This window comes from Apodemus sylvaticus, chromosome 4, assembly GCF_947179515.1.
Source record: "Apodemus sylvaticus chromosome 4, mApoSyl1.1, whole genome shotgun sequence".
NCBI lineage: Eukaryota > Metazoa > Chordata > Mammalia > Rodentia > Muridae > Apodemus > Apodemus sylvaticus.
In genome coordinates, this window is record NC_067475.1 from 32,929,552 (window position 1) to 33,073,730 (window position 144,179).

General features: G+C 43.9%; 1 protein-coding gene and 1 pseudogene across 1 annotated transcript; both read right to left on the minus strand.

Moving 5' to 3' along the window:
* Positions 1–9,542: 9,542 nt before the first annotated feature.
* On the minus strand, positions 9,543–114,922 carry Elovl6 (ELOVL fatty acid elongase 6). Its single transcript, XM_052179265.1, has 5 exons — positions 114,718–114,922; positions 114,444–114,564; positions 41,338–41,469; positions 18,613–18,764; positions 9,543–13,847 (listed from the first exon to the last, which is right to left on the minus strand). The coding sequence occupies exons 2-5, from the start codon at positions 114,530–114,532 to the stop codon at positions 13,417–13,419; spliced, it is 804 nt and encodes a 267-aa protein (XP_052035225.1). The 5' UTR covers positions 114,533–114,564; positions 114,718–114,922; the 3' UTR covers positions 9,543–13,416.
* Positions 60,351–60,468, minus strand: LOC127683996 (uncharacterized; annotated as a pseudogene).
* Positions 114,923–144,179: the final 29,257 nt, after the last annotated feature.

Consider the following 144,179-nt stretch of genomic DNA (forward strand, 5'->3'; position numbering starts at 1 on the left):
CAGCCAAGGGAACAGGAAACAGATTGATGACCTGAGAGCAGAGCCCGTACCAGAGCGGAAGGCTGTCACTTACAAACGACCAAGAACTTTGGGACTTTGTCAGCTGGGGAAATCAGGCAAGTCCTGCCTGTGTCTATCCGGAAACAACCACTGTACCCTTGGCAGTGTGGAAATAGCCTGGTTGTGATTGATTCACGTTTCAACACTTTCCTCCCTTAAACGTCCCCATTTTGAGAGTTTCATGTAGCCCACACTTACCTCAAACTCCTTCTGTAGATAAAGCTCACTGTAAACTCCTGGTCTTCTTTCTTTTTATTTTATTTTATTTTATTATTTTATTTTATTTATTTTTTGGGTTTTTGAGACAGGGTTTCTCTGTGTAGACTTGGCTGTCCTAGAATTCACTCTGTAGACCAGGCTGGCCTTGAACTCAGAAATCCACCTGCTTCTGCCTCCCAAGTGCTGGGATTAAAGGCGTGCGCCACCACCACCTGGAAACTCCTGGTCTTCTTATCTCCACACTGTGCATCCTTATATCCCAAGACAGATAGTCACCATTATGTCCAGCTCTAGTGCACATGGTATTCTTTTTATTTAGAACTTGAAATTAATTCCTTTTTATTTAACTTGTAAAAAATGTGTGTGTGTGTATGTGTGTGTGTCTATGTGAGTATTTACAAATCTGTAAACATTTGTGTGTTGAAGTGGGAGAAGGTGGGTATATGTGCATATGTGTGTGTGTGTGTGTCAGTGTATGTATGTGTGTCTATTTAAGTGTCTGTAAACATTTGTATGTGTGTTGGGGTAGGAGTGGGAGGGCATATGTGCATGTGTGTGTCAGTGTGTGTGTGTCTGTGTGTACACCAGATGAGGCCGTCAGATCCTATGGCGCTATAGTTACAGGCATTTGCAGGTAATTCACACACTAACTTATTACATACATACTAGGATCTAAACCTTGGTCTCCATGATTGCATAGCTGAGAGCTCTTAACTGCTGAGCCATCTCTCCAGCTCCAAAGTGCCTAGTTTAGAAATTAATTTTAAAGCTCACAGCTATAAGAACCAAGTATGGGGGTGCCTTAGATTTCCAGGCACATAAATATTTATTGACTGAATAAATCAATGTTTGCCCTTGCTGAGACACTGTGCCTCCCATCGCTCTTTCTGTCAAATAAAATATTAAAATTATGATCAAAATACTTCTTTTAAATTATTTAACTGAAACGTAATTAAGCAACTGTCATTATCATTTGCATGATGCCGCGCCGTGGGCTTTGTGAACTTTCTCTGAAGCCTAACCTGCTTTCACAATGGTAAAAGAACACGCTTGGTGCCGTGAGGTTTACCTGTACCTGACTGTACAATTAGATTTCTGCTCTCAGTCGGCTCAGTGTGTTAACTGGGGGTAAAGTGGATTTGTAGGACTTGAACGGAGATATCGCAGAAAGGAAGGGAGATGCAAGGCTCTTAGGCAATCTTCCTGTGTGTTCCTGGTGCAGCTATTGACCGAAATGATTTCTGCATGCAGACACACATAGGGTCTTAAGTCTTGGAAATATTTCTATTTTCAACCTGACAACATGGTTCAACTCAGACGGTGTCAAAAATATGAGTAATTTAGAGTTGTAGGAGATATTCATGTTTTGCCACTGAAGGAAGCTTTGAGTCTTTGGAGAGATGGTTGGCTCTGGGCTTGGGCCTGCAAAGCACAGGACATCCATAGGCTAAGATGAAAAACGGACGTTGTCCCAGGCTACTGAGGACATGATGGGAAACGGTGGAAGCCGTGTTCACAGACGGGAGAATCTGAGGAGTCAAAGCCAGGACTGCAGGTGGCTCAAATGCATGGAATACAGGGGAATCAATGCATTCGTAAAGATAGTAAACAAGTAGTAGAAAAAAAATTCAGGACTCATGAGCATTTGTGGTGGCTGTGTATCAAATCTGGAAACTGGTTATTTAAGCAAAGAACCAGAGCCTTGCCCACCCTGTTTGTATAAATGCAATTCAGACTGCCGAGGGCAGTAATTCTCAAATCAGTGGGTTTTGACCCCTCTGGGTCTGATATCCTGCATATCAGATATTTACATTGTGATTCATAACGGTATGAGAATGAGAGTTGGCAACAATATAATGAAGCAACAAAATGAAGTAGCAACAATATAATTTAATGGTTGGGGGTTCATCAGGACATGAACTGTGTTAAAGATTGAGTCTCACTGCATTAGGAAGGTAGAGAACCGCTACTCTAAGGCAGGGAATGCTTTCTTTTTTGTAAAAAAAAAAAAAAAAAAAATCTCAACACAAAGGAAGTCTAGTTAATACATTTGGGGGAAATGGCGCAGCACTGAGCTTGTGTTTCATCTTTTAAGGACATAAATGATTGAGGGAATTCATCAAAATAGGTACTAAGTGGATAGGGAGGACATCAGGAGGAACTGACGCACAGTGAAGGCGCGGTAGCAAAGCCAGGTTTGTGAGGAGAGAATTGTTCCCGCCAACCTGAGGGCCCCGGCCTCCCTGGATAGGCACGCAGACACACAGTGTGCTTCCTTCCAGAAGCAGCCCAGACGCCCAAGAACCACCTCCAGTTTTTTGTTTGTTTGTTTGTTTGATAAAATTCCTATGCGTGTAGAGAAGTTAGCTAAATCATACCATGAGCTATCAGAAAAATCGAGAATGTAGAAGTCTCTTAGGAACAGGCTAATTTTGATAAATCTCTGTACTTGGAAAAAAAAGGCAGGGTGTGTGTGTGTGTGTGTGTACACCTGTGTATGCATGTGTCTGTGTATGTGTGTGTATGTGTGTGTGTTTGTGTGAATGTCTCTGCAACACCTTGAAGCTAGATATGGTACTATTCACCTGCCACCCCAACACTCAGGAGGCCAAGGCAAGAGGACCACAAGTTCAAAGCCAGCTGGGGCCACAAAGGGAGGAGATTCTGTCTCAAGCAAAAAGACAGACAGGCCTCTTGGGGATAACCATAGGCTTCATTTTAAGATTTTGTTTCATGTGTGTGTGTGTGTGTGTGTGTGTGTGTGTGTGTGTACGTGTGGAAAGCTGAGGACAACTTCAGAGAGTTTTGTCCTTCCACAATATGTCTGTCCTAGGGATCGAAGTCAGGATGTAAGATTTGTTGGGATGTGGCTTTATCCATTTCTCCAGGTCAATTATGGACGTTTAAAACATGGATAGGGTATCACGTGATAGAAACTACTGAGGTTTGCTTCAAAATAAATATGATATAAAAGTTAGGCACTGGAGTATGACTCTGCAGTGGCCACATACTCTATCCTTCCTTCTCCTAACACTCTCCTAATAAAAGGTTTGATTGGTGGCTGATACAAGTATTAATCAGACTATCGGGAGCATTTCAAAATGTAATAACTATGTCACATTGGTCTCTAAAATGCACAGCTAACTTTTACTGTGAACCATTTCAGTAAGAGCTGGAATAATTTTTGGATGTAAGATGTGGTTTTCTTGACAAGTAAACTTTATGTAATGAGAGGGAAAATGCTCTGCACTGGGGTCTGCAAGCTGGACGCTAATGAAGGCTCAGCTCCTTTGACTCGTTGCCCAGCAGCAGCTATTATAATTGAAATGCAGTCGTGTAAAAAAATGCAGAAGTGGAAAGTGCACGGAGATCTTAGAGGCAGTGTATGTCACAGAGATGAGCTTTCTATAATCCCCGCGGTTAACACAAACCGCCTAGCCGAAGCTTCGTGATAGCTCACTGACTCTGTGTGGACAAGTGAGTCAATGAGATTCCTTGGCCGACAGCAGGGGCAGCTTTCTTCCCATGGTTTCTGGACAGATTGTTAAAAACCGGAAGCTTAGTGAGTAGCATACTCACACTTCTTAGTGAGTAATACGCAGTCACAGGGTTAGATGACGGACGGGTTCATGTTTAGTTAGCTTAGCATTTTATAGGAGAAATCCCGGCTGGGATGTCTTGAAAATAATGATCTTTAGGGACTTGGCTATGTTCCTGGGGTCAAGTTTCTTCCAGCAGAAAACCTGTATAGGATGCAAATGTTCTCTGTCTCTCTCTGTCTCTGTCTCTCTCTCTCTCCTTTCTTTTGTTTCTCCTGGGTTTTGTTTGTTTAGGTATCACAGAGTCTGACCTTCAACTCTCAGCAATCCTGCATCTTGACTTCCAGGCTTTGATAGGATGCCTGTTCTCAACAAACCTGCCCATCAAAACCATGCTAAACTGGGATGGAAAGCCATCTCACTTTAAACACCACTGGGTGTTTAAATTTGTACAACAGCCTGGTAATTATAAATTGTGTTATGTAGGGGAAACTGGGAAGGGAGAGGGATAACATGTGAAATGTAAATAAATAAAATAACCAATACAAATAAATAGCATTACATTATGCAGTTTAAACTACATTTAAGCTACAAAATACAGAAGTTACTCTCTATTGCCTTAAAAATTCTTTTTTTTTAAATCACAATATTAAAGTTAGAGGTGAGCCTATAGTGAAAATAAAATAAAATAAATAAATAAATAAATGTGGTCATTCTAGGGCAAGTTAGAAAGATATCAGTCAATAGAGGACATTCAGGGAAGACTTATTTCCCCCCGCCCCCAAAGGTCTTGGCTTATTTTATGTGAATGAATGTGAAAAACCAAATGGAAACAAGAATGTCAAACCAAACATTATATCGCTTGAATTGAAATATGGTATAATTATTGAAATGTATTTGTTTATTGACACCTACATATTATTCTCTAAGTTTTGATATATTATATTTCATATATCATATATTCATGCATTCATATATTTCATATTTTGAACAAAGAATGGGTAGGAAACTTTATTGATGGATGTCTTGAGTATTATTGTTTGGAGTAGGTTGTAACAGCTGGAGAAGAGAAAGAAATAACCGTAGACGCAACAACCTTGACTAGCATTCATTTATCCAGCAGTTCCAGGTATTAACAACTATGCTAAAGGCTCCATAAGCATTATCTATGTCAGAACTATGCTAAAGGTCCCATAAGTATTATCTGAGCCAGTCCTCTTTCCAGTCAGAACCATCCTTTGCATAAATGAAAAACTGAGGCCCAGATGGTCAAATACTTACCCCCATCCCCAGACCTATGCTCTCCAGCCGGAAGGAGGGTGCTTGCCAATCCCAAACATCGCACCACAGGGGATGGTGACGTTCCCAGTGGGATTAGAAAATGCTCCTATCCAGAGGTCCAAAGCACAGGTCTGCTGTCTAGCAGTGAACATTGAGGGGCTGGGGAGATGGCCAAGTTAGGGAAGCATTCTCTGCAAGCCCGGGGACATTCATTTGATCCCCAGAATGCACCTAAAATAAGCTGAGTGAGGTGGATCCCTAGGGCTCTCTGGTCACAGCGAGCTCAAGACATCTGTGAGACATCTCGGCTCCAAAAATAGGGTGGACCACTGGTGGGGAGGTAGCAATGGCCCTTAGCATCACACCACACATACACAAAGAACCAACAGACGGATGCTTACAGTGGAAACCACAAGGCTTCTCCCTACTAGGGTGTGAAGAAGCTAGAGACCTACTGTGGCATGTAGTAATAACCACATATTCATATCCCTTTATTCTTCTAGCAAATTTCTAGTTCTCTGCCAGTCCCTAGAAATCTGGAATAGCACAGACATGCTGGAACAGACAACCAATCCTGTTTCCTGCAGTGATGGTCTATGAAGTGGGAGCACATGGATGGGGTGGGGGGGGGGGAAGGGGAGGGGAGGGGACACGCCCACTCTGCGTGCTCCAGAGGGGGATGGAAAGCCAATCCCCACTGCACAGGTCAGACTTGTATGAGACTAAGCATGTTTTCACTCTGGCGCACATGTGTGTGCATGTGTGTGTGGTGTGTGTATGATCCTTTCATTTAGCTGATAGTTTGGGTGACTTCAGTCAGTCTTAGAAATGTGTATACCTACAATAAAGGTTCCCTGAGAGGGACAACTGGGGTCTTGGAGAAAGGAGCCCATATCCATGGGTCTCAGGCACATCTGGGCCGGTGTAGGGAGCCATCCCAGCAGCCCCACTCACCACGGGGCTGAGGACATTAATTCACACAGAGAAGAAGACACTAGGTCCGTGAGGTCTGCCCAGGGAAACCTTTGACCAGCTCAGGAGGGGAACAGAGAGCCCCACTCAATCTTCTGTCTTCCTGACTGGTTTTGGCCCCTTGGTGGAAAGAGGAGCTTCCTCACACACCATCCAACCACAGGGAAGCCACTGTGAAGTCTCATCTCACTGCAGAGCCAAGGCTGAGGAGACTGATGGAGAAAAGGAACTGCTGACTGGGAACCTGGCTCTGTAGAGAGATTTCCGGGGCCAGGAGAAAAATGCAATTAATAATAATAATATTAATAACATTTAATAAAGACTGGAGAAGGACATCTGATACACTTTAAGACAGGTAGCTTTCTTCCCTTCTGCTGAGTTCTAGAATTAGATGCAAGAGACTTGATATCTGTGGTACCACAGTCCAGAAAAAAATTATCCCTCAGAGGCTAGTGGCTCCCAGTCTGGTTACATCTAAGTAGGGTTACTTAAGTCGGTATGAAAAGTCAATTTATTTATGTTCTATCGATTTTGTTATTCGAGGAATCATAATTGTTTCTCTCTTGATGACCAAGTGCTCATTTTACAAAAAGGCTCTGATATTTTAGAGTAACTCGTGTGAGCCACAGATGAGGCAGGCAATGCTTTCTTTCTCCTCACAGGGGTATTGGCTGCCGCAAACACCCACTGGAGTTTTCATGAATAAAACATGGAAAAGCAGCACACGGGCACTGGGGAGCGGGGAGGGCAGGGGGTAGTTTTTCCCGTATGAAAGGAATTAGTGTAGCCAGTAAGAAAGGAAGCTGTGTGTGAAATCTCAGAGCTCTACCCAGGGTTTCCACCCAGGGAGGCTACCTATAGCAGAGAAGACAGAATCCTAGTGTGAGAGGCAGGCCTGAGTCAGGAGGAGGCTACCACGGATTTAAGACTTCACAGTGTGTCACATGATCTCTTCCATAAAAACCCAGACTCCATAAATACATAAGAAATAAATGAAATCCCAGAGGTACCCTCCTCCAACCAAAGGCAATTTAAAGACGTAAAAAAGCTGGAGCAACCTGCGTTTTGTTATGATTGACACCTGAGCCGATCAACTTAGAAGGAAGGAAGGAAGGAAGGTTTATCTGGTCGACTGGTCACCCGCTGTAGAAACAGCAGCAGACACTTACAGTCAAGTCGGTCTAAACAGGAAATACAGACTGAGAAGGAAAGCTGGTAAGTCTGTGTGTTCTGTTGTTTTGTAGAATGCAAACACACACCCATTCATGCATGCCCGTGTTTAGCTGTGTCTGTCAATTTGGTGTCAGACACAGAAATCATCCAAAGCCTCAGTACAGGTATGTGAAGCCATGGAGACCAGGCACAGCAGGCCACTGGAGCCCTTGTGGTTATTTTAACTGACCTGATCACTGATGTAGGATGTCCACTGTGACCACGGGCTTAAGATACCAAACTAAAGTTCTGAAACAAACCCCAAGCCCACACTAGTGTCACACTACAGTAACACTGGCATTGTGATTTTTTTTTTTTTGGTAGTTATCCCGATTACGGTAATCCATGTATCCCCCATCAACCCTGAATTAAGAAAGTACATTAAACAAGTGATAACAGGAATTAAAAAGTTATATTAATGATACACTTGGAAATAAGGCATCATCTGGCAATGGAAAACCTCCACTAACATCAAGCTCTTGGGTTTTAAACCAGCAATGCCTCCCAGCAAGGCTCCAAAGAACCGTGAAGAATGACATAAACCACTGACCAGCAAGCAATACAAGCCAACCGTGAGCTGAGCGCCCAGATGCGGAAAGGTTAGAGGATCTTAGGGTCACAGGGAGCCTGATCTGGGACTGCCCACTGAGGCATCACTAAGGACATGCTGCCTGTTCTAAATGTTTGCTCCCACGTAGCTTGCCCTGAAACACTTTGTCTTGCAACGTGACCAAGCTCAGTGCTGAGTACTGGATCTTTTCTATTCATTTATATTCGACTTATCAAACGAATGGGTACAGGAAAATGGTAATGTCTAAGGGGACTATATCTCCACTCCTGTGGTTTTAACTGGGAGTCTATTTCATGTCTCAGAAAGACTTCATGAAGAGCCAAAAGGCACGGAACAGTGTCATCTGTAAGATGCCGTAACCGTGCGCGACCACGAAAGGCGTTCTGGAGGAGCTAGGCACCCTGTGGAACTGACATGCGCGTGTTCATAGTCCTCGAGTATCACTGGTGGGCTGCCAGAGAAAGCGAGAGCAATCTTAGCCATCCACGTATCCTATCCACACAAGGATACAGGACTGACTTCCAGAGAATTCTAAACGGCCTACAGTGTCCTAGCTGTCCTCTTGGGACTGCTCCAGACCAGAGATGAAAAAAAACAACAAACAGTTTTAAATCAAAAGTTATGATGACTTTATTTTAAATCTTAATACACCAAAAATATTTTTCAATGTTGTGAGATAAGCACTTGAAAATAAGAATTCCAACACTGCTGTGATTCGCTGTGAGGCTTGATAGTGAATTTTCCCTCTGAATATGGGTTTAGGGCCTAAGAAGCAGAATACCATTCGTTTTCTGAGTGAGCAATGCCTGGCCCGATCATGCTCAGACCCACACTTAACTGAAACACATTCACACTAGTAAGAGGCACCACCAGGCGACACCTTGATCTTTGTCAAGCAGGAGAACAAGTCTTAAGTGACACCAAGCACTGGGGAAATGATATTGTTTAGATGCTAGTGAGTCAGGCTCTTTCTATGGGTCCTAACTGGGTTGCAAACATGGTTGCATCCTTATCTGAAGGACCAACCAGCTAGGTGCTCCAAGAGAACTTGACTAGAATACAATTGTTTTGTGTTTGGGCATGGACAACTGGTGAGGGACACAGAAATATCTGGATTTGGCTTTGTCTGACCTGCAATCAAAGTACAGTTTCCAAGACTCCCCTCCCCCCAACAATCACCCAGAACCCCTCTAGGCTCTGTACCCACCAGAACAACTCTAGGAAATGTTTGTGGGAAAATGGAGGCATGGGTATCCACTGCTCTGGGAATCCTAGTTTTCAAAGTATCTGGGGGTGGGGACAATACTGGATTACACAACAGGCTTTTGGGTTTCCTGTGTGCTCGGAGTGGGTGGACTTTAACTGGCCCTTTCACCTGTGGTTCCTGCTCTATGGCTCACAGCTCCTGTTTCCGAGCACAGTCTGTCACAACAGGCACTGAGAATTCGGTACAGGCACCGACATCTGTTTTGTCATTATCTGTGACAAACTAAGATGCAGAGCTCCACACTGCAAGTTCAGACAAAACAGGATATCTTTGCTTTATTAGAGGTCACTTCAATATGCAGAAGTGGCACATGGTGGTATGTTGTGAATTCTCACTCACAATGCTTTCTGATGGCAGGGATCCCAGGAGATGGGTGCTGTATATAAATATAAGAGCAGGGACAGAATAATCTTAGTTGTAGATCACACGACTCTTCCGTTGTCCCAAACTGATAGCAAAATATTTGTTATCAAAACCAAGCCTGGGACAAAGGTGCATTTGAAGGCTAGAAAGCTCTGTCTGTCATCACGATCTTCCCACAACTGTAGCTCTCCAGCATGGATACTTCACTGTGTCTAGACACCGATCTTGCTAATGTAGCTCAAAGCTTGGTGGAATCAAGGGGTGGAGTCTATCCCATCTCCATTCTCCTAGGAACTCACTTGACACCTAGGCAATCCAACAGTCCTGGACCCATTACCTAGGCCTGGAAAAAGCTCAGAATGCGCTAGGGCTGACTGGGTGTCTGCATCTGGCAGTCCCTGAGGAAAAGCTCCTCCTATCAGAACAAGATAGTAACCAGACACTTCCAGGTAATTGAGCAGCCTGGGAATATAGCCAGACTTCTGGAGCATTCTACCCCAGTGCAATGGTGCTCTGTAATTCTTATGACAGGTTTATCTTACCACAAAGATATAAAACAAACAAACAAACAACAAACTCTGTGGTTATTCTTTTCTGGAAGTGTTTTCCTAGCCTCCTGTAGATATTCCATCCACACGAAGCTGCTGCCTGATCACTGGTCAGTGATCAATCGGTCTCATCATAACTAAAGACAGCAGGAGGATCAACAAGCCTGCTTTCTATTGCAGCAATGCAATATGTATTTCCCCCCCAGTCTTGACTTTCCATAGTGCAGACGGATTAGAAAGACTGGGGGGAGGGGAGGGCACTGCTTGAAATAAACTGTGACTTTAAATCAATACTTTGGCCTGGCATTGGATATAAATACAATAAATAAATAATAACAATGACAGCTGTTATCGTCCTCACAAGTGACACTTGAAGGTCCAAATAAAGATCTCCTACTGTGTGAATGAATGATTCTCACTAGAATTTCATTGCAAACTCAACACATTTTGAGTTGATGCTCAGACCTAGTGAACACAATTGCGTTTTTATGAAATCTTGGATTTGTGTTCCTTCAATCCAGGAATGAAGTTTTCACCACACTGGGATTGGAATGCAGCGAGAAATCTTCAATAGAAAGATAATCAATTGCAGCATAGTGGGGCGGCTACAAAAACTTGCTTGCCCGGAATGTTCACCGACAGCAGTATTACCTATGTGGCAATGGCAGTCAACTCTGACAGGTTTCAGATGTGTCATAGGCTAGTGGTCCAGCCTCGTATCTTGATAGAATTAGAGCAGCTAAGCTGATGTGTTAAAAACTGTGTGCTGAGCCTATATCAGAATTGTTTTGTTTTTTTGTTTTTTAAAAACATGTGGCTTTTTTTTCCCATGATGAACACTGGAACTGCCCCTAGCTATAGTTTAGCTGGCTTCGAGAAACTATTTATTATATATTCATCCTGCGAATGGAAAGTCTAAGTTATTTTACAGGTGAAGAAAGCATGAAGCGGAACATTGAGATTAAAGTGCTTTGGAAACATAGCTTAGTCTTTTTAAAGTTTATGCTTATGAGATCTCCATAGTGTAACCTGTATTCTATGATAAATATCTGAATTAAACGGAGCCAACCAGATAAGCCTCAGGCTGGCCTTTTGATTAGACTCGAGTCAACTGATAGGCGGCCTCTTGGTTTTCACTGTTTTGCTCCCTTTCTTCTATAAGGCAAGGGAAAGGCTCATTATTGTATACTACTGTGCATTTACTAAGCTCGAAGGGACAAGTACACCCTAAGACTTCGTTGGACGTAGTGGCTTCGAGAATTTCATCTCCAGTTACCTCCTATCCTAATAACAAAACATCCCTTCAACCACGCCTCATCTGTCAGCCACCGCACAATGTTGACGTGGATGCCACAGCCCACAGCCAACTCCAGCCCTGGCTCCCTCCCCTGGTCTTTCACTTATGACTTGATCTGCATGGGTTCTTCATTCACGCTTGATCCCATTCTCACAGAATGGAATGGAACTTTATTCTTTTCCAATTCCACACGTAAACAAGCCACACGGAAACGCCCATGCCGTCTCTCACAGAAAGGCTGAGCAGCTGTTTCATGAATGACAGCACAATTAAAGCTAAAATATAAAAATAATTTGAAAAAAAATCCTTTTACTGTACACTCTCAGGTAAAGGAAGATAGGTGACAGTTTCTGCTAGCCAAAAATTGTTACTATTGATTTGGGTCTTACAGCTCCCTGTACCTCACACTTCTGTGCGTTTGTGGCTATGTGTATATAATCTATGCAGTGTAGTAGCCTCTAATTGTTTCTGCTAGTTTGCCTAATCATTAAACTACTTAACCAATTAGAATACTATTATATCACATTGAACAACTTTACGTAATTGCGTCTTTGAAATATTAGGAACATTGACACATTTATTTGGCTTGTAGAGGACTGAAATATTACAGATAACATTGTCTAGCTTCCTTTTTTCTTTCTTTCCTTTCTTCCTTTCTTTTTTTAAAGAATATGGCTCTTAATACATTGACTTTGAGTTCCTAAGTGAAAGTCACTTTAAAAATTTATGAAGCTTACTTGAAGCACAGAGGTTCTCTCTCTTCTGATTTGGTCAAATAGATGTCAGGTGTTTGACAGCACTTAGAACTTAGGGTTTAATCTACGCGGGCCCTTTGTGGTCGGCCATTTCAACCTCTTAGGAAGTGTTTGTTGAAGCTTCTCACTAAGCCAGCAGAGGGCGCTTCTCATGCCTCCGCACTGCTTAAGGGAGCAAATGCAGAGGCTGTAGAAACACAGTGTTTACCCCAAATCAGGCAGAGCGCTCGCTGCAGATCTGCTTATGAAAGTCACAAAAATAGAGAAAGCACAGACTGTGTCACAGGGCCTCGTTTAGAAAGCCAGGTTTATGTGTGAGGTCAAACAGGGAGGGAGGCCAACACGATGTCTGTGTGTGTATTGGACGAATCCTCAGCTCCAGTTTCTCCCCATAGTCCTTCCTCCCTTTCCAGATCCAGGAAAGATGGGCTGAGTTTTGTTGCAGATAGTACAAGATTCCATTTTCAAGCCAACCAGTTGAGCTTCTTTCTTTTCAATTCTGCATTTACTCCTCCGTCCTAAAGTTTGGGGCAATTGAACGACGGATGCTTGAATTCTCACCGAAGAGCAGAGCTAAGACTTGTCAGTGTGATGCTTCAACTACTGGGGTTTTCTTTCTCCCAGAAATAAAACATCATGGGGGGGGTGGGGGGGGGGGGAGTATTGTCCTGTTTGGTTGTAGCAGGCATACAAGCCCTGAGGCTGTGCACTGAAGGGGAAAGTATCTACCTTTTTACTTTCAGTCCCAGTAAAAATAATTAAGACATCTTTTTTTCCAAGGAGTTCCAAGCTAACCTTTCTTTAAAAGGCCTAGATCTTTGCAAAAGCATTGCTGTTCTAGATATAAACCCTGTCCCTTCCATGTTTATCTTTTCTATCAGCTCTGGAAAGATTGTATCTCTGTGTGTGCTCTCATAGTTTGAAAAGGGGAAACTCCTTTATCCTTAGAGAAAAACAAAACAAAACAAAACAAAAAACTCTGAATAGATTTCCACCCCTCCCCCCTGCAGTGTTTTGCTTGCTGTCCACTAACCTCTTTGCCCGTGGCTACCTTTGCATCTAGTGTGTTCTAGAGTTGACAGGTCAGAGGGAAGAGGTTCCTCAGCAGCAGTGCTTTGAGATGGAGTTGCGGTCAGCGAGTCCTCACCCAAAAAAGGATCATAAACTTACAACCTAATCTTCACTCCCAAGCTGCCCTGGGGCTTAGTGTCTGCTCCTACGGTATGTTTTGTTTTGTTTTAGCTGCACCATATGTGATTCCTTGTGCCATTTTCTTTTGTCTATTATTTTTCGTGATGACCCTGAGCTATGTCTTCCTCCTCGGTTCTGGCACTACTCAGCCTTCGTCACTTTCTTCACTTTACCGATGTAGGCCTCAAAGAAGAAATGGCAGAAGAGCACAAGGTAGCTGAGGTACATGAGGGAGGACCAGAAGATGTTCTGAAAGTGGGAGTAGCACTGGTCGTTGTCATGCTGCATCCAGTTGAAGACCAGGTAGTTAATGACACAGCCCATCAGCATCTGAGTGATCTGGGACAAGGTGATGAACATGGCAAACTTCCGGGAGACTCGGAAACCCGCAGCCCGCAAGGCATAGTAAGAGTACATGACGGCATGCACGCCATAGTTCATGGTCATGAACCAACCACCCCCAGCTACCATGTCTTTGTAGGAGTACCAAGAGTACAGGAGCACAGTGATGTGGTGGTACCAGTGTAGGAAGATCAGCTTTTGCTTCCTCAGAATGATGAATATCGTATCACCTGAAAGACAAAGAGTGGAACAAAGCCACGTGAGTGAGGACCAAGGCTGGCTGTAAGGAGTAGAGCAGACATCTCGAACAAGCAAGATAGGCTACTCTTCAGGATGGTCGACAGCACATTGTACCAGCTTCTCATCTGAAATGGACATCACCAACCAGATTCAACCATACATACCAGGAAAAATGACCAGAAGGGGGACAGGTGACAGGTCTCAGAGCAAGTATAACCAGGTGGCAGACTAAAGTGGAAACGGAACCAGTACAACCCAAGGCTTACACCTTACATAGTTGGTGGATGTCCTAGAGTTCATGATACAGACAAGGGGAAGTAATGTTGGCCCTTGGGAAACCTCAAGGTTCTGATGGCTGTGGTGGCATTAGTACAAGTAGTTCCTGTTGCGTTTACCAAGAACTATTATTTATTTTCCAACTGAATTATTAAACCTAATAGCTTTATATTTGTTTAGAACAGAAAACCAAATATTGCCACTGGTTACATTTCTATGCCTGTTAGAACATTTCCATTGAAATCCTCTGCTCTCTTGTGAGATGCTAATTTTTATGATGCCTTTAATGCCAGAAGGAGATGGCCACTCTCATGTGTATACTTAGGGCCAAACTCTCTCGTTGCTACTATTATGCCGCCCTGTGCCTTCCTCCTTCCCTCTCTGCACTACAATGTAGACACAATACTTCTAGAGGAAAGAAGGTGGAAGTCTAAGGAATTTCATCTTCAAAACTAATTTAGTCAGTTCTAATCAAGATGGTTTTTAATGAGTCTCTTAACAGTCATTAAAAATATCATTTTGATACAATACCCAATTGTAGCAAAAGCAATTTGCCGTAAAATAATAAGCACTTCATCCGGCCTAACTTCTTAAATACCATCCTATCATATCACTCTTGCGTGATGAACTTCTTCTTTTTTTTTTTTTTTTTTTTTGGTTTTTTGGATTTGGTTTTGGGAGACAGGGTTTCTCTGTGTAGCCCTTGCTGTCCTGGAACTCACTCTGTAGACCAGGCTGGCCTCGAACTCAGAAATTCACCTGCCTCTGCCTCCCAGAGTGCTGGGATTACAGGCGTGCGCCACCACCGCCCGGCCATGACAAACTTATCTAAGGACAGACAGCATGGAAATACAAGCAGGACCTGTAGTACTGAGGTACTCTGTGCTTTCTCCTGGCTGTATGCTGGAGTGTCTCAATAGGCCTGATTACTCTGTGAGGAATGTACGAAAGGGAGAACAAATCTGTCATGAAATCTTGAAAACAATATCCACCTAAATTTATAATGGATCTTTTTCAGAACTCATGTTCAGCAAGGTAGAAGCTGAGGATAACTATCTCCCTTCAATGGTTCTGAGCAGCGATACTCAAAGCCATATCAAAGTTACTGCTCTCAGGACACACAGTGAGTGTGGTGGTTTCCCATAATATATACACACTACCCCAAGGTACCGGAACGTCCACCCACGACTCCATGGATTTGGCTATTACCATTAGTTGCAGAGCCTTGCCTTCCGATGCAAATATAATTATTCTGATGAAACAGTCATCTTCCTGAGTCATACCAAATCATGGAGTTTGTCAGTATGGCAGAAGGTATAGAGGAACTAAGAAATGCATGATACCCCAAAGACTGTGATGGCCTTGATGTTGGCCAGCCGATCTTTCTTGAACAAATATGCCTTGGTATGGAATTGGGGCTGGCTAAGTATAAAGAAAGGGTTTTGATTTCTTGACAGTGTCTGCTTTGTCATTTATTCTTTGTTACCTCTGACTCGTGATCCTGTTTATGGCGAGTCCTACAACCCTTGGCCCAGTTATTTTCAGCCAAGAGAGACAGCTAGCAGACAAGACATGGTGTTTCTTGTACTCAAGATCTCTGTGTACCTATGGAGAAGTCAATAGTAACTCTCCTCCCAAGGCAATCACAGCCACGGAGGGATGTGTTGACCCAACTCTGTGTGTGTGTGGCTTGTCTGTCACAGATGGCTCAGCTCCTCTTCGAAGAGCGGCTGAAGGGCTGCTGAGTCGGCACTTCAGAACAATAAGCTCCACTGAGCAAGGGCCTAGACTCAGAGCAGATGTTTCCAAGTTTTAACAGAAGCAAATCTCAGCAGGTTTTAATAGAATCCAAATGGTAGGCATTGGCCGCTGGGCAGGAAGGGTAGAGGGCCAGCTCTTCTGCTCTGACTAGTACAGTGGAGTGCTTTAAACCCACTGAAACAGGTTCACCGTGTTCACTGGAAGAGAGCCCTTATTGCCATCATTAAGTGATCATCAGTGATGAGGAGTTACTGGGGGGGAGGGGTGTGAGTTCAGTTCTGCTGCAGGAAGATAGAAAAGTTCCCCAAGTGGATGGTGTTATGGTTATACCACAGTGTGAATATTATGGTTGCTTGACCCCCAAGGGGAAAAGAAGAGACTAGTGACAACTATAGGTGTGTGCTTTGGGGGACTAGAAATAGTTTTACAGTTGTACTATATGGTGTGTGTGTGTACACCTTTCTCTTTGGTATTCATAAAGAACTCCATAATTCTTAGAACATACAAAGGCCTTGAAGATAGGATCTAAGGATAAGAAAACTTAATTAAAAGTAATTCTAATGAATAAACCTTTCTTATCAAATGATCAAATGATACTGGCAAGACTTACTAATTGCAAAAGACAAGGAGTTAATGTAACTTTCAAAACACACAGGCAAACACTCTAAGTGCCAACTGTTTGGATTTTTTGACCTGTGACACTCAGCAGCTGACCCCAGAGACAAGGCCACTATGACACAAGATGTACAGTGTTTGGAGGCCATTGCTCCATATTGTTAAGCTAAGAAAGTGTAGTCAGCTCTTAAAATACTTCCATAAAGGATTTTAACTTCCATGAGGTTACATGAAGGGTCTGGAACTGTATGATAAATGTCACCACACTAGCCTCAGTAGAGAACTGTTAGTACAGTATCTATATATAGTTAGAGTTTTTTTTTTTTTTTTTTTTTTTTTTTATGTTCGTCAAGGGTGGACAACCTCAACAAGAAATATGAGGACATAAGTCGGAATTCTCAGAACTGATAAAAAAAGCTGGATGTGTAGAGTGAGTTTCTTAGGGAAGATGTAGAGACAGGCCTGGGGCTGACCAGCACGGTGTACACTCTCGAAAAACACTGTAACCCTGGCTGTCCTGCAACTCACTCTATAGATCAGGCTGCTCTTGAACTCGGAGATCTGCCTGCCTCTGCCTTCCTCCCGAGTGCTGGGATTAAAGGTGTGTACCACCCCTCCCCCAGACCTTAATTCAAATGGTGAAAGCTAAGGACTCAACCTACAAGGCTGTTCTCCATCCTCCAAATGGACATCATGGCATGTATATACCTGCATCCCACACACAAATGTGTATAAACACATACCCACAAGTCACACAAAATTTCCTGGAGCTTAATCTGTAGTTACCATATTGTAAAATTCTGGGTAAAGTAGATTTACATCCCAACGGTAAGTGCTTATATAAATCCACTGACTGACTGAATCGCTATCGATGTATCTTACTCTCAATTTGTGTTCATCTATTCAATCTGGATCGTTCATATTATGATCCTCATAGGAAAGGTTTTTAGGCAGAGCTTCTGGTTGCTCTTCCTTAGTCTTTGACCTAGGACCATCAATCCAACAGCCAACTGCTACTCATGGCACAGGCTTACAGCATGTGGTAACACGTGGCTCAGCTGCTCCCCAACATGCTGGAGAGAACTTGGACTACCAGGAACTGTGAGAAGCTTACAAACCACCAATGTCAAGACAGACTGTAGAAGTCTCCTGATAAAGTTTCTGATTAAAGGAGACAAACAACAACAACAACAACAAAAACCAAAAAACTATGAACATTCATTTGTACCTTCTAATTGCACAATTCAATTCCACTAAAGCCATGTAATTATTAAGCTTGGATGAAAAATATTAGGAATTCCAGATAGAAGGGTGACTTGTCTTCCTTAAGAAGAACATACACCAGTTTGTGAGCTAGCGGCTATTCACGGATTCACTCAGCGCCCACCCTCATCAGTGGGTTCCTTACTTCAGCAATAAGGACACATTTCCAGAAAATTGTGCTCGTAACAGGTTCGTGACATAACTTGTCAACGATTCAGCAAATCTATGCCACCCTTGTTTTCAAGACCACCAAAGGGCAAAGAGAATCCAATCTGTAGCACAGTGAGAATTTCCACTCATTTCTAACAAGTTTCCTGAATTCACTTGCCCCAGGGCCTGACTCGGGTGACTAAAACCGAGCAGCAGAAGTCAACAGTTAATGAGAACACGAGCCCCAAAAGCAAAGCTTGACTTCCCAGTCTGAATCTTGACAGCAGAAGTAAACGGTTGCTTATCTCTGTGACTTGGGAACTGTGGCGCTGTTCGTCTTTTTTTTTTTCTCCGATTTTACTATTAGCTCAGCTGTTAATGGGTCTTAGTGAAGAGACCATGGGTTATTTTATAAATCCCTGAGAGTGGCCTATTTTTAGTATTGCTAGAAAATTGGCACTCAGAAACTCTTTTTCCATCAATATTATACATAATGTACAGTGAGTAGAAAAGGAAGGAGCAGAGGGGCGGGAGAGAGTCAGTCAAAATTTAAAGTTCAGTCATTCTAGTTTCTCATCAACCAGAGAAGGCAGGAGTACACACTGTGTGTCTTTGTCCATGCTTAGTAAGTCCTGGGTATGTGGCGCTGCAGTGGGGTGGGGTGGGGTGGAAAGGGAAGCAGGCACTCACCTAGTTCGGGTGCTTTGCTGAGAACAAATGCATAAGCCCAGAATTTGCTGACAGGTCCATTGTAAAAACTCTGGTCACAAACTGACTGCTTCAGGCCTTTGGTCATCAAAATGTACAGCATGTAAGCACCAGTTCGAAGAGCACCGAAAATACTTCCAAAAGGAAGAGAAAAAAAAGAAACAACAGTCAGGAGACCAAGTTCACTTTCGACATTAACCTTTGTTATGGCATGTCTATGAATGCTCTATCTGTATGTATATACTGCACACCACAAGAGGGCCTCAGGTCCCACTATAGATGGTTGTGAGCCCCCATGTGGTTGCTGGGAATTGAACTCAGGACCTCTGGAAGAGCAGCCAGTGCTCTTACCCACTGAGCCATCTCTCCAGCCCATGGCCTGAGTATGACTTAACCTCCATAAGTTCATTTATTTGAATACCCGGTCCCCAGCTGGTGGTCTGTTCTGGAAGGGTCTGGAACCTTGACAAGGTAAAGCCTTTGACTGGACGAAGCATGCCACTGGAGGTGGCCCTGTATATCCTGGCCATAGTTCCTGTCTTCTCTCCACCACCCGACTGTGATGGAACATCACCAGCTACCTAAGGTTCCTCCTGCCACACTTCCATCCCAGTGATGGTCTGTGTAACTAAAACAACCATAGTTAGAAGGCAGGTTGGCCACTGGTCATAGCAGACAGAGTCCTAGTACCCAGCTACCTGGGTGCATCTTAAACGCCCTGTAAAGAAGCTAGTACAACTCTTGGTACTTTGTTCTGACAACTCTTTGCCCTTCATCTTTGTTCCACAGTGAGGTCACAGAAAGAAGACTCAGTTCTCACCGGGCTCTTGGGTGGAACTATTTCCTCCTGGGACCCATTTCCCTGACAGGAGACGGAATAGCTGTATGTCCTTGGCATTACCTCAGCTCTGTCTGCATCCAGTCACTTTCCAAGTCCCGTTGGCTCTCATCCCTGAAAGTCTGCTAAGCGAAGTCTCCCTCCACATCTGGACCAGATGCCTGGGCTGCCCCAAGCTGCTGGTCCTGGCCATGTCTTTTTGTTCTGTGATAATCTGTGTTTGCATCAGGAGTTCCTTCTAGACTTAGCTCGACTAACAGCCCTATGGCGAGCTCCACTCACCCTAGAAGAGCTAAGTATCCACCCAACTGTGTACACAAACTACCAACACTGTTCTTCATTTGATATGTTTGCCTCCACAGCATCACAGATTTCCACAAAAAACATCAAAGAGGAGAAAGCTGATTGACACCATAAACACAAAATAAACAAAACCCAAAGAGAGATGTCTGGCCCCACAGAGAGATGTGCTGGCCTTCCCTTCTCCTCTTCCATAGGATACCACAGTCTTCCAGAAGTCAGTGGGAATGACCCATGTGGGATGTACCCTCACCAGGCTGGGTAATGGAATTTTCCAAGAGGAGATACAGAAACACTTTTTCTGTCTAAGAGTTACAAGTCACTCGCCTAATCAGACCATGAACTTTGGCCACCACATACATAGAACTAAAAGTTGACTTTGCCGAGACTTAAGAAAAGGGAATTGACTTCCTGGTTACTGTCTCAATCGAGACTGAAAGCAGCATCTCTAAGGACAGTGTCCTTCATTTTAGCAGATACTGTCACTTTTGGTTATTGATGCGATTTATCCCTCAGTGGCTCTCTGCAGCGAGACTAGAAGCCCTCCCCATTCCAGACCAGGAATCACATGATTCAAAATGGCTTCTTTACAGCTTCCCTTCGCCTCCTGATGTTCAGTGCGCCAGCACTGCTGGGTAGGGACAGCATGTTTCCTACCTCAGGGCTTCTGAGTACTCTTCCCTCTGGAAGCTTATTGGTATTCACCCCAAGTCTGGCTTTCACATCTCCAAAAGGTATCATGTCCTGGTGAGGATGCCTCCATATCTAGAGTCTACAGCCCTAATGTAGAGGCAGTGTGATGTGGATTCCACTGGACACGTTGGATAATGGAAACTTTCATTCTTACCTTGTCTCCCTCTCCCCTTGCTTCCCTAGATGATGGTTCAACCTTAATATGAAAGGTTCCAACTTTTCCAAATTAAGGTTTTATACCTTAGACACTGCTGCTTTGGGAGAAACACAGATGTGTCATCCAATGACTGCTTGTCTGAGGAAGGGTCAAGAACACCCCTCCCCCACACTGAGTCCTTTGTTCAGGGTGTCCCAGTATCTTATTCTTCTAAGAAAATCAAACACCTTGTGTATAGTTTAGGAGCAATTGAGTATATGAACCAGTTTTAGCAACCCCATTTTTCTCAGGAGAGTACATGTGGCCACTTCTAGCCAATGTGATGGATCGGGAAAGGTTTCTTTGCTCTCTAACACGCATTGTTTGACAATTCACCAGGCATTTGGCAGCTATGAGGACAAAGTCAAGCCAAGACAACAAGGATGAGGCTGAGGTGGTGAGTGCAATTACGTTCCAGTTACCCTGGCTCGGGACTTCTTGCATTTCAGAAATCAATCTTCTGTACTGCATAAGCCATTTGGAAACTTTCTATTACTTGCAGGCCAAAGCCCTAGGTCAATCCAACACATGGATGTGATTTCCAATTCACTTGTTTCTTTAACACTCAATGTGGAAATTACCTCTGTGGTTCAAAAGTGCAGATAGTCATTGGTACTGCTGGGATGATACATACCATCCTTAGGATGCCTCTCTGGCACCATATACTAGAAGAGGACCTATCAATGACTTCTGCTAAGTCTAGCGCAAGGAAGCCTGTGTGGTACTCTTCAAAACACACTGGCTAAATCTGGGACTTTTCCGTCTAAGTTTATTTTGTAAATCATAACCTTCCCCATCATACCCAGTCCATCAGATGCACCTGAAACCCATGTGGTCCACAGATGTTTCTCTACTGTATTGCTGCCAAGAGTGACCACAAGTAGGCAGAGCAGATCCAAAACAATCTTCCAAACCTTGGAAATCACTGTAACTTCTTATTAGTTTTTAATTGTTAATGATTAAACTTACCCCCCGCCCCCCCAGTTGTTAACTGTTCAGCACAATGGTTTTGATGGTTCTGGGGGACTTCCTGTGTAGGGTAGCCAACTCAGTGGGAGAGCTGCTTTGCTTCGGGAATGGTTTCTTTGCTCTTGGTGCATATTGTCTGGGAATGCAGTAGATATTTTGCTGGCAATTTCAGTCGGGGGGTTAAGTAGTTATTCAGAGTTGAGGGTTGGGGCCTGTGTGTGTGTATGTGTGTGTGGGAAATCACTGCAGAGAATCTTTTACATCACGATGACCCACAATACTGCTATCAAGTATACAGCACAAATTATTGTCTCATATTTGGACAGAAGCCCCATTCCCCGAGCTCCGAACAATAAGGCTGCCTCAGAACTGAGGACAGTGGCACCTTTGAGGCACTGTGTCAGTGCCAGCCATTGGGCCCTGTGCTCATGGGCAAAGGCGCATTGTTGAGCTCTGACAATGCTGCTGTTGGGGGAGCAGCGTGGGGCCGCTCAGCCAGCGGGGTGACCATCATCCGTGGGAAGCCACTCGCTCTGCCTCTGCCGCATCTCAGGCATGTGTACTTCAGGTCAGGTGGCTCTTGTAACAGCATCATGCTGTGGCGTGTTACTAAACTGAACTTTAAGGCGCAAGCCCTTTCTGGCCTGTAAGGTATGTTACGTCTAGAGGCAAGTGTGACAGACATAGCTGCAAGAGCAAAGTTTTGGTTCCATGACCATGCTTCTCTGGTAGGCTTGGCAGACGGGTCCCTCACTGGGACACATCACTGGTCCTTTTTGTAAAGAAAGGTTCTGTCCACACCCACAGCTGACGGTCAGGTCTTCTGAGCCCACAGAGGAACGGTTGCTAGGCATCATCCTCTTTGCGCTCTTCCTAGAGAGCTTCTGGGAGCCTGCAGGGCTCGCTGTTGAGAGCATGCTACTGAGGAGTCTCTGTCCCAGAAGATAAGCAGGGATGGGGATAGGGACAGAAGACAGTGGTGGTGAGTGGGGTGACTGGGAGGGGGGCAGCCAGGCAGGGGATACTCTAGACCTTGTTGGCCCAGACTCCCTGCTTTCTCAACCAGATAGCAAACACTATGTCTGCCAGTATTTCAACAATCTACGTCAGCTAGCGAGAGTTCATAATCGGACAGGCATGAGCACTCTCCAATGAACATCTTGGAAGATGGTTGCTGGCGTGGGGGTGGGGTGGGGGAAGCAATTCTTGTGCAAGGCTGCTCTAGTCAGCTGACAAAGACTGTTCTGAGGGGCAGGTGTGCTTGTTTAGAGTCTGGGCGACAGCGGTAATGTGGCAGGATAACCACCACAGTAAGGTTTTTTCTGCTGTAAAGTCACACTCATCCTGGACTTGGCTGTCCACTACACTTTTACTTGCAGAGTTTACCTTTGTTTTTCACAGAGATGGGAGGCAGAGTGGTGGATGTCTCTGCTCTTCCCTCAGCCACATGAGGCCTAACTGCAGTGAGGAGGTCGGCCAATCGCCCTGCTTAGCTAAGGCACAACCACTGGCCACCTGATTCAGAGCAAGGAAGTGTGTTTTGAATTTTCAGAGGACACACTGAGAATAGCTAGTAGACACTAGATACCAAGAGAACCATGTTCTTTGTACTCCAGGCCTGTCCATTCCAAACTGCTTTTTTTTTTTTTAAATTAAATGTGAATTAGACTGACATTTTCAACTCTACTTAAATGGGTGACTGCTCACCACTGATAAACATAAACGACGAGGCTGTTTGGTGGTGAGAAATATTAATAGTAATCACCCGGTGTATTAATCACAAACCAGCACTAGGATTGTCAGAGAAAATTCTGATTCATTTACTATATAACAGCAAGGTTCAGATACTGAAGTATTCATGAGGAGGGCAAAAGCTCCTTAACATCCTATAGGTGATACAGACATGTGAAACATACACACACACACACACACACACACACACACACACACAAACACACACACACACACACACGCACACACACACGCACGCGCGCGTCATAAGACAATTTCATTACCTAATCCTGGAAGTAATTGTACTTTTGGTGCAGACCTTGGGTTGGAGATATGTAGTATACACACACACACACACACACACACACACACACACACACACACACATCCATCCAAAAGTAATTGCAGCAATTACTTCCTTCCCATTGATGCCAGATAAGGCCCCTTCAGCTTCTTCAGTCCTTCCGTGATCATTTCATTAGATGCTGAAAAAGCATTTGACAAAATTCAACATCCCTTCATGTTAAAGTCTTGGAAAGATCAGGAATTTAAGGCCCATACCTAAACATAGTAAGAGCAATATATAGCAAAGCAGTAGCCCACATCAAATAAATGGAGAGAAACTTGAAGCAATCCCACTGAAATCAGGGACCAGACAAGGCTGCCCACGCTCTCCCTATCTATTCAATACAGTACTTGAAGTTCTAGCCAGAGCAATTAGACAACAAAAGGAGGTCAAAGGGATACAAACTGGAAACGAAGAAGTCAGAACATCATTATTGCAGATGATATGATAATATACTTAAGTGACCCCAAAAATTCCACCACAGCACTCCTACAATTACTTTAATAATAAGTGTCTGACATTTTGTCAGTTGTTAAAACGTGACAACAGCTGACCCAACAGTAACAGCTCTTTATAAACACAGGAGAGGCCACTGATGTTTCTGATAACAAAACCTGAGATGACATTGTTAAGACTCAGACTATATCCATAGTAGGACAAATACCCAACTATTTCAGAAAAGGATAAAACAAAACCAAAAGAAACCAAAACAACCACCACCCAGCAACTGCTGTCATGCATTTTTACCCTAGGAGAGGATTCAAACTGCAGATATCGGACAGAATCAGGTCATCTCCACACCCCTGTCATCTCTACCAATGACACACAGCTCAAGAGCTGAGCCCTTCCACTCCAGAAGACTGCATCCTCAATAGAGAATGTCAAACCTTTAGGGAACGATTATTTATAATTTTCTTTATCCTTTGCTAAACTGTTTTTCGACCACATAGCAATCCAAAGCATGAACTGTTTCTGTTCACCAAGCCAGCAGCTAACCTGGGTACTAGGTCACTTACTCTGCCCCTCCACTGTGAGAGGTGTTTAACAATATTTTTCTTTAGCTTTGAATATTAAATGTTTTTTCTTTTTTGGATCCCCAACCCCACCCCCCCACCACCCCACCCCCCACTCCCGAGACAGGGTTGCTCTGTGTAGCCCTGGCTGTCCTGGAACTCACTCTGTAGACCAGGCTGGCCTCAAACTCAGAAATCCACCTGCTTCTGTCTCCCGGAGTACTGGGATTATAGGCGTGCGCCACCACTGCCCAGCTTTTAGCTTTGAATATTGAGAAGTATTTTTATAGGTTGTATGTATTAATTTAAAATTTTATCTGATTAATTTACGTGCATGGATGCTTAGCTTGATGTATGTATGTGAACCACTGGCTTGCAGTGCCCTTGGAGGATGGAAGAGGGTTGGATTCCCCTGGGGACTAAAGTTTTAAGATTGGGAACTTAATCTGGGTCCTCTGGAACAAGACAGTGCTCTTAGTCACTGAGCCATCTCTCCGGCCTCTTGATACATTTATTTCTCCTTGGAATGTTAAACCAGATACTTCAGTCAGAAACTTGGAAATCTCCCAAAGATGGTGGCTCAAAAGGCCCATTAAACTGCACTTGAGATCAATCATCCTGACACGGCACATATAATCAGATCTCAGGTCAAGGAGATCCTCTTCTTCCCCCCCCAGAAGCTACCGGAAAATTAATTTTCATCTCTCATTGCTTTCTTTCATCTTTCCAGACTAGTTTTATTTTTAAGCATCATGCAAAGTAAGAGATTTCTCTGTATGATGAAACTCTGATTTCTTTTTTTTTTTTAAGATTTATTTACTTATTTATTTATTATATGTAAGTACACTGTAGCTATCTTCAGACACCCCAGAAGAGGGGGTCAGATCTTGTTACAGATGGTTGTGAGCTACCATGTGGTTGCTGGGATTTGAACTCAGGACCTTTGTAAAACCAGTTGGTGCTCTTAACCACTGAGCCATCTTTCCAGCCTGAAACTCTGATTTCTAATGTTTATAATGTTTGCTTCATATTTAGTCCTTGGTATTTGTCTTTATTTTCTAATTAAGAAAAAAAACCAAAACGATTCCCATTGAGTTCTAGCATTACACAGACATTACTTCCTTCTTGAAGAGCATCAGTCATGCAATGGCAGCGGAATGAGTAACTGGAATTGAAGACAGGTGATATGGAGAGTGTGGGATGGAAAAGGTCAGCCCAGTTTTCCACAAGGAGGAAAACTAACACATGACACTGGGATCACGAAGTAGCTTCTGGTTCATTTTCATTCGAAGTGACATCTAAAAGTGACTGATAAGCACAGAAGCATTTAATGCACTTCTTTAAAAAAAAAAAAAGATTTATTATTATATGTAAGTACACTGCAGCTGTCTTCAGACACACCAGAAGAGGGCGTCTGATCTCACTGAGGATAGTTGTGAGCCACCATGTGGTTGCTGGGATTTGACCTTCGGAAGAGTAGTCAGTGCTCTTCACTGCTGAGCCATCTCTCCAGCCCCCTTTAATGCACTTCTAATCAAATGCTATGTGCTGCAGAATGGATTCCACCGGTCCTGAAGGCTTCCTGCAGAACAGTCAGTGGGAAAAGTCTCAGAGCACACAGAAGCTTTGTAAATAGCTCCTAATGTGCCCCAGAAGACATGTACCGAGGTGCGTGTGCATTGCACAGCTGCTATCTCCACTCACAATAAATACTCCCCTGATAAGCCGGAGAACTCCTGCTTTAGACAGTTGTTCTGATCATGTTTGATAGGATGGGCTGGTTTTGATTCAACTTCTGATATGTCAGTTTAATTCCCTTAACTTGTAAATACAAGCAACTTTTTTTAAAAAAAAACCCAAATCAAAAGAGAAAGGTTTAAGGGTCTGAGTGTTGTTTAAATACTAGAACTCCTGTCTCCCAGTGACCTGACATGTTAAATATAGCCGAGCAGGTCCTTACATGTGGAGTGTACAACTCGGGAAATGACCCACTTGTTTCAAGAGCCTGGCAACATACTGACACTCTGGGGCCAACTTTGAATGACTACCTTGATTAAAATAAAACAAAAACCAGCCTTGCAGAGTGCAGATGGAGGAGGAAGAAGGAGAAATTGCAATAATTACCAGGGTGACGGGCACCGTGATGGATCTCCATCAGCGGCTGCCTCCAGAGGAAATGTACGGCTGTAGGATCTGATGCCTCGGTTTACGATCATGGTTTCCATTACTGAAGCTATTACATTTCCCTATGACTCATGTGGATGTTCACCTGCCTGGTACACAGGGAAAGTACCAAACTCACTTTGAGTTCAAGTCCTAGCAGTGTCAGCCTCAGCTCTGACTGACTCAAACTTGACTCTGCAGACATCTCCATGAGATGATGCAAGCCCCTACCTCCAGGAGACATGATCGTCTCTAATTTACAGGCAAAGACATAGACAGCAAGGGGGTTGTGAGCTAGCCCGAGGACTCCCCCCCCTCCCCCAGTTCCTACACTGCATACACTTCGATCCACAGCTTATAGCTCAGAGCTGCTTCTGAAAACTCACCAGACTGTCCCTTTGAGGAGTGGCTCTCAGTCTGTCTGATGAGAAACTCCCCTGCAAGCCCTAAGAAATGATGTCAATGCCCGGAACAAAGCTCACACCAAGAAGTTTAGCCCTTAATCTTGGGACGACTGTTGGTTCTAGCTCTAGGTTAAGATCATTCTGGAGAAGTTCCTCTTCAAGATATCATCTTGCCTGTCCATGAAAATGTGCATGACGCTATGTCAATCACCAAGGGAAGGAGCCACCCATTTATGGGCCATAGATGTCCATGTAAGAATGTGATGCCTGGGAGTTGTGTCTTGTGATGGGTGGGCTTCCTTCCTCTGACGACCGACACAGTGCCACCAAATCCATTCCTGAGAAGGCTTGCACAGGCCTAAGAGATACCTTCAATTTCCTAAGGGAAGAACCATATGCAGGTGTCTGGACTTTTATAATGAGAACAACAAACAAAACTCTACCATTAGTGACAGGGTGCTAGAAAACCCGAGTTCTATGAACCAGAAAGAAGCTGAAATGAATGAGGAGGGTACGACAGTGAAGGTGGAGATAGTGAAGCCACCAAACCAAACCAAACCAAAAACCAAACCTCACAAACAAAACGATATAAACAAAACAAAACCACCGTCATGTGAACCACGAAAATAGCTAGTCATCTTATTTCTCCAGAAAACTTAGCTCTTCAGGAAAACTCACGGTGCTCGGAATAGGAACAGATTATTAGAGCAGCAGTAATTCCAGTGCCAATAGCCGGGCTCCATCGACACAACGCTACAGGCTTTCCTGGCTTACACAGCTGCGGAAGGAAAGCAAAGGCTTCTGAGAGATGATTAATGACAATCTCGTGGGGAGAGTTCTTGAAGCATGCTATAGAACATAATGTGCGGAGGAGGAGGAGGAGGAGGAGGAGGAGGAGGAGGAGGAGGAGGAGGAGGAGGAGGAGGAGGAGATGCGAGGTCACCGTGGTGCTCAGTTTCTCAAATCCTTACAATGCACGGGCTGCCGACGTCCTTTGGGAGCACAGCTCTATCCAGTCTTCCAGGAGCTGGCGCTTCAGCTTCGAGGAAGGGGGAAGCCATAAATCATTAACTTCCTGCTCCTTCACATTGCCAGAGTCTTCCTTTGGGCACATTAATCTAAAGGCCCATCAGATCTTGATCACCCTTTCAAATGGCACATTAATTCCTTCGGAAATCGTCCTTGTCACCACATAATCGAATCATTAATATCATGAGCATATCCAAGAAGGTGAAGTCAATAGATGACTGCTCCACAAATATTAAGTATAAACGCTCACTGGATGGCAGGCTATACTTCATTGAAAAGAGCTTAGTTTTGCTTTCCCCCATTCTTCATTATTTTTACTGGGTGGGGCATGTTCTGTAAAATATCCATTCACTTGTGAACATAAATAGTGATATGCCTTTCTCTGTCCCTGACTCTACTCTGATTATTCCCAGGGTCTAGAGACAACAAGTTACCTCAAGGGTAACAAACCATCTTCCTTTTAGCGGGAACAGAGCTCCAACCTTAGACCACCAAGATTCCTTTCCTCAGGTAACCTTTCATTCTCGGTTTTCCCTTCAGGGTCTTCCATTTTATTTCTCGTGACAAACTCATGAGTGCACATGAGGCCAGGCATCCACCCACATGAAGAACCTTGTAGTAGGGGATTTTTATTTCCTGAGCAACTGACTAGTTATCTGGAAAGAGATGATAGGAAAAAGATAGTTCTTCTTAAATCATATCATTAGCTGATTTAAAAAAAAGATAGGTATCATAGAAGTACAAGTATATTGCGTAGGTTTTTGTTTTGTCATCTTGACAAAAACTAGTCATCTGAGAAAATGCCCCCATTGCACTGGCCTATAGACAAGACTGTGGCACTTCCTTGACTGACGGCTGATGTGGGAGGTCCCGCCCGCCGTGGATGGTTTTCTGACCTTGGGCAGATGGTCCGAGGGTGAAGAAAAACTGAGCAAGCTGTGGGAAGTAGCTTGGTTTTCACTGCAGTTCCTGCCTCTGGAATTTTCTGCCCCGACTTCCATTAGTATACACCTTGACCCGAGACTTGTAAGATGAAATAAAACTCTGTCTCTCCGAGTTGCTTTTGATCAGAATGTTTTATCAGAGCCACAGAAACCTAACTGAGAAAGCAGGATTGTTTTCCGGGCCTGGCGAGTGGCGTGTCAGATGATAGAAGGAAGGCCCAGCCCCGCCATCCCTGGAGCCCCTTACATCCAAAAGGCACAACTGTTCTCATCTAGCTCAGGTCGCCACCTTGAGATGAGAATGACAGGTAGGTATGGCCTGCTGGCCTACATAACTGACTCACTAGATCCCTGTCAGAGATCCTTCAGAACACCAAGTCTGCAGGATTAAAGGAACAGCAGAGGCGATGCCAATAAAAAGCCTTTGTACTTTTATTTTTAACAATCACGGGGATTTGGGCGGAGATAGATGGCTCAGAGGTTAAAAGCACTGGCTGCTCTTCTAGAAGACACCGATCAATCCCTAGCACCCACATGTTGGCTCATCACTGTCTGTGACTCAAGTTCCAGGGATCTGATGTCTTCTTCTGGCCTTCTCGGAGACTAGGCACACATAATAATAAAAACAACCACTACAGGAATTTCCTTCTAACTGGAACTCATTGTTAGCTTTTCAACTCTGAAGTGTACGTGGATGGATCTCAGAAGAGTTTACCCATCAAATGCAGAGCCCTCGCAGCAGTAATCTGTGGCTAAATCACGGACTTCATCTCCGCGAGACATCTAGCAGTGCTCACCGGGTGACACGTTCATCGCTGGCATTGTTGACGACAGAGTTGTAGCTCTAGAATGCTGACACAGATCCTTTGCCATCTGTGAATGGCCACGCGGCCGTCCCTGGCATCCTAATCTAAACTTCAAAGACTTCCTCTTTGGGTTTTTTGGAAGGATGCCTGGTCATTTTTGCTTTGTGGCACTTAAACCCTAAATCAAAGCCTTTCGTGGATCCATGTGATGGGCTGAAGGAACTCGCAACCCTGACGGAATCACAGAGTGATTTTTAAAAAGAAAACCATTGCCCCCATACAGGAGCATATATATGTGCTTAGTGGGTCTATTTAAGAAGAAAGATTAGCTCAGGGCCATCCATGTCACTTAGGTCAGGTAGAGCCTTCCCTAAGTATTCAGCCGATGTCTGGGCTTTTCTTCATCAACTTTACTTTCGAAGGTCAATCTGTTGCATTTCCACGACAGCTTGGGTACATTTCCTAGAGGCACCGATGGACACAACCCCTTCAGTGAGGAGGCCTGCCTCTGCCCGACCCCTCCGACCGCATCCTGGCTCAGCGTCCCATGCCAGAGGTGTGGCCTCCTATCAGAAAACAAGTAGTGTTGTCTAGAATGTGGGTAGCCTAGAACCCTTGCGTGCCAACAGAGGGGATGCAAAATGGAAGGAAATGCTTAGAAGACAGTGCAGCAGTCACCCTAAAAGCTAAAAACACGTGATCACACAATTCAGCAATCTCACCCGGGGTCCGCAGTTTATCCATAAGAACTAAAAATAAAACCTTAAAAAACAGTTATCTTCACACACGTGTTCCAGCAACAATATCCTTCCTAAGAGCCAAGAGGCGGGAGTCACCTGTGTGTCCGTCAGTGGTCGAATGGATGGCAAAATGTGGACTGCTCAAATGATGTGTCAATGAGCCAGGAAAAGGAATTCTGACACGAGCTACAACGTGGACAAATAGTGAGGCCGCTGTGCCACTGAAATAAGCCCCACCACAAAAAGTCAGACATTGCGTGACTTATTACGTGACTTAGACCGTGGAGTCAGCCAAATGTGTACAGATGGAAGGAAGGAAAGTGGTGACTTCCGGGGGGGGGGGGGGCCACGGGGATAGGGAGGTTGAAATGGAGAGTTAATTATCTTTTAATTGGTAGTTTCAATTTTGTCAGAAAAAAAAAAAAACCTTCTAGTACGAGGTGAACACACTTGAAACACACACAGACGAAATGGTTGAGATTAAAGAAAAAAAATAAAACAGAGGAAGAAAAAAGCAAGTTTGGAAAAGGGTTTTTAGATATCTCTAAGTCTAAATTCCTGTGCTTCCAGGTCTTACTCCCCCCCCCCCCAAAAAAAACAAGTTAAGTGAATTTGATTAATGACATTTAAGATGCTAAGGATAAAAACAAAAAACAAAGTTCAATTGTAAACTAAGTGTTGGCCAGCCTGTGCTACATAACAAGATTTTTGTCCAAACATCACCCACCCTCCCACGGCCTCAACACAATTAGCAGTGTATGCTTTTGAGAAAAATGCTAAACTGGCTTCTTGAAATTAATCAGAAGTTCCAGCAGTGAAGCAATGAAAAGTCTGAAACACATACACAGATTGAAGCTCTGACAGGCACTGGGCGGGCCCCAAAGTCTGGGCATAAAGACGAGCACGCAGCAAGAAGATTAGAGCAACCAGGCAGCCTGTCACTGCCAGCGCCCGCAAGGGGATCTTGGGAGAAAGCGCTGGATAATGACTCTGAACTTGAATCTTCAAATCAGTGGGCAAAGATGAAGCATTTGAGATGGGTACTAATGAGCAGAGAAACATGGGTGGATGCTACAAGACAGAGCTGCTTAAGGGCGATCTCTGTAATATGCATTGTTATGATAGCTGGATTAAGTTTGCAGGATGCACACAGATGCAGCTATCATCATCATCATCATCATCATCATCATCATCATCATCATCATCATCATCTCAAACTCCTGGAGCGTTCTTTTTTCAGGCAGTCACGTGTAAATGCCCTAACTAGTTAATCTTAACTCAGCGGTCACACAAGAATTTAATGTCCCACCTGAAAAAGCTAGAGAGCACACAGATAACTGCCTGTCAAACTCTGGCTTAGATCGGTTCTGTCTGGGTTTATCCTTAGAAAAACCTACTCTACTACACTTATTCCATGCTAGGTTCTCTTTGGTATCCTAAAATTTTAAAAGTGAGAAAGACAAATCTGTTTTACCAAGTCTATAGATTCTGCTGCTGTCAACTAAGACACACACACACACACACACACACACACACACAGTGACTTAATGATTTCCTGTAGTGGTTAAATATCTTAGTAATGACAAGGGGAGGTGACAGGTGATCTGATAATGGGTTTGTGAGAAGGACCCCAGCTTCGACAGGAATACACAGACAAGGCTCACAATAGAAAAGACAGGAACGCCGCCGGTCCAAGGCCGGGAAGGCTGGTTGTACTAGGACAGGGATGAGATACGGCTTCAAAGATTGTATGGCCACACCTGTAGATAGAGCCTCCGGGAATTTTATAAGGCATAATAATGAGCAACAATAAAAACCATTTATTCAGTAGCACAGCAGAGCACTGTCTGGCTTGAAGCAAGGCAGAGAGATGATATACTTTATACTTTTAGAGACCGTGTGGGCCGCCACGCGGACAAAGACCACAACATGAAATGACAGCCTCCACCCTGTTAACGTGCACAATTGTGGGTTTTTAATAAAGAACATTTATTTTTATTACGTAATGGAGTAACTAAAGTGAACATTTTAGAAAGGGCTAGCTCTCTTATTCCTAAGGATGCTGGTAGCTGTAAATGGTAACAACAGACACAAGGAAAGACAAATTTGTGAGACTTTTTTAGCCACTATCTGAAGCACTGTCGTGGGTGTCATACAGTAAGGAAGAAAAGACTAAAGGTCACTGGCCTAAGCAATAGGGGTCTTGAGATAAAGAGGAGCTAATTTAATTATTAACTTACTTCCTGATTAATTAACTTGTAAGGAATTCTTTACAAGTTGACCCGGAACATTAAAAAAAAAAAATAATACTAAGGCCTTTCAGAGCATACTGAGTTTGAGGCAAGACAAACTACCGAAAGAAAATGTAGATGAAATGTATTCAGAGATATCTCCCTCTCAGGAAGTCACTAGAGAGAACAGTCATGTTCTAGGGTTGCCTGCCTCTCCCGGCTCTGCCAAGATGGTATTAGGCCAACCAGGAAGCTGGCAAAAAAAAGCCACTCCCTGAAGTGAAAGTGGACCTGCAAAGTGCTGTTATCTCAGGTGACAGCTGTGGAGTTAATAGTGTGTGTGTGTGTGTGTGTGTGTGTGTTGGGGGAGGGGGCGCAAGATGGCTGTAGAGGTCAACCCCACGAACAGGAAGCTTAGGAACACAGACAGGCATGCCAAGTATGCCAGAGTCCCAGTCAGACCGTGCTGGAGCACAGCGGGCCATACTGGCCTTCTTGTTTTGTCTGGATGCCGAAAGGAGATGTTGAGGCTGTGGAGAGAGGAGGTCAGCCCCTAAAATGAGATGGAATTGTGACTTAGAGTAAAACCGTGGCGGTTAGAATAAATGCAGATTTTTAGGCTTGGCCAGCAGAGGTCCCAAGGTAACTGGATGGAGGGGAGATACCAGAAAACACAACTTTTCATTAACATTCAGATGCTGTTATGTAAATGGCCCCCAAGTCAGGGCTTGAGAAACCCTGTCTGTGGTCTTTCTGCTGCACTCTGGCGGCGAGCCACACCCCCAGCCCACAGTGCTCTCCAGCAGAATCTACTCAGCCCTCTTCAAAACGCTGGCCTTCCAATTTTGTAAAGAATGTGGAACCGAACAAATAGCGCTTTAGGTCAGACCATACCATGTATGCACATGTCCACAGGGGACAGACATTTCTTCCCCTTCTGTAAGCTCTTTCACAGGGACCTGAACTGCAACATTCTAAAATATTCCTATATACAACAGTATGCTGTAGCTCACGCATACAATTTGATGAAGTGTGCCCCCCCCCATACATAAACTATACTCAAGAAACAATTTCAAAGCTGGTGTCCAAGCAGACCCCTAACAGCAGCGTTTGAGGTTTTCCCCTGTTGCTCATGGTCACCTTAGCAATCCTGTGGATCAGGAAAGTCACAAGTCCCCAGTGTGACCGGGTGTCAGCAGTGCTGGGATGAACCCTGGGCCTACGGTGGCCTGTACAAGCGCTCTAGTGCACGGAGCTACACTGCTGTTCAAGCCCGACAGTCCTCAAACTTGCAATCTTCCTGCCTCTCTGGCTTCCAAGCACTACACTAGATTAGTGTGATGCCATTCTGAGCCCGCGGTGACAGTCACAGCTGGTGAAGCACAACAACACTGCTACCCACACCACCATTATGGTGACGCTAAAACCACCATCAGTGCCACACCCTTAGGATGGGAAATAACTGTTAGCATAGATTTGCTGTGTTTAAAATTATGTTTTGAAACACGAAGTTACACAGAGATAGATCTACATGTTCTGACAATCCCAGTTTGGCTTTTATTCCTATGGGGGGGGGGAAAATAATCTTGAGCTCTAACAGCTCAGAAACACTTGACTATTCTTCTGACTGCCACAACTAAAGGTTGCATGCCTGGCGTGTATATTCTTTGTAGGTTGGTTGTAGGATGGTATGGATAAAAACCGTGACATACATTGTATAAATTGGTTGTTAGAAAGTTCCAGGAGAGCCTGTAATTTCTGTTTTGAACAGAGAAGAGCTGCTTTAAATTAGGCTAAAACAAATTTTGGAACAGCAAACACTTCCCATTAAATATGGAGGCTGTGTTTCTCCCTCGGCTCCGTGGCTGCCTCTGCCTGTCCTCCCTCGCCTGTACGTTCTTCAGAAGGCTTGGGTGGGGTGGGCTCTCAGCAGCCAGGGCTGCAATGCAGCTTCCCAATCACAGTAACCAACAGACAGACCCAGCCTGAGCCTGAAGAGGTGCTGTGTGTACCCGATTCAGGTCCACATCCTCTCCAGCCCCCCAGTAAGAGATCAGAGCTGTCCAAACAGCTGGACACCTTGCCAGTGCAAAAGCAATTATTTTCCTGTTTGGACTTGATCCAAAACAGGAAACAATAGAGGAGTGCTGGGTCTTCCCCAGCCCAGCTGCTGACAACTCCTTGTTCTGTAAAATAATCGCTGAATGGCTTTCTTCACCAGTCTGTCACCAGCACCACAGCAAGGACACTCACTCACTGTGCTCATACAGTTCCTTAACCATATCTACCTTTTTTTAAAATGTACTTTTATGATTTTTTGAGACAAGGTCCTCTTGTGTTGTCCTAGGTGGCCTAGAACTTTCCATTTTCCTTCCTGGTGTTAGAGGCGGGCATGCACCACTACATTGGGCTCACAGCTATGGGTTTGCGTGAAGAAACAATACCTTGCAACTTGTGCTGTGTGGGATGAAGAAAGAAATAATGTTTGAAAAGCAATCTCTTTTTTATGTGGTTCTCACTACAAAATACTTCTAATCGGAAAGAATTCTGGTAACTTTGTTTTGTTAAAATAAAAGACAATTTTAAAAACTTTCTTTTTTTTTTAGATTTGTTATTTTTATATGTATACGTGAACCTATGTGAACGCTGGTACAGCACATATATAGAGTGCCCACAGAAGCCAGAGGACATCAGACCCCTGGATCTCTTAACTGCTGAGCTACCTCATCTCCCTAGCCCCCTAAGGATCTCTTCTTCTCTGCTCAGTAATTAGACGCAAATACACTGTCTCCCCTTTTATCAGATCGCTGCCCTTCGGAGCAAAGGCAGTACATGGATGATTATTAAACATTTTTAAATCATAAATCTACTTAAGGGTTTATAGAACACATCACGGGGTTTGATTTGATTTTTAAGAAAACCAGAGCTAGAACACAGGCAGGCTGAGATGACCCCAACCATTATCAGTCTGAAAACCTCCAGCTTCTTACGGCATTTCCTATCAGGGGCCAGTGGAGCTGTGTCTAGAATTTCCTAATCCGAAGCCAACACAACACGGGGCTCTCATTAGAGCGCAGCAGCTGTGTATTTCATGGGAGTCAAAATGAAATGCACAGTAATTCCATCAAAAAGCTGACCACAGCAACCGCTGAGAAAGCCTGAGGAACTCCTGGCATGGACTCTCCACAATTTGTTAGCTAGGACTTTTGCCAGTTGTGCTTTCCCTGTGAAGATACTGGTGCTAATCTTTTTTATTTTGCTATTCACTTTAGGAGTTATTTTATATACTCAATTTAGGATGGAATGCTTAGAGGAAAGAACGGTGGAAACAAGGTCAGTCTTCCCTTTGTGAACAGTTATGAAGAAGAGAGGGTACATGAAAGCAGACATACAGCCCCCTCCCCCCACGCAGTCTATAAGCCTGGAATGGATTTCTATAGTAAGTTTCAGAAATGCAAGCTAGCTGGGTGGCGGTGGTGCACGCCTGTAATCTCAGCACTCTGGGAGGCAGAGGCAGTCGGATTTCTGAGTTCGAGGCCAGCCTGGTCTACATAGTGAGTTCCAGGACAGCCAGGGCTATACAGAGAAACCCTGTCTGGAAAACAACAACAACAACAAAAACAAACAAACAAACAAAAAACAAAACAAAACAAAAAGATTTGCAGGCTAAAATCAAACTTCTAAAGTTTCTACTTTAATGTATGCAAGAACCTACACCTTTTGAGATGTGAGCAGAGGATTAAGACAATAGCTGCTAGTTGACTGATCCTGAGATCCCTGGTCAAGGAGAACTTCTGAGCAGACAGACCAACGGTCCGATGTCAGAGAAAGCCATTCTTTAAAGTACCGGGACACTGTGTTATATGTTTTAGGAAGAGTTTGTCTATTTCTTTTCTTTTCTTTCTTTCTTTGGTCTCTCTGTGTAGCCTGGGCTATCCTGTGACTAGCTCTGTAGACCAGCCTGGTCTTGAACTCAGATATCTGCCTGCCTCTGCCTCCCAAGTGCGCCACAGCCACCCCCCCCCCCCCCCCCCCGTGAAAAGTCTTTCTTGTAATTCAAGGACATCTTTTTCCTAGTCAATCTGTTACTGTTGGTACACACACACACACACACACACACACACAATCATCCCATGCAAAATCATGGCAACAGGAGCCTTTACAGATTAATAAGGTAACACAGGAAATTTATAAGCATCATAATCTGTAGTTTAATCCTTAATTCAAAATAACTACTATTGAATGATGCAGTTGTAAATTCATGTAATCTTCTTTAGAAAAGGCACACTACCTCAGCCCATTTGAGGCGACTGAAGGTGTTTGTGATTCAGTAAATGATATAAAACACCTTGAGAGCTGTGCTGTCTTATATCAGTACAGATATACTCATGTCATAGCCCAAATTGAAAATTTTGAGTTGTGACAACAGATTCCTGGAAGAACATTCATCTATTCCGAGTAAATATCTGTGGATAATGAGATTTAAGACTGGATGTGTGGTTTTCCTTTTCCTTTGGTTATTTTTTTGTTTGTTTTCATGAACAAAAATTACTTGTAAAACTAGAAGTTAAATTTTAAAAAGCTACTAGCCATATAATAACAATAACAAAACAAGTACATTGACTGGGTAGTCTTTCTGGTGATAGATCAACAAAGGTTGTGAACCTGTAATCTACCTGCAAGACAGGGAGAGGCTATAAACAGAGGCTGCTTTCTCTGCAAAGACACAGCCCCGCTGTGTGGGGTTTGTGTGTATCAAAGTCGACTACAGGAGACGACTTGCAGGTTAGCTCTCATCACAAGACAGCAACCAAGTGCCCACAGAGGTGCTTGCCAAGAGGTCAGAGTCTGTGTGCTCTGTCTGCAGAGCAGATGTCCTCCTGGGTCCCCTTCAGTAAACCCTTCCTATAACAGCTGGGAAATCACTAATGTATCCTACCACAAAACCACACTGCAAATTTACTTAATTAATCTAACAACTACTTCCTTGGAAACACTCAAAACTCTTTTGTTTCTAGATTCAATTGGTCTTATCCTCTTTTATAAAGAAATGCAAAACAGTTGTTAGTAAATCACCTTCCTTAATTTCCTTTACTAATTTTAGAAAAGGAACATTTAACACCTACTTGGGCTCCAAGAGGAAAAAAAAAAAAAAAGCAAGTTATTCTTCAGACAAGACGTTGGTGTGTTTAGTTATGAAAATGTTAGCAGGTGTCTTCCTGCAGGCAGAAATCCAGAACTGGGGGTGCAGACTAAACAGAAGGATTAATTTATCAATGGCAGCCAACTTTTTGGCTCCTCGGATGCGATGGGCTTTCATTTGCTCTTACGTAACATAGATACTTCATCTATCATCTTTGTGCACAGATGTTAGGTATCAGTCTGTGACTTAACATGTGGCACAGCGCACATGTGTCAGCTAGCATGGCTCCTGTCTTCTCCTTCACCTTGACTGTCTGATGCTCCAGGAATGGACAGAGAAAACTCTCATTCAACAAAGGAACCGTTTATACATTCAGCCTTCAAAAAAGACAAATGTGTCTGCTTTGTTCTGAATAAGAAGGTCCGGAGTTCAAATCCCAGCAACCACATACTGGCTCACAACCATCTGTAATGAGATCTGATGCCCTCTTCTGCTGTGTCTGAAGACAGCGACAGTGTACTTACATATAATAAATAAATAAATCTTTAAAAAAAATTAAAAAGGAACAAAGAAAGAAAGCTTAAATTTCTAAATTAGCAGATCCACTAAAACTAGGCTCTCATTACTGAAATTTAGCTTTTTTTTTTTTTAACCCAGTAAATAATAGGTATTTAAGCCGGGCAGTGATGATGCACGCCTTTAACCCCAGCACTTGGGAGGCAGAGGCAGGCGGATTTCTGAGTTCGAGGCCAGCCTGGTCTACAGAGTGAGTTCCAGGACAGTCAGGGCTACACAAAGAAACCCTGTCTTGAAAAAAAAAAAACCCAAATAATAATAATAATAATAATAATAATAATAGGTATTTCATCATTTAAAATATGTCTCCTTGGTTTTCCTCATGGTATAATTTTCTCCTAGTACCTATTTCTTCACACACTTTCATAAATATTTAAATTAATGAATGATATACAGATGCTATTGTTAATGAATAAACTTTGAATGTACATTATTGAGCAAGATTTATTTTTAAACACAACTCTATAGCTCACTTTATTATTCTAACCACACCATGCACTTCAAGTTACTGGAAAGATGTATTTACTTTAGATTACTGGTTATGGTGTTTTGACTGAAGATAGTCCCCATGGGCCCATAAACAGTGGCACAATTAAGATGTGTGTCCTTGATGGAGTAGGTGTGGCATTGTTGGAGGATGTGTCACCTGGGGGTGGGCTCTGAGGTTTCAGATGCTCAAGCCAGGTTGGTGCCTCTCTCTTCCTGCTGCCTGCTGATCTGTATGTAGAACTTTCAGCTACGTGTCCAGCACCATGTCTGTCTGTGCACTGCCGCCCTTCTCACCACAAAGACAATGGACTAAACCCTGAGCTGTAAGCCAGCTCTGATGAAATGTTTTTCATTATAAGAGTTGCCATGGTCATGGTGTCTCTTCACAGCAATAGAAACCCTAACTAAGACCTTTGTGGAGGTAAAATTCTCATAGAAAGTTTTATGAAATATTAAACATGAATATAATAAACCAACTTATAAGACATGCAGGATTCAAGGGAGTGAAATCAGGAAAAATCCTTACCAGGGGCAACTCTATGGGATAAAGTATATAGAACAAAGGATTTCCACAAAGGATGCATTAAAAGGGGTGGGGGCGTTGGGGGAGTAGGAAAGGAAATCTGGAGGGTTAGTGAAAACACACAGACCAAATTTTGGTCCAGGTTTTTTTATAAACAAACTATAAAAAGGAAACTATAAGTCAAGTAGAAAAATTTGAAGATTTAACAAAGAATTATCATTCATTTAGGTGAGGAAATAGTACAGTGTGCATTTCTTTGAAAATATCCTTCCCTTTTAGCCTTCACAGAATTGCTTCAGCCTGTATTATTTCCAAATTTGGGCATAAAAGGAAAGTTAGGAATAGAGAAGAAATGCAACCCATTGAAAGCTGAGTATGTGTTAAGCAGGGTGCCGGGTGCACGGGGCATCGTTGTAATCTGTTTATGGGTCACAGAAGAGTAAACTCTACTTTTGGTTTTTTAGAGACTCACAACCTGACAGGAAAAGAACTGGAAGCCTTCAGCAACCGGATTTCAAGGGCTTCAAGCATGGACTTTTCAAATCCCCGGCCTCCCCAAATCTAGCGGAAATAAAAAGTGAGCCCTGCAGTGATAAGTAGCCGTGGTTCCCATGCAGGCAACCAGAATACTGGAATGTGCAACTCCTGGAGCTCCATGGGAAAATCCTCATCCTGGGTGATCCTAATAAGCTTAGGTGACTAATAAGGCCTTTAATGATACCATCCGTCTTTCCTTAGCACTAGAAAAGTTATCGTATCATTCCAAATATATATAATATATATATATATACATATACATATACATATATATATATCATATATATGTATATATATATATTTAGTGGTGGTGGTGACATGCATTGTCTTAGACGCCTCCAATTCTGCCACCATTGACCCCTTCTCCTCAACAACTGATGGATTTTAAAAAGCAAATCACACTAGGACAAATGACTTTGATAGCTGTTGGTGAATTCTGGCACCTGCCTGAACTCCTGCTGTGTGCTAATCAGCCCTGATGGCCCACATCACCAAATAATACAAACAAAGGAATGTGGCTTCCTGCAGGCTGGCTGAAGTCCCTGGAGAGGCTAGGCAGCATCTCCACACTGCACACAGGAAGAACCAGCTGTATATAAAAACACAGGCTAGCCAGCACAGGGAATGAAAGTGGACAAGCTTTGGCAGACGCAAAGCAACAAGGCTCTCTGGTCTAGTGACATCTACACACGCACATCCAGGGTTTGGCCTTCTGTCTCAGTGCCATGATCCCCGAGTCCGGATCTCCAATGGACTTCACGACTTACTTGTGTGTGTTTTGGAATTTTATATTTATATTTGAGCAACTGGAATTATTGAATGGCCAACTTTGATAGCAAAAGAAACGGCTCAAGACCGCACCCAACAGAAGATGGAGAGTCAATGGGACCAGAACAAAGCCATTTCTCTACACGACTTTATATACATAATGAATTTATTTAAAAAAATAAAAAAAGGGAAAGAACCAGATGCAAGGATTGCTTTCTCTTGGCAGACCGGAGGAAAGGCGTGTCCTGAGGGAATGAGAGCAACCTACCTGAAGACGGCAAGAGTCAGTGACCAGAGCACGAGTGGCTTCCGCAGTTCAAACTTGGCTCGCTTGTTCATCAGATGCCGGCCACCAAATATAAAGGCAGCATACAGCGCAGAAAACAGGAAAGACTTCTTCCTATGAAGACAAAGAGGGACCAAACCTTGTGAGACAGGAGTCCTGAAGTACCTCTCACAACAGTTTGCCTGTCTTTACTAAAGGCATTTTCTTGAGTACACGCCCCACTTCGATGGAAAATGAATCTCCTTGGAGACAAGTTCTGCTGGCAAATTCTTCCTGTGGTTGCCAACAGGACACAGTGAACACCGTTCAGGGTAGACAGATGTTCTTTTCAGGCCCTAAAAGCAAAACTGTCAACATAGCACCAAGGTACAAAAAAGTAACCATTTCACTAAAGGTCAGAATTGCCTTTATTCCTTTTTAGATAAATGAATCTAAATTCATTGATCTAGAAAATTCACTTATCTGTAGAATCAAGGTTTTGGCAGAAGTCAAGTATTAACTTGCAATATTGCCATTAATAAAAGTGCTTAATTGTCAGACACCACACACACACACACACACACCTGAATTTAAGCATGTCTCTGATGTCACCACCTGCAGGACCACTGAAAGATTCCCTTTGGGTAGGTTGTGCAGTCAGTCCCTGACTAAGGAACCTGGACTAATTAGATTAAAGCCACCTTGAGGGACACAACAGTGACATGCAAGTATGTATTAAAAAAATTCTTCTTTGATCAACTAGTGTTAAAAAAAAAAAGCAGTTGTGATAATCAAAATGCTAGGTTCGATTGTAGATACGCACTGAGATCTATTTACGAGTGAGATGGCGCGTACCTTAGATTTGTTTTAAAATACCCCGGGAAACGAAGGAACATGGAGACTGGGCTCATCCTCTCTATCTGCTCCTCTCTTGCGGACACGGACACACAGAGCCGTAAAAACCAAGCACTCGCTGCCCCTACAGGCATCTTCTTTGGTGAAATGCAAACCAAGCTGTGGGTGAGTTTTGAATTAAGTTGGGGCTCTTCCATCAAGAACAAAATTACGGCATTTGCAAGGAGAACGGATTAAACGGGTGTCTTAATAACAAGTCAAAGAAGCGGATTCAGAAATATGAGTGGAGAGTGCTCCCTTTCACACACGAAAGAAACGGAGGAGGAGGAGGAGGAGAAGGAGGAGGAGGAGGAGCAGGCTGCGGTGGCAGCAGCTGCAGCTTGACAGCAGACAGGAGGCCAGCAGGAAGAAGGAGGATGACGGAAGGGATGTGATTCACAGTACATTACCCGTGTGTATGAAAACACGGAGTAAAAAGCTTAAGACGCCCTTGCTAGGTGAGCCACCCACTGAAGTATTAACGCATGCTGCAAAAAGTATGTAATTACTTTCCCCATCTAGAAGCTTTGGCAAACTGCGCTACTGCAGTGACCGAGAATGGGCTTTCGCATCCGTCCCTCTCTGGTAAAGGTTCACCTGAAGTCAGGTTGAGCAAGTTCGGCTGAAGTCACTGGCCTACTATTATCTAGGGTGGACTTAATGCCCTGATGCTTCAATAGGGATTCAATAATTCTCCATTTTCCTGCAGGCATTCAGGGATGGGAAGAACGGGATTACTGCAATGCTTGTTATCAGATATTAGTAATTTCTTGGGAGCACAGAGTTACTTTGCTTAATAAACCTTGATGTACGTAAAGTACTTTCTAGGTGGTGAAAGAAGTTGACTACTAGGCACCGAACCAAATAAGAGTTAGGCAAACAAAACAAAAGAAAACAAAAAAAATCTCAAGTGTGGGGGCCTAAGAAGACAGGTCAACAGGTGAGGAGGATCTGAGTTCAAAGCTCTAGCACCTCTGTCAAAAGCCTCACATGGCCACCTGTGCCTGTGACACTGTCACTGTTGGGTTCAGAAAGGAGATCTCAAGAGCTCTCTGATTAGCCAGCCTACTGGGAAACTTCTGGTTCAAGTGACAAACAATTTGTCTCAGAAACAGAAACAAAATCAACCAAATAACAGCTTCAAGAAATAATGTGAAGAACGACACAAAATATCATTCTACTCTGGTCTGCAGTGGGGACACGGCACAGGCATGTATGCAGGCCCCCTAATGTGTATTGCTATGTTGTACTTAGACTTTTTTGATTTTTTTTTTTTGTATTTTTTGTTTTTTTTTGAGACAGGGTTTCTCTGTGTAGCCCTGGCTGTCCCGAACTCACTCTGTACATCAGGCTGGCTTCGAACTTAGAAATCTGCCTGACTCTGCCTTCCAGGTGCTGGAATTAAAGGTGTGCACCACCACTTTTTTTTTTTTTTATCATGCAAAAACTTTCTGTCCCTTCCCTTTCTCTCATCAATAGCAAAAAGTGAATAAATAATGGAAATTAGTCTATAGCTAGTAATAAACAGTTAAGCAGCTGCTTATAGAGTTGGATTCCTCCACAATACTACTCTATCTCTAGTCATTCCTGGAGGTGGGCTTTTATGTTCACTAGCGTAACTGAACACCTTGTATAAATTCAAACGCAGTTAAAAAAACAAAAAGCAAACCTCGTGGGACGCCTGAGACCAGAACTTGGCCTGCACCACCTTTGTGGTCACACTGAACTCCGACAGCTCTTTTTCCAATGAAAGAACTTTTCATGTGGGTGGTATTTCAACACAGGATAATGGCTAATGAGCACCTTGGAAAGACTGCCCGAGTTCCTTCCTTGGTCTTTTATGTTGTGCCTAAATGGCCTACTTTATGGCTGCCATGCCCATCCAAGGTACAAAATCAATCAATCAATCAATCAATCAATCATCAATCAATCAAATCACTCAATCTGTGGAAGTGAAAACCTATGCGCCTGAGCAGAAAAAAAAGAGAGATCTCTGCACCTCCCAGTTCAGTTGATATATAAAAAAAATGTGTCTATGCGGCTGTCTGGGCATCGTAGGACAAGCAGGTAATTCCAGTACTTTGGAAGCAGAGACAGGAGGATCTCTGTGAGTTCGTGAGTTTAAGGCCAGCCTGGTCTACAGAGTAAGTTCCAGGACCGCCGGGACCCTTTCTCAAAGAGAAAAAAAAAATCAAAACCGAACAAAACAAAAAGACAGGGCTTACACTACAAGAGAATCCAAGATGTCTCTAGATGTTCAGATGCTGACCCAAGCTCTGGTGCGGTCTGGAGAGGAGGAGGATGTGGAAGGTTGGGGTCCTGGGAAGTAAACTCGACCACACACAGCTCCTGAGCTTGGCAGGGCTCTGCGTCTAGTGGTAGTCACGGTGTTTCCGATTGGGTAAGAAGATTAAAAACAATGTTTTCTTGAGACAAGTTCTAAGGTTGTATTCTTGATGTTCCAGTGATGGCTGAATTCTGTCACATTTTTACAAATTCTAAGATTTCTTACAAAAAATATTTTTCCTATGAAAGCAATCAGAGTTTCCTCAGTAGTTTTGCTAAGTGTTTTACCATGCTTCGAAATCCTGAAAAATAAGTTTGTGAATAGAAATATATGTGGGATTAATAGAGGCTTCGAGATGAAAATGAGAAGCCGGTAAACTAAAGAAAAGGGGCCATGTTCCCGCCTCTGATGCTTTGACCCAAGAACCTAAGGAATATGTGATTTCCGAGCTACTTTAGGTACATGGCTTCTCTCTCACTTACCCCCCTGCACCCCCCCCATGCTAATTTAGAGATCACAGGTTTTCCTTCTGTATTTCTTTAAGGTGAGAAAAACCATGAGTTTGCAATTCAGTTTTTCTATTTTAAAATAGGCCAAACGATAATCGCATTCAGTGAAACTGAGTGAACGCCGCCGCATACATCTTCCCAGTCTGGCCCAGCCCTCGTAGGCGCAGACCTGGCATAAGGCTGTCTATATCAGCAAACGATGGTCCCTATTCACCACAGAGTGCCCAGTTATAAGTGAAAACAGGACTAGAGAGTATGCTCTCAGATGTAACAATCCTCAGCCGAAATCTAAATAGGAGGTTCAAACACCAGCATCCACGTAAAAAGCCGGTTACGCATGTGCATCCTGGGACCCGGAGCTGTCTGGCTAGCAGAACTAGTTACAGGGTGAACTCTAGGCTAGTGACAGAGCATGACTCAAAAAAGAAGTTGGTCAGCTTCTGTACAATGATACCTGAGGTTGACCCCAGACTTGCAAAATGAGTTGTACACACCTGTGCAACCCTCCCACTCCACCCCCCACCCCCGCCACCCCCAAACAAACAAATGAAATTTTTTAAAAAGACACTGTTGCTGTCTTTAGACACACCAGAAGAGGGCATCGGATCCTACCACAGATGGTTGTGAGCTACCATGTGGTTGCTGGGAATTGAACTCAGGACCTCTGGAAGAGCAGTCAGTACTCATAACCACTGAGCCATCTATCCAGCCCCAGACAAATGAATTAAGTCAACCAACCAAATAAACTACTCCATACTTCCTTTGTGGATTAATAAACTTTCAGGTACTATTTTAAAGTAAAATATAAAAGTCTATTTCCTTGCCAGGAGTGGCAACTCACAGGCCTTCAGTCCTAGCCATAGGGACGCAGAGGCAGGTGGATCTCCGTGAGACAACATATTTGGGGCCTGAGAAATGGCTCAGCACTTAAAGAGACCTTATTGCTCTAGTAGAAGCCTGGGCTCAGTTTCCAGCATTCCTTATAAACCACCTGTAACTCCAGCTCTGGCAGATCTGACAGTGTCCGGCATCCACGCATAACTGCACATAAACTCACGTAAGCATACAAACATACACATAAAACAAGCAATCCCTTTAAAAGAACAAATTAGATTTATCAGAGAGCTAGAGAGCACAATTGGAAATGAGTGCATTAAAAGGAGATGAATGGAACTGGAACTGAATTTCAGATTTGCAAGATTCGGTCAATTTGGGCAAAACTCTCCTAGATTTAAATCAAGACAAAGAAAAATGGTAGCCACACAGACGGCTAGATACGCAGGCTCAGACTCATCCATGTCTGCTGAGTGCTTCTCTATGGAGAAAAGAAATAAGACGGCATCTGTTGCTTCTCTTTATCTTATTGTCTCTCAGAGGGTTGAAAACAAGCTAGGAAGTAAAGGCGGGCAGCCATGTTTCCATGGAGACGGCTAGCTGAGTGAATACATCCACCGCTAACTTTTTCCTTGATATAAAAACTCAGAAGGAAAAGAGACACCGCAGTGAGGAAACACAGCACGTGCTCTCCCTAGGGCAGAGAGGAAACGACTCTACAGCAGTGAAGATGATCTCACGGTGGGAAATTTAGCTTGAGCAAAACGTAGCAGTACTGCTGAAGCTAACAAACTGAAAAAATGACTTAAGCATTGTTTTCCAGCAGAGATTATGGCCCATTAAACCAGGCAAGGAATATGGATTTGATTTTTCTTGAAAATAATGGCAAAGTTTTTATTCAGATGTTCATATGGCTCCTTCGAAATCTGAAGGACCACAACAAAAACCATTACTGCACACAGTTAACACAAACTAAGAAAATATTCGAAGAAAATATTCATCCCATTATTAAGAGCCTTTGACTCTTACTCTTAAAAGCAAACAACATCCAAACGAGCGAGCGCTCATTCAGTGACATAGTTGGATTTTATTAGTCTCAAGGAAAATCAGTGGTTTAAGACAAGAGTGTTAATATTATGGTGTGGAGATTACAAGTTTGAATTAAGTCTCTTGTGGCTAAAAGCCCAGGGAGTCAAAATGGCTGCTGCCTCCTCGTAGCTCCTGCCAGAGTCTGCCTATCTGCCCTTCACAACACACAAGTCCTGGGCTTTTGTTGCCTCATCTCCATCTTCCAAGCATACTGTCCCCTAGCCCCGCTGGTGTGGCCATGTCAACTTCTCTGACTCTTGTCCCCTTGCTTCTTTTCCAGGGTTCTTGCAATTACTACAGGCCCTACGAGATCATTCTTGACCACAGCCTAGACAGGTGCTCCGATCTCTAGGACCCAGGAGGTTTGACTGGCTCGATTATTCCTTATCAATATCTCCATCTCAAGTCTCTTAACCTAAGCGCAACCACAGAGTCTCCAATGGAACGCATAGTGAGGCTGTCACAGGGATGCAGGACTAACTCATGCATGTCTATGAGGAGTTACTCACTTTGCCAGAGACCCTTGAGTTCACCTACAGACTTCTCCACTAACACCAAGGACACTAGGAGGTGATACTTTTTGTCCCTAGGACAATATACGATGACATATATCTTCAGTGAAGTGAAAGGTGGCACCCACCTCCTAGTGGACACCAGAGATGCTGAGATCAAGCCATCCACTACAAAACGTGTCTTAACCCAACGTCTCAATGGTCAGGAAGCTCAAGACAAGCAAAAAACTAAGAAAGACATTAAGAGAAATTAGAAAACTCAAAGGCACGATGTTCAACTCGGAAACAGCCTCACAAATATGTTTACTGCTGGGATGGTATAGCACATGCTCTGACCAGCTCCACTTCCTTTGCTGTCCTACACTATTCCAAGCCCCGTACATCCAGCAAGGCCTTACCCAGCAGCCCACACAGGCCCCACATTTCCTCCTTCATCCAGCTGGCCACAAAGGCTGCTTTAGATTCAGTCATACAAACTGCTGGAGTGCTACAATCCTTCTCTGCCAGGAAGGTCACCTGAAGCTATGTTTGAAAATGCATCTGCAGACAGGAAAGAAGAGGGTATAGAAGCAGATACCACTGTCAAGACATCCCTCCTCTCTCAACCTACACAGGATTCAAGTTCTCACAGCCGAGTTCCAAGTTATTGCCATGCTTTTGTCTTCCCATTAGCTCCATCTTCACAAGGTAATTGCACAAAAAGCCATCTGAACCCAGGAGGGACCAGTATTCCTATCTCTCTGCTCCTAGTTTCTTTACATTGTCAGCATGGAAATGATCTCACGGTCTTCAAGACAAGTCAATCTGATAAGAAGGTTTCTATGGGAATCGCTCCATTTTTTAAGTGCTGGAACTGTGATAAAAAAAATGTTGGTTGTGATGAACAAATCCAAGGTGGTAGAAGTGGGGGAAAGAATGATTCACCCAGGTTATAGCTCCTCAAAAGCTTTTGTTTCCTCTGTTTTAGCAATGCTGCCCGACAAACTTTCCACCGATGATACAAACAGCTAAACGATTCTGCCTGGTGGCTGTTCCTTCAGTCTGCACCCTGGTCACTGGTTTCTCACGAGGTGTTCCCTGCCAGCTCAAGGAGCCTTTTATCTTTAAATCTATTCACATACTCGTCCACAAAGACTTTAGTGTCCCCCCCCCCCTTTATTTATAACTTCAAAACCAAGAGGGGGAAAAAGATACAAAGGTCTCTCGTAGGGGGGAAATTCCTAAGAAAAATGTCAAGGTCACTCAGAAAATAAGCATTCATCCATTTCCTTTTGAGAATGAAAGACTTTGTTTATGGCTCAGTTTCTGGGTAAGGTTCTTCATCTGTAATTCAGGTGAGTGATGCGTAGCTAAGATGGATTCTTCAGTGTGCCTTCAAAGAACAGGCTCTCAAAACTCCAGTTGGGATAGCGCAGGAAAAATGGTGAAGCACAAGCAAGTCTCTCTCTCCCCTGGAGAACTGGAAGGCTGATGCACCTGACATTTCCAGGGGCTCACCCTTTAGGAACAGACGCCACCGTGATGAGGTGTCAGACACCAACTGGCGCCCACACATGCGCACTGCATCACTATGGCAGAGGACAATTTTTGCCAAGTCAGCTCTCTCCCTCCACCTTCACCTGGCTTCCAGGGGTCAATCTCAGGGTACGCGTAGCTCAGCAAGCTCCTTAAGTCACTTCACTGAGCCATCTCACCAGTCCCCAAAGTTTGTAAAGCACAGATGGAACCCACTTTCTTTTCCTCTAAAAAAGTATATCTTTCTTAGAGCCATGTTCATTCATAAGACATAAGATATTTTCACAGGGAGGAAAATATACAAGAAAACCTGGAAAGTGGTGTCCCATTTAGGCGAAGTGTCCCTTCGAAGGCTTCTCTGCATGCAGTAAGTCAACAACTCACAACTGCCTTTCCAGGGGTTTTCCTGGCATACTAATAGTCAGGGTTCCTTGACTACTTAAGGATGGGATGTAATATAAAATGTTTGCGAGACAGGGGAGGTGTCACAGTAGCAAGTGCCCGCTGGGCAAGTGAAAAGTTTGAGTTTCTGGACCCTTAACACCCAGGCAACAGCCACCATGTTGGGCTACAAGGTCAGGGCCTGGCAGATGGAGGTGGAGGAGGATGGGTGGATCCCTTCTCTCAATGGGCTGAAAGTTCAGGCAGAGTGACTGGATCATGGTGACATACTAGGAAAGAGGAAGGAGGATCTCTGTGGATTTGGGGCTAGCCAGGTCTACAGAGTGCGTTCCAGGACAGCTTGAGCTACACAGAGAGATTTTGTCTTGAAAAACAAACAAAACAACAACAAAAAGTAGAGTAGAGAACACTGTTTGACCTGTGGGCTTCTACACACACACACACACACACACACACAGTAGAATATGTGCCACCAAACTCAAATATCCATATGCACATGACCACAGGAATATGTACAAACACCTGTGCATCTACAAAACACAACACAAAACTTAACTGTTACACTGCACAGATGTTTGTGTCTTCTCACGTTAACTGGTTTAGCTTTTCTAAAATCCTCTATCTAAAAAAAAAAAAAATTGAGCACAAGAACAAAAAGTATCAATAGGAAGTTAGACAAGGACACAAATTTTATATTTCCGTATGTGACACAGCCTTTGCTATTAGCCAATTGTTCTACTTATTTCCATATAAACTCTAACTTGCCATTTTGCAGATCTCTGTGAAGTTATTCTCTGCTGGCTTTATTAATCACCACTGTGCTTTTATTTCTCTTTAACATACCAACTATAGCAGTTAATCTCTTTTGCATATCACATGAAGTCACCACGATTGCCTTCTTCAACATCCTGGTGAGTTGTAGCTGTCTTCCTTAATTTGAATGCCCTGGGTCTTACAGAGTTTCCCGTAAGTGGCTCTTTATTATACAAATAAATTCATAATATAGTGGATATTTAACAGATCTCACGTTGCTGGGTATGACAGACCATACATACCATTGATCCCAGAACTCAGGACACAGAGTAGGTGGCCAACCTATGAGATTGAAGCCAACCTAGTCTACAAAGAGAATTCCAGGTCAACCATGGCTACACTGGAAGATCCTCTTTCTAAAATAAAATCTTGCACCGGGGACATATTTTAAGGAAGAAGAAAAATATATTAGTGGGAGGGATAATTTATGCTAAAGCTGGCTATGAGTCTGTGCTTCAAACTTACTAGATTCTAGATCTAGATAGCTACATAAAATCAGATTTTATGGCTTTTCTCTTCCTCTGGTGCTAAAACTGTCCGGCAAGTTCCTGTAACTCCTTTGGCTTTTTGTTTTGTTTTTAACCCTTGTGGAAAGCTTGCTGCGGTTTCCCAGGCCAGCTGCTGCCTCAGCGGTTCTACTGGGCACCGATAAGCAAGGCTGGAAAACAGCGTCTGTGTGCCCACTCCGTCGGGGCCTAACACCACCTACCATTTTCTCAGTATGACTATTAAAGTCTGCAAAGACACTGTGGACAGGAATAGCTGACATGGGTGCTTGAATGCACAGCCTGTCCTCCTCTGGGTCCTCCTCCTCAGCCAGCAAACTCAAAGGGCGTCTAGGTAAGCAGAGCGGAACGTGTTTGGCAATACAAGGCAAGGGTTTGCCAGTAACAAAGCCCATTATTCTCATCAGACTGAAAGTGGAACAATGTGATACTGTACTGCAGTAATTGGAATATTTTATTCGAAGACATTTGTGGGGGGTTGCGGGGTAGGGTTAGGGGAGTCGGCACTGGCTCAAGGTAAAATAAAAGTACGAACTGGATGGACGGCCTGACCGGAAGCTGCAGAGTCCACAGCGCAAGGCGAGAATAATATACTCTCAAAAGTTGTTCTCTGGCCTCCCCACACATGAAACAGTGGGCACAATCCCACACTTGCATGCACACACATCACACAGACAGACAGACAGACAGACAGACAGACAACACCCTCTCCCCCAACACATACAACAACAACAACAACAAAAAGTCACAAGATTCTGAGCTCACTTGAAAAGGGACCACTTAAAAGCTGAGAAAAGGATATGCTAACAAAGGATCTCTTACTAGCCGCCTACAGGAGGTGCTTCTGAAAAAAAAGAACAATTAGCTTTCTCCTTCCTGATCTATTTATCACTGAAGGGGAAAAAAAGGCTCCTTGTACTCATTTAATTACTTACTGGGCAGCAGTAAGGAGGGGGTATCGCAGGAATCATTTGGTTGTTTCAATCAGAAGTTAAAAGGGCCAGGCAGTCAGTGGTGGCGCAGGCCTTTAATCCCAGCACTTGGGAGGCAGAGGCTGGGGGATTTCTAAGTTAGAGGCCAGCCTGGTCTACAGAGTGAGTTCCAGGACAGCCAGGGCTATACAGAGAAACCTTGTCTCAAAAAAAAAAACAAAAACAAAAACAAAAAAAACCCCAATAACAAACAAAACAACAACAACAACAAAAGGTCCATGACGTATTGGTCATTATCCACACACATTATTCGAAGTCCTGAAACCTAGACAGCAAACTGCTCGTTCTTTTCACGACCAATCAGAAGGTCCAGCCAGTGCTGGCTGAGCTGGATTTGGCCATTCAGAGTAGAGCTCCGGGTTACAACCTCTAAACGTTACGAAGGCGGTTTCTCTGCCTTGCACTGACAGGTGGGACTTCTCACAAGACTGACTTAGGTGTCTGACACTGGTCTCAGCCTCTGTGGTATCAGCTGTGATCAAGCCAGAGGACGGTAGGCATGGCGCCTTCAGCAGACTAACCACTAACTGGCCAGAACTCAGCCCATGACTGCTGTGGGGTGAACCCAACTGACCTCTAGCAAACAGCAGCTTTTTTTTTTTTTAACAGGAAGAAGCATTTCATCTTTTGGCCATTTGCAAACTCACGCTCTCAGGTTTTTAACATCTGCCCTTTTCCCATGTACATCCTTACATGGAAAGAAGTCGGGAGGGCAATAAAGGTTCCAAAGTAACCCAGGCCACACAGCCAAAGGCACTCTGGAGTATGAAAGGGTCTGGGAGGTCTCTGATCGACAAACACCCTCTTTGTGCTCGTTGGGCTTGGGAAAGGGCTTTCAGCCGCCAGCCCTCCGTGAGCCTACCCCGGCACAGGGCGGAGTGATCTGTATGTCTAGTGACTAGGGAGAAGGTTTTACCCAGAATGGCCTGTCAGGCTAGCAAGGCAGCCTCAGAGCCTGACCACCTGATCGCTTCCTTCTCAGTCGCTCTTGATTTACTGAGGCAGACTCTCACTGGACCTGGAGTTCAGTGGTTTAGCTGGCCAAGCTGGCAAGCTTGACCCCAAGGGTCCCCTGTCTCCATTTCCTGAGAACTTGATAGGCATGCTGCCACGCCCACTCAACTTTTACGTGTGGGGCTGGCTCTTTAAGAAAGCTGCCAAGATAACTTCTTATCTAGACAAGAGCTTTAAGACTGGTACATTGATTTCTGCTTCAGTAGCAAGCTGGTTTTCGGCAAGTGCGATTCTTGACAAGGACGAGGAAATGGAATTTGAGTTTTCTTTCTGAGTCAGCAGGGAGCAGAGTACACAGGTGCCTTTACGGCGTGCTTGCTACAGCGCATGCTCAGAGCGACGCTTGTATGACACCGCAGAAATGAAACTACCAGAAGAAGCCACTTAGTGAGAACAAATGAAACACAACTTTTAATCTAAAAAAACAAAGCTAAGTGGTTTTGTGACGAAAACAGGATCTCTCACTGGCACCTGCCTAATGACTGCTGGCTAGGGAGCCCTGGGGTATCTCTACTTCCCCAGAGCCAGGATTACAAGTCCACACCAGCCACTTCTTGCTTTCTACACGAATGACAGGGGGAGGGGGGGATCTAACTCCCCATGGCTGCTCGCAGGGCATTTAATGACGGCGCTATCTCTCCAGCCCGTGTTCACATGTTCTAAGCACCTTTGCCTTTAAATATTTCTCAAAATAACCTACTGCCTACCCACAAAAGAACCTCCCCTGGATATTAATAACACAGATTTCCTAGCTTTAAGATAATGCAACTGTGCCACAAATCAAAATCTATACAAAAATAATGAAGAAACATGTAAGTAAAAGACTGTGAATTAAAATGAACAGCCTTGGGAGAAGGGGGTGTTGCAGAAGTCTCAGCTATGTCCTCAGTGCCATGTCTGCCTGCAGGTCACCATGCTTTCTGCCATGAAGATAATGCACTAAACCTTAGAACTGTAAGCCAGCCCCACTTAAATGTTCCTCTTTATAAGAGGTGCCAGTCATGGTGTCTCTACACAGCAACAGAAACCCTAAATAAGACAGCTCCAGTCGACTCTGCGAAGTTCAGTTGAAATCTAACAATCAATCAATCAACAATCAATGAGGTTTCAAGGTCTACACTAGGTCACTTGGACTTGTGATTGGAACACACACCTTGTGAAGGAAACCCCATCCTCTAATCAAGGCCTGGCTTCTTAATGCTTCATTAGACCCAGAACAACATAACCATAACACCCTGTCCAAACTAGGAGCAGTATAAAGAATTCTGTAGTAATCACACACAGGCATGCTTGTACACCACACACACACACACACACACACACACACACACCACTACAGAATAATATCTAAACAGCCTCCTATGAAAACACTGACCTGACCCAACCTATGGGAAAGGGCAAGAAAACAGAACTCAAAACTCTGCACATTATTTCCTGGGCGTCTTGGCCTTAATTAGTCCTGAAGTTAGTCAAGTCACAAGCATATTGGAATCAACTTAAGAAAAGTCCAGGATGTAAACTCTGCTACCCACCCCCTGACTAAGAAAAGGAAAGGACTTACAGAAGTTAAAGTAACACAGTAATAAGTAATCTTCCAACGGTTTGGCTGTCATCACTTATCCTGGCAGCTACTGGGTAAGTTCACTGGAAACAAAACTGTGTTGAGTAAGCTGTGGACAGCAACCTCTCCAAGTACTTACTGAGGCCTGTCTGGAAGGCTTTGGGCATCTTAGATTGGCTTATATGAGCATTCTGTGCAATCACTTCAAGATATCAGAGGCGGCATTCTTATATTTTGTACATGGGCTGTATGGATGCCAATATAGGAAATCGCACAGTTGGGTTCACACAGCGTAAAGATTGTTAGCAGCTGAACTCCCACTTCAGGGCAGATACTCCATCTGCAGTTTTATTGGTATTTGTTCAATAATAGAGGCTTCCTAAGTCATTAGCACTTAAATCTGCACCTTGGACAGCGAGGCAAAAATAATGAAACGCTCAGGAAATGGCCGCCACAACATCGCTCCTGTTCCTGTGGGCTGCTCGCGGCTCTGCGCGGGTTCTGGTTTCTGTGAGCACTGTGAGCTAAGACGCTTGGCAAAGGAGTTCTCGTGTGGATTATTTTAACCTGAACTATTCAAATCATCTGTTTATGTTGATCAAAACCATCTATGGGATTTCCAAATCCCCACGTCACTTACAGACAGATAAGCAATCTTTTTACCCTGAGAGCTGCCTGTTTTATAAACATGATGCACTGTATTTTTCAGAATTATCAGCAGCAAATCTAACCTGCTGCAATGTATGTGAACACAACACTATGAAAAATGGATGTAATGGATTTACTTTATTTAATATAAAATATTTATTAAATACCCATTTAGTAACTGTTACCTTGGAAGATAGGCGGTCTTCCAAACACATACCAACACGTACTCTGGCAAACCAGAGACAAAGACAAGATCAATCAAGACTTCAAAGCCAGCCTAATACATGAAACACACATACCAGAGGGGGGGGGGGAGGAGAAGAGAAGAGATTTTTAAAAGAGAGGAATTTTATTATCAACAAGTATAGCAGTTCTGACTTTCTAGGTGCTGTGGGGGTGCCAAGCCAAGAGATTCTGACATCTTCAGGAGGACCCAGAGGCCCACTGTATGGGACACTGACTTATGCTCTTCTAGATGATGGGGACACAGATCTCAGGTTGCCTGCGGCCCAGTGAGAAATACAAAGGGAACTTCACCATACAATGCTTACGTATTTGAATCCTGAGAACCTACAAAGATTCCCAGTTCCGTTCTGACCCTCAGACTGCCCTCCCTGGTGGCTCACTGGGAGTGACACCAGGTGAGTGGAAAGCAGGAAGGAAACAACAGCTTTCCTGCTTTCCAGGAAGAGTGGGAAGAGAGAGCCAAAGGTACAGAGAAGCCAAAGAAAGCGCTTCAAGGGAAAATAGTCACACAGCAGCGATCTAGTCCAAGGAAGTCGACTCCCAGGGCAACCAACCCATAGGCTTGCAGGTGAAGCCATTCATTTCTTCAGAAGTATTTACTGCACCCACACATGCTGTGCGGATGGACATCCACAACGGTCGCACCCTAGCCTGAAAGCAGGACAAGTGAACTCTATGACGCCTTGACAACGTGAAAAATTCGGGAGCCGTGGCTTCCTTTACGGTGGTGAGCTGACCAGGTACCGAGAATTGAATTTATATGGCCACTGCTGCACCTGAGCGAGCAGGGCAAGAAGGGCGTGGTCACGACTGCCTTCGAGGACAGAAGGAAGGGCCTGGCTTCAGGACTCTCATCCCAGACCTGTTTAAGGGAGCTAAATATTAAGAGGCTAAGACAGTCATTAGTGTACAATGTAGTCTATCCTGGCAGCGAAAGACAATTAAGATGGTTAAGGGAAAAAAAAAATCAAATTCGCCAAGTTAAGTCAACATGTTTGCAGGCGCTGGGCAGTGGTGGCGCAGGCCTTTGCACGCCTTTAATCCCAGTACTTGGAAGGCAGAGGCAGGCGGATTTCTGAGTTCGAGGCCAGCCTGGTCTACAGAGTGAGTTCCAGGACAGCCAGGGCTACACAGAGAAACCCTGTTTCTAAAAAAAAAAAAAAAAAAGTGTTCAAGCTCTGATATTATTTTAAAACCAGCTCACCTCCCAGTTACTTAGTGAAGTAGTAGCTAAATTGTCTTTCTAAAAATTACTCTCAATATATAACCTTAAATCGCCCAAGGCTAGAGATGTGGCACTGTTTTTACAGATAGTCTGGGTCCAGTTTCCAGCACCCAAATGGTGGCTCACTAGAAAAATGGAACTGGTAACATCGGTAACACTTTTCACCAACAAAGTAGACTGCAGTTGTTTCATTCACCCATTCGTTGCCTCAGCAAATATTTAGAGATCTGGCTAAAGGTTAAAATCCTTGAGCTCTACTGAGAGATAGAACATTCTAGTGGGAGACAGAAAGAAATAACCAAACAATCCCGAAGACCCATGGCTCTGTCATTATGGTAAGTGTCGGATACACATATTAAAGAGGGCAGTTGTGCTGGGAATGGCAAAGTTTTATGGATCAGATAATGCCTCACGTGTTTAGTAAGTATCAATTCAAATATTGGAACGGTAGGACAGTATATCTGACCTCATACCTGGGACTTGGTTCTGAACACCCAAATAATCCTCTGAGCTTGTCCGGTGACTAAATACCATTTTAAATGGTATTTCACCACAGATTCACCAGAGAGAATCCACCAGTGACAAACAGCCTTTAATGAGGCTTATGAGGCAGAGGCAGACAGACAAGATCTCTTGAGTTTGAGGCCAGCCTGGTCTACAGAGGGAAACCAAGACAGCCAGTGTTATACAGGAAAAAAACCCTGTCTCAAGAAACAAAAGCAAACAAAATGGAGGAAAGCAAAGCCATTTCTAGTCTCCAATAGTAACTGTGGCCCACGGGAGAAGACGGTCAGACACAAGAGAGAAGGAAAAACTAAGTCAGCAGTGTGGGACTTTCAGGCTGTTAGGACAAGAGCTGGACCAGGGCAGGCTGGAGAATGTATTCTAGAATGAAGAATAATACAAGAGCAAAAGAGTCTGTCCTGGGAAAGTCAGCTGACACCATGTGGTAAAGAAGACAGAAGAGCAATGTGAACAGAATGTAGGAGGTCCTTGAATTCTAGGCTAAGTCATGTATCTATATTGGTCTGTTTGTCTATGTATCTGTGTATAAGGACACCTACCAGGGCATTCTTTATCCTTACCAGAGCCTTCTGATAAGAACTTGATGCTGATGCCCCTCTCAGCTCCCCACCAGCTTAGCTCTGTACACCATCCCCACCAGAAGACAGATTTCCTGGCACCACGTCTGGTGTACCCTGCCCAAGTTTGCGTAACAGTAACTCGTGAGACCTCTGGGGTCTAACTGGCTTGTGTGTGACTCCAAAGCCCAGGCTAGCAATGTGGAGGGTAGACATATGATAACTGAACTGGCAGATGGGGGAAGGGTCAGAGCTGGATGACTGAGGCTAAAGTGGAACCTCTGAGCAGTCTGGGGAGAGCAAGACAGACGCCTGACATAAAACCCAGAGATGCATGATGGCAGGTGTGCTGGCTGGCGTTGTGTGTCAACTTGATACAGGCTGGAGTTATCACAGAGAAAGGAGCTTCAGTTGGGGAAGTGCCTCCATGAGATCCAACTGTGAGGCATTTTCTCAATTAGTCATCAAGTGGGGAGGGTCCCTTGTGGGTGGTTCCACCTTTGGGCTGGTGCTCTTGGGTTCTATAAGAGAGCAGGCTGAGCAAGCCAGGGGAAGCAAGCCAGTAAGGAACATCTCTCCATGGCCTCTGCATCAGCTCCTGCTTCCAACCCTGCTTGAGTTCCAGTCCTGACTTCCTTTTGTGGTGAACAGCAATGCAGAAGTGTAAGCTGAATAAACCCTTTCCTCCCCAACTTGCTTCGTGGTCATGATGTTTGTGTAGGAATAGAAACCCTGACTAAGACAGCAGGTAAAGAACAACCTCTGTGGGAAAGAAAGCAGGCAATGGAAGAAACGTTCTGGAGCTGGCTCTCCCCTTCTCCCTTCAGTTTTCCTTCCCTTGTCTTAACCTTGATCAAGGCTTCCCCCAAGTGGAATCCTCTTAGTCTCAATACCTGACTTGAGACAAAGCGCCAAGTACCACGGGTACTCAGCATTCAGAGCAGGCACCACAGATAACAAAGAATCAAATATAAGATCAGGGACGGGAAAGCGATCATAATGTAATATGTTTACAAAGACCCAACTTCTGCCATCATTCGTATGATGCCCATTACGCCTAAAACCTGTGTGAATCCAGCAGAAAGAAATGAAAATTTTTTTCTGAACCTGGATATGTGACGTGGAGTTCATTGATTATATCTGGGTTATTATGAAAGATTCCCAAAGCATCCATCACAGACACTGCACATACGCCCACTGGGATGTGCTTGTTCAGAAGGTCATGTGGGAGGCCTATTCCTTCAATCCCAGCAGCACTCAGGAGACAGGCTAATGGATCTCTGTAAGTTTGAGGCCATCCTGGTCTAACCAGTTCCAGGACAGGCAGAGAGCTACATAGTACAACCTTCTTTCAACACACACACACACACACACACACACACACACACACACACACACACCACACCACACTAGAAGGCCCTTGTTCTATACATTCTTTGCCTTATTACTGTTTTTCTAGACATTCGATCCTTGGTGTAAATTTGGTCTGATTTCTCAATAACGTTCCCCAAGTTCTCATTCACTTTGTGACAAAAATCTCTGGTGTCTCTGCATTTCACATGAGGACAAATGCAACATCCATTGGGTTTCACAGTGAGGCTCAGTCAGTCCTACAGCGCAGATACCATTCTCAACTGAATTTATACAATTTTAGGATTGCCTTTAATAAAATGTCCAACTCCTTCTTGAATAACTTACCTAAAGTTTTAAAAACACCTAAGAAGCAATGAAGGAAATTTATCTGTCTTCTAAGCAAGACGGGACTCTCAACAGATATGACCTGAGCTGAAATAAAGTTAGAGACGTAAATGCCCTAGGTTATGATTATTGATTCTGTTTTCCCTGAACAGCTTTGCAGGGCCACCACTCCCACAATTATTCTGACTGTGCCCGATGACCAAGTGAGCATGACCCTTGGGACAGTTGGCTTGGGATCACTCAAGGTTTTCTGAGTTCGTTTCACCTTTGTATTTCAAGTCCCTCACTAAGTATTTCTTCTTAAAGTCCCCAAGTGCCCCCCAACCCCCCCCCCCCAGTGTTTCTTCTTAGAACCGTTCTTTGGAGTTAAATTAAGAAACACTTCCCCTGTACCAAAACACAGCCTCAAAGACGGGGGTAGAAGAGAAAGGTGGAAATCAAGGCCTGAAAAGGAACATGATCACAGAAGTCTCCTAATGTTCTCTGGACTGTTAGCTAATGAGCTGTGGAACCAGGTAAATGCAGAATTACCCACAATCCCCCTCTTTCTTGGAAAGGCCAAGGGCACCATGACATTAAAAAAAACACACACATCAGAGCTGGGAAAGGAAATGAATAACCCCGAGGTTTTAAATACATGCCTCTTCCTCTATAGATATGTCAACAAACAAAACCTAATAGTTCTTAATTCCTTAGAAGACTAGAAATCAAGAGAACTTCAGACTTTAGGGTTTATAGGAACAACTGTGAGTTCTAGAAAGAACCAAAAACCAATGCTTCCGTTTTGGATGCAGGATTAAAGCAACCTTTTTGAGAAGCAATGATGTTCACTGGCAATCTATAGATTTCTTTTAGCCCTGTAACTATAGTAATAGAACATATATCTGTATGGGTTTTCATGATTCACAAAATACTCTCACCAACATTATACAGATTTTCTCAACAACAGAAATTTGCAGTTATAAAACACAATAACCTTCCTCTTTGTGCTGCTTCCTTTTATGTTCGTTATCCTGGCTAACAAGCGGTGGGGTAAGTCTGGGAAGGCAAGGTCAAAGTCACTCAGGAATGGAGCCAACCGCCCTTTCACCTAGAAAAGCCTCACTCCAGAACACGGCAACTCCGGCTTCATAAGCAAACACTTTTGAGTTTATGTTCTCATTAAATCTATCTAGGTGAAAAGTCAAGTCAGCACTAACAGATTCCTCTAATTTAGTGACAGAATCTGTGGATTTTTTTTTTTAAATTAGCAATAATCAAGCCTCAGATAAACCTCATTGGCTATGATACTGCCACTGTGCAAACCTGAGTCTGTGGAATTTTTAACTATATACCGACAGTAATAGTATAAGAGAGCTCACAAAATTCTGACACTAAATTTCCTTGACAACGTACATGTTCCATGCCAACAGTATGGAACTGTTGTTTCCAACAGTATGTTTCTGTTGTTGTGCTGGCAGAGCTACCCAGAACTCCTAGACAGTTGTCTTCAGGAATGGCAAGCCTGAGCTGTGACTTACCTGATGATGTTGGGATTTAACAGAAGCCCATATCATTGTTATGAGGCAAAATTATAGCCTTTTACAAGTAAGAGTGAGGATCACAAAATGGACCCATGAATGACTAATGCATTACAGATCCTGGTTCAAAGCCAGACAAGTTCGGTAGCTGGAAATATGTAATCTCAATCACAGGTTTCTGCGCTGCCAATGACCACTCAGTTCTCAGATAAAAGGCACAGAATCTTTATATGTGTAATGAGCCTTGAAAGCACTGGAGCTGGGCAGTTATCAACCCTCTATGCTAGTTATTATGTCTATTTCCCTGCCAATAACTCAGAGAAGTCCTCACGTTCATTCAGTTCTCATGATTCCTTACCCCATGGTGTCTTCTCCATCTACCTTCTTTCTCTTTCTCCCCTGTGGCCTTGTGGTCCTCCTAAGGCCCCAAGGCCAGGAATGAAAATTCTGCCTACCTCCCTTCTGCCCAGCTATAGGCCGTTGGCATCTTTATTCAACCAATAGTCTTAAATTAGGGAGCTGGGTAACATAGCTCCTTTGTGTGTGTGTGGTGTGTGTGTTTGTGTACTCTCATCCCTGTGGCAACCAGATCCTAGGGGCCAGAATTAACATTAAAATACATAGCAAAAGACTAAGCAAACCTCAGCAAATTCTTTTATTCTTCCTACAGCTTTTGCTTCAATTCTTACATAGAGTCTTTCTACTCCTTTTGGTTTAGGTTCCAGCAACACAGCTTATAGAGCCTGTCTGTCTTTCAGGAATGGGCCACCCTCATATCGTAACCAACTAAAGACCACTCACGAGATCGGGACCACTAACATTTCCTGAGGAAAGGGAGGGATCATGTGGTGCGTACAGTGACACGTAAGAAACATATGGCTCATGAGACGGTGGCACAAGAGCTTGACTCCCAGGTCTAATGGTTGCTGGGGGTGTTAATAGGTAGTACTTGTCATCCATAGTGTAGAAGCCTATAAAATGCCTACTCAAGTAACCCCCAAACCATGTTCCGGTAAGAAACCCTAATTAAACTCATTGATTCACACAAGTGGACTTGAGTCAAATTGGCTTTCGGTCAGCTGCTGATGCCCCAGCTGGGATGAGAACAGGTGTACTCACATTGCCAAGAAAACTGATAATGCAACTGCTACACACCTGTCACTTAACTGTGACCTTCCTTCACTAAGGGATCCACTTGTCACTTTTAGAAACCTAACTGTCAAACACCACTCAAATGACAACCACTTGCTTCCTTGCATCATAGGTTTCTGCTGTCTTCTGATTTGGTCTCCAAGATTGGTCACTGACATGAGTCTCACAGGGCTTGTTCTGGTGACTAGGAGAGGCCGGTGTTATGCAATGAACAAATAAAAGTGACCCAAGAATAAATTATTCATCAGCAAAGTACACAAGGTTCTGTGTGTGATGTGGGAGGGCTTTAACAGGAGAATGGAAATGTCTCCCCAAGAAATGACAAATACACTGGCGTCACAGAAGACAGCCTGGATACAAAGAGGAGGTTCAAGGAGAAGGGACTACTTTCCAGAGTGTCTGTATCAGGAGCTGGAAGCAGCCATCACTCGGCGATGGGGCTGGCACATCGTCCAGTGTGGCAAACTCCTGCTTCTCAACCCTGGCTCAGGATAACCAAACCACGGTGAGCCTAACACCATCACAGATCGGGCACAGAAGACTGACATGTTAATATTGCCATTGCTTATTATTGCTGGTAAAGGATACCAGGAGCTAACTACATCATCATAGTTACTGACACAGATACACTATTGATGAGTACAGTACATCCCTCATACCAGAAACTGGGGTTACTAAGTAAGTTTTACCTCCAGGCAATCATGGCACTTGAATTTTAAGAAAAAACGGTTACATTGTGGCCAGGTTTCTTTTTTTGAGGATGTACATATTAATTAAGGAAAGAACAAAATCAAACTATCTTCTTCATGGGCTGTTTGAAATAGGCAATGAAAAAAATCAAATCCAAGAATGTTCACTGGAATGGAACCCAGTATATTTTTATCTGAGAACTAGTTGCATTTCTACCCCTTTGGAGATCTTGTGTGTCAGTATTTCACTCTCCAGAGGCAGGCGTATGCTGACAGCTATGGCAGCTTAGGAGACTCTGAAGCGACCTCTCTGTCTATTTAGATGATCTTTTTGCTAAGGCTTGGGCATACATTTTGCGAGAAGGAGCACACACATCAAATTTCTTCTCCATGCTCTCCTGGACACAGGCATTCTCCCTTCCTCTGTCTACTTTGTCTTTTGGGAATTGATCTATCTATCTACAAGCAAAGGAAAACAAAAATGCCACTTTTCCTACCAGAAGAGAATTTTTGACTTAGAATCATGTGTGCATCCAGATTCATGTGGCCACATGCCCATCTACACACATACATGTGTACACGTATGTTCTGAGGTCAGAGGCCAATGTTCCGTGTGCGCCTCAATTCCTCTCTACCTTATTTTCTAGAGCAGGGCTCCTCACTGGAAACCTGGAGTTTGATTTGACTAGATTGACTAGCCACCAAAGGCCTGGGTTCTTTGTTTTCCCAGGATCAGGGATTTAAATTCAGGTCCTTGTGACATGTGGCGGGCACTTTATTGACAGCCGTCCTTTCAGGTCCTTGGTTGACGATTGTGAAGAAGGGGTTAAGCTTTGCTGGGCTAAGCATCCCCTGCCCCGGTGGGACATAGCCTAGCTCAGCTTGCCTTCCCCAGTCTGCTTTAAACATTCTCAACAACTAACAAGCTGCAATAGACCTGGGGTCAATGCCCTTGCAGGCCGTCTCATTTCCCTACTTGGTTGTAACCTATTTTGCAATCTCTACATGATGGATGGCTATGTACCGTCATAACCCCCTCCTGGCAGGGAAACCTTACATAACCCGTCCTTTAGGCTGTTCACTACTGGCTGTGTCAGGTCCGCCCAGCATTCCCCACAATTCCCCATGCAGCCGCCATCCAGGGCTCACGCATCGCACATCCTTCCAGTGCACACTGCTGCAATGACTCCTGTGTGTCCTTCCATAGCTGGCTCTCGGCCCTCTGCTCTCTGGGTCACTTGTGACTAGGACAAGAGGATAGGCCTGGCACTTGCTAGTAAGCCTCAGAACTGACACCTTTCACAGAAATGAAGTGACTAACGAATACATCAGCACGACCCTCTGTCTTCCCCCTTCATAGCTTTCCCGTCATCTGGCTCCATTTTGCTGACTCCGTGCACTGCTCCAACCCCACTCCCTCAGTGGTCACTCAAATGGCTGCAGCAACACAGGTTGTCTGAAGAAGTGATCTTAACAAACCAGGATTGTCACCGAGCCTTTTCTAAGGAATCTCTTGGGAAGTGCTGACCAAATGCTAATGCCCTTTGTGTCACAGCCCAGTGAGTTGGCAGTCTGACACCAAAAAAGGAAACCTGATAAGATTACAGGAGCACTTTGCGTCTTATCTAATTTCCTCATGGGCAAAATGTCTCCCTCTTCATTCTGGTATAATGAAATTATTGATTCTAAAATGAGTAGCTCCCTATCTGAATGGGATGTCTCCTGACTGAATACCCCCAAATGCTCTGTTGCCCTCTATTGTGAACTGATTTTGAAATATTTTCCATGTATTTTCTTCACAAGAAAAAGTTATCACATCCCCACGGAGGAATCCTTTCTGCTGGGTGAGAAATACAGGGGTAGTTTGTACCTCCCTGCAACTCAGGGACGTGATCTCTGGACTCTAAAGAATTTCATCCTCCTGAGGAACAATACTTTGTATTTTGCTCACAGTTTAGACTGTGGATGTGAATGTCGGATCTGCAATTTCTCCCTCTCTTTAAGACCTCACCTTTCAACCACGTGCTGTCGTCCGATTTAGGATGCTGTAAAAAATGCATCCTCTCTGGTTCCAAACAAGCTCAGAGCGTCTACGGTTCCTGGCACAGAAGCTGTAGGTGAGGATGTGGGAGCTTTTCCTTACCATCTCTTCCAGTCTGTGCTTAAGAGTGACGCTTGCCTGGGCTTTGAAACTCAAAAGGAATTGATTGATACATGTGTTTTCTAAGACTATTAAACAGTATCTCTATTTTGTACTCTGGAATTTAAAAATGCATTATTTCCATTTGTTAACCTAAGAAAAAAATTTTAAAAGTCCAATGCCGTTTGGATTACTGAGAGAAAGTGCTTACTGATAACATCCATTCATTGAGAGGATAACTGTGCAGCCAGTGTGGCGGCACGGCCAGTGTTCCGACTGAACTGAACTGGACGGACAGTGAGTGTAGAAGCGGAAGGGGTCTGATGTCTTATATTGCAAAGACCTTGCTCTTCATCTGTCAACTACCATCCACCCATGTTTCTCTGGTTTCCCTCATCCTGGATATCCTGCCCTCTACTAATATCACAGGGTCAAGTGAAGCCTGCCCAGTGTCTTTAAAATAGTAGATTTTAATCTTCCTGATGCTGAGACCCTTTACTATAGCTCCTCATGTTGTTGTGACCTCAAACATATTATTTAACATACAACAACAATTATTTCCATAGCTACTTCATAAGTGTAATTTTGTTACTGCTAATGAGTTGTAACATAAATATCTGTGTTTTCCAATGGACTTAGGCAACCCCAAAAAGGTCACAACCCATAGGTTGAGAACCATTGCTTTAAAAGAAATTACCAACAGGCTAGAGAGATGCCACTGGCTGCTCTTCCAGAGGACCAGGGTTCAATTCCCAGTTACCACAAGGCAGCTAATAACTCCAGTCTTAAATGGATCTGATGTCTTCTTCTGGCCTCTATGGACACCAGGCACACAGTGGTGCAGACACACATACATTCTGGCAAAACACCCATACCACATAATAAAGAAAAAAATTCTTATAATAAATCTCAAAAAATAAAGAAACTAGCCGAGTGAGTTTTTCCGTTCTAGACAGAATTTATAGATGCAACTTTTGCTCTCCATGTGACCAGCCAGAACTGTAGTGCTAACCACTGAGGCTGCCAATCTCTACTGTTAGTCCACCTAAGGAGGCTATGATAATACAGTTGAAGGAATTAATAATTAATGTAACAACCAGGATGTTCAATTTACTTTTTCTCTCTTTGATAATCAAATCGGTTCTTCCTCCTCAGGATAGAGTATAGCATTTACTGAGTCACAAGTAACCAGATGACATAATCCAGGCTAACGTTTTATACCATTTAATGCCCCACGACCCGGAGATCTGTTGGCTAGTCACCATTCACACACACAAACTGTAGTCTATTGATTTTTCAGTATAAACCATCTTTTAATTATAGGCATACATTCTCAAAAGTTATTGATTATACCAACACAAAATCTCTTTAAATTAATGGTTTTCTATTTCCCATCTATTTCCTTCGGAGTACACAAAATGACTTATCTCTTTCTAGGTTCCTTACACACTTAAATCTAATAAATTAATAGCACTGGAGAGATGGGGTAGTTACATGTGATTCCAACTCCAAGGTGATTCAAGGCCTCTAGACTGTATGCCCACACTCATAAGACACACACAGACATACATAATTTCTTTAACAAAAAAAAAGTTTAAAGTGAAAAAGCTAACATCTCTCTACTGTTGTCTTAGAGTTTTTATTACTACAAGGAAACACCATGACCAAAAAGAAAGTTGGGGAAGATTGGGTTTCCACACTTTCAGACTGCTATTCATCACCAAAGGAAATCAGAATAGGAACCAAAAAAAAAAAAAAAAAAAAAAAAAGGAAGAAGAAGAAGGGCTGGAATCTGGAGGCAGGAGCTGGTGCACAGGGCATGGAGGACAGATGCTTTCTGGCCTGCTTCCCATGGCTTGCCCAGCCTGCTTTCTTATAAAACCCGGGACCACCAGCCCAGGGATGGCACCACCCACAACAGACTGGGCCCTCCCCCACAGATCACTAATTGAGAAAATGTCTTACAGCTAGATTTCATGGAGTCATTTCCCTAACTGAGGCTACTTCCTTTCTGATGACTCTAGCTTGTGTTGCAAGTTAACACAAAACCAGTCAGTACAACCACGTAGGAATGTAGGCTGATGTTTAATTTTTGATAAGTACATGAAGAACATTAGGATTTGACATGGAATCATCCCTAAAATATAAAAATAACATGTTCTATAATGCTGGGTACTGATGGTGTCTCAGCTGTGTCAGCTCCAATACATGGAGACCTTTATATAAAGTTCCTCCACTTAATTTTTTTTAAATCTTATTATTTTATGTGCATGAGTGTTTTGCCCAAATGTGTGTGTATGAACCACATGTGTCTGCCTGTTTCTGGTAGAAGTTAGAAGAGGACAGATTCTTGGAACTGGAGTTACACATGGTTGTGGTGGACATCTAGGGGCTGGGAACTGAACTTCGGTCTTCTCAAAGAGCAGCAAATACCCCTGCCCCTCCCCCTTCTATTGTTTATCTCCATGGTAAACTCTTCCCTAAAAGCTAGGACTGTTTCATGCTTCCAGTTCTCTGGTCCTTTGTGATGATTCTCTTGTTCTCCAGGGAAAACAGGAAATACTGCAGTGTTGGAAACATGTTCACACGACACAGACAAGCAACAGATTGAAAACACCACCCAGGTCCTGACTCTCTCATGAGCCTCAGCTTAGGTACAAAATTTATATTTTTGTATGAGAAAAAGAAAACACCAAAAATTTTTAAGGCAGATTATATATTTATGAGGCAACATTTAAAAATGATACTGGGAGCTATGGGAAGAGACTGTAGGTAGCCACTACAGAAATTGGGAGGTGTTTGGGAAGTCTTTGGGCTGTTTTCCAAGCTTAATCTAACATTTTGCCAAGGCATAGTGAGGATTTCAAACATGCTGTAGCTTCCTGACTGCCCAACGTCTCACAGCTAAGTTACAGCTTCAATCCAGGGGTGGTGGTTGATCAGCTACCTCTCCACCAAGAGATGTGTGAAACAGAAAACGTATCCTATGTAGAAAACAGGGAACTGTACAGTTAGTTGCCTCTTGAAATGTAGATTTCCAGAAAACAAACCCTACATACATTTTGGTACTAAGAAATGACCTGAGGAGTGTACCCCTGTGGGAATGAGTTGATTATAACTTCTTAAGTAAATGCCACCAAATACTCCAGTAACTGAGATCACAAAGGTGCTCAAAGTATGTTTCCTTCTCTTTAAATATTTTGAAAAAAAATTTTTCTCTATTTTGTGGAACAGGGTCTCTTTCTTGTAGTAGGCTTGCACTCAAACCAACACTACCTACATAGCTGAAGATGTCCTTGAACTCCTGATTCCCCTGAGGATGACTTTGAACATCTGAATCCCCTGCTCCACTTCCTGAGTGCTGGGATGATTTAATGATTTAATGATGATGATTTAATGATGTATATAGAACAAGCATGTGCAGTTTATCCAACTCAGGACTTCATGTGATCAGGGCAACTCCAACCCTGATCTGCCTCTGAAGATTTTTATACATATTACAAATCTTTCATTTTGTTAGTTCAATTTCAAATACAATATTCAAATCCATGGAATAGCTTTAAAATTTACATTCATATAGAAATGACCATTCTAAAAAATGTTTTTTCAAAAAGGAAAAATGGATGAAGATAGCAGCATCATACCAACATTATCTAAGGAAGAATCTGTGTTGCTTTCTACAAACTTCCAGAGAATCCACAGTCATGGATTCTCTGGAGGTTTTGAGATGCACACTAAAATCTTATCAATACTGCAATTAAAGAATTTGTTTCCCATCTTAAAAAAAGAACCACACACACAGTAACAAGAGCGTAAGATGAGTCACTTTCACACTATTATAAGAGAAGTCTTGAAAAACATTTAAACCAAGGAACCAACAAAGCAGTTTGATGGCACAATGTGGACATGTGTGGTGGTTTGAATACTCTTGGCCCAGGGAGTGGCACTATTAGGAGGTGTGGCCTTGTTGGAGGAAGAGCGTCATTGTCCAGGTGGGCTTTGAGACCTTCCTCCTAGCTGCCTAGATATCACACTTCTCCTGTTTCCCTTCAGAACAAGATGGAGAACTCTCCTGTACCATGATTCCACCTTGATGATAATGGGTTGAACCTTTGAACCTATAAGCTAAACCTAATTAAATGTTGTACTTGTAAGAGTTGCCTCAGTCATGGTGTCTCTTTACAGCAATGGAAACCCTAAGACACCGAAACATTTTCTAGGACACAATAGGTAAGAGCAATTCTCACCATCATCTATTTCTGCAGGAACCACCCACAGAACCAGGTATGCCAGCATTTTATGTAGATAAGTCTCAAAATGAATGACGATCATGGGGAGTAGCTATGAATACTTCACATAGAAAGGCTCTCTTCTACTGTAAACCAAAATATTTAGCTCAACATTTAAGAACTTAGTTATATAGTATGCTATACTGGTATAAAGATCTTGTCTGTCCACCGCCTTTCCGACTCTTTGATAAGTAAGATCATCTCATGGGAATATTCCCTAGCTAACATCGGTATGCTTGGTGACTCACGAAGTCCTTCCTCAGCACTCCTCCTGCTGTTTGCAGAAAGAATGTGGTGGAAGACACAATGAACTTGGATGGAGGCAATTATCCTCTTGCTAGAATATTACACAAGGATGACTATCACTAAGACCATTCATTAATGACAGTTAGTGGTATTTTGTTTTTCTTTTTGGGGAGGTTGTTCAACATGACCAAAGCTAGAGACACCTGAGAAGAAATCTCAATTGTGAAAAATACCTCCATCCATTTAAGCTTAGAGACAAGTCTCTGGGGGTCCTCTATCAATTTGATTATTAATATGGGTGGGACCTAATCCAATGTGGGTAGCACCAATCCTGGGTAGGCCCTGGGCTGTGTAACAAAGAAGGCTAGTAACCAAGTCAAAAGGAGCAAGTAAACCAGCAGTGTTCCTCCATGGTCTCTTGTTTCCCACCTCCAGGTTCCCATCTTGAGTCCCTGCCCTGGCTGCTCTTCAGGATGGACTGTAATCGGATAGCGTAAGCCAAATAAACCTTTCCTTCCCTAGTTATTTTTGATCAAGGTGTTTCCCACCACAAAATCGGGCTGATAGAATTACCAACTCTTTCAACAGACTCTGCTTGCTTTGAAAGGCTGAACAAATTCCAAATGCAGCAACTGTATCACTGTGAAGAGGATGCGTGCCAAAAAACACAAGGTTAAAGATGGAGGAGAGGCCAGCACTTAAGATTTAATTTAAGTGACAAAAGCCACGGACTGCTGAAAGCCTTTCTTCAGGTCCAGTCATCTAGCAACCACCCCTCTCCAGTCAGGAGCTAAACTGCCTGGCTCAGCATAAGTTCCAAGAGATGTGTGATAGCCAAGACAGGTGAGGGAGGGGGCTGGTACTCAGCACGCTACAATGTAGCCCAGCACACTACAAGGTAGCCACAGCGATGGTGGCTGGAGTAAGGACTTAGGTGGTCCAGGGTGGAGGTGAACTGTCTTTCTGATGGTAGAGAGCAGGTCAGGGATGAATTAAGGGAGGGACAGGCTGTGTGAAGGGAACCAGGTCCCAGCTCCTGGCTAACTGGACTGGCAGAAAACACGAAGAACCAGCCCAACCAGTGTCCTGGGGCAATTCCCCACAGATCCACACTCTCTCAACTTCTAATCCATAGGATGAGACACCCAAATGCACTGGACACCCAGGCAGGAGGCTGCCCGTCAGTAGTGCACTCCTTAGGAAATGGCTTTTTAATCAAGATCAGTGGGCCCTTGAGGAATTGCAGACCAATCTATGCACACTGAGTGGCAAACCAGCACAATGGTGGAATGGTTCACCATTCTTATTAAATATGGGATGTGGCTTTAGGAATAAAACAGGTGTGGGTTTGAATTCTTTCCAGACCTCAGATTCTATCACTGACTTTGGAGGATTTGTCTAAGACAGAGATGATACCTCAGATTTGTCAAGGTTGGGACGTGGAGCAATCGACAGGGGGAGGGGAGGTAGGGGGAGGGGGTAGGACTGACAGATCAGCTAGGTGCACACTGGCTCTCAGGATATTTTGAAGTGACTATCAATTTCCTCTTACCGCTTACTTCTCTTCCTAAGACATAAGCAGCCTGTGGGAATGGTGCAAGCAAGGCATAAGTAATTGATAGGGAAATGAATGGATTCTTTGTCAAAACACCTATGGGCTTAGGGAGCTTGTTTAAGCCTTCTTTTAAAGCAAGTACATCAATGAGATGAAAAAAGTACTCCCATGTGTTGAGAAATAGAAATTTAAACAGAAGCTCGGCTTTCTTTCTCGGCATCCTATTCCACGAAATAGGATTTTCAAGGCATTTTGAAATAACCCTGAAGATGCAAATGACGAAGTTCCCCTCACAAATGTTACACCCAGGTTCATGCAGCCTTCTCATCCATCGCCAAACCTGAACAGACAGGACACAAGAAATAAACTCTTCCCAGTTTGGGATTCTTAGCATCAATCGACCCAGACTTGTTCAAAGTGGTTTTCAATCCAATAGCTGTCTGAATGAGACACTGGTCTCAGTGAAATGCAAGACATTTGTCTGTCTATCAATTATTCCTGGTGTGCTGGCATTTATATCTCGATATTTCCTGACACAGCAACAGGGCATCTTTAACTGGGCTCCATCAGTCGCTTTCCGAAATGATTTATCAACAGTCCATAAGGGAAAAAAAAATTGTCTGGTTTGTATTTTTAAAACAAAAGGGGCTTACACTTTTTTCTATTATTCTACGTGTCTGGGTTGTTTGCCTGCATGGATGTCTGTGTAGCATGAGTGTGTGCTTGCCCAGGGAGACCAGCGGACAACATCCAATCCCCTAGAACTGGAATTACATACAGACAATTGTGGGTGCTGGGAACTGAACCCTGGTCCTCTAGAAGAGTAGCTGGTGCACTTAACCACTGAGCCATCGTCTCTTCAGAAATGGAGATTTAACAGAATATTTAAATTTATGTTTTGACATTGTTTAAATTATTTTGGATCCCCTTTAAGTCAAAAAGATTTTTGCATTATTTGGTGAATGAGTGTGTGTGTGTGTGTGTGTGTGTGTGAGAGAGAGAGAGAGAAAGAGAGAGAGAGAGAGAGAAAGAGAGAGAGAGAGAGAGAGAGCATGTGGACAAAGGGCAACCTTAGGTGTCATTCCTCAAAAACTGTCCACTTTATTTAAGACAGTCTCTCATTGGCTGATGCTCCCTGATTAAGCTCTAGCTAGCTTAAGAGTTCTAAAAACCCTCCAGTCTCTTCATCTCCATCTCCACTTCCTCCTCTTCCTCCTCACCCTCCAGACTGGAATTACAAGCAAGTGGCACCATTCCTAGCTTCTTTTGTGTGAGAACTATAGCAATGTCCTCGTGCTTGGCCAAGCAAGTACTTGACCTACCAAGCTATCTCCCCAGTCCTGAATGTCTGTATCTCTTTATGGCCTAAGTTCCTGACGACCGACCTGAGCCTGGTAAGTAGTCCAGTATCACTGGTGCATTAAGAAGCCACCAATAAGATCAGCACTGGGGTGTGACCAACAGGGTAGATACGAGTGGGTGTGTCGGGCCTGTGTGTAATTATTACCAAAAAGCTCACAACTAGTCAGAGCGGCAATGGAATGGTTTTACATGCTGACTCATTCCGAGTCAGCGCTGTCAGGCCTCAAGGGACTCAGTGTCAGAAGAGAACGGGCTTGGGAGAGAATGGAAGGTTATTACTAAACAAACTAACCTTTTTTTCCTTCTGAGCCCATGCTGCCTTTCTGTCATGGAACAAGAGATCTTGTGTTTGCTTGGCTCTTAGATTTCTTGATGTCATTTATTTTTATCATATGTCCATATAGTCAGTGTCTAAGTGAGTGTGTGTGTGCCCACCACGGTGGGTGTGGCAGCTAGGAGAAACTTTGGAAGCTGGTTCTTTTCCTGTAGGTCCCAGGGATCAAACTGAAGCCATGTGGCTCGTGTAGCAGGCGCTTTTCCTGCTGAGCCAGCTTGCCAGCCCGAGGTCTTATGTTTAAATGCTAGCCTCTCCCACTCGCTAGCAATATGGTTTTGGGGGAACTATGTAGTCTTTGGTTTTCTTTCAGCTTCTTCATCAGTAAAAGCGAGATAATGCCTTGTTGTCTGTTAAGGTTAACTTACCTAGCGGGCTGCCCACGACACATTTAGTTATCAGTCAACAACTGCAGAAGCTGTGACAGTTTGCAATCGTCAAGTCATCATTACTCCTTAGGTGAGAGAAAGGAGATGCAGCCACCAGGGGTGTAATACTCCCATGAGAAGTGTCCAGCTCTAAATGGCTGACGCTACTGGACTCTCCTACCCTAAGTATTTTCAAAGGCTAGCACTAGGTAGGTTAGCCAATAAGAAACAATTCCCAGTTGAATGTGGGCACATAGGCCTGTAATCTTAGCATACAGGATGAGTCAGAGAAATCCTGGGTTCGAGACAGACGGGACTGCTGAACAGTTCCCTAAGAACTGTTCCAACAAGAAGGGTGTCTCTCCCTTACACCTCCTCATCACTACCTTATCCATCCTTCTTTTGCAGAGAATTCCATAAACATATTATCAGTGAGAGAGCTACTGAGAGAAATCCATGTCGTAAAGGGTCACTTAGCTTCCTGGCATTATATTCTAGATGCTCTTTCTTGTTAACTGTTACATGTCTATAAAACCTGCATCTATCCACACCTCACCTCTCTGGTACCTTTCTCTTGTTTCACAAGAAATACACCAGAAAGCCGTGCCTCACCTCCCCACCAGATCATGTCACCGGACCCCAAAGTGCCCTGCATTTGAGGTGACTGAACACAGAAAGCCAGCATGCAATTTGTTTAAGTTAGAATCTAGATGTGTTGGTCTGGGCTAGGTCCTGCCTGAGACTGGACAGGGTCTGCAGCACTGCCCTTGCTGCACGGTTCCCTGTAAGGAAGGCTGGGACTACTGGCTCACCTCAGTGTGACTTTCTGAGTGAGCATGTGACCAGTCCAGCACACCTTTGTGCATATTGTAGACAGCTAAAAATATTCCTGAGAGCTTAAGACGACAAAGGGGGCCTTCCCTGCTCTCTCCTAGAAATGTTATTTCAAAAGGAACATTTTGACTCTACCCAAAACTTTACTGTTTGAAATTCCCAAAATTAACCTTTTTCCTCGCCAAGTGGGGATGTACAACCCCTGGTGCACCTCGTGTTTGAACACTCATGTGCTCAGAAACAAGAAGCGCACAGACTCATGTCCCCTCGACCCATGCTGCTGGTAGAAAGCAGCAGCAACTGACAGACAGAAGGAAGCAAATTCAGTCAGATGCAGGCCAGGAAAGCCTTCTGCCATCACGATAAAGCTTTAAGTTCAGCAAAAAGAAAGGTGGAAATGAATTGCATTAGAAGACTGTACCAAGCACAGCATCCTATCAGGAGGCCTTACATGTGATTCTGATGTTAATTCCTTTTCTTTCCTTCCTTCTTTGTTTGTTTGTTGTTTTGAGACAGTGTTTCTCTGTGTAGCTCTGGCCTAGCTGTTCTGGAACTAGCTCTATATATCTATCAGGCAGACCTCAATCTCAGAGTGTTGGGGTTGAAGGTGTGTGCCACAGCCTTTCAGTGCGACTTATGCTGGAAGTATTTACAATAACAGCATTTACTTCTTAGCCTATCTGAGAGTTTGTTTTGTTGGATTTTTGGTGTTTTGAGATAGGGAGTCTGGCTCCTATCTAGCCCAGGCTGCCCTAGAATGCATAGGCAGGCCTCAACTTGAAGTGACTATCCCGCCTTTTCCTCTCAAATGCTGGGACTCAGGGTATGCACCACCACACCCAACTCTTTTTAAGAGCTTTTAACTTTAACATAGTGTGAACAATTAATAGCTAATTATAAACTGTCGGGGAACGCCTCCATTGACAGTGGGACAAATGAAGATCTTTTCTGTTACTGAGGAAGAGAAATTCACTTACTGATTGAAATCAAGAGTGGTCAGATGTGCTACACAATAAAGTAGGAAAGGCTACATCCTTAAATAAGTAAATAAGTAAACACTCTCTTAAGATTTATGAACTATAAACTGACACATTTTATCCTCATGTAAATCACATGCTTAACGTAGGTTTCAAATGTCACGTTCCCATTCGAATCAGAAATATTATAATCTATAAAAAAGTGTAAGTTTTAATTTAATAAGTTACATATTTTTCAAATGTTAATACTTAAAACGTTATGATCTTAAATTTTTCAAGAATTTAAAATGTGGCCTCACAGAGTAGAGCAGAGCTTACAGAGCTTTGCTTAAAGCAAGGTCCTCCAGAGCCGTCCGCAGTCATTCCTGAAATAACTCTCAGAGGAATAGTGGGCTTTTCTTACTGTTGAGCTTCTCACTGAAAATGTAAGCGGCTTTCAGAGGCCCAGCTGGCCCCACTGACCTCACAGCATTCTTGACCTTACTCACAAGGGAACAGAAGTGGATTTTTCTCCCCAGTTTTCTAGCAAAGTCCAGACTTTAATAAAAGTCTAAGAAAAATAACAACCGAAGTCTCAGCCCTTGGCAGGCTGAGGCAGGAGGATGAGGGGCGAGGACAGCCTGGGCTAACAGTGAGGCTAACCCAAAAACAACAAAACCTCCTTTATTCGGTGATGACCTTGGGGAGTTTGAAAAGCACCGGACTGAGGTTGATCCTTAGTAATTTCTAAATGTCAACGTTAAGGTGGCATTTAACTCATTCCGAAATGAGCTTTTAAATATCTTTCATCAAATTCCAATGGTTTGAATTATCAACAGTCAACTCCTTGTCTGACAAGGGTCCTTCTGAGACTTAGAGGAAATCCTGGTACCATAGGAAAAGTCAGTACAGGCGTTGTGTGAACTGGACGCACCACAGCCAGCCCTCTCATAGTCCTAGACTCTCCCTTCGACTGTAAACTAAAATACAAACTTCCTCCTTTATGTTGCTTCTTGGGGGGGGGGGGCAGGGGGGTTCTGGTTTTTCGAGACAGGGTTTCTCTGTGTAGCTCTGGCTGTCCTGGAATTCACTCTGTAGACTAGTCTGGCCTCAAACTCAGAAATTCTCCTGCCTCTGCCTTCCAAGTGCTAGGATTAAAGGCATGCACCACCACTGCCCAGCTTTAGTCAGGGTTTCTATTCCTGCACAAACATGACCACGAAGCAAGTTGGGGAGGAAAGGGTTTATTCAGCTTACACTTCCACACTGTCATTCATCACCAAAGGAAGTCAGGACTGGAACTCAAGCAGGTCAGGAAGCAGGAGCTGATGCAGAGGCCATGGAGGGATGTTTCTTACTGGCTTGCTTCCCCTGGCTTGCTCAGCCTGCTCTCTTATAGAACCCAAGAGCACCAGCCCAAAGGTGGTACCACCCACAAGGGGCGCTCCCCACTTGATCACTAATTGAGAAAATGCCCCACAGCTGGATCTCATGGAGGCACTTCCCCAACTGAAGCTCCTTTCTCTGTGGTAACTCCAGCCTGTGTCAAGTTGACACACAAAAGCAGTCAGCACAGCTATGCTTGCTGTAAAGCCAGAGAGAAACATGGAAACAGTGATCAGAATAAGCTTTCTAGAGAGAAAGCACAGACAATGCCATGTGACAACTGTTTATTCTGTGACTGGGGCCCTTGCTTTCCGTGAACCCCTTTCTTAAACATGACTGTGAACATTAGTATAGTTAAAGCATGCAACGTGTTTGCCATATTCTTGCTTAACTCCAGCATAGTTTTATTTTTAGCAACTATAAGGTACAATGGTAATATATTTTTAAAGGTTCCATACAAATAAAATTTTGAAGTAGGTACTAACCATATAGAAAACAACAACAACAACAACAACAACAACAACAACAACCCTCCCTTTCACTTAAAACTTTCAGGTTACCAGTTATTATGTTGGTTTTTCTAGGCTGAAATCCTGACCATGACTTTAAACATCTTTTCACGTTTGATCATACAATTGTGATAACAGGTTATAGCACTAGAGACTGCGAGGATGGAAACTAACCCAGTCTAAAGTCAAACACATATAAATCAGAAAAACAATTGCTTTTGTCCCTGCGCGCCCCCAAATGCAACTACATCTGTCCTACCTCAAAGATTAAAGTTTGTTTCACAAACTTAGCAGTTTGTATCACAAATGTCAGGGTTTAGTTATGCTACTGGATTTCGTTGCAATACTTATTTTGACTCAATTCCATTCTTTCTAGATAGAAGAGCCCTAAATTATCTAGTTTATATATCCACAGCCTGATCTGCAGACAGCTCAATATGCCATGCTAGTAGAATGCTGGCTATACACTGCAAGAGCGTTTACAGCAACCACTTAAATGTCTATGAAGGGGGGCTGGAGAGATGGCTCAGTGGTTAAGAGCGCTGACTGCTCTTCCAGAGGTCCTGAGTTCAATTCTCAGCAACTACATGGTGGTTCACAACCATCTGTAATGGGATCAGATAGCCTCTTCTGGTGTGTCTAAAGAAATCATAAATCTTTAAAAAAATGTCTATGAAGATAAATAGGCTCTTCATTTCTATTACTTAATTACTGGTTCTTATCACATACCCTAGGATCGCCACTCGCAGAGATTTGAAGATTTTGGTCTTGGTGGCTGGAAAAACCTTTCCAGGTAAGAAGCCCACATCACTCTCCTAAATAGTGGTTGTTACAAAGAACACAGGAATAATAAAGTTATCATTAGAAAGTTGTTTGCACTTTGGAAATCAGTCTGGAGGTTCCTCAGAAAACTGGACATGACACTTCCGGAGGACCCTGCTATACCTCCCCTGGGCATATACCCAAAGGATTCCCCGGCATGCAATAAAGACACATGCTCCATTATGTTCATAGCAGCCTTATTTATAACAGCCAGAAGCTGGAAAGAACCCAGATGCCCCTCAAAGGAGGAATGGATATAGAAAATGTGGTATATTTACACAATGGAATACTACTCAGCAATTAGAAACAATGAATTCACAAAATTTTTAGGCAAATGGTTTGATCTGGAAAATATCATCCTAAGTGAGGTAACCCAATCACAAAAGAATACACATGGAATGCAATCTCTGATAAGTGGATATTAATTAGCCCAGAAGCTCTGAATACCCAAGGCACAAATAGCATAACAAATGACTCCCATGAAGAAGTATGGAGAGGGTCCTGATCCTGGAAAGGATTGATCTAGTGTTGGAGTGGAATATAAGGACAGAGAAAAAGGAGGGAGGTGATTGGAGAGTGGATGGAGAGAAGAAGGTTCATGGGACATATGGGGAGGGGGGGATCCGGGAAAGGGGAAATCATTTGGAATGTAAACAAAGAATATAGAAAATATATATATATATATATAAAAAGAAAGTTGTTTGGCTGGTGAGATGGCTGCCAAGGCTGAAGACCTGAGTTTCATCCCTAGCACCCACATGGTAGAGAGAACTAATTGTCCTCTGGCCTCCACACATACTTGGGGGCATGCGTGTGCACAAATAAAAACCATACAAGATTTTTTCAAAAAGCGGCCGTACAAACACTCCCTTAAAATAGCACCTTAGCAGACAGCACTCCAACTAAGGCTGCCTTGCTCTGAACGCCTATTCAAAGGTGAGAAAGGCAGAATTAAAATAGAGACGCACAGGCAGGAATCAGAGACAGGAGGATCAAAGTCCCAGGCTAACAGAGGCCACGTGGCAAGCCTATCATCTCCTTCAAAACATAACCAAAGGGGCAGGGGGACAACCGCAAAGCTGTGAGACAGCAAGGCTAAGGAGTGACCACCCCGACCACACAAGGACCAGGGAGTCCTAAGACCTGCCAGGGTTGGGGAAGACCGAAAACATTCACGAAGTTAAAATTTCTTCTGGAATGGGAGGTTTTGAAGTGAAGGATTAGATAACAGGTGATCTATACAATTAGAAAGTGATTCTCCCCAAAGGGCTGCCCCAAGGATATTTCTGTGCTTGACTGGCAATAGGCCTTCATCTACCGGCTCTTCAACACGCACATTAGCAGACAATCAGGGCTCAAGAGAGCACAGGCTGCTTTTTTTAGGACTGGACAGTTAACATTTAGGGGGAATTTTTTTTTTAAGCAAATCATATGGGATTTCCTTGGTTAACAAAATAAATAAAATTATTCAGTGTTTGCCACACAACAAAATATCGTATTTTGTTGTTCTTGTTTTGGATTTTTGTTGTTTTAAATAATAGAACTAGATAGATAGATTAAGAAAAAGACAAATATTTGTGAGAATGTACATGAACTAGAGGGCCAGGACAGGTATGACCCCAAAAGTCCCTGCTATGAAAGTCCTGATGATTTATATACACAGTGCCTCCCTCCCTCCCTCCCTCGCTCCCTCTGCTCTCTCACACAGGGAGGGGGCTGATACTATGTTACATGCAGGTAGGAGGGGTTTCCAGTCTTTCTGCCTGCCTTCTTCTTTCATAACTGTAATCTGGATGTAGTATCTTTCCAAGCCCTAGCCTCCGATCACAGCAGGACAGAGCAGAATCCACTTATGACTCAGGCCTGAGTGTCTTAGCTAACTAACTCCACAAAGGCCTCTGGAACACTCCAAACCAGTCAGAGTCACCTAAGGCTACAATGGTCTTCCATCTGTCGTGCAGGGGCGGAGCGTGAGGAGAATACCCTCTGAAGGGAATGACCTCACTTCTCTCCGCTCTTTATCCCTGTAGCGGTAAAGCACCCAAGTCCCTGTGCAAGGGCATCCAAGGACGGCACATCCTTTCCTGAGCCCGGACGCAGGGCACTTCTCGTGTCAATTGGATTCACCAACATGCATATACTCGAGGTTCTGGAAGCTCTCTCTTGCTGTAAAATATCATTTCCTTCTCAGTATCAGCTGCATCAGCGATGAAGACACAGCACACACGTCACCTGCAACAACCAGGTGACGACTTCTCAGACTCCGGGCAAACCCAGGATTCTCTGTGTTGATCCAGATGAGAATTCCAGGATGAAGCAGAGGTGGAATTTATTAAATGAGATTTTAATAGAGATATAAAGCACAAGAGTTAAGAGAGAGAGGAAACACTCAGGAACAAAGACACAGCCCAGGACATAGGCATGGGCTTCTTCTAGAAGGAGTCACCCATGGATTTTTTTTTTTTTAAGTAAACAAAATTATTCTGCAACAACATTGAACCATCTGCTGTAGCACATGGCTAAATTTGTTTGGGGCTAATAAAAGTCATAGAAAAACTAACAGGAGATATCTTTTTCTCAGCCACTCACTGACTGGGTAACAGCTGAGAGAAACTGGAGGATTATCCCGTAGACCTATCTCTGGAGGTGGAAGTGTAAATTAAGGCTGGTGTCGAACCCGTTCTTTTTTGACAGGATCTACCATCAAACTTGGAACTCCAGACTTACCCGCTGGCTAGTCTGGCTGGCCAGAAAGTCTGCTAGTACAAGAACATGCTCAGATCTAAACTCAGGCGCTCACAGTTGTCTGTGAGGCACTTTTCTGACTCATCATCTTCCTAGGTCCTAAGGCACTTTGACACATCTGCAGAAGCAGACAGGAAAAGGTCAGCTAATACTCTGAGGTCTTTAAGCAAGGCCACGACCTAGCAAAGGCCAGATAAGAAGAAGGCAGGTCTCAAGATTCTACCCACTGTTAAATAACCATCGCCTGCACTTACTTTCTTCATAGCTTACTGCTCAAAACAGGAGAGTCCACAGGAGTCTAAGAAGTTAAAATTCAATATATATGTGAGGCAAGATTACTTAGCACTATTCTATTTTGAGCAGCACATGCTATGTAATATCACACACTAACTGGAGAGAAGTAAGAGAAATGACTGAATACCCTAAAATATTTAAGACATTTGTCTTTAAGGAAGTGGTTCTCAATCTTCCTAACACGGAGATACTATAATACAGTTTCTTCATGTTGTGGTGACCCTCAACCATAAAATTATTGTGTTGCTACTTCAGGACTGTAATTTTGCTACTGTTATGAGTTGTAAGGTAAATACCTGATATGTAGGATATCTGATATGTGACACACACCCCCCCAAAGGGGTCACGAACCACAGGTCAAGAACCACTGCTTTAAGGACAAACCAAACCACCACCAACAAGCAGGAGCCATTGTACATCCATTTAGCACACCAACTACCTCAAAGAATCAGAGTTCCTGGGGCAGAGAGCAAAGCTGGAGAGCATTACACATGCTGAAACAGATGAAGTACTTTGTTTCATTGTATTGAGTAAATCGTTACAAGCATGAGAAATAGGAAACAAAAATTTCTGAAGTTGAGAGTGTACTGTTGAAATGATTTTTCTAGGAACAGGAAGGACCAAGAAGATACACTTAAATGGTAACTAAGTGTGTAGTTACTTTATACTGTACAAAAAGACAAAGGAAAGTTGGTGGGTATAAGAAGTGGTGGTTTGAATGAACATGGCCCACACAGACTCAGGTTTGAGTACAAGGTTACCAGTTGGTGGAACTGTTTGGGAAGCATTAGGGGGTGTGGCCTTGTTGGAGGAGGTATGTCCCTGGAGTTGAGTTTTCAAAAGCCATGCCCACTTAGCTCTTTCTCTGCCCCATGCTGTAGATCAAGACATAGTTCTCACCTACTGCTCCAGCACTATGCCTTGTCTGCTGCTTGCCAAGATGAACACGAACTCTTTCTGCAACAGTGAGCCCCCCAAAATTAAATGTGTTCTATAAGTTGCGTTCCTCATGGTGTTTTGTCACTCACTAACTATGTTGGGAGAAAAACAAACAAAAGCACAGTATCCAATCAGTTAACTAAGTCTAAAATGTATCACTTAAAGAACTGCTAATGTTCTTGGACTCAGACTCAATTAAGAGAACTTAACATATATGTCATTTACAAAAGTCAATCATATCATACATCCATATTCTACTTTCTATCATATTAATACATTTTACCCATCAGCATACTGGTTACAGTGGGTCACCATATTCACAACCTGCAACATAATAGGCTGGCTCTATTTTGAATTATCATCACACACAACAAAGTAACTAAGCATGACCTGAAATTATTTTTGCCAGCTACACTTTTCTTCAAACACTCTGCTCTATTAAGATAGAAACACATTTTTGGCAAAGAAAAGCTCCATCCTTATCAAGGTCAAGAACCAAAGGAAAAAGTCACAACCATCCTAAAAAAGCAACAAGGAAGTTGGGAAATTTGACTCATCATGACTCACAATTCTAGCTTGTTTTAACACTAAACATACTTGGCATAGATTTTGTTTTTTAAAATCTACTTTGATCACTTTGGGAAATACTTGGAGATATGGAGTTATCTCCTCTCTTTTAGGTGTAAAATTTATTTGTACATATAAAATTTATATGTGTGGCTGGAGAGATGGCTTAGCGGTTAAGAGCACTGACTGCTCTTCCAAAGGTCCTAAGTTCAAATCCCAGCAACCACATGGTGGCTAACAACCATCTGTAATGAGATCAGATGCCCTCCTCTGGGGTTATCTGAAGATAGTTACAGTGTACTTACATATAATAAATAAATAAATCTTTACAAAAAAATTTATATGTAAAAGTTATTATGCATATGAGAAGCATTAAGGGCATTGGAATGATGAACAGCTACTAAAGAGAATTTTCCATGCTGCTGGGGAGATGGCTGAAGTTGGTGAAGTGCTTGCCACTCATACTTGTGGCTGAACTCAAATCCCCACCCCTGAATAAAGGCCAGGCCTGTAACTGCAACATTCATTGGCCAGCTAAACCAGCTTCCAGTTCAGTGAGCAACCCTATATCAACGAATAAAATGGAGTCTGTTCAAGTAAGACAGAGTCTCAACTTCTGGCCTCCACACTTGGACACACACCCAGACCCGATTCCCCCTTTCCTGCCCCCACTCCCACATGACTTTTCCATTACGTAGTCTGCAAACTTCCACGCTCATTACTAGGGCACAGCCAGGTCATCAAGAGACAGACTTTCATCATGGAATTGATCATATAAGGAGATGATCAGCCAGTGATACATGAGGGGAGAGTCAAAACAACATTGTGACCTGCTTCTCTGCTTCATCATGCTCCGAGAAATTGGCTTTCCAGCTTTAATTAGTAAGTATACACTTTTTACTACATAAACTCCATGTGGCTATTTTTTAACTCAAAAGTAATAATGTAAAATAAGTCTAGCCTTGCTTTCCTCTTTTCCTCCCAATTCCGTACCTCCAATTTGCACATTACTTGTGTGTATTAATAGATACATGTTCAGATGCAAAAAATCCAGGACAAATCACTGAGAATCTTGGCATCTGCTACACCCCCTGACATATTTCTGAAATCCTTCTTACCAACACTGGAAGCTGGTATTTTTAACAAGTAGAAAACCCAAAAAGCCCTGGGAAAAGTGATGGAGTTCACACTTCCAACAACAGCATTTTCCCAAACACTGAGATTGCTCAAAAATTTTAGTGTCTAAAACCCTAAAAGAACTGTAATTTTATTTCTTCAGTTATGAGTGTAGTTAAGCCCTGTTTTTTTTAAATGGGTCTGTTACAAAAAATGACTAAGTAACCTTCTCTTTTTTGTGATCTTCCTACTCAGACCTTTGTTACCTATCTTTTTCTTATGAATCTGCAAAACCTCCTAACATTATAGGCACCTTATAAGGAAAAAAACCCTTAAGTTTGACATCATTAAAAACTATCTGAGGATGAATTTGTCATTGCACACACGTGTACACATGCACACGCTCAAGTCGCAGGTGCTTGCAAACATAGGAAATGCTAGCCTTTGCCACTTAACTGTGAGACCTCAAGATCTTTCCTGGACAGTCCCTCGCACTCACACTCCCTTTATACAGTTACATAGTATTCCATCGCTTGGTGAGTCCTACTTTCGAGGGACTTACCCTGTAACACCATGGTGTAATAAACTCCCTCACACCTACATCCTTCTAGACATATGCTTAAGGATGGGTATAGTGGGCAGATAATACAAGAAGTTCCCCCAAAGAAGACTACAGCCATCAGCTGCCTCTCCAACAATAGGACTGTCAGATGCTTCACTCCCAGCACTGATAGAGACTAAGCCTACGACCTTTCCAAGCGCTGACTGAACTGGCCTGCCAACTCTACGCAGCCTCTGCTCCCGCTTGACCCTCACTCAACGTATGTTCACCCAAATATTAAAAATCCTGAGAAACCACATCTCCCTCTCAACATCCTTCTCATATAGCTCTCCCCACTAAGAGATACCAACAGCCACAGCAGATGCATACACTACAAATCAGAAGGTCATGTTTCTTACTGTTGGTCTATCTCTTGCTATTGAAATGAAAGCTTATTAAAGTGACCATCAGTACCATGCAGGGCTCTGCTAACAGCAGTCTCCACTAACATCAACCCCACAGCATTAAAGCTTCTATGTGAGGCTAGAAAGCTCTCCCACCAGCCTATAACAATACCGACAAACAATGGCTTTTTCAGGTATGTTGTTACAATGTGCAACACTTTTTTGACTCACAGTGTTTTGTTTTTTGTTTTTTTTTGTTTTCTTAGAAAAGAAAACTGGGGAGTGAGCACCTTCAGTGGTGGGTGAAGGCTTCCCACCAGTGAGCAGAAAGGAAACTAAGACCCTCTCACTGATGCATCTGAGGTTTGAACCGTTGCTTTTCTACGTGGTGAGTTTATGTAGAGTGACTCAAAGAAATAAGCAATTCATTATTCACTGTTATTCAAAGAAAGCAATCACTTCTTGTAGGAGAGGTAGGAATATGTCTACAATGCACACTAAAAAGGAGAGCTACTTGACAATACTGGGTAACATTTCTAGTGCAACCCAACCTTTGTGTACCTACAAATACATATATATGCACATATATGGCTATATGTATGTAAATAAATATGGTTATTTGCAATAATAAGTACCCACCTAATGGTGTATACAACCTCCGAACCAAAATAGACTATATAATCTCCTATCCATATAAAACACAATTAAATTGCATCCTTAAGTAAAGACAGGGCAGTGTAAAGCATTGTGTCTTGCGGGATATATCATTCACAATGATGATGGCGACGGTGATGATTATTGAGGTGGGGTTTCTGTGTAGCCCTGGCTGTCATGGAACTCAACTCTGTAGACCAGGCCGGCCTCAAAATCGGAGAACTACCTGTCTCTGCCTTCTGAGTGCTGGGATTAAAGGCTTGTGTCACCAAGCCCATCTTATTCACCCTCCTTACAAAAATCAATAATCACGGCTTTGTCAAAGTAATTCTCGGCTATGCAGAGTTAAAACTGATGTCCTCTGACACTCATCCCAGCTCTAGCGGAACAGGGCAGTGCTTTGCCTCTGGTCTCAGTGGTCGCCATAGCAGAAGCTCACACCCTCACTTAATGTTCATGCTTTTATTGAATGTCTTTCCATTTTATCTTTTTTTTTTAAATTTACCAACTAAAATGTGCCTGTGGTTAGGGTAGAAGGACTTGTCTTGTACCTTAGCACAAGAAGGCTGTGATGTACCTCAAAGAGGAACTGTGCATGACATAAGCCTTCTCGGGCATGAGAACTCAATGATGCCGAAGCAACAGCACCTACTAAATACAAAAATCACAAAAAGCAACGCTATGATCAATCATTTGTCAAAATGCTGTGCCCAAGGGCTGGAGAGGTGGCTCAGTGGTTAGGAACACTTGGTGGTTTGTTTCCCATCACCCACATGAGGACTCATAAGCACCCAGAACCCCAATTGTAGGGGATCAAATTTTGTCTGATCCCTGAAAGCACAGGTCCCCACTGGGTCCATAGGCATTTGTGTTAGCAAAACAGCTACACATAAAAGTAAAATAAAATTTAAAAAGAAACATTGTTTCCAGAGGCTCTCAGAAACCTATTTAGCTACCTGGAGTAAGTACTGAATCCATTTTGTAATTTGCTTTGTCTCTAGAAAGTTCCTCCATGCTCCTCGGGGACAGGTATCATGTGGGTCAGGGAAGGAGAGTTGTTCTTCATACCGAACACCCTTTCTCTACATGCTCTTGTGCAAATTTTAAATTATATATAACATGTCCAATTTTCACTCTATGAAGCAGATTAAGGGAATTGAAAAAAAATCAAAGGTTAAAACAGAACGCTCGCAGGCGAATACTGAATGAATGATGTTTTAGAGACTCTCCAGGGCCAAACTGACTTAAAGGAAGTAGAAAGACAAATATAAAACTTGACTCTCAATTTAGTCAGATTTAGAACTTTAATAGATGCATTGCATCTTGGCATATCTTTTGGCCTATGCTGGTACATTCCTGTGGTGTCACAGGTCCTGACCCCGCTGTGTTCCATAGTCTCCCAGAGGGCAAGTCTGCAGTGACCCACAAGGCTCTACACCTTGAGAGGAAACCATCACCCTTCTCTTCCGCAAGCAGAAAGATGGTTAGTTAGTTGCTATCTGGACACAGCATCTATCCATATTTCAAAACAAGAGGGCTCTGCCAGGAGAAACTGGCAAAGGGACCACTCCTTTAATACTACAAGAGTATGTTCTAGACTTTGTGACACTCAAGTTAGTCATCGAGGACACCTACACAGACACGAAATGACCCTTCAGTACTAATTTCTCCATCCAAAGGCAGATGGGATCTGGCATGGTGAGCGGGATGAAAATCCAGTTGGTCATCTCAGGAACTGGCTCTGCTACATGCCCAAGCACAGGAGCTCGGATGAGTGCCATCGTGTGCCTGTCCCCCCACCCCACCCCCTTCTCAAGAACACCCTGATGGGCAACACTCTCACAGTGGGCAAGGGTAGGGTCCCTGAGCAAGATGGAGTGTATCAGCATGTTTCAAAACACCAAGGCCATCCGTACTGAGGACCGGTTCTAAAAGTGCTGAAGCCAGACACTGGCCCACATTCTCAGAATGAGAGAAAGTGGATTAGTCATTAAAATTAAGTTCCCATCATCCCTGAGCAGGGCCTTGCTTGTGCCCCAACATTTACCATGTGGACTTTTGGGAGATCCTTGCGTATCAAACTACAGCAGTACACAAACACAACACATACAATGATTTTACTATATTTTAAGCTTACATGCCAAGCACTTGATATCCATCACTTAGTGGGTCTCAGTACCTCCCCAACCCCAACCCCCTCCCCCCCAGCAGTCAATGAGATCCTTTTCCAAGGCAGGAAGGCTGAGTCATGGTGGGGGTGGAGGGCAGGTTAACTTACATCTAGGTAGTAAATGGGAACTAGATGTTCTGTGCCTAGGGACATGCAAGGGAAGCAAGCGTAGCATCCTGTGAGAACAGCCAATCAATTTAGATAAAAATAACCCTGGTCCACAATAAGAACACACAAACTCAAAAATATGACTTATGCATGCACTCAGTATCTAAGAAAGGTTACAAAACAGCGTAGAGAGCTGGTGTTTACAGTAGCGCAGATGGTGAGGGAGGCCCTGGTTTACGGTGTCTCATCTGGATGTTCCTCTCCAATGACCTGGGCTCTGCCACGGTCTGCTCAATGATGACGATCCTTTAGCACCACAATCCCCAACCTTCCTAATGCTGGAGACCCCCAACCTAACATTACTTGTGTTGCTACTTCATAACTATAATTTTGCAACTGTTAGGAATCATAATGCAAACATCTGATATGTAAGATATCTGATATGTGACTCCTAAGAAAAGGTTATATATATATATTACAGACGCTCCCATACCCCTCCCCACCACCTCCAAAGGGCTTGCAACACACAAATTGAGAACTAGTGCTTTAGAGCCCCCTCCCGGCCTGTCCACAGCTCTCACTGTCTGCATGTTTAATAGCTTTGACATCATAGCATACATACCTATGACAACCGCCTGTGGCCAGCATGCTTCTAGAAATGTCCTATTGGGTCAGTGAAACTCTGCATCTGTGGATGAACCCAGTGCACACTAGTCACGCTAGAGAGATGGTGGCTAAGTCTCATCAGGAATATAAAAACAGCTAGAACGTATCAAGTACTAACCAAAAGTGGTTCCGAGAAAAACTATTAGTGGCCAACAGAAAGTATAACCGGAAGAATTAAGGGTTCAGACACAAAGTTCCAAACCACCAGAGAACCTTAAGAGACCTTAAGAGGTGGGTAGCATGAATAAGGAAAGGGGACTGATATTCCAGGAGACATGCTGATACACACACACACACACTATACATAAATATGTATATATATGTATATGCTATATTATATATTGTATATATAATATTTAGTGTTTTATATATATATATATATACATATATATATACACACACACACACACACACACACATATATATATATATTACTGGGAGCTGAGCCTCTAAGGCTGAAACCATGGAACAATGAGCTGGAGCTAGGTCATGAGGAGTCTTTCATATCAGGATGGGAAACTGGAGTCACCATGATAGGTAATCAGGCAGCAACGAAAATCCTTGACAGGGTGGTGACCCGGTATGGCATTCCTGCACCCTTAAAAAGTTAAAAGAACTGTTGATAGCTCTGTAGCTATGCGGAAAGCAAGGCGAGGCTACTGAGGTTTCAGACAGTCCTATCAGGAAAGCTACATCTACAGAGGAACCAGAATGTGCCGGATAAGTCACCGACACACCTTAAGCTGTATAATTCTTACCCGCAGTCCTATTTGATTATCCAATTTCCACTCTTCAAAATGAAAAAGCCCGTTCGATGGAAACGCTTATGCTCCATTTCACGGACCTACCGGTGTCAAAGACAGACTCGAATAAGAACCCCTAAGCCCCACTCTTTTACTTCACTGCTTCCCTGGTAACAAGTTCAGGGTAAGGAAAGAGGAGGGAGGCCACAGCCATCTCAGAGAAGGAGAGCTGAGGAATTCTGATTTTGAGATCTCTGAGCAAGTTGGTTCTGTGAACGCTTTCACATAACTGAAGCTCCACGCGTCAACTGTAAGCTCTGGGAAGGCTCAGTGAAAGTGGGCCAGCATCGAGGGAATGCTTAAACACGATGCCAATGCGGTGTGTGGCCTTTGTGTGTATTTAGTCTCTGAAATACCCACCCAAAACGTGGCAGACAAAGCCTGCGAGGCAGGTTTGGTTGACCTCTATTTTGCAGAGAGAATTGGCTCCGACTAGTTGGACGAGCCAAACAGCCCGTGCGCTGGACACTTGTAAGCAGCAATTGACCATGATCCTTCATTTCAAAGCAAATCGGGCAGAAAAACAATACCGTGGAACCCGTTTTGGTGGCGGCACGCGATTTCATAGGCCAGACAAGTAAGTCTGTATCAGGCATCCTCTATATTATTTAACTTTACAGAAGATGACACCACTTCAGCCATCCTGTTTCTAGGTACCTGTCAGTCTATCGTACCTTTCCCTCAGTTCCTGAGGCTGGTTTCCAGACTGCTAGTTCTACACCTGCTTGCGTACCCAACTTTACTCTTGTCAATAAACACTTGTAAACTTCAGTCAAGTCTGGCTGGGTCTCCTCCTCTCGGCTGCTGCTGATCAACCCAGCATTTTAATGATGCTGCAAAAATCAGAGTGAGCTCGTCCAGCTTACAAAGGCATGAAAAGCCTGCACATCAGCTGCATTCCCTGACACGCGTGGTGGTGAGTGAGCAGGGGAACCACAAGTGAGCGGGCCTTGGGAGCTGGGGAGCTCTGATCTCAGTCACACACCCTATGTAGGGCAGGAGTGAGCTAATCACCTCTTGGAAAATCTATCTGCTGGATTACAGGCTAACAATGATAATGCATTCCTGCCAGGATTATCAGGATTTACAAAATAAGGTATGTGGAAACCATCAGGTTTAACACCTGCTTTGAAAAACAGAACATTTATTTACCCATGAAAAAAACCCAAGAGTAATTCTCAAAGACAGCACCACGAGGGCAGCCTGTATCCTTGGCTCTACTGACAAAGTGGGAAGGCAGGGCTCTTTTCTGTGGGCAAGAGGAATGTTTTAGGCTTCCCCAGACTCCCAATAAACAGCTACAACACTTGTCAAAAGCCTAGCAAAAAAACAAAACAAAAAAAACAACAACAACAAAAAAACAAAAAAAAAACAAAACAACAACAACAACAAAAAAAAAAAACCGGCCTAGGCCAGGAGCTGATCTTAGGAGCAGGTAGATACCAAGAGCACTCACTATCTGTTCCTCAGGCACAGTAGGTAACTTCCAACCTGCTATCGGGTGAGATCTCTGGAAGAGTGCTCAAGCAATTTAGCCCCTGGACTGCGAGTTCTTTGACATTTCTACCTTCCCCTGACTCTTTATCTCTAATCCCTTGCTATGTCCTTTACTTACAGCCTGTGAAAGCGTTAGGCCCTCTCCAGCCAGCATTAGGCACCATTCTTTCTGATATAATAAGAATGCTCCTAAAATCTGCTCTAATTTTTTTGCACATCGGTTTAGCCCTCGTACTTTTAGCACAATGCAGTACCCCATTGTTATGGTTGTGAAAATACCTCCAGCACCACCACCTACTTTGTGATTCCAACTCTTTTTTAAATTTGCTTTGTTTTTTGTTTTTAGATTTATTTATTATATGAGTACACTGTAGCTGTCTTCAGACACACCAGAAGAGGGCATCAGATCCCATTACAGATGATTGTGAGCCACCATGTGGTTGCTGGGAATTGAACTCAGGACCTCTGGAAGAGCAGTCAGTGCTCTTAACCACTGAGCCATCTCTCCAGCCCCGTGATTCCAACTCTAGGGTAGAGTCCCTACCTTAGTCATCTGCATAGCCCATGGCCTAGGGACTTTCGCCCCGGACTGGCCAGTCGGTGCCATACGCCAGCCCCCTGACCTGTATTTTGCGCACACATTTTTTCCTTTCTGGATAGACAGTAATTCAAATAAGTCGAAATAGTTACGCCTACCTCCCCTGTCTCTCAACAGCAGGTCGCTCCAGTCGTTCAGTGGTCACCAGTTGGCTGACCCAAAGGAGAGTTTGCATGGCCTCACTGCACACAGTTGCTAGGGGCCAAAGCTCTGAACTAGCAAAAGTATGTGGTGCGCTGGTTTACTTTTTGTCCCCTGACAATGTGCAAACATTAGCCTTGTGAGATAATCATAATTAGATTATGGCATAAGTGTAGACACTGTGTAGGTCCTAATCCTATGCTAACTGTATGTTCATATACTGTGTGCACAGTGCTCTGTAAGTTGATACTGTATAATACCTGCTATAGGATTTTTCCTATTTTATAGTGCAAATTTCCTGTCAAAATAGCAAGATTTTGATGTTACATAGGGGCCCACTGAAGGATTAGGGACTGGGGGGAATTCCATCAGCATATATTTTATTATATAGTTGATCTTTGTCATACAAAATAGCTCTTATGACTTTTTTTAAAACACACACACACACATATACACACCTCTTATTTTTTTTTTTTTTATAGCAGAAAAGGAACCAAATGTCTCCGAAGTTATCCTGATGGTTTGTATAAAACTCCTGCAGGCCTCTGGGGGCCAACAAGTCTCTGACCATTTAAGGAGGATTCCCTGCACTTTTTAGGATGCCACCTCAGGCTCAGTGCTTGAAAGGGCCAGTGAGGGAGGCTTGGTTATTTATGACTCATGTTTTAGTAGAAATTTTGCTTTCGTGTTGCTTTATGAGTAGAATTTAGGTGACATAAAAGGAATCGTCCAAAGGAAAGAAAACATTATCATTCTTCAAAGAATGAATGGGCATTTTGACCTGTATTTTCCCTTTTGTATTAATACTAGTATGAATTAACAGACTACCGATATAGGTAAACAGATAGAAGACATTTTCAAGAAATGATTATCTCGTATATTATCTGAGTTGAGCCTTCTTGAACAAAAAACGCATCCCTTAAGAGATGGTTCCCATGATGTTCCGAGTATGTGCCAAAGTCTTCCGCAAAGGAAAAGATGAGGTACATCCGTCTATCTGGAGACCCCACCAGACTGGGTTTGAAACCTGACTCACTGGCTGGCAAACGCACAACAGTCTGCAAGTTCTTCATTTCCTTCTTTTCCGTCCCCATCCTGTTTTCAGGACTCAATCACAGGGACCAACTTCACAAAACCCAAAGCCTTCCGTAGGCACAGGGTAAACACTCTGTAATTAGATAATATCCTTGGAAAAGGCTTCCATACAAGTCACTAACTAAGCATTTCGAGCAGACACAGTCCAGTTTCCTTCCATCTTCATAAAAATACAACAAAGAACTCAAAGGGTATCTGGAAAGAGCCACCTCCCTCTTCAGAAAATGAGAAAGACAATTGTTCTCATCTCAATTGTTTTCAAACCTCTGACTTTAAAAGTAGGCATTAATGATTTAAATTTGAAAGGAGACAAAGACTTCCCTTCTGAGTGTCCATTGGGAAAGTATTTTAGGTGAAGGTTGCCATTATAAATGTAAATGGAACTCGATTTTCCGTCTTGAGCTTGGTCAGCCAGAACTGGGGCCCATCCTCTGTCCCACAAAATTTAACTTAGGATATTACTCTCCACAAGTGTAGTCAAACCTCATCGCTGTGACTTCACCTCAAAAAGATAGATTTACACTTTCATAGCTCTGGAAGGGTATGGCCAAGCTACATGCATGTATACATGCATGAAGTCGTCAGAGAAGAGTAAAAGATATTCTTTTAAAAAGCCGTAGCACGTGTGCATGCGTGTGCTCACGGTCACTTGGCGTGTCGCTCAAGACAGGGAAAATCTCCAACCCGATGGCACAAGTTCACTAAGATCGAGCAAGATGGTGGGCGATCTGCCTTCTTTGACTTCAGTACTATCTTAAAACAAGCACTCGGTCTCGCTGGTCACAATATCCTCACTTAAATGGTCCCTAAGACTAAAATGCTGTACAATACTCTTAAGCACAAGGATGAGACACGCCTGGTAAAGAAATGCATTAAATGAGCTGCTTTGTTCATGTGAGTTGGTGGCAGTGAACGGATGATATACGTGTGTGTGTGTGTGTGTGTGTGTGTGTATGTGTATATATACGTGTGTGCTCCCAGAAACCTAGCTCTCTACCTCCCCTGAAAGTCAGGACTCCCCGTGTGCTGAGCAAACCTACAGGTTTGAGAAGGAAGACCAAGGTCCACCCGCACACCTGTGTACTGAAGTAGTCCCTCTGACCTACATTCTCCGCCTCCAGAGGACAGACAGACTGTAGGGTGGGACCTAGAGAGGCCCGAACTAGCCTGAGACGAGCATTAAATGGAAGCAAGGCTGTGTGTGACGTCTCCAGACCAGTTTTCTGGGAGTGTGAGTCTCAGGTCACCAACATCCGCCTCAAGTCCTGTCCCTGACCACACCCAGGGCTAGCAGTGACGGGGCACCACCCAGGGCTAACACCCACTGCTAGCCAATATTAACAGTCCAAGTCAGCCAGCGAAGGCTGCACTCTGCCAAAACGAAGTATAAAAAAAAAAACAAAAGCTTACTTAACTGGCTGGTCCTAATGCTCAGGAAGTTGGGGGTGAGAATAAAGAGTTGGGGGTGATGGCACAGGCTAGGAGTCCCTGAACACCAGCAGGTTAAAGCAGGAAGACATGAGATTGAGACCAGCTTGGACTACATAGTGAAACTCCTCTGTATCACAGTGTGACAAGAAAATAAAGCTCACTGCTTGCAATGTAATTTTTAAAAAGACTTAAGGGGATGTAACACCATTCCGATATTTTGAATCCACACTTCCATAATAATGAGCTCTGCATATGATCATGAATCAAATAAAGGAAGTTTTCACTGATTCTGCAGGCTTTCTGAGTTAGACCTGACTTGGCTAGTTTCCCGTTGTCCTTAGATTTCCCAATGAACTAAAACCTCAAACTGTAAGACCCGATAAAAGCGGGTGCCTCAGCACCCCATGCCTCAGAAGGCGACACCCAAATCACTAGTGAGAAACAGTCTCAATGCAATAGCAAGAGGATTTTTTATTCCAGAGCTCTGGGGGTCCACAGTCGTACACAGCACAGGGGGAGAGGACTATGGGACCCTGTGCAACTGAAGTCAGGGATATTTAAAGGGGAAAAATCACAAGGCAAGGGGTGGAGGACAAAACATGCATGGAATGGATAAGTACAGAATGAGGAAGTCAGGCAATAGTTTATGCCTTAAGGAAGGTTAGAGATTATCTGGAGCAAATGTCCTTGGGGGATTGTATAGTTAAACATTGGAACTAGAACTGGGTGGGCTATCTTTCTCTCAAGCTGAAAGCAGAAAAACAAGTTACTCTGTGCTGGACTAGTTGTTTAGGGGTCTAAAACCACTGAGTTGGCGTCTCTCAAAACCATCATAGCCTCACCACAGGACTCTGTTCTTCCATCAATTCTAACACAGATGGGAAATTACAGGTACTGGATAAACTTGTACCCAGGACACCCTATACCACCAATGTCACCCAACTAGCATTTAAACCCATACCCAAAATGTGACATCTGGGACAATACTCTGAGTAAAATTAACTGCTAAGACATTGTGAAGCATTCCTTTCTTGATGGGATTGTCATGGACCACTTGACATAGAAATAAAACAAAACAAATTCCTGCTTATATTATAAACAAAATTTATTTAAAAACAAAAAGTATAAAGAAAGGGGCTGAGCAGTGGCTTAGTCAGTAAAATGTTTACCAGGCAAACATGAAGATCTGAGTTTGAGCCCCAAAACCCACACTGGAGAAAGGGTAGGTGCATGCTTGGTTCCCCGAGGCTTGGGGAACAGTCAAGCCAGCCTAATCAGCACGTTCTGGGTTAAGGAAAGACCCCGTCTTAAAAACATAAGGCAGGCATTGGAGAGATGGCACAGCACCTGAGAGAGCTTGCTGCTTCTCCAGAGGACCAAGTTTCGTTCTCAACACCCATACTGGGCAGCTCACACCGGCCTTGAACTCCAGCTTCAGAGGATCTGACTTCTCCAGGCCTTGGTGTACACTTGCATATGAGTGTCATAGCTTACACAGACAGGCATAGAGATAAATACAAATGATAAGAATAAAGCTAAAAAAATAAACCCAAAACTGCACATCTCCTAAGAGATGACACCTATGGCTTATAGGTGCCAAAGGCTTTCAAGCATAAACCAAGGAAACTCAAAACTGTAGCTTAGTGGTTGAGAGCCTGCCCAGCATCCATGAGGGTTCTGGGTTCTATCCCCAGTATAGAGGAAGGAAGGAAGGAAGGAAGGAAGGAAGGAAGGAAGGAAGGAAGGAAGGAAGGAAGGAAGGAAGGAAGGAAGGAAGGAAGGAAGGAAGGAAGGAAGGAAGGAAGGAAGGAAGGAAGATAGGAAGGAAGGAAGGAAGGAAGGAAGGAAGGAAGGAAGGAAGGAAGGAAGGAAGGAAGGAAGGAAGGAAACACCCCAGGATATGAAATTGTCTTGTCCTCCCTAAGAAGCCAAGGTGAAAAGTTCTGACTTTCCATAGTTCTCAAGGAAGCCCATGAGAATATGAAGCAACTAGGTAAATTTTTAAATATTTAAACATTACAAAAAATGTTAACATACTTACAACTTATATCCATGTAGCACTACCGAATGTTTAACTTTTATCTACTCAGGGTACTAGTACAGCAACCCTACTGGGTCAGGGCTACCTCATTTTAGAGATGAGGACACAGGATTCAGACGACTTATGACCTAGCGCCTTAGAACTAATCCCTAATCCTGTCAGAAGCCACACAGTGTACCCGAGAGTTGCTCTTTCTGTGGTCTGTAATCTAAGACATACTAACAACACAGTTCTGCTTTAGAAAGCAGCATAAGATCTTCTGAGTCCTGAGGAAACGTTCAAAGATTCATTCTGCTGTCTGTGGTTCCCACACCTAGTCAATGTTAGGCCCAGTATTAAGGCTCTCATCTCATCACAGGTAAGTGTGAAATTTTGTCTCACAATTTTAAGAATGTTACGTTTGGCCAGGCGGTGTTGGTGTACGCCTTTAATCTCAGCACTTAGGAGGCAGAGGCAGGTGGATTTCTAAGTTCAAGGCCAGCCTGGTCTATAGAGTGAGTTCCAGGACAGCCAGGGCTATACAGAGAAACCCTGTCTCGAAAAAACAAAAAAACAAGAATGTTACATATTGCTCAGGCTGCAATACCTGTCGCTGGCCTCTCCCTACACAGGCACGGACCGACAAGCACCCCACAGCAGACAAGCACCCCACAGAGATGTCTGTGAATCCCTAGGTAACAGACTTCTGCTCTCCTGTGGAAAGTTAAGTTTGCATCCGTGCTGTGAAACCACCTCTACCTTCTGAAAGTCGCTTCTGCCACATGGGCTGACCCTGCCACACTGCCTGCCTGCCTGCCTCTGGTGCTGAGACCTGAGTCTCTCACAGCCCTGCCCTGCTGTCCAAGGCTTCAATAACTCTTCTAATAACTCCATTCCCCCAGCAATCCACTCAGCCCTCCATGTCAGACTTTACAGTAATCACTTGTTTGCACTTTGATTTTTTTTTTTTAAATGATATGCTAGATAGGTTACTTCTCCGCTGGTGAAATGAGCCGATTCAAGCCAGATTAGAATATATTAAAAGCAGATTTATTGAAAAGCTGCTCTGAGGCTGGATTGCTGGCTTCACGGATTGTGGCTAAGGGAGTTGGGGGTGGGGGGTATGGTGCAGGGAGAGAAAAGAGGAAGAGAGGGAGGAGAGGAAGTGAGTGCTCAAATATGTAGATTATCTAGGGAGGAGTGGAGAGGGGAGGGGGGGAGGGCAGCCCAGCTCTGGGGCTGGAAAGCTCAAGGTTAGGGGTAGGGTATGTCAGAATGGAACAGAGGGATGCAGGGAAAACCTAGGTCAGGTCTGCTTTGATATGTAAAATACGCACTACAGACCCACTTCCAGAGGTTGAAAGCAAACAACACTATTGTATACCAATACAACTAACATTAAATAACACTATAATAGAATGATTTGGTAGTTTTAAATGAGAAAGAAAAATTGGGAGGAGGCAGGGGAAGATTCCAGGGTCCCAGAATAGAAAAAAAGCCAATCACTTTTCCTAAGTGGATCAGTGTCACATGTAATTCCCAAGGCATGAACAGTCAAGGGAATTAAAAAGAAAGGCCAACTTTACAATCACCTCCTCATAGGAACGCAGGTCAGAGTCTTCTGGAATGCAGAAATGGTTCCTGCTCCAGCAAGACAGAAAGTTGGATTCCCAGAATTTAAGCATTTTTGTTCTTAAGCTCTATTTTTAGACCTTAAAAAGAGTAATTCACATTTAACAGCACTAATAACTCAATATTTGCACATTTTTTAAGTGTAGTCTGCGAGATGAATAGGATTTATTTTGGTCTAAAAGTCTTTTCTTTTTTTTCTCAGAGTGGATGTGCTGGCTAGCACGAAGTCCATTTTACCCATGCCTCCCCATCCTAAAACATTCCTGGTACATATGTCTCAGGGTCATCAGTGCCTTTGTTAAGAATGGGAAAGAAACCCCAGGCTCTTTACCTTAGAAGGGTCAACAAGCGAGACCTGGGACCTAGGTTTGGCAGGGATAACAGTTCTGTAATAAGGCCAAAGCCTTGTAAAAGTGAGTAAGAAAACCTGTTAGGGGGCCAGCCATGTGGATCAGCAGAAGTACTTGCCACTAAGCAAGGATGATGATCTGAGTTTGGTCCCTAGGACCCACGTAGTGGAAGAAGAAACCCAACTCCTTCAAGATATCCTCTGATTGCAGTGTGGTGGTAGCGCATGCCTGTAATCCCAGCGCTCTGGGAGGCAGAGGCAGGTGGATTTCTAAGTTCGAGGCCAGCTTGGTCTACAGGACAGCCAGGGCTACACAGAGAAACCCAGTCTTGAAAAAAACCAAATCCAAGACAAACAAACAAAAAAAGTTATCCTCTGACCTCCACACATGTGCGCAAGCACACTCACAAAACAAACAAATGTGACCATTCGCTTTTGAAGTTCCTCCTTCGAACTTTCTCACTTCTTCCTTCTGTTTGAAAGCTGGTAGGAAACGTGGCGACACATGACAGCAGCCATCTTGTAGCTATCCAGAAAAACTGCCTATCGTTTAAAGGAGATGGAAGACAATTCCGGCAAAACCTAGAACTTGGCACTATTATCCAGTGAACAATTAGGCTTATGAGAATGCAAAACAGTTCTTAAAGCATCTTCAGGTTCTGAGGCTTAAATTCTGTTATTGTACTCAAAGCAGCTCAGAAGTCCTTAATTAGCAAGCTCATTTTTGCAGAGGAAACCGAGAAAGAATCACCAAGGAGATCACAGCAAAGGAAAAATATGAAGAAAAAGGAAATCGGAAAGACAGGGAAAATTAAGGGAACTTGGTGGTGGTGGGACTTATGCCCAGCATCTGGTTAAAGTCGCTAAAACAGCTAAAAGTCACTAATTTTGACAACTAACAAAATTCTTGGGAAGACTGCCTACAGAGATAATACTCCTTTTTTTATATATAAAAAGATATTTCAAATAAAAACGTCAAGCAGTGAATCATACATGTTTATGGTCCAAGTATATACAAACTTTAACCTTGCCTTTCCCCGGCTATAAACTGGAAACTTCTGGAAAATCTCAGATGAGGAACTTTGTTTACAGTCAAACTGTTTCTTAAATTCTTTGTAACGTACAATAAAAACTTCTCTAAACGTTGATCTTTTTTATCTTTTCAAATTGCAAACCTTCCTATCCAGTGTGCCTCAAAAATCAGGCTAGGATCTAATTTACTTAAAAGAGCATGGAGAGAGGATGGTTCTACACACACACACACACACACACACACACACACACACACAGAGTCACACCCCTTCCCCTTGTTCCTCAAAAACACTCTAAGGGAAGTCATTTCAGAAGACCTGGGAGTGGTGGTGCACGCCTTTAATCCCAGCACTGAGGAGACAGCAGGTGGTAGGACAGCCTGGTCCCCCTCCTCTTTAATCCCATTACCAAGGTAGAGGCTGACAGATCAGAGAACCAGGCCAGCTGAAACTATACAAACTCAAAACAAAAACCAGGGTCACTGAGTGAACCCAAGGTCAAAACTCCAGGCCTCACCAGAGTGTAGTCAGGAAAACTACCCAAACTGCTTTTGTACTCCAACAATCAGTTAAATCTTTGGGTGGGTAGGTTGTCCATTGTTGTTTTGTTTGTTTGATCACAAATCAGGCCAGCCTTGAACTTGCTAGAAGCATAAGATAATCGCAAATTTCTTATCTTCCTGCCTCTACCAACACCGGTTCCCAAGGACTGACCCCAGAGCTAAGTGCAAATAATTCTACTGAATGACCACCCCAGTCCAGAGTTAGAATCTTTGAAATGATAGAATTCAGAGAAGTTCCACATTCTTAAAGTTCCTTTCTTCTCCATCCTTTTTAAGAAAGATAAGGGGAGTAGGAATGGGGACAAACCCACACTGAGAACTAGAGTCTGGCTGGGCAGGGGAGGCGCAGGCCTTTAATCCCAGCATTTGGGAGGCAGAGGCAGGTAGATTACAGAATTCGAGGTCAGCCTGGTCTATGGGGGGGAGGGGAGGAGGTCACCAAGGCAGGGGGAAGGGGAGGGAGATCCAAATGGCTGCTCCAGCAGAGAATTGAGGCGAGATTCCCAGCACCCAACTACAACCAACCATCAGCTAGTCCCAGTACCAAGGGGATCTCACTGGTCCGAGGGCACGAGGCACACACGTGTTGCACAGATATGCATACAGACAAAACACATAAAAATAAAATAGATTAATGTAAAAATACTCATCTGGATTAAAACAGATCCCTGTTCTACCAATTTAAAACTTAGTACCCCTTGCACTAAAACAGAAAAAAAAAATGTCTATCTCTATAATCCTAGAGTAAAACAATATATACGCAGATACGAATTTGGGAGATTTTATTTCAGAAAGTTGGGTATATGCACAGAGTGGCTTAGGCCAGCTGAAGGCCCAGGAAAAGAATAAGCAATGTCTGTCATCTTAACATGAAGAAGAGAAGAAAACAGCATTTTAAGGTAACTAAAAGAAGACACTGGCAAGCTCCTGATGGTCTGGCCAGAGACCAATGAAAACATAATTTCTGTCTCAGAGGACTCTGGCACTGCAAACTCCCCTGGGGATCAAACATCAACAAGACATATGGAGCTGTTACACTGTTAACTACCTAAAGGCAACACAAGATCTGTCACAACACACGCAGATGTAACAGACTGCAAACCAGGAAGAAGCAGAGCTCCTTCCACTGAGTAAACTCAGTCCGGAGTCAGGGCTCACCTTGCACCTACTTGTGACTTCCTGTAATCCTGAGTCCCGGTTAGATACACTCAGTCTCACGGTTTCCCTGAGCCTTCAGTAGGGCTGGGGCCAAAGGTGCTTAGATATGTCTAGTCCCTTGTTGGGCAGAAAAACTCCCCACAAATGCTTTAGTCAGAGAATAAATTCATAGGTCTCAGCCTAGGTGTCCTTATTCCTTATTCAAATAATTCTAAAAAACCGGTGGAGCCTTTTGTTTGTTTTGTTAAACGCTCCCTCCTGGTAGCAAAATAAAAACCTAGGCTTGCCTGAATTATCCATAGGAAATAACAAAGCTAAGCCCAGACCACAGGACCTCACTCAGCAAGCTCATTACACTACAACATCCATGGCTGCTGGACTCAGTCTAAACGTCATCATTAGTGAAGTTTATTTTTAATTACAATACTCATTTTAAATGGCAAGAGTTTTGCAATTTACTTTTTTTTTTTTTTTTTTTTTTTGATTTTTGGTTTTTCGAGACAGGGTTTCTCTGTAAAGTGCTGGGATTACAGGTGTGCACCACCAGCACCCGGCACAATTTACTTTTTAAAATGAAATAAGTTTAATCTCACTCTAAGGAAAGTGTGAAAAGCCCAGAAGGCCTCAACTATATAACAAAGAACTAAATGAAGGAATGCAGTGTGCGAGAGCGAAGGTCCTCCCGGGGAAGGAGCACATCAATCTGCTCTCCAATACCAAAACCACACAGGGAACATCATGTGGGCTGAACAGGTTATATCAATGTATTGAGGAATCCACAAAGACATATAGATGTGTGTGTAACAACTGAGAAAATAAAGTGGTCATGAATCTGAAAGAAAGCAAGGCGGAAGAAAGGTTTAGAGGAAGGGAAGAGATGAGGGAAAAGATGTTAATATTGTGATGATCACAAAACAAACAAAGTAGCTGTCTTGAGTGCCTTTGATCCCAGCACGGCAGAGGCAGAGAGGCAGAGGCAAGCAGTTCTCTTGAGTTTGAAGCTAGCCTGGTCTACAGAGCTAGTCCCAGGAAAACCAGGACTACATAGAGAAACACTACTGTCTTGGAAAAACAGAAAGAAACAAAAAGAAATTTTACTTTCCAATCTAGATGGAAGGTTTTAAAGAGGTGGCTAGAGGGCACAATGGCCTTTCCCTTCAGTTGGGAGCTATGCCTACATATTCAGAAATCACTCTACTTAGAAAAGCTTAAGTTTAATAAGCGGTAGCTTTAATACTGACAAATGTAAAAATACATGGCGATGCATAAGTTTTTATGATTTATCCTGGGGTAGCTAATTGTTAAAAAAAACTTTATAATAATGAATTTCTATAATAAGAATGTTTCCTTTAAAAATTACTTGAAAAGCCGGGCAATGGTAGTACACGCCTTTCATCCCAGCACTTGGGAGGCAGAGGCAGGCGGATTTTTGAGTTCGAGGCCAGCCTGGTCTACAGAGTGAGTTCCAGGACAGCCAGGGCTATACAGAGAAACCCTGTCTCGAAAAACAATATATATATAACTTGACAAAGAATCCTGCCCTTTTAATAACAAACGAAGTCACAATGTTGAACAGATTAGATGATTAAAGTACTGCATGATAAATTAGCCTGTGAGGAAACAACGTTTTAATGCTGTTCTTAAAAAGCCAAGTCTACTATGCCTGAAACATTAATTATCTTAATTCAATTAGTATATGAATCATTGGCTTAGTAATTCACCTTAATACTGAATCTCCACAGCATTTATTTTCGGCAACCAATCTATACTGAAACAGCAATCTCCTTTCTAATCTACAGCTTGCTTTTTGCGCTCAAGAGTGTTTAACTCGGTGTGTAATTTAATAATGGTATCTCATCTAATTTAGAAAAGGGGCAGAGTGCTCGCTGGGTGTCACGGCTCCTTCCAGGTTTTTAGAAACTGACCCCAAATGACTCAGAGCAGCTCTCTAGTGTCTCTTTTCCTCTCCGTCCATCTTGTTTCTTGGCACGGCTGCTAGAAAGCCAGAGACCAGGCCGGCAAGGTGGACTGGACCCTGGACCTTGCATAGCTTCCGGCTAACTCGGTTAAGACGGAAAACGGAACCAGAACCAACCTGTCTGTCCTCTCAGGGGCATAGGGAGTCTAGCAGCAGGCAGAAGCCAGAGCAACGCCCAGAACAATGTGTCCCACCAAGCGGTCCCACGAGGAAGCCGAGAACACTGTCCCACGCAGACCACAGACCACGCAGCCTGGATCCATGCCCTGGGACACAGCGGCCGGCCATCCGTAACCCGCCCTCACTTCAGCCCCCAGCCCTTTGCTAACTGCCCTAGATCCAGCCTCGATGCCCTTCAGTGAGACACAGTTGCTAATGAGCTATCCCAGGAATGTGTGCAGCGTGTTTCCAGGTGCCACAAGGTCCCCCAGCTAATTATGCTCTTCATTCTCCCTCTCCAGAGAGAGGCTTAGGTCCAATCCTTCATCTCTATTAGATTAGATAATTCTATCCCTAGGGAGGCTTAGCCCCACTAGATACATTCCTGAGACGGTGTATAAAAATATTAAGGTTAATTAATGTCTTTCAACCCTCTCTCTTAAAGAATGTGGCCCTTTCCTACTAAATAATAAATAGATAAATGAATGAATGAAATGAAACAACTATGCAATGTATTACTAGAGAAAGATCTCCACTCTGACACCAAACTCTGGCTCCTCTCCACTTTAACCCCTAATCCATCCAGGAAAGCGCAGAGCGGGATGAAGCCGTACTTCATAGACCTCTCCAACCGCTTCTCTTCTCCCCCGCAGGCTGGCCTTTATGCTAACATTAAAATTGGCTCCCTTCAAAGCATACTGCCAAACTGGGTGTCACCACGGACACCTTTCATCTTGGCACTTCAGAGGCAGAAGCAGGGGACATTTCTGTGAGTTCAAGGGCAGCCCGGTCTACAAAGAAAGTTCCAGGACAGCCAGGGCTACACAGAAACACTGTCTCGAAAAAACTACACTATAAAAACAAAAACAGCCAGTCGGTGGTGGCATACACCTTTAATCCCAGCACTTGGGAGGCAGAGGCAGGCAAATTTCTGAGTTCGAGGCCAGCCTGGTCTACAGAGTGAGTTCCAGGACAGCCTGGGCTACACAGACAAACCCTGTCTCAGAAAACAAAAACAAAAATAAAAACAGTCACTTGACACACACTAGATGCTATACATATACACAGAGACTTCTTGTGAACTGAAACTTTCTTTCTTTATGGAAACAGCATAAAGACCTCAGGACTCACACATACCCAGAATGTAATTCAAGCTACGACATTTACCATCTTTATACCATTACTTTTTAGTACTGTTAACCTTTCCCCTAGTCCTTCCAGCACCCCCCCACCCCCTGCCACACATCTGATTCTACCCTGTCCCACCCTGTTTCAGGGGAATCCTTTAGAAGTGTGTCATTTCTTTCTAAGTGGGGTGGATAGTGTGAGTAGCTAAAAAAGATGACTCCTCGCCCAGATCAGCAAGTGTCTCTTAAAAATTAGCCATGCCAAACGCAAGACTTTTCATCTTAGAAGATAAGACCAGCTAACACAATTAAGATGTGCATTGTCAAGACACTGGCCAGCCTTCTACAACTCACTGAGGACATACAAAGACACATCAGAGATCAGATACATTTGAACATGAGAAGGGAGCCCTCAGCATGACTGCATATATCCATCCTTCTAGCGGATACACCATGTGCGTAACTACTGATAAATACTGTGGCTGGCACAGACTTACTAGGAGAAAAAAATAATTTTTTTTTTTTTATGAATCAAGGGAGAGCAAAACCAGAAGAGCAGCAGGTTGAAGGCTGTGAGGAGAGGGAGAGCGGCCACACAGCAGGTGACTTCAGTAAGGTCGTGGAGGGGGTCAAAGAGCCTCTCAAAACATAAACAGTAGGAAGGCATCATAAGGTTTTTCAAGCACAGGAATGATAAGACCTGATAATGCTGAGGACTGAAGAGAAGGAAGCAGCTGAGTAATAGAAGAAAGGGCAGTGGTGGCAGCAGGAGGATGAAAGAGAAAAGAAACTGGACAGAGATCACACTCGATTTGGTCGACTTGGCCATGATCTCTGGGTTCAGGAGGAGCAGCCCAGAGTTCGGCTGAAAGTGAGGAGCTGAATCCAAAATGCAGGGTTTAGTGAGCCAGCCTCAAAGAACTCAGGACAGCCAAGTCACAGGGAGTAGAGCCTCTCCATTTGCCTGAGGCCCTCCACAGACCTAAAATGCCTGTATGGGCAAGACGCTATCTGTTCTACAGAGCATGTTCCAGGACAGCCACAGCTAAACAGAGAAACCTGCTCCCAGAGAAGAAAAAACAGCTGCAACTAAAGCCAAGTCTAGTGATTCACTGGTGCTTGGATGCTTACATTTTCTAGAATTTCATATGCAGTGGTTTTGGGAAAGTCTCCACCCCTTCCTCTACTTGAATATTAACATTGCCAAAATTTTATAAGCTTCAATAAACTTCTTAGTATCCTAATAAAATGTATTTAATTGTTCAAATTCTGTAAAAGTAGCTTTTATTCTCCAGTGTAATTGTCTCGGAGGCCTACTGGTGATTAAGCTCACCCTTTCTAGCTCTTTCTGAACTCTGGCTTGCTGGTTCAAACTCTTCTCCAAGCTGACCGATATACAAGTCAACTCTCAGCTTCAGATTGAATTGCTCTGCTTGGAAAAACTGCCTCTTCACCAACCCAACCGCATAAGAACTCAGGGTGTGAACTCCACTGTCCTGCACTCACAGTACTGCCTTACAGCGGACTGACTCTCCCGGTTCTGCATTTACATAGCTTCTCTTTCCTGGGCTGTTCTTGTGAGAGCTGGACATAACCAATCTCTGACTCATCCGGTTAAACCTTTCTCTGATTTGTCACTTTGTCTCCCAATTAGATGTCACTTTCAAATATGGCTGCTTCCTTCCACAAACTAATTCTACGTGAAAGGTGTGTACTAAGGGCACGTCTGTATTCCAGCCAAAGGGATTAAAGGTGTGTGGCTGGTCTGCATTCCACTGGATCACAAAGACCTAGGCCTTTGGATGTGATCCCTTGCCCAAGTAGCCACATTGCTGGATTAAAATTCCTCCACAAATCCCAAAGATGCCAACAATTAATTTTTAAAAATGTCTACATAGATCACCAGTGGACCACAAGTGGCATTTGAGGAACTGCATTAGAAAAGGCTCAGAGAAATGTCAGAGTAGGCATTTGAAAATATGTATCAGTGGTCTTGCATAAGTAAGTATAGTTAGACTAGAACCATAAAAGGCTGGTAGCTTTTAAATCAATGTGTAATAAACAAATCTGTTCTCACAAGGAACCTAAAGGAATGAGAGCTTCCCAGAGAGGACTGGACCGAAAGCCACCTAAGGAAGGTCCCCGTTTCGGAACCTAGACCATCAGATCAAGAATAAAGCTAGGCGGACAAAGGTGGCACGGTTATAATCTGAGTTCGAGGCCAGTCTGGTCTACAGAGTGAGTTCCAGGACAGTCAGGGCTACACAGAGGAACCCTGTCTCGAAAAAAACAAAAATAAAATCAAACAAACAAGCAAACAAAAAACAAAGAATAAAGCCATGGCTGGGGCAATGTTCAGGGGCAGAGTACTTGCCTAGCATCCATGAATAGGATACAGGAGGGAGGGATAAAGAACTGTTCCTCTCTGTATTACTCAACCTGAGAAGGACGTCACCACATAGTGCCAAGTGAAACAACCTACAGACAATATAAACATTCGATAACAGGTGCTTCACCTCTACCCCTACGTAACTGCAAGGACGCCGCAAGGTTCTACTGCAGCCCACACGGCAAAACTCCCTGAACCAGCGGATAGCACACCCTTGTCCCCTTACCCTGGATCAACAGTAAAAGAAACTAATATGGGATATTGTGGATTTTTAAGTCCGTTAACAAAACAGTCAGGTCTCTGCCACCAAAAGTAAAAGATTCAATGAGCAATGGCCAAATATTCATGAAAGCACGGGCCTGTAAAGTCACTGTCCCCAAATGTTCAGTCAGTATCATTTTTTCTGACCCCACAGAGCAATTTCACCTTTGGTGTCACACAAAGGTCGCATGCATTTGATACACAAGTGACTGCAGCACTCTCAAGTCCTCTATAGAAAATATAGCAGCGTTGTTTGTCTATCGACTGACTGGCCTTCATCCTGTTCATTAGATGGGATTGCAGAAAAAGCACCGCTTCTCAAAGCACTTCAAAATGAGCACCGCGAAGGCTTCTGATGACACCACATTAATATTGTTAATACTTTCTCTTGCCAAAGTCTGGATTATAGATTTCTTCAGATGCAGTTGAAACCATGCACCCTTCCCAACTCTCAGGACCTACCCACTGGTACCTATCAGTTTGCAGGGTTGACAAGCAGTCATCCAGAGGTTACCTCAGAAATTGCATTATAATTCTAGAGAGACTCCCTCTTCTCACCTGAACCCACAGAGTGAACAATGAGGGTGACTGTAATTGTGTAATAAAAATGTACGGGCTGGGCACGGCTCTGAAGACTGAACACACGTGCTCTAGTCTCACAGCCTGTAGACAGCTTTCTTCATTGCATCACCTTTCCCAACTGGAAGCCAAAGAGGAGCTGCAAAGAACATCTCCAGCTTGGAGATTAAGACAACCAAAGCAGAGATTACCCAGCTTCTACAAGATAGAGCAAGAACCTACACCCAGCCACCCTGAATCTGCAGTCTGAGCGCTGACCATGACACTACCCTACCCTAGGAAATGCTTGCTGCCACACCCATGAAAACCTGAAAAATAAGTGCAGCAGTTAAGTCCTAAAATTGGCAGAAAGTTAAAGAAACTTCTCTCTATAAGCACTGAAAGAATGAATCTAATACCCTTCTTCAGATAAGCACAAATGTTTTGATTGATTTTATACATAATGCATCTTTACTGAATACACTAAACTGGTCTCTCTCTCTCTCTCTCTCTCTCTCTCTCCTTCCTTCAAGACTGGGTCTGACTGTATAACCTGTGTTACTCTGGCTGTTATGGAAGTCACTATGTAAATCAGGCTGGCCTTGAACTCAAAGCTCTGCCCTGCCTCCCAAGTGCTCAAATTAAAGGTGTGTGCCGCCCTCCAGCCACTAAACTGGCCCCAACTATGTAATTAGTGCAGTGGAGGCCATGCTAAATCCTCCCAGAGAGGAAGGGATGACATTACAAAGGAAAACATGCTAATCTCCATCACACACAGCTAGTCTACAACTAGCTGAGTGGAAAAAGACAGGAGAAATAATTTACAAGATCAAAAAGGAAAACAAACGGAAATGGAACCTCAGTGCTCATCAAAGAATTAGAAAAGAAAACAGTCCTCACCAACTTATTAAAGGCTTTTATCAAGGAATCATCTTCACTGTTAAGTCTAAATACTGCCCTGTTGTAAGTCGACTTGTAGACCATCCTGGCCAGAGTATAAATGGATCCAACTTTTCCAGTCATCAGCCCTACTTTCTATGAACATCATAATCTTCCAAAGAAGTAACATTCATTCAGACGTTCAACTTTCTAACTCAGAAAAACAAATCTCAAGGATAGACATTAATAAAATTAAGGATTGCCGGGCAGTGGTGGCACACGCCTTTAATCCCAGCACTTGGGAGGCAGAGGCAGGCAAATTTCTGAGTTCGAGGCCAGCCTGGTCTACAGAGTGAGTTCCAGGATAACCAGGGCTATACAGAGAAACCCTGTCTTGAAAAACCAAATAAATAAAGAAAAGAAAAGAAAAGAAAAGAAAATTAAGGATTGAACTAAGATATCTGAAACATCTCTTTAAGGACACCTTAATCCCAGCACTTGGGAGGCAGAGGCAGGCAGATTTCTGAGTTTGAGGCCAGCCTAGTCTACAGAGTGAGTTCCAGGATAGCCAGGGCTACACAGAAAAACCCTGTCTCGGAAAAAACAAAACAAAACAAAACATGCCTTTTGTAAGCTGGAGAAGTTGCTAGTCCGGAGAGAGGACTTGCTAAAAGTGCACAATACCCTGGAACTCCAGCTCCAGGGGATCCAATGACTCCTGTCTTCCCTGGCCATTCACACATACATGATGCACACACATACATACACACAAGTAAAAATAAAGAAGTTCTAAAGAAATCTCTCTCGAGGGGCTAGAGAGATGCTCAGTGACTAAGAAGAGCACTGGTGGCTTTTTCCAAGGACCTAACAGCCACAAAGTGACTCACAGCCATTTGCAACTCCGGTTCCAGGGGATCTGATGTCCTGATCCTCAAGGGCACCAGACGTGTGGTACAGAGACATTCATTCAGGCAAAACAAAAACAAAAACAAAAAAAAACCCCGCCATACACATGAAAAAGAATTTTTTTAAAGAAAAGAAATAGTTTGAGAAAACGGAGTTATATTTCACTTAAAATGTGGTCATAAATCTCCTGCATGACATGCATGTCAATGAGACTTTCCCCGCAGCACTGCAATTACCTTCCACGCAATTTCAAAAAGTTTAACCTAAAACATGAAGCTTTGAAAGCAAAAGGATGAAAACATGTGATGGCCACAAGTGACTGTCCATCAGTCTGCTAATCTGCATGCATAATTCACCTCGGCAACTGATCTAATACATCTCTGCGCAGCTGTTCTTAGCTGCTCTACTGTTTTGGTTTCTTTTTTTAAGACAAAAAAAACTTGTCTAGAAAGTAAAGCCTTCAATGTCAAATGGTAACAGCGGATGACGAGTTTTACCAAAGGTTTCCTAAAAGGACTGGTTGTTCCAATACACAAGGAATAAAGGACAAGGAAATAAACCAGTTGGGGAAATTACACCTGTAATTCGAGCACAGACACAGCCAGCTCCAGATGAGCTTGGCTTTCAATATACCCAACCTGTCTTAAAATCAAGACAAAGCCTTGAAGACTAAACACAGAAATGCTCAACACAGAAGTGGAGAAATAAAAACACGTGAAATGCACAGACTTCAGCTTAGACGACTCCTCATGGCCTGGGCCTTTGGATGCTCTTGAATAAAAGATTTACCAAATTTCTAGTCTCTTACCCTATGGCAAGACCCACACCCCCCCCCCCTTTTTTTTTGGTTTTTCGAGACAGGGTTTCTCTGTATAGCCCTGGCTGTCCTGGAACTCACTCTGTAGACCAGGCTGGCCTTGAACTCAGAAATCCGCCTGCCTCTCCCACCCAAGTGCTGGGATTAAAGGTGTTCACCATTGCCCAGCTGCAAGACACCTTTAAAAGGCCTGTTTATATTTGTAAAACGTATTACTGGAGAGTAAATGCAAGAAGTGACACTTGAAAAGGACTTATCTGAATAATATGCAAACATTCCATATCTGCACCAGCCTATACATAATACAGGCAAAGAAATGAAGGCTGGCTTCCTGCACATTCCACAAGGTTGCCTGCCTGAATCATGAGTAACTTTTCTAAGTAAATGTCTGAGTTCACTTAACGAAGATGATAGCAGGGAAACAACTGGGAGCTGGCAGATCAACTGCAGGGATAAGCAAAGGGTAAGTCGAGGCAAGCTCGACACACTGACTCCTATTAACAAAGTGTAGCACAGTGACTGTCCATACATAGAGGATGAAGGAAATCAGCACGGCAAGTGATTTTGGAAAACCAATTTTAGAAAAAGCTTGGACCTAACTCAAATGAGATCGCTGAACGGGATGAATGCTTGATTTGCTATAAAATCAATCCACTCTTCATTTTACTTGCTGGCTAATGACTACGTGGGCGGATTATTTCTTCTCAAGTTTAAAGGTCCTCTCCCCTCTTGCAAATTCTCCAATTTCTTGGATTGAGTCTTCTTTCAAGGAAATAAACAATGCAAACTGGGTTGACTATGGAGTTAAATCCTAATTTGTACAGTGACACCTTTACAATCAGCAATGGAAAGGCAACCAGAAATGTATATGAAAAAAAAAACCTACTGATACAACAAAAAGCCTTATGTAAACAAACAAACAAACAAACAAAACCAGAAGGAAAAAACTCATATACTAACACAAACATTATAGGCAGGTAACAGGATAATATAGTAATCTGCATTAAGCTAGCTTTCATCCCTGGGATGAAAGACATATATATTTGAGAGATACTTGAAACTTCAGGTAAAAGTTCCCACATAGCTTTTTATCACTTCCTATATTACAATAGGAACCCTGATTTCCTTCTCTACGACAGAGTCTTATCTCTCTTAACATATATGTCACCTGTATCCTGAAGTTCATAGGAAGGGTTTTCAGTCCCTTGACACCCCAGTCATGTTGCTAGCATGCGGTCTGATTCGCCAAAGTAAGTGACAGCTACATATAGAATTCAATAGGAACAATTTTGTCTTGACAGCCAATCACATTTCAGGAAATGTTAATAATCACCCGGCAATATTCCAGCCTATTCTGTACCACGCCACAGATCCTATGGTTTCCCAGCACGTTCCCCAGATGCACACATCCAAGTTACATGGAAAAATTCTGCAGCAATTCAGAGCTCTTCTCCCTATGGGAAAAACAGTCTCAATCTATCCATTTGAAAAAAAAAAAGTGAACTGCTGACACAGGTTTATGCTTTTTAAACTTCATGCATAAGACGGTAGAGACATGATGCAATTCCTTTTAAAGTCCATTTTCCCCCTTCAGTAAAAATAAATTTTGAGTTAATAATGTTTCCTCTGTTGGGTAGTATTCATAAAACTTGTCTAGAATACAGAACACAAATGTGGAAAGAAAAAAAAAAGCCTTCTAGAAATCACCACAGGAGGAGAGGAGAAAGTCAGAAAAGTATACAAAGCACTCAGAGCTGCATGTGTGGAGGATGCCAGGAGAGGGGGCAGGGTTTCATGAGATTCTAGGCAAGCCCTTTGATGACGTCACCCCACATACATAATGTTACAGCAGTCAGCACAGGCCTCCTGCGTTCCTATTGGTGAATACCGTGTCAGCCGACATCAGAAGATAATCATCATTGGCCAGGCAATTACAACCAGCGCAGGCAGCTAGCATCCACAGTCTTAGCACAAACCTGGCAGGCGGCGGAGGGGGAGAAGGCGCAGCCTGCTTTTCCTTCTCAATGAGTTTTATGTCTCCTTTCCAGCCTTTCCGACGGCTGGGTGACTTTGCCCCCTCGCTAGCAGCATTTACCGATTGAGTCGGCTGTTAGCACAAGGAATGGCCAGCCAGGTCCTAAAAGAACCAAATGTCTACGCCGAAGCTTTAATAGCATCCATTCAAGGGCCTTCCTGTCTAAAAACTGGAACTCAGAAATGTTATTGGCAGCTAAAAGGCAGGCATTTTTTTCTCTACCTTATGTTAGAAACTGTACCAGATAATATTACCCAGGTTATTTTTAACTGGGAAGCAGCTTCAAGAAAACCACACAGGGTGATTTTCCAGGGGAATACATATATATTACTTTGTACTGAAACTGTCACTGCAGTCTATTCTATTATCAAGCTATTTGCTACAAAAATAAAGTCTACAATAGCTCATATGTAGGCCAGTGAGTATCAGGTTAAACAACGAAGGTAGCAATAAACTTCATGAGTTTGTGTTCTCAGCCTAGTCGGCTGAGTTTACACAGACTGCTCGGAGACCTGGGGCTCCATTCCACGAGTGGATGGATGCTAAGGTAACTAAGGTAAGAAATCATCACAGGATTGGTTTTATCAACTCCGTATTTTGAATCCTCCTAAATGAGGCTAGTTCCTAGATGCAGACTACTGTAATGCAAGGCACCATGCCAGACCCACCCCAACCCCAGCAGTGGTCAGAAGCCCTGGCAACTCAGTTCATTAGAGATGTGTTACAATTAGCAGTGTTGTTTAGACTAGGTCTAGGAGTTCATAAAGAACAGTTACAAATAAGTTCTCAAAAGACAGGGCACAGGCTTTTCTTCCAGAAGCTACTTGGAACCATTCTAAGTGACTATAGGTCAGGTGAAGATGCGCCTTCATGGTGTTCAAAGGCCCTCAACTCCCCTCTCAAGGGGATATATATCTTTATGATGGCATTCCCTTCTAACGACAACATAAGAAGAGAACCTTCATTTTAACCAAGACATCTTGGTTGTTAAGGTTTTAGGGGTTTATCTGGGGAAAGCGGGTGGGAAAGTTCTAAGATCAGACTGCGAGAGAACTAGAAAGTAGAAAGGGAAGGTGGCTAGGATCAGCAAGGAGGGGACAGGCCTTTCCACTGTAATAAGCAACCCAAAACATAAAGCCAAAGATCAATAAGACAGGCAGAACAAGCATTCTACAGTGTGACTAGAACAGCGTTCAAACTGCTGGCCAAGCACGCCGAACTCCACGCGTGGACACGAGCAGGCAGTGTTGGTGGCAAAATGAGCACTTATTTCATCTCATCGCTGGGCTTTGCAAGCACCTGCCATGTACAAAGCACGCTGCAAAGTGCTTTGCAAAATCAAGACCGGAAAAAAGACTACACCCACAGCAGCCCACGATGTGCTAGGAGCCGCAGGCACGTCTAAATAAATAAGTAAAATAAAAAGAGAGATAGGAAACTGCATTTCCAGAAAAAAAAAATTAAAGCATGTTCAAAAGCTAATAAACAGTGGTCAAAGAGTAACAAGAGAAAAGAAATTAGTGTATTTGGGATATTTTCAGTCCGGCCAGGACCATGGACCTGTCGAGGCTAGAGTTCTGACAGAGTGACTGTCACTTAACTGAGTGTCTGGAGTAAGAGGCGGGAAATGGTCCTGGGACAGACACAGAAAATAGCCTTAGGAAAAAAGGGGGCGGGGGAGTGTGACAACAAACTGGGACTGTAGGCACCAGGGTGATGCAGCAGGAAGGGCGGACAGTGAGTGCCATGCGCCTGCAAAGGCTGGGAAAGCCTGCCCCGGAATGGCAGGCCCTACCGGGTTGCAGCAAGCTAAAGACAGCATGTTAGGAGGCTACTGGAGGAAGGCAGGCTAGAGCCCTGCGAGGGACGGTGACAAATGGCTTCAGAGAAGATCGGAGCCCAAGGTTGGCAGGCTGAGCTCGGGTCACCGCCCCCCAAACTCCTAGGGAGGAAGTGCACCTCTAGGACCCCTGAACGCCAGCCCGAGGGGGCTGGGCTTCCTGCTGCGCTCGGGCCTCCCTATGGCCGCCCCCTAAACCGGGCGATCCAGACTCTCCGCGGGTGCAACCGCGCACCGGACCCAGGCCCGCGCCCTCGGCCTCAGTGTCCAGCAGGACGCGGGCGAGCGCACCAAGCTGGCTCTGGGGCTCCGGGGCCTCGGGCAGGCAGCCGCCATGCCGCAGCCCAAACTCGCGCGCCCCAGAGCCTTGGCTCCGCCCGGCCGCCGCCGCTGTAAACCGCCCAAGGGCCCAGCATGCAAGCTGAAGGCCAAGGGTGGGCACACGCCCCGCGGGCAGCAAGGGGCGGGAGCCGCAAGCCCGGGACCGAGCAGGGGAAGGCGATCTCCCGGGCCTCGGCCGCCCACAACCCCCAAGGCGGCTGCCACCACCCGTCCCAGCCCGGGAGCGCCGGCGTCTCCGGTTTCCCATTGATGAATGGAGGGAAGGCTGGTCGCGAGCGCCCTCGCACGCGGCAGCGGAACCTCCCGGAGCCCGGAAGCCCCCCGAGGGCCGGCCGCCGCGCAGAGGGGCTGGGGGGTGGGGAGATCGTGGGGCTCGCACTAAACCGGAGGGAAACACCTCCACCACACAGCACAGTCTACGGGAAGGAGGGAGCCCCCTTCTTAAACATTGCAAGGTGACACCGGATCGCCTCCCACACAGGGATTTTTCAAAAGACTAACTGGAGGAACTCAGTAAACAAGATGTTTTCCCGGATTCGAAGTTCTGGGGAAAGACCTCTCCAAAGAGTGCCCTGGCAAGAGCCTTCTAGTACCTAAACTGCCGCTCCGCACCGAGAAACGTGTCCAAAAGGCGTTTCCTTTACACAGAAACTTAATAATGGCGTGGCTCCACTTGCTCGGGTTCATTCATTTTTATTGCAGTTTTTCATTGTCCCCTCTTTCCCGATGTCTTTATGAAACCGGAAAGTAATCTGAGTGGGGAAGAGGTCCTGGACCTTGGGCATCTACGGCTGGAGGCGGCAGTCAAGGGAGGGCAGTAAAGTGGAAGAACTACAAGGAGAAAGGAAGGACACGAGGGATGGATGGGGAGAGGGAAAGGACCAGAGCGAGGCGGACTGAAGAGGGTTAAAGAGAGCGGAGACCGGGTCCTCCCTCCACTGCCTTGCACGCTCCAGTTGCGGGAGGCCAAGCAGAACCCCCAAATCTAAGCGAAAGCAAGGACACAGCACAGGTGGGATAGCTGGATTGTAACATGCCTCTGTCTCCCGTATATCATTCCAGGTACACATATTATATATTCTACGTTATATAATCTACACAAAGATGCCCGCGTGGCCTCGGCTCGCACAGGGCACCCCCAAACCGCACGCTTCCACGCAGCCTCAGAGTCTCCTGCAGACATGAGACCCTAGAACTCCGCGATCTGCTGGCCACTGCCGGCAATCCATCGCTCCTCTCAGGCTCAGCCCGGGAATACCGACATGAATGCACTCCCGGGTACAGTATCACGCGAAAGCATCACCTACCAGTTTTCCTGCATCCACTGGATGGCTTCATTCTCGTTGAACTGCTTTTCGAATTCATATTCTTGTAAAGTCAACACTGACATGTTCATTGGGGCTGATCTTCGGAGTCGCTACGTGTTCTCTATACAAAATAAAAAAATCTGTAAAGAGCCTTTTTATTTTGAGTGCTCTCCTGTCTGCTTCCCCCTCCCACCCCCCTAGGTATTGCCCCGCCGTCAGTCTCCTGGCCGATCTCTCTCCCAGCCTCTCAGCTACATCCAGGGTTGAGCATTGCCTGCGCCTCGGCTCCCAGCTCCTAGCTCAGGGGCTCTCCTCCCAGCGTCCGCATCCACCGTAGGAGGAAATGAATGCCTTGCGGTCTTAGTGCCCGCACGTTTGTCCATCACGCTTTTTACTCGTCTACAGGGAAATCTCCTCCCCCTCGTGCGATCAGGAAAATTAACCCTTTGCGCGAGAGGGCGCAGAAGAGCAAGACCTCCCCTCGCCCTGGGGGACAGTTTTGTTTACAAGAAGGTGGTTGGTGGACTGGGGGGGAAGGGCGCCAAGAGGGAGGAAGTGGACTTGAGGTCATCCACAAGCCCATTTGCCGCCTCGTGGGCCTCCCTGCCTGGCCTTTGAATGAAGTTTCAGCGTGCTAGCCTCAGTCGGGAGGCGCGTGAACCCGAAAGCTTGGCGAGTAAACAATTGGGAAATAGTAAAATCTGCCAGGTCTCTGGCATGAGAACTCCAGGCAAATGAATGTGAGGGTCACATCGTACGAGCTCTCCTCACCCCCTCGACCACGCAGCACCCTCTGAGACCACCTCTACCGGGCAGCTTGACCGCAGGGCCAGGTAGCCTGCGAATCGGAAGATCACGTGCAGACAGGATGCTGAAGATGAGGACTTGGGAAGTCAAGGTTGACTAGGAGAGTTGACTTGGAAGAGTTAGGAGGAGAGTTTGGCTACCTGGAGGGGATCTTAGTGAACAAGGGAGGAAAGGAATTTGGCATACAGAATTAGGCCTACTGGTCTAAGTACCAAAACTTTTATCTGTATGCTTTACTGTAATTCTGCCTTATTCTTGAGAAATTAGGAAGAACAGATTAATGTAGGAGAGGGGTGAAGGTGTGGCTGACCCCTCTGAACAACCTGCTCACAGCAATATCCTTTTAATCTTACCTTTCCCAAACACTCTTATTTTTCTGGAGGATAGTATTTTCTATTCCTAAAAGGAAGAATGACATAAGAGACAATAAGGTACCTAATAACATAATATTTGGATCCAACAAAAGATACTGACCAGCAACCTGTTAGTTTTTTTTTTAAATGTTTGTGATTTTTCAAGGTGGGTCCTTTTTGTTTTGTTTTTTAATGTTTTTTGGTTTTTCGAGACAAGGTTTCTCTGTGTAGCCCTGATTCTCCTGGGACTCGCTCTGTAGACCAGGCTGGTCTCAGGCTGAGAGATCTGCCTGCCTCTGCCTCACTCACAAGTCCTGGGACTAAGGCCTGAGCCACCGCAGCCCAGCTAAGAGCCTATTAGTTCAAAGATGCACATTAGGACCAGAAAGAAAATACCCTCTCTGATGTACATCTCCCTACCTACCAGCTAAAATGAAGAGAGGGAACTTCATTCAAAGTTAGATAATCCCAGCAAGACACTGGAGGCTGAGGCAGGAAGATTGGTGCTAGTAAAATAGGCAGAAATTCAGGTGAGTCTGAATTTCACAGGGACATTCTTGCCCTTTCTCCACCCATCTTAAATGGGTGGGGGACCAGGAGGGGCACGCCCTTAATCCTAATACACTCTGGAATCAGAAGTACGTGGAAATCTGTGCATTCGTGGATCTCTGTGCATTTGAGACTAGCCTGGTCTAGTAACAAACTCCAGGTCAGCCAGGGATACAGAGCGATACCCCGGGTTTTTATGTGGTTTGATTTTGTTTTCTTGAGATAGGGTTCTCTGTGTATCCCTGGCTATCTTGGAAATTGCTCTGTAGACCAGCGTGGCCTCCAACTCATAGAGCTGCTTGCCTTTGCCTGCCTAGTGCTGGAAGGAAAGGAGTGTTGCCACCAGGTTGGGAAAATGGCTCAGCGTGAGAACCTGATTTCAGATTCCCAGAACCTACGAAAGGTTAGCCAGGGTAGCATATGCTTGTCCGCTACCTTTGAGACTGAGGCGGGAAACTCCTGGTGTTTGTTTTCATTTTTGGAGACCAGGCACCTTTTATATCTTACACTGGCTGGAAATTGCTGTGTGAGCCAGGCGGTGGTGATGCCCACCTTTAATCCCAGCACTTGGGAGGCAGAAGCAGGCAGGTGGATCTGCATGAGTCTGAGGCTAGCCTAAAATCGCAAACCTAAAATAGGAGCTTTGAGATGAGTAGAAGATGGGGAGGACTTGAGAATGACACACTCCATTATAGCTCTGGCCTCCACGTGTACCTGCTCACCTGCACAAGGAGGTGACCCCCCTACACACACACACACACACTTTTAACTGTAGGAATGATCTTTTATTGTGGTGGGAGCGTTCTTTAATCCTTGGCCACCGCCTTCCTCCTGTCAATCTGCACGGTGCTCAGCTCCTCCCGCTTTCTCTTGGACCCGGATGTGCATACACACCCTCTTCTTGACCAACTTGAGTGCGCGCTTGCTCTTGGATACTGAGCAACTCCAAGGCGCATAGGGCTCAAAGTTGCACACCTACCGGATCATGTCTCGCCCCAACTTGGCATGCTTGGTAAGGCATCGGCCCGAAGCGCCGGTTGTGTCTCGGGCTTGCTGCCGTTCTTTGTCACCTTGTGACCTTTGTTGAGGCCCACGGCCATGGGGTAGCGCAGGGCCATGGCTGCTGCTTTGCGATGGCGCCTGGGACAGGAAGCCACACACATATTTCTTTGAATGAATAAATAAATAAATAAATAAATAAATAAATAAATAAATAAATAAATAAAGCCAGCATTGTAACCCATGCCTGTAGTTCCAACATTTGGGAGGTAGAGGCAGGAGAATTAGGAGTTCGAGGTCATCTTCGGCTAAATAACAAACTCCAAGCTATTTTGGGCCACATGAGACCCTATCCACCCCACCCACCACCACCACCACACACACAGAGTAGATAAATAAATCAGAGTTAAAAGAAATCCTGTAGAGTATTACATCAATCTGAGGTCTAGTTGGTGATTAGGACATTAATGTCCCCTGACACTCAAAGATTCCGTATAAAGATTTCACTTAATCTCTTCAGGTAAGGGATCGTCCTTCTAGGGCGATGTGCCAGGTCACCCTGAATGAGGCCCAAAACTAAACACTTGGCAAAATCAGTCTGAAAGGTGGGGATGGTTGATGAAAGCGTTTAGCCCAGTGCCTGGGCCTGAGAGCTGTCTTGCTTGTTGGTAAAGTGATTGGATGATTGATTGGGTGATTGATTGGGTGGGGCCGGAAGAGTGGGAAAGGGTACCAGAGCCAGGCTTGGCAAACAGGAAGGCAGGCAGACAAGATCACTGCAAGCCCAAGGCCTGCCTACCAGCAAGCCTGGCCAGCAAGGTTTGCATAATATATAGTGATTTGAATAAGAATGCCCCATAGGTTTGTCCCTAGGAGTAATTGGTCCCCAGGGGGTGGCGCTGTTTGGGGGAATTTGAGGAGCCTGGCCTAGTTGGTGAAGTATGTCCCTGGAGGCCTGTTTGAGAGTCTGCACCACTTCACTTTTCTTTGTGCTGGATTTTGATGACTGAGCTCTCAGCTTTCAGCTGCTGCCTGCTGGTTAGGATTCCTAGAGTGAAACATAAAGATTAAAATTAAACAGCATACTGCCCAGAACCAGGAATGTCATATCAACCCGGATAAGTGCTCTAACATAGAGCCACCCACCTGGTACAATCTTACAGAGACCAAGGGCAAAAGCCCCTTGGGATAAACTAAGGGTGGAGGGTTTGCATATACTTAGCTTTTGTTTGTTTGTTTGTTTGTTTGTTTGTTTTGCAACTGTGTAGCACTAGCTGTCCTGGAACTCACTCTCTATGCCAGGTCCGACTCAATCTCACCGTGATCCACCTGCCTCTGCCTGCTGGGATTAAAGCCATGTGCCACCACTGCCTGGCTCACATAGCAATTTTTAGCCAGTGTAAGATATAAAAAGGTACCTGGTCTCCAAAAATGAAAACAAACAATGAGTTTGAATTTGCAGGATTGAGGAAAAAATACTGTCAGGTTATTGATAAGGAATATATTATAGAAGATAAGACTGGAGAGTTGAGCCGGGCGGTGGTGGCACACGCCTATAATCCCAGCACTCTGGAAGGCAGAGGCAGGCGGATCTCTGAGTTCGAGGCCAGCCTGGTCTACAGAGTGAGTTCCAGGACAGCCAGGGCTACACAGAGAAACCCTGTCTCAAAAAAAAAAAACCAAAAAAAAAAAAAAAAAAAAAAAGAAGAAGACTGGAGAGTTGAGAGACTCTAATTTGGGGACCTAAATAAACTAAGATATTTATTTCTCACCTAACTACAATGCAGGGGTAAGCAGTGACATTTGAGCATTTTAAAATGAGGAATGATCTTGTATTGTTTTAATATTCATTTTAAGACATGGTTTCATTCAAGGGCAAAAACTTGCCTTGAAATTGTGATCCTCCTAGCTGAGTGGTAGTAACACAGACCTTTAATCCCAGCACTGGAAGACAGAACTCTTGAGTTCAAAGCCAGCCTGGTCTACAGAGGGAGTTCTAGGACAGTCAGGGCTACACAGAAATTGTGCCTTGAAAAAACAACAAAAAAGAAAAAAAACATGATCTTCCTACCTCAGTTTACAGAGTTGCTAAGGTCACGTGTACACCCTTGGGCCTAGCGTTCAATAGTGATTAAAGAAGATGAAGAGGTGACACAGGCTAGGGGTGAATGTCACAGGATGATGCCAGCATTCCGGAGAATAAGATGAGAGGATCATAAATTCAAGGCAAGCCTGGGCTACATACACAAGCAAATTCTAGTGCAGCTTGCAGCCTGGGCAACATAGGAAGAGCCTGTCAGGAAAGAAAGAGGTGAGGGCAGGGCAGCCTACTGTGTGCATTCTTTTTTTGTAAAGAAAACTCCCAAATTTGCCAAGTGTGACAGTATATTCCTATAATCTTAGCAATGGGAAATTGGAGAACGGAGGATCAGAAATACAAGACAGTCTCAGTTACCTAATGAGCTTGGGCCCAAACCTGTGCTTCTCAAAACAAAAGTCGCAATGATTTGATGTCGATTTATATATTTGGTACAAACCAGGGAGAGTTCTTATGTAACAGTTCACATTGTTTATTTTGCTTCAATACTTGAATTGTCCTACGTACTTGTATCTCATTATTTTAAAAAAATAACAGAAATTAGTTGGACAGTAGAGAAAATAATGAGACACTTATCTACCTAAAAAAGAAAGAATATTGAATATTTTATATGTGGCATAATTTTAGGATGAAACATTTATAATGGTTGTGCTTGTTTGTTTGTTTGTTTGTTTCAGGACAGGGTTCTGAGTTCAACAGTCCTGACTTTCCTGGAACTCACTTTGTAGACCAGGCTGGTCTTGAACTCAAAGACATCTACCTACCTATGCTTCCCAAGTACTGGAATGAAAGATGTGTACCACCACCGTCCAGTTTAAAATTATTTTATTTCTGGACTTAGTTAACATTGCAATGCTTTTCTTTTTCTTTTTCTTTCTTTCTTTCTTTCTTTCTTTCTTTCTTTCTTTCTTTCTTTCTTTCTTTCTTTCTTTCTTTCTTTCTTTCTTTCTCTCTTTCTTTCTTTCTTTCTTTCTTTCTTTCTTTTTTTTTTTTGGTTTTTCGAGACAGAGTTTCTCTGTGTAGACCTGGCTGTCCTGGAACTCACTCTGTAGACCAGGCTGGCCTCAAACTCAGAGATCCTTCTGCCTCTGCCTCCTAAGTGCTGGGACTATAGGTGTGTGCCACCACGCCCAGCCTACAATGCATTGTGTAAGGGTTGGAAAGGTGGCAGAGGATGTTGGGAGAAAGACCAACATTGCAAGTAAGAATCATTATAAAATATAAGTATCATTATGAAAAGCTTTCTTGTGTGCTTGTTCTTAAGACATAACCAGGTAACTGGTTAATATTAAATATGTGTAACTGGTGTTCCAACACAACTGGCAATTTATAGTTGGCAATAAAGTTTTTTAAATTGAACCCATTTTTTTTTCTTGAAAATGTTAAACTATTATTATTTTGTGAGTGGTTCATGGTATGTGTGTGTGGTGTATGTATGTGTGTGGAGGTGGGTGGGGTGTGTGTGTGTGTCTGCTGTGGAGTGTGTGTGTGTGGAGGTCAGAGGACAACTTCATGGTGTCAGTTCTTCCCTTTCATTTTTACTTGTGTTCCAGGAACTGAACTCAGGTAGTTGGACTTGAGTACTCATTGCTTTGCCAGCGGCTGAGCAACCTCATCAGCCCAACAGATACACACACACACACACACACACACACACACAAAGGCTGTTCCACCAAAGATTCAGAATGTAGTCTCATCTCTATGACATACTTAGCTTTTTTGACCTTAGGAAAAGATAAATGAATTCTTTCACTTCCATTTCTATATATTAAGAAAAACAAGACAGAACTAAGGGGTGTTGGTGCTGGCTCAGAGTTTATCTAACATACAAATGCATGTTAATGTGCATGTATTGTTTCTGGGAACTTCTAACAAGGAACCCAGCTGGACTGCCTGGCATCTCAGGGCACCCTAAGCTTTCCTCATTCCTGACTTTTCTTTCCTGGCATCCTCTGCTCAGAATCCCCGTAAATTCAGTCTGTCTAGTGGGTTCCTCCGAGGCGTGCTCTGCTCAAAGCCTTTCCTGTTCACAAAGTTCTTTCTTTTGTCTTCTAAACTCTTTTTTTTAAATGATATATTTACTTTATTATATGTAAGTAGCTGCCTTCAGACACTCCAGAAGAAGGCATCAGATCTCATTACAGATGGTTGTGAGCCACCATGTGGTTGCTGGGATTTGAACTCAGGACCTTCATAAGAGCAGTCAGTGCTCTTAACCCGCTGAACCATCTCTCCAGCCTGTCTCCTAAACTCTTAAAGCTCTTGTTGTCATGGTTCTTCCTGACTAAGCTATCCCAGCTCTCGACTCGTTTGGCCCATGTAGGACATCGTGAGTTATCTTGCTTGTAAGATGATGTTCTGATTGGGATATTTCCTAAGGTTGCCAGAGCTATGGCCAAGCTAAACATTAGCAGAAATTTGCCAACGATATGAGTTTAATGTGGGTCTAGATAGGACCTCCAGAGTCGGGATGTGGTGGGGAAGCCATGGGTGTATTCAGAAAGTAAAGGGTTTCAACGGTGGTGAGGAGAGTTCCGTATTTATTTTGAAACTATCCTCTTTGGTTACAGGACTCAGTCTGTAACCAAAAGTTACATGAGTCTATGGCTGAATAAGCACTTACTGGGCAGATGTCCTCACAGACATGCTTTCTGTGTCAAGTTACCATAGCCTTTGTACAAGGTTGTGCATATAGTGGCAGCTCCTGTTCACAAACGCCTGTGAAGAGGTCTACTTACATGCCTTCTTCTGCTTATTTTTGCTAGACTGTGACCCAAGTGACACCATTTTGCTTCCTACCACTTTCAAACCACAAACTTGGCAGATAAATAGGGGGAAAGTTCTAGAACCTCCAAGTCTGAGATGAACGGTCAGTGGGGTGGATTCCCTCTGGAGTCTGTGTTAGGGAACTATCCCATTCCTGACCCCTAACATTTGGTGATTGCCAGCAATCTGGCATTCCCTGCCTCATAGACGCCATCTTGTCTTCAGATCAGTTTCTCCATCTTCACATGTCACCTTCTCCTAGGCCTTACAATCTTGTTCTTCTTGGGTTAGTGCTGTCCCATTGTAACTGGTACTGTAGTTACATCTGCAATGACGTTACTCTAAATAAGGCTCCATTCTGAGGTCCCAGTAAAACTACAACCCAATTCATCAGTTACGGCTTCTCAGCAGCCTTTCTCCCTTCTGATTTTTGCTTAGGAATAATCCCAGTATTATCCCAACATGTAAGTGACACATACTAGTATTCCTAAGAACACTCAACTCTTTAGTTATAAAGTCAGACATTGGCCTAGGCACTCTTCTGCACGTGATTCCCTCTTCCTTTTCCCATCCAGAGAACCTGCATGGTGAACCCCAAAGGAGCAACACCCCTAGTGCTAGACCATCCAACACAGTCCACCTGTGTTTTGTTTCAATTCATATTGTTCCAGGGACCACTGGCCTACTGGACATTTGTAAAGAGGGTGTCTTTTAGGGGAGGGGCTCTTTTTTCCTTATGTTATTCTTCCTTTGTTTGTTTGTTTGCTTTCGAAACAGGGATTCTTTGTGTATGTAGTCCTGGCTGTCCTGGAATTCACTCTGTAGACAAAGCTGGCCCAGAACTGGGATTAAAGCGTATGCCAACATGCCCAACTAAGAGGTTTTCTATTTTTTTCAAAGATTTATTTATTATAGGTAAGTACCTTGTAGCTGTCTTCTGACACACCAGAAGAGGGCATTGGCTCCCATTACAGATAGTTGTGAGCCACCATGCGGTTGCTAGGATTTGAACTCAGGATCTCTGGAAGAACAGTCAGTGTTCTTAACCACTGAGCCATTTCTCCAGTCTGGTTTTCTATTTTCTAATCTGTGTAGGGCTGGAAAATAGTCTCTGTTGCCCTGAAGTAGTTTCTACATCTGATTTAACTCTGGGATTGTGGTAGCTACAAATAGGCTTATTAGAGGCCACAAAAATTTTGCTAGAGAATAAGATATTTTTAAGATACGTGGCAGAGAACTAGCTTTCTTAAATAATTAGGAATAGTTTCAGAATAGCCAGGACTATATGGAGAAACCCTGTCTGGAAAAACTTAAAAAAAAAAAAAAAGTCTCACATGAGATAATCTAGTCAAAGAAAATGCATATTAACCTTCACAGAAACAATACAAATGATGTTATATGTCCCATCTAATATACCTTCTACATTGACTTAAAACATTATTTAAAACATTTTATAACAACGTCATGGGCTGGAAAGATGGCTCAGCAGGTAAGAGCACTGACTATTCTTCCAGAGGTCCTGAGTTCAATTCCCAGCAACCACATGGTGGCTCACAACCATCTGTAATGAGATCTGACTCCCTCTTCTGGTGTGTCTGAAGACAGTGACAGTGTACTTACATATAATAAATAAATAAATCTTTGAAAAAAATAGAAAATCTCTTAGCCGGGCATGTTGGCATACGCTTTAATTCCAGCTCTGGGCCAGCTTGGTCCACAGAGTAAATTCCAGGACAGCCAGGTGTGTCTGGTGTGTACTCACACACATAAATCTTTTTTTTAAAAAAAACTTCATGAAAGAAGACTTTTAAAAAGATTTAGTCATTTTATTTTATGTATTTGAGTGTTTTGTGTGCATGGTGTACAATGTATCACATGTGTGCACAAGTGCCACCAATGTGCCTGATACCCAGGGAGATCAGAAGAGGGTGCTGGATCGTCTCAAAGCAGAGTTACTAATCGCTGAGTCATCTCTGCCCTGCCTCAAGATTAGCCCTCCCCCCCTTTTTTAAAAGGGGGTTTTATTTATATGTAAGTGCACTGTAGGTGTCTTCAGACACACCAGAAGAGGGCATCAGATCTCATTATGGATGGTTGTAAGCTACCATATGGTTGCTGGGATTTGAACTCAGGACCTTCAGAAGAGCAGTCAATGCTCTTAACCGCTGAGCCATCTCTCCAGCCCAAGATAAGCCTTTTGATTTCCATTTAATAGGAGAGAAAACAAGCTGGAAAACGTTAAGAATTGTCCAGTTTGCTACCTGCTCAGGTCAGGCTTCTAATCCTGATTGGTTTCTCAGGACATCTCTCCAGTCCCCTTGTTTGATAGGTTTTGAATGTGTACCAAAAGTTTGTGGGTTAGACACTTAATCCCCAAGGGAGGTGGTGCTGAGAGGTGGGGGAGCCTGCCTGTAAGAGGCAAGGCCTACTGGATTCAATTGTGGGGCACCATTGTGGAGGGGATTAGTGTTGGCTGTGTGGAGCAAGCTAGTTTCTCAAAGTGGGTGTTAACAAAATGAGTCTACCTCCCACGATTAGCGATCAGCTCTTTTGCCAAGCAGCTGTTTCTACTTCTGCTTCTCCACTGAGTCATAACTGATAGGCACATGGAGGGACAGCCTGGACTTGAAGTATGCGTGATTTAGTGTTTTCTTTGCTTTAAGAATGATGCTGCTGTGAACATAGATAAGTAGATGTCCTTGTGGTAGGTTGGGAATGCCCCTTATGTGTATGCCCAAGAATGGGATAGCTGAGAAACCGCCATATTGATTTCCAAAGTGGCTGTTCAGGTTTGCATTCCTGCCAGCAATGGAGGAGTGTTCCCCTTGCTCCATATCCTCCCCAGCATGAGCTGTCACTTGTGTTATTGATCTCAGCCATTCTGACAGGAGCAAGATGGGATCTCAGAGTCCTTTCGATTCACATATCCCTAATGACTTAGGATGTCAAACAGTTCTTTAAGTGGTTCTCAGTCATTTGAGATTCCTCTGTTGAGAGTTCTCTATTTAAATCTGTACCCCATATTTTAAAAAATGGGATTGTTTGGTTTGTTGATGTCTAGTTTCTCGGGTTCTTTATGTATTTTGGATATTAGCCCTCTGTCAGATGTGAAGGAATTGGAGGAAATCTTTTCCTATTCTGTAAGTTGCTATTTTGTCCTATTGGGAGTGTCCTTTGTCTTACAGGAGCTTTTCAGTTTCATGAGGTGCCATTTATCAATTGTTGATCTTAGTGCACCTGAGCTCTTGTTCTGCTCTGTCCAGGAAGCTGTCTGCCAATGCGCTCAGGGCTATTTTCTACTTTATTTTCTACCAGGTTCAGCGTATCTGGTTTTATGTTGAGGTCTTTGGTCTGCATCCAGTTAGACCAGCACCATTTGCTCAAGACGCTTTCTTATTTCCATTATATATATCCTGGCTTCTTTATCAAAAACCATGTATCCATAGGTGGATTCAACTCTAGATTCATGTCTATATCTTTGATTTAATTCCATTAATAAACCTGACTGGCTTTATGCCAACATCATTAAGTTTTTATAACTATAGCTCTGAAGTACAGCTTGAAATCAGGGATGGTGAGTCCCTTCAGAAGTTCTTCTACCATATAGGATTGTTTTAGCTATCCTGGGTTTCTTGTTTCTGTCTGTCTGTCTGTTTGTTTGTTTTTTATATGAAGTTAAGTATTGTTTTTTGAAGGTCTGTAAAGAATCATGTTGAAATTTTAATGGGGATTGTATTGATCTATGAATTGCTTTTGGTATAAAATGGATGTTTTTACTATGTTAAATCCTACAAGGAGGGCTCAAGTGGGGGATACATGGATCTTCCTGGGAATGGGAAATAGAATAGCTTTTGTGGGTGACCCAGAGAGAGGTGGGAATGGGAACAAGAGGTACTACTTGGGGGTGCAGGGGGTAGAGTACTGGGAGAGACAAGTGGAGTTTGGAGAGCATTTCAAGAGCAAGGTGGAAACGAGTGTGATTGAAACCTCCAGGAGTTTCATGGAGGTGACTTCAGAGAAAAGCTTTAGAAGATCTAGAGATATAGAGCCTAATCTATCCAGAGATATAGAGCAATAAGACTAAGAGGGGAGGGGATAAGAGGGGAGGTGGGGTGCAGAGTGGGCTCCTTGAGAGGAGAGGAAGGTGGGGCAACTGCAGTCAGAATGTAATATATGACAGAAGAATAAATAAAATAAACACATAAAGCTTTCTTTCCCCCTCCTTTCCCCCTCCTTCCCCCCACTCTGTTCCTCTTTTTCTTGTTGAAGCAATATTTTGCTGCATAGCTCAGGCTCGCGTCAAACTCCCATTCCTTCTGCCTCAGTCTTCCACATGGTGACAGGACAGTTGTGTGTCACCACGCTCAGCTAATCTTTTTTTAATGAAGTACTGCATTACTTTATGCTGGGCTGGGGAATGTAGTTCAGATGCTAAGGTGGTTACTTAGTATGGTGGGTTTAAATGAGAAATGTCTCAGACATTTCAATACTTGGTCACCAGCTGGTGGCACTGTTTCAGGGAGGTTTAGGAGGTGCTGCCTTGCGGAAGGAAGTTGTCATGAGGGGGTAGTTTTTGAGATTTTTTAAACCTGTCCCTACTTTCAATTTGCTCTCTCTGCTTCAAGCTTGCATTGGCTGTTAGCTTCCTGTTCTGGTCTCTGTGCCTGCTTCTCCCTACCGTGCCTCCCAGAAGGATGGAGTCATCCTTCTGGAACTGTCCGATAAAATAAACTCTTTCTTAAGAAAGGTCACCATGGGCTGGAGAGACGGCTCAGAAGCTGTGCTTCCAGAGGCCCTGTGTTCAATTCTCAGCAACCACATGGCGACTCACAACCATCTGTAATGGGATCTGGTGCCCTCTTCTGGCCTGCAAGCAGATGTGCAGGCAGAACGCTATACACATAATGAATAAATAAACTGATAAATAAGAAGGGCTTATCACAGCAACAGGGAAACAACTAACCCATGGAGCATCTATAAAGCTGAGGGTCTGGCCCCCAACACTGCATACAACCAGATGTGGTGCTGCAGGTCTGTAATCTGAGTACAAGGGAGACAGAGAAAAAGGGGTCAGAAGCTCAAGGTCCTTCCTGTACCTTCCTGTTTACCTAGCAGATTCAAGGCCAGCCTGGGCTACAGAAGACCTTGCCTTAGAAAACAAAAAGAAAAATTCCTTATCTGTAATATATATATATATATATATATATATATATATATATATATATATATATATATATATATACATATATATATATATGCTTTATACACTCATGTTAGGAATGATAGTTGCACAAACTTTACATTAATCGCTGGGTAGATTAATTGGGAGCATCGTCCTTGTGTCTAGTGTGCAAGCTAGCTCACAATTGGCGTAGTGAACTCTCAATGAGACTGGACCCTAATTACTATTCCCCTGTTCAATATACATTGGTAGAAATACAACGGAACCCGTCCTAAAAGATGATTGAATGATTTTGCTTTCATGATTCTGTGACAGAATGCTTGGTATAAACAACAGGAAGAAAGAATTCTTTTGCTTCATGGTTCCAAGGGATTTGGTCAATGGCTACTTGTTCCCCACCCCCCCCCCGCCCCACCCCCACCCCCGACTTGTGCGAGTGAGTGTTGGGGAAGGTCTTTACACCACAGAGGATAAGAAGAAAGGGAGCCAGGCACATGCCTTTAATCCCAGCACTTCGGGGGCCAAGGCAGATGGATCTCTGTGAGTTCAAGGCCACCCTGAGCTACCATCGTGAGTTCCAGAGCATGCCCTGAGTGAACTGCTTGTATCAGTTGGGACCTATCTCCTAACTTCCCACAGGAGCACAACCTGAAGTCTGGAATTGGATGTGGGGGTCTAGAGAAATGGCTCAACAGGGAAGAACACTTGCATCAGAACCTAAAGTTGTGATCTAAGCACCCATGTAAGCTTCTAGGCATTGTGTGTGTGTGTGTGTGTGTGTGAGAGAGAGAGAGAGAGAGAGAGAGAGAGAGAGAGATGCCTAGATTCCCAGTGCTGTGGGTTGTAGACATAAAAGAATTACTTGTGGCTTTCTGCCTACCAGCCTAGCTGAAGGTTCAATTAGAAACCTTATCTCAGGAGTGGTATAGCAGGATCTTCTGGAAGTGAGGTGCCCAGTTTTCGGAGGAACCGCCAGACTGATTTCCAGAGTGGTTGTACCAATTTGCAACCCCACCAGCAGTGGAGGAGTGTTCCTCTTTCTCCACACCCTCTCCAACACCTGCTGTCTCCTGAATTTTTAATCTTAGCCATTCTGACTGGTGTAAGATGAAATCTTAGGGTTGTTTTGATTTGCATTTCCCTAATGACTAATGAAGTTGAGCATTTTTTAAGATGCTTCTCCACCATCCGAAGTTCTTCAGGTGAGAATTCTTTAACTCTGTACCCCATTTTTAATAGGGTTGTTTGGTTTTCTGGAGTCTAACTTCTTGAGTTCTTTATATATATTGGATATTAGCCCTCTATCTGATGTAGGATTAGTGAAGATCTTTTCCCAATTTGTTGGTTGCCGATTTGTCCTCTTGATGGTGTCCTTTGCCTTACAGAAACTTTGTAATTTTATGAGGTCCCATTTGTCAATTCTTGCTCTTAGAGCATACGCTATTGGTGTTCTGTTCAGAAACTTTCTCCCTGTACCGATGTCCTCAAGGGTCTTCCCCAGTTTCTTTTCTATTAGCTTCAGAGTGTCTGGCTTTATGTGGAGGTCCTTGATCCATTTGGATTTGAGCTTAGTACAAGGAGACAAGGATGGATCAATTCGCATTCTTCTGCATGCTGACCTCCAGTTGAACCAGCACCATTTGTTGAAAAGGCTATCTTTTTTCCATTGGATGTTTTCAGCCTCTTTGTCGAGGATCAAGTGGCCATAGGTATGTGGGTTCATTTCTGGATCTTCAATCCTGTTCCATTGATCCTCCTGCCTGTCACTGTACCAATACCATGCAGTTTTTAACACTATTGCTCTGTAGTATTGCTTGAGGTCAGAAATACTGATTCCCCCAGATTTTCTTTTGTTGCTGAGAATAGTTTTAGCTATCCTGGGTTTTTTGTTGTTCCAGATGAATTTGATAATTGCTCTTTCTAACTCTGTGAAGAATTGAGTTGGGATTTTGATGGGTATTGCATTGAATCTGTATAGTGCTTTAGGCAAAATGGCCATTTTAACTATATTGATTCTACCGATCCATGAGCATGGGAGGTTTTCCCATTTTTTGAGGTCTTCTGGGCATATTCCCAGAAGACTCCCCACCATGTAATAAGGATACATGTTCTACTATGTTCATAGCAGCCCTATTTATAATTGCCAGATGCTGGAAAGAACCCAGGTATCCCTCAACAGAAGAGTGGATGCAAAAAATGTGGTATATCTACACAATGGAGTACTATTCAGCCATTAGAAACAATGAATTCATGAAATTCTTAGGCAAATGGATGGAGCTAGAGAATATCATACTAAGTGAGGTAACCCAGACTCAAAAGGTGAATCATGGTATGCACTCACTATTAAGTGGATATTAACCTAGAAAACTGGAATACCCAAAACATAATCCACACATCAAATGAGGTACAAGAAGAAAGGAGGAGTGGCCCCTGGTTCTGGAAAGACTCAGTGAAACAGTACTAAGCAAAACCAGAACGGGGAAGTGGGAAGGGGTGGGTGGGAGGACAGGGGAAGAGAAGGGGGCTTATGGGACTTTCGGGGAGTGGGGGGGCTAGAAAAGGGGAAGTCATTTGAAATGTAAATAAATTGTATCAAATAAAAAAAAAAGAAACCTTATCTCAAAGGAAGATGTGAGAGAGTAATAGAGAAGGGTCACTCTACATCCCATCCTAATTTCCCCATGTGTGCACATAGAAAAGCACACCTGCACATGCATGTGCACACATGCCACATATCCCACACTCACACATTCTCTGTGTCTATCTCTGTTTGTCTGTTGGTATCTGTCTGTCTGTCTGTCTCTCTCTCTCTCTCACACACACACACACACAGAAGGAGAAAAAGACAGAAGTTAGATTTAAAGAACTTTATTATGGACAACAAAATCCAACTGTATACTGTGTGAGAGATGCAGTTTAACGTTAATAGTAGAGTAAATTGAAAATGAAGGGTACAGGTCAACAAGATGGCTCAATGGGTAAAGGCAGCTGCTGCCACACCCAGTGATCTGAGCTTGTCCCAAGAACCCACAGGGTAGAAGGAGAGAGCCAACTCCTGCAAACTGTCCTTTGATGTATCTGTGGCACACCTGCATTAAATAAAGAAGAGAGAGAAAGATAGAAGAGATACCATTTTGTAAAGAGAATATAGGGGGTTATACTTTGTTTTTGAAGAATGTCTTTTTTAAAAAAGATTTATTATTTATTATAGGTAAGTACACTCTAGCTGTCTTCAGACACTCTTATCTCATATTTTATCTCATATGAGGTGGTTATACTTGAGATAAAATAAACTTCAGATCAAAGAGTGCTAGCGGCGTTGGTGAGATGGCAGTGAATAAAGGAACTTGCTGCCAAGCTTGGCACCCTGAGTTGAACCAAATCCTACAAGCTTGCCTTTGACATGCATGGCCTTTGATATGTGTGCCGTGACACAAGAGTATATGCACACACACACACACACACACACACACACACACACACCATGAGAGAATACATTTTTTGCAAACAAGTTTAGTGATTAAATAAAACTTCTTAGAGACAAAAGATAGTCCTTAATTAGTGATAGAGGATACAGTTGATCAATTTGTTATAATACATGCAAGCATACATGAGCCTAAACTGGAGTAGTACCTGACCATGTAAGACAAATAGAGGACACGGAGAAACATCACAGAATCAGGAAAAACAACCACAGCAGGTGACTTCAGTAACCCACTTCCAACAATGGTTTTATCATTTAGACCGAACATATGCAAAGGAATGCTGGATTCCAATGTTGCTTTAGACCAGACAAAGCTAGTGACATCTAGACTTTTTCACCCCACAGTTGTAGAGTTCTAGCAGGTATCAAATATTCTCACACAGAGACCCAATATTGGGAAACAATAGAAGAAAACAAGGCTTCACCAACCCAAGAAGATAAAAGTCATGTCAAGTAGCGTTTCAAGTTACATTGCTATGAAATCAATAACAGAAGGAGATTTAGGGAATTCATAAAAATTATTTATGTATGAATGTATACATATTTTTCAAAATTATGTATACATATTTTACAAAATGTATACATACAAAATTATTTATGTATGTATATCTGTATGAATGTATGCATGTATGTATATATGAATGTATGGTAGATTGTTGCCCTTAGACAACAAGTATAAACCAGACACAAATATAAGCAAATAAATTCTTAGGAAAGAAAGAAAAGCAGAGTGTGATACATTCATAACCCAGCAACTGTTGCCTGCCATCATTACAAAGCCCTATGCGTGCACATGGCTGTGGGTGTGGCAGGCCTGTTGTCACCAGTGTCCTCACAAACGTGGGAGTAACACAGTGAGCTCTGAGTTGGATGGCTACCCATGGTAGAGAGGCAGGGTTTCTCAGGCTGCAGTTTGCAGTTTGCACATCTGCCTCGCCAGGGGCTAAATGTTGGGCCTTACAGTGGTAGCCCCCCATGGCAGAACCTTTAAGAGCTATGGCCTCGTGAGAAGTCCTTGGATGCCTTGGGGTGTTTGTCGCCCATGAAAGTGGCCGTGTGATTCCAGGCCCCTCCTCACTCTCCCCTTATGTACTTGAAATGAGATGAGCAGCTTTTGCTCTGGGATGCAACCACAGACGTAAGCAATGAGACCAAACCCTCATAGACAAAAATGCCCAAACACTGTGAGCCAGAAGCCAGCCATCTCCCTTAAGTCTCCAGTAGTCGGTACAGAGTCAAGAGTTAATGGTAACACGAACTTCACTGTAATACTGGATTTATTCATTTATTTTGAGAGAGGACCTTACGTAACTCAAGCCAGTCTTGAACTCATTATCCTCTTGCCTTAACCTACGGAGTGCTGGGATTATAGGCATACGCTACTGAATCTGGCTTTCATTATAATCTTACAAAACCATACTTGTACGTGGGATCCACCATTGGAGGAGATACTATAGTGTTTCTACGTGCACGGACTATATACAAAACGGCTGGTGCACCACTCTCTGTATCTAGTGGATGATAGTTGTTACTGTGTCAATAAGCTTTCCAGAGTTGGGACAAACTAAGGGAAGTCAACATAAAGGAGGAAACTTGTCTTTTGGCTTCCTGGTGCAGAGTTTTTAGTGTGGGGACATTTGGTTCTGTTGCTCCTGGGTTTGCAGCAAGATGGAGAGAGAACATCACAGTGGTTGAGGGAAATGTGAAGAAGCAAGACTGCGCCCCCCCCATGACAGCCAGAGCAATAGAGTAAGGAAGGAGGGGAGCAAAGAAAGAAAGAAAGCAGGGGACAAGCTATGGGGGTAGAGGCACAGCCCACTGACTTCTTCCCTAGACCCGTCCGCCCAGAAGCTCCACCACCGCCCAGCAGCACAAACAGGTAGGAACCAAACTCTAAACCCACCAAGCTCTGAGGACTTCTCCAATCCAAATACTAACAGTCTTCCATGTCTTTGAAGGTGCTACCATGTCTTTACAAGGTAGATGTTACTGAGGCCCAGAGAGACAAATATTTCACCCAGGTCATCCAGCTGGTGAGCTGACTCAGGGCCATTGAGTAAATGGTGTCCTTGTCTCACCCCTTAAAACAAATGCACATACCAAAGCCAGTTCCGGTGCCACAGGCCTGTAACCCTCATGGTTCTGGGATGGTTCTGGGTGCCGAGCTGTGGTAGACTGGAACTGGAGTCTGCACTCAGGGGCTAAAGGGTTCAGTTGATAGAGTGGATGTTTTACATTCAAAAAGTCCTAGCTTCTGCCTCTTGCACCACATAAAATTAAGTGTGGTGGCATATGCCTGTGATCTCAGTACCCAGGAAGTGTATGTGCAGGATAATCTGAAATTCCAGGCCAACTTCTACCCTATCTAAAAAACAAGAACAAACTAAAACTGGCCAAGTGTTGAGACCCTGTCTCCTAGTCCGAGTGTAACACACAGCATCTGATACAGCCTGGTGGCAAAGTCGTTGCCTAGCATGCATGTGGCCCTAGACTCAATCACCAGCATAGGGGGAAAAATATAAGATCATTCAATTGTGTTAAAGTAATTTACAATAAAACGGTGAGTTTGAGGCTGAAGAAATAGTACAGTCGTTGCGAGGACTTGTTGCTCTTGCAGAGATTCTGCTTTCTCTTCTCAGCACTGACCTCGGTGGCTCACCACCATCTGTAACTCCAGTTCTAGGGACCCTCACGCCCTCTTCTGACATCCCTAGACCCAAGGCAAGCGAACGGTATTCATGGTCCGTCTTTGTACATGCAGATATTCATACACATAAAATGAGAATCAGTTTAAATTAAAAAGTGAGTTTTATTTACTTATTTTACTTAAGGACACATATTTGTGTAACTCGTGGATCTGATGATGCAGATTAATCTCTCAACTCTGAAGACGGATGACCCGCAGATGCGCTCTTGGACAACAGCTGACACTTGGCTGACTTATTGATCGCCTGATGAAATGTTTAGGTCCAGCCTCGTTGGGGTTATTATCAACAGTGATCTGCAAGTAGGAGGCTTTTCATCCCTTTACCATGGACAAAGACCAAGAACAAAATCCCTTTCAAAAGCCACACAAGCACCTCAGAACTCAGGATGTTTTCATGCATGGAAAGGTTGGCCTGGATTTTGCCCTGTGCCTCATCAGTTCTGAGAGGATAGCAGCGTGAACGACATGCCTACATTCACTCCAGACACCATACTGACCTCATTTCCAGAGACATCAGTAGAGGTAGGAGAACTAGAACTTTTTTTAAAATTTTATTTATTTATTTTATATATGTGAGTACACTGTAGCTGTTTTCAGACATGCTAGAAGAGGGAATCAGGGGGGTTTTTTTTTGTTTGTTTGTTTGTTTTGCTTTTGTTTTTGTTTTTGAGACAGGGTTTCTCTGTGTAGCCCTAGCTGCCCTGGAACTCACTCTGTAGAGCAGGATGGCCTCGAACTCAGAAATCCACTAGCCTCTGCCTCCCAGAGTGCTGGGATTACAGGCATGCGGTACCACCACTGCCAGGCTTAAAGTGTTGTTTCTTGAAATGCCTGCATGTCAAGCCTTCCATTTACCGTCTCTGTAAATACGAGATGTCTAATCCTTCCTTGTTCCTTACACATACACTGGAAATCTTAACACAGCTCAGGCCACGGAGCTGTTGCGGATATTATGTAAGACAATATATGTAAGGTGCTAGCTGATATAACTCTGAGACATGGTTAACTACTGTTTTTGAAGTTATCCAAAGACCCACAACAAGGAAGAGAAGCCATGGGGCTGAAGAGATTGCTTAGTGGATGAAAGGTGTTTGCTGTCAAAATGATCTGAGCTTGATCCTTGGGAAACATAAGAACCAGCTCCCACAGGCTGTTGTCTGACACTACCAAACATTCTCTCTCTCTCTCTCTCTCTCTCTCTCTCTCTCTCTCTCTCTCTCCCACGCACACACAAATAGATATAATGATCAAAAGAGAGAGGAGCCACCCCCACCAGGAGAAAGTTCTAAGGCCAAAAATCACATTTTTCGATATAATTCCTTGACAAGGGATGTTGAGACAGAGGTCCCTCTTTTACTGGAAATATTGGCTTGTACTACTTCCTCTGGGACCCTTACCCGACCTTGTGGCCTGATGCTTACCTCTTTTTGGGTAGAGACCCTCAGGCCAGCCCCACGAGCACCTTAAAGAGTCCTTCCATCATTGCATTTGAAGAGCTGTACTAGTTGACTGAATTAACGTCACTGTGGCTTCAGTGTGCCCCTCGAAATTCAAGGGTTAAAAATCATTCGGAATGTAAACAAAGAATATAGAAAATAAAAATACTTTTAAAAATGTGATCCCCAGCACTGAGAGGTAGGGCATTTAGGAGGTGATCAGCCTGTGAGAGGTTGGTCTCTCCTTATGCACAAAATAATGAATGCTACCGAAGGAGTGAGTTTCTGATGGAAGAATGGGTTTGGTTTCCTCCCTACCCTTACCTGCCTTCCCTTCCTTCTCCTTGTTATGTCTCTTTGTCTTTCTCTCTCTCTTATTTATCCCTCCCCACTTCTTATGTCCCTCTGTTTCTTTTCCTTTCCCGGCCACCCCCTTTTTTCTCTCATGTTTCCGTCTATTGCGAGGCAGCGATTCATCAAGAAAACCGTTATACCTGGGTTGTGTTTTCTCATAGGTATAATCCTGATACGTAGAAGGTGAAGGCTGGGCAGGGAACTGTCAGCAGTCTGAGGCAGCTTGGGCCACAGATTGAGATCCTATCTTCAAAATCCAGACAAAAATTGTGCTATGCCACACGGGAGGCAGAAGCAAGAGGATCTTTGAGTTTGAGGCCAACCTGGTATGCAGAATGAGTTCCAGGACATCCAGGAACACCTAGAGAAAGCCTGTCCAGAAAAATTAGAACAACAACAAACAAAGAAACAATAACAAGAGAAAACAATAATTATAACAAAACAAAACCAAAAAAAACAAAACAAAACAAAACAACCCTACCTTTGAACACCTTCTAAAGGTGGTGACACATACACCTTTAATACAAACACTAGAGAAGCAGAGGCAGGTAGATTTCTGAGTTTCAGGCCAGCCTGATCTACAGAGCAAATTCCAGGACATCCAGGCAAATGCGCATACATATACAAATTGAAAAACAAACAAAAAATGAATTAAGGTCACATGTTTTGTTTCACAGACTACTGTAGGCTTAGATTTTTCAAAACCTACTTTAATAAAGGTTCTGAAATGCTTTAACCTCTCTTCTAGCCGAGCACCCACCAGAGGTGGAAAGGAAAAGTTAATAGGGCAGGGGAAGATGTATATCTGTTTAGAAATAGTTCTTTCAGGTGAATTCAGTCTTTGCTGTCAGGATGTCAGCAGTTCAGGTCACACGTATCAGCAGTGGTAGCTACATCTACTCACAAACAACATTCATGAATCAGCAATGGCAGTTCAATCCAGAAGAAACCTTGAGTCTCTACCAACTGGCCCCAGTCACAGAAGTGACAAGCCACCAGAATACCACCAGAAGTGCTTTGGTGGCGTTTATCTCTCCACAGTCATGACAAATGAAGACCAGCAAAGAGTGGCAAGGTGAACCAACGCCACAGCATCGTCCACTGCCTCATACCTACACCCTTTCCAAACATCACGTGTCTTCTCGAGCACCCCGCTCCAGCAAAACATCACATGTGCTTTTCCCAGGCAGCTTCCAGAAAAACACCACGCTGTTCTCAGCAAAACCTCCTTTCATAAGATGGTATCCAGAAAAACAGCACATGACACAACTGAGTCTCCAAAGAAACCAGAGATTTCCACTTCAGACGACACATTCAAAAAAACTGATATTGACTCAAGAGAAACTTATGTAATGGAATTTAATTCGTCATTTCAAAACATCTCTTTTTACCTTCATCTGTGTGTAGTTAGACTAATTTGTACTTTGTCCCATTTTGAACACAGAGACCTTTGAGCATAGAAGCTAGGACATGGTCACAGTTAAAGTAAAGAACAAGTTGAGCCACTGAGGGTGTAAGGAAGGGTGAGATGCAGGAAGGCAGAGCAAGTGGAGAGACAGGCAAAGATGGTCTCTTCGGAAGACCAATTCTCTGCCAACACCCAGGGTTATGCAAGCTCTGGCTTGTTCTCGCTCTACCAATCCCATCTTCTCCAGCATTATCGCGGTGACAGCACGACTTCAGCCACCCACAGACTTGTGACAGTGGTGCTTTACACAGGTGCCTGGAGAGGGAATCTCAGAAGGGACAGTTGAAGGGTTGTCTCTTGACTTTGAAAAGAAGGGAGAAAGGGAGGGAGGAAATAGATGATAGAAGATAGATAGCTGGCTGATTGGCTGGCCGGGTAGGTGGGTGGGTGGATAGATGGACAGATGGATGGATGGACAGACAGATGGAAGACAAAAATGGCCAAAAATAAAAGCAACTATTTCCATACCGAGCGAGCACTTAGAGTCTCACTCCAGTTACTTGCGATTTATTGTAGAAGCATCTGGAACCTGTCTCCTAATAACCAATGAAGCCTTATCCCAAATGGTCAATCTCAAGAAAGAAACTTACCTGGAACCAGCTTAGGTGTCTAATGAGAGGAACAGATTCAAACAAACAAACAAACAAACAACCCCATGGATTATATAGACAACGAAATTGCTTTTGGCTACAGGTAAGAATGAATCTATGTCATCTGCAGGAAAAAACGATATAGCTTGAGATCTTACTCAGCAAAATTATGCAAGTATGAGAGAGACAAATATTGGATGTCTTCTCTTCTTTGTGGTTTCCAGATTTTTATATAAGCACAGAAAACTGTGTCTGTATATGTGGCAAGAGAGCAGAAATAAAACTGATGACAACAGGGACCTAACAGGGGCGGGGAACGTGAAAAGTGACCGCATGAGGATATGAGGGATACACTCCACATTCAATGTACACTCGCACGAAGACTAAAATAAACTCAGTTTAAACAAAGAAGAAAGAAGAACTGAATCTGTAAGTTTCCTACTTGATATGCCATGCCCACTCATTCATCCAGATATGGACCCCCACAAATGGCACAGAAAACCAAAGGCAACTTCCCTCACCTCTGTACGGACACTCCCATACCCGCCCAAAAGGGTTGTTTTCTCTTTCTGAGGACCAGCCATACCTCTCTTTGCAGCATATTTTCTTCAATCAAAAAAAAAAAATGTGCTCCTGCCCCTTCCTCTCTTCCTCTCTTCTCTCTCTGCCCTTTATCTCCCCTTTCCCTTCGCTCTGTCTACAGGTATTCATGGCCGGCCTCTACTCCTCTCCTCTCCTCTCCTCTCCTCTCCCCTCCCCTCCCCTCCCCTCCCCTCCCCTCCCCTCCCCTCCCCTCCCCTCCCCTCCCCTCCCCTCCCCTCTCCTCTCTTCTCTTCTCTCTCTCTCTCTACTATCCCCTTGACTCCCCTCCCCATGCCCTAAATAAACTCTATTCCATACTAAAAAAAAAAAATTGTGTCTGTGCATATTCATGGCCACACATCTGTGTGCACCATGGGTGGAGGATGTGTGTGCCCATGGAGCCCAGAGATTGACTCGGCTTAGCTTCCTTCCTTCTTTATTTATTATTATTTTTTTGTATACTCTGCTATTGAATGTCTGGATCTCTCATTCAGCTATACTGGCTTGCCAGAAATCTCCAGGACTGTGTGTGTGTATGTGTGTGTGTGTGTGTTCCAGGTTCATGTGTGTGTGTGTGTGTGGTGTGTGTGTGTGTTTCAGGTTCATGTGTGGAGGTCATATGTGTGTCTGTGTGTGTGTGTGTGTGTGTGTGTTCCAGGTTCATGTGTAGAGGTCATATGTGTGTGTGTATGTGTGTGTCTGTGTTCCAGGTTCATGCGTGGAGGTCATATGTGTGTCTGTATATGTGTGGTGTGTGTGTGTGTGTGTGTATGTGTATGCCTTCCAGGTGCATGTGTGGGGTCAGAGGAGATCTTACCAGAGTCAGATCTCTTTCCCCCATGTGAGTCCCAGAGACTGAACTTATTAAGTATTGGACCTGGCACCAAGCCCTCTGTATCAGCAAAGCCATATCAGAAGCATAAATTTTCCATAAGAAATCTCTCCATATCCGCCTTGCTCTGGTAAGTTCTCTCTCTCTTTTTTTTAACCTCTGCTCCATTGGCTTGTCCCAATCACTTTTGTCATGACATTCTGGAGACCCATATAGGAAACTCTCTCTTCGCCTTGCGCAGTAATCTTGTCTTTGGTTCTCATGGGCAGTTAGCTGATAAGCCTCTGAAGTAAGACTCTTAAGTCCTTTTGGCTGTGACTGTGGGCGGTTGCGCGTAAAGGGCACCAACCCAGGAGCTCTTTCCAGGCACCTGTGAAAGCCTAACTTCTTGTTTGTCACTGAAAGATTCTGGGCAAGCCTCCTCTTTGGCAGGACCTGTAAGCCCTGGGAAAAGGAGGTCTGCTTCCTGTACTCTTTAAGGGGAAGGGGCCACTTTGGTGTTTCCATAGCCCACTCTCTCACCAGGGGGTGTGCAGAGCAGAAACGGCTTGAGGAGATAAGTCAACACTTGTTGCCAGGACTCTCTTCCCTTTCCCATCTTTCTTCTCCCCAGCATCCTCCTTCACATCGCCCTAGCGTCAGAGCAGTGTAGCGAGTGACTGATGCATGTTGTACACATCCACCATTCCGCTCTCGGCCCAGCCAGGTTTTTGCTCTCTCCAAGGCAGCAAGCCTCCCTTTCTTTGTGACTGATTGGTGGCCATATTTTGGTTTGGAAGCTTTCCATTTGAGGTTGGTCTGGCCCGACTAACCAAACAGGTTTGGCTTCTGTGTGGAACCAGATAGAGCATGTTGCAGAAAAGCCAGTGTGATGAGACCAAGTTTCCCTTTTCTCCCATCCCCTAGGGAGGCCTTTGCTCTCAAGGGATGCCTTCTGTGTGAAGAATGAATGCACCTCTGGTAAGACCCATGCGAAGACTGTACTTTTATTTCATCTGACCCACCCGTAGGATGTAGTCTCAATAGCTGCTCTGAATTTTATCCTCACGGTCTCACAAAGAAAACACTTCTTTTCTTTTCTTTCTTTCATTCTTTTTTAGATTCATTTATTTTTATGTGCATTGGAGTCTGGGCTGCATGTGTGTTTGTGTGAGGACGCCAGATCCCCTGGAAGTGGAGTCACAGACCATTGTGAGTTGCCATGCTGGTGTTAGGAATTGAACCTGAGTCCCCTGGAAGAGCAGCCAGTGCTCTTAACCTCTGAGCCCTCTCCCCAGCCTAACACTTATCTTCATTTGTAATAAAATTTGTTCTTTTATCCTTTCTCTGATCTAGAATGCTGGCTACCTCATGGCACAATAAACTCTGATTGTATCCCGTAATTAAATACGTTGTCATTTAGGTAAGGACTCTGAGATATTTTATTGCCAAGCCTTTGAGTCTTTCCCCATTAACTGTAAGGGATGCTGGGGGGAGGGGGGAGTGTGTGCTCACTGTTCTTGCCTGGCTAGATTCTCTTACCCCAACCAAATCACCCCTAAACTCAGCCCCAGATCCTATCTTTGATGATTCCTCTTTCGTGCAAATTCAAGGCCCTGCTCAACCTCCAACCTCTCCTCCACCATACACCCCTCCCCCACCATCCACCCCTCCCCCACCATACACCCCTCCTCTACCATCCACCCCTCCTCCCCCATTCACCCTGCCCCATCATCTACCTCTCCTCCACCATCCACCCCTCCTCCTCCATCCACCACTTCCCCACCATCCACCCTGCCCCGTCAGCCACCCCTCCCCCTCCAGCCACCCCTTCCCCACCAGCAACCCCTCCACCTGGCAACTCTGCTCCCATCCATCCCTCGCTCTCCAGTGTTTCCTCTCTGCCCTCCTTCCTCCCAGCTGCCCCTACAGACCTCCAGCATACACTCTCTCACACCTTCTCTCAGGAACTTGAGGATAAAAACCTTCACCTCACAAAACAGTCTTCCCTTTGCGGTGTTGATTTAGGAACATTGGCACCGTTTACTTACATGTCCAATCTACCTCAAAGACAATTCAAAGTAGGGTTGGTTAGCCAGGCCACCTCATCCTTCATTAAGGAATCCAAAGGGCTGCTGGTAACTTTTGATCAAATCTGTCAGGACCACCCTACCATCCCAATAATCTGTTGCAGGCACAAAGAGGTGTTTTGTCTCTGGTGTTCAGCACGTGACTGCATTGAGGACATTCATACTCATAAAAGAGTCAGGCCAGGATTCTTTGCTGTACCTGTTGTGGAGCCTAGCTTGTCATATCAGGCCACAAACAGGAAATTATGGGGTAGGGGGAACTTGCTAGAATCTTATGATTACCTGTTTATTAAAGGATGTGAAAATGGTCGTTATCAAACCCATTCATTATAACAAGTTGTAGGAGATGACAAGAGTTTCCAAGAACACTCTTCTCCTTCTACAATGATTAGCTAAAACCAGGTACAGATATGCTAATCTGTACCCCAAGAAAGTCAGAAAGGCCAAGCCATTCTGGCTGTACATTTTTTCCCTTTTGGCTTTTCGAGACAGGGTTTCCCTGTGTATCCCTGGCTGTCCTGGAACTCACTCTGTAGAGCAGGCTGGCCTTGAACTCAGAAATCCACCTGCCTCTGCCTCCCATGTGCTGGGATTAAAGGTGTGTGCCACCACTGCCCAGTTTATGGCTGTACATTTTATAAACCAGACTTTCCCAAGCATTAGATACAAAAGTTTCAAAACACCATCTTCACTTTATTAAGTCAAAGACTTTAAGAACCAGGAGGAGACTTTGAGACAAATGACAAGCTCAGCAAATGGTTGCAGCAGTTGTCTGGGGGAATCTGGGACTTCACGCCTTTCAGCCACATGCTTCAGTCTAAGGGAACAAACAGTTGTTGGTCAAAGGACCTTGTTATGGCTGTGGTCAGCTAGGACACGTCAGCCTGGAGTGCCCAAAGCTATGGAGCTACGCCTACGCCTGCAGAGTGAGACTCCTCTCTCTCTCTCTCTCTCTCTCTCTCTCTCTCTCTCTCTCTCTCTCTCTCTCTCTGTCTCTCTCTCTCTCTCTCTCGATGAGGTCACTCTACCAAAGTGAGTCCTGAAAAAAAGACAAAGGCCCTGACTTTGTTCCTGGATTATGAGGACCGCAGCAAGTAAGAATTTCCTCTTCCTTTGAGACCGGATGGGACTCTGAAGTGACATAGACCTCCATAATCTGCAACAGTGTTGATGACACTTGATGTTGATGACACTTGAGTAACCCTAGACGTGGAAGGACCAACATCATATTCCTTATCAATGTGGAAGCTACGTTTTGGACCCTGACCACACTTTTTCTTTAGCCTTTTTGTCCCTTGCCCTTCTCTGTCAGCCTTCTTTACATCTCTCTTTACCTGTAAGGTACATGAGCGCCTTTTAATGTGTTCATTTTGAGAATGAACCCTACACGGTTACTCCATTGCTGTCCTAGCTAGGGCTATCCCAAGACTTCAGAGGCTCTATGGTATAACTCACTATCTTGTCACAGTGTAGAACTAGCAGGGGCCTCAAAGTCTTTACTGCAGATCTATCTATACATCACCCAATGAAATCTGGGACACTTCCATTTCTGAATTACTAACAGCTTCTTCTATCAATATTGCCTTTAAGAAGCCTGACAATTTTGCACGAAGGTTTCAGAGTCCTTTAAAACTTGAAGTACAGTTTAAAGGCATATACCCTTTCACTGATAAATTCCCAAATACTGTGCCTCTCTGTCTGGGTAAGTATCCATGCAACAACCCTGTCTTTGCAGTAAAGAAGTTGAATGATGTCTATAAAATGGGATAGGACCTGGAGGACTATAAGTAAGGCCATAGTCCTGGTTCACTGCATACGTCCCATCTATACCCTCTTGGGGAAGATCACACACACACACACACACACACACACACACACACACACCACACCACACACACACACACAATCTCCTGGTTTAAGGGTATTTTCTTTTGCAGTCACATGCACTCAAATATGCCTTCAAACGATGGGACCCTTCCGTTTGGGCTACTCCCCACCAAACTGGAGTTCCTGAGATAGCATCCCACTACACATCCTTTGGACAGGCCTTAGGCAAAGACAAGTCCTAAATTTCCCCCTGGAAGTAGCTTTCTTCAGTCAGTATGATTTTTTAGTCTGTAACCCGGTTCGGATCAGAACAGTGTCCTAGCTTTCCAAAAACTTGCCTTATGTGGACATACTGTTTCTCCATCAGAGACAAAAATCACCCTATGAAATGTCCAGGTTTTGGAACCGGAAGTAAGCATGAGCACAGCAAGCCATTCCAGCGCCTACTAGACCTCATTTCTACTTGGAGGGTCCCGGGCATACAAACAACTAAGGTCTTCCCTAGACAGAATGAAATTTTGCAGGGTCTGAATTCTCTACTTCAGCTGATCATAATTCCCCTTTGTCTTGAGGAGACCAGAATAAAAGCCATTATTAGATTGGAACCCTGAGGTGACAAGGACCCTGAAACCCCCCCCCCCCCTTTTTTTGGTTTTTAGAGACAGGGTTTCTCTGTGTAGCCCTGGCTGTCCTGGAACCCACTCTGTAGACCAGGCTGGCCTCTAACTCGGAAATCCACCTGCCTCTGCCTCCCAAGTGCTGGAAATACAGGCATGTGCCACCATGCCCGGCAACCCTGAACCTCTTAAAACAGATATTCACATCCACCTCTGTGTGAGCTCTCCCTGTTCACACTAACTCCTTGTCTCTGTGTGTGCATGAGCAAAATGGAGCCACCGGCTTTTAACCCACATTTTTGGACCCTTTAAATATTCAGGTGTGTGTCTTTCCAAGTCATTAGCTTTGTGGCGCGAGGTTGGGCCCCTTGCCTTGGGGCACTGGCAGCTGGCACCCAAGTGACTCTCTTGGGTCAGAAGGCCTCTAAATAAACTCGGTCGTTTACTTAGAGTAAATGGCTTACATGCCCCAGCAAGTCCATGAAACTCAACTTGAGGGCCTTCCACTGCGTCTCACGCTCTTGTCTCACAAGCTCCACGCCAAACTTTCTATCACGCTGCTTAAAGCCAGCTCCCAATGCTGAGGGCCTCGCTATAGCATTCCTGTGCAGAGACGATCGACTTTACCTGCACTGCTAGACCAGATTTACGACATTTTCTACTTGTTCAATCAGATGGTAATATCTCACAGATAGTAACAGGTTCAAAGAGGGTAGGTCTCAGGTATAGGGTAGTACATCGCACAGAGGTCATGGCCTCTGGGTAATTCCATGTCAGCCACCAATACAGAACTAATTGTTCTTCAATGGAGACAAGAATGAGACTTAGTACTCACACAGACTTGGCATGTGTGTTCCTTGCGCCCACACCATGTATCTATTTGGAGGAAAAAGGAACTTCCTTATGCCTTACAATACCCTGATCAAACAACTTTTGGCTCTGCCAGAGCCATCTGCCACCCAACTCAGCCATTAGTATTAGGATTCTCTACAGGGACAGAACTGATAGAAGGACTA

Coding starts and splice junctions, on each gene's coding strand:
- Elovl6 (XM_052179265.1), bottom strand. CDS start 114,532: ATGAACATGTCAGTGTTGACTTTACAAGAATATGAATTCGAAAAGCAG. Junction 41,470..114,443: donor CAGTGGATGCAGGAAAACTG/GTAGGTGATGCT, acceptor TTGTCTTCATAG/GAAGAAGTCTTTCCTGTTTT. Junction 13,848..18,612: donor CAGCAAAGCACCCGAACTAG/GTGAGTGCCTGC, acceptor TTTGTCTTTCAG/GTGATACGATATTCATCATT.